Source organism: Prionailurus bengalensis, chromosome D2 (assembly GCF_016509475.1).
Source record: "Prionailurus bengalensis isolate Pbe53 chromosome D2, Fcat_Pben_1.1_paternal_pri, whole genome shotgun sequence".
Lineage (NCBI taxonomy): Eukaryota > Metazoa > Chordata > Mammalia > Carnivora > Felidae > Prionailurus > Prionailurus bengalensis.
Genome location: NC_057351.1, coordinates 17,205,954 through 17,340,335, shown reverse-complemented (window position 1 = coordinate 17,340,335; position 134,382 = coordinate 17,205,954). Strand labels below are relative to the sequence as shown.

The 134,382-nt window shown below is 45.1% G+C and overlaps 3 protein-coding genes and 1 non-coding gene across 10 annotated transcripts in view; 2 read left to right on the top strand and 2 right to left on the bottom strand.

The window, feature by feature from the left end:
* Positions 1-23,526: 23,526 nt before the first annotated feature.
* On the bottom strand, positions 23,527-103,887 carry TTC13 (tetratricopeptide repeat domain 13). 7 transcript variants are annotated; one of them, XM_043596322.1, is made up of 23 exons: positions 103,503-103,887; positions 84,955-85,049; positions 81,106-81,181; positions 77,002-77,072; positions 67,411-67,476; positions 65,814-65,906; positions 63,026-63,142; positions 61,844-61,954; positions 56,521-56,603; positions 54,272-54,413; positions 53,770-53,944; positions 51,602-51,758; positions 46,910-47,040; positions 45,765-45,897; positions 44,837-44,929; positions 43,399-43,482; positions 42,242-42,326; positions 32,095-32,201; positions 30,034-30,169; positions 28,769-28,848; positions 26,012-26,090; positions 25,783-25,862; positions 23,527-24,327 (listed from the first exon to the last, which is right to left on the bottom strand). In XM_043596322.1, the coding sequence occupies exons 1-23, from the start codon at positions 103,771-103,773 to the stop codon at positions 24,213-24,215; spliced, it is 2,580 nt and encodes an 859-aa protein (XP_043452257.1). In that variant the 5' UTR covers positions 103,774-103,887; the 3' UTR covers positions 23,527-24,212. The 7 variants fall into 7 exon arrangements, with proteins under 7 accessions (XP_043452257.1, XP_043452256.1, XP_043452262.1 ...); XM_043596321.1 differs by having other exon boundaries at positions 32,095-32,204; positions 103,503-103,886; XM_043596327.1 differs by lacking the exon at positions 103,503-103,887 and adding an exon at positions 83,849-83,937 and having other exon boundaries at positions 32,095-32,204.
* LOC122493616 lies at positions 72,461-72,611 on the top strand. Its single transcript, XR_006299972.1, has one exon. It is a non-coding gene; the product is annotated as a small nucleolar RNA SNORA62/SNORA6 family (small nucleolar RNA).
* Positions 103,888-103,921: 34 nt separating the features above from the next.
* On the top strand, positions 103,922-121,776 carry ARV1 (ARV1 homolog, fatty acid homeostasis modulator). Its single transcript, XM_043596328.1, is given in 6 exon segments — positions 103,922-104,257; positions 112,404-112,523; positions 115,186-115,339; positions 117,563-117,624; positions 117,626-117,788; positions 118,825-121,776. Coding segments are annotated over 6 exon segments (852 nt in total). The 5' UTR covers positions 103,922-104,047; the 3' UTR covers positions 118,968-121,776.
* Positions 121,777-132,044: 10,268 nt separating this feature from the next.
* FAM89A (family with sequence similarity 89 member A) overlaps positions 132,045-134,382 on the bottom strand; it is a 20,916-nt gene continuing 18,578 nt past the window's right edge. Inside the window, exon 2 of the mRNA XM_043596320.1 lies at positions 132,045-133,190. Coding sequence (XP_043452255.1) covers positions 132,927-133,190 — 264 coding nt within the window. The 3' untranslated portion in view covers positions 132,045-132,926. The remainder of the gene's footprint in view (positions 133,191-134,382) is intronic.

Sequence of the window (134,382 nt, the reverse complement as noted above, 5' to 3'; positions counted from 1 at the left end):
CATCTGCAAACCAGGAAGCGGGCCTCCCCAGATACCCACATCTCGGCCTTCCCAGTTTCCAGAGCCATGGGAATAAATGTTTGTTGTGCAAGCCCCCAAATCCATGGTATTATTGTTAGAGCAGCCTGAACTGAACTAAGACAATGTGAAAACGGCTTCAAATTCATATATAGTCTTTGGTTTAACAAGAACGTATAAATGTTGTGAGAGAGAGAGAGAATGGGAGAGACAAAAATGGCTGCTGGGGAGGAAGGTATAAAGGAATGGGCAGTGATTTATTGACTGAGAAGTCAAGGAAATTCCACTCACTCTTCTGAACTGTTCTCGACATCTAAGCACTCTTTGATGGGGAATGCATTTTCCTGCCTTCTCTTCAGGCTGCCCCGACATTAGTTAAATGGGCTCCTGGCTCTTGGCTTGTGCACATCACCACTTTGGGATCTGTAGATGGTCATCCCAGCTCTCTTGGGGAGTTCAGTGGAATCCACTAGAGCTCTCTGCTTGGCAGGAGATGCGAGTCTGTTTGTTCTCGTACTTCTTTCATCATTAGCCAGAGCTCAGGGACTTGGTCAAAACTTCATGCAATAAAAAAGATAGCCTTCTGGCTCTCATAATATTTCACTGTACTGTCCCTGCTTGGATTGAATCCGTGTCCTCGAATCCCTTGAACCAGATATGCCATTGAAATACCAAGATGTTACCAAAAAAAAAAAAAAAAAAGGAAACAGATATGGAAAAGTGAAAACGGTTGTCTGTTCAGTTTCCAAGATTGTATTTTATTTTTTTAATTTCTGTGAAAATATGGGTTTAAATTCTCTGAAAATATAGATACATTGAAATTATCAAGTGCCATGAGTCATTCACTTTTCTAGAGGGTGAGACGCTTCAGAACACTGAATGTATGAAATATGTGTGTTGGTATCCATGAACCTGACGCTTATCTAATGCAAGACAGGCTCCCTCTTCCGAGCAAATGAAAGTCACTGGCCGGTGCCCAAGGGGAGACCTTAATAAGTACTTTTTTTTTTTGAGAGGGAGAGAGAGAGAGAATCCTAAACAGGGTCCGTGCTCAGTGGAGCCCGACGTGGGGCTCGATCTCACCACCTTGGGATCATGACCTGAGCTGAAATCAAGAGTCAGACACTCAACTGACTGAGCCACCCAGGTGCCCCAATAAATACTTTGTAAATGAATGAGAGGTGGATGAAAGGGAAAAACTTGCCAGTAACTTGGATGTCTCTCTTTTTGTTACCACTTTAGACCTAAATTCTCTCTGGACTTCACTGGCCTCCCTGCCTCCCAGCACATCACCAAAGCCTCAGACGGGCAGGTGCATTCTCCCTCCTGGCCCTGTGCCCATCAATCCATTTGGTTGGAAAGCCCTTCTTCCTCATGCCCACCCATCCAAATTCTACTGACTCTTGAACATTTGTTTTAAATGCCATCTGGCCACCCGTCACCACATCCCCTCTCCTGTTGACTGCCCCATAAGGACAATGGTCAAGTGGCTCCAGGGACAGCCAAGAGACTTCAAGAAGGCCATAGTGGTCACACAGGTGGCCCAGGAAGCCTCTCTGCCCACCTCTTTGTCCCTTCTCTCTGCTGGTCTGGTGCCTCCAGCCTGCCACCTTGCACACGGCCAAGGTGAACTCCCTGTCCACAGGGTATGGTGGAGCTCCTTTGGTCGCTAGAAGGAGAATGGGCTCTGTCCTCATGGCTTAAGACCTCACCCCTGGGGGAGACTGCAGGACATTCTCCATTCTGGCTGAAGACCCAGCAATATGGACAGCCCCGATTAAGCTGTTTTGAAAACATCATAAAATAAAGACCAGAGACGTCAGGAAAGCTACATTTCAGAAGTATTACTCATGTTCCTACAATTACCAATAGCTAGATAGCATCAACTGTGTCTAATCTCTGCACTCTTTTCTAAACCCGTCACAAAGAGCAAAAGCCAGGCTTTCTGTGTATCATATATTTGGGGGCAAAGTCAAGGAACTTCCTGAAACGAATCCTGTTTAGTAGAAACTTTCATCTAAGAAATTCTGAGTGCTATAGACATGCTGACACGCCTGTTAAGAAGAAGATAGTTGCGGGGCGCCTGGGTGGCGCAGTCGGTTAAGCGTCCGACTTCAGCCAGGTCACGATCTCGCGGTCCGTGAGTTCGAGCCCCGCGTCAGGCTCTGGGCTGATGGCTCAGAGCCTGGAGCCTGTTTCCGATTCTGTGTCTCTCTCTCTCTCTCTGCCCCTCCCCCGTTCATGCTCTGTCTCTCTCTGTCCCAAAAATAAATAAAAAATGTTGAAAAAAAATTTTTTTAAAAAAAAGAAGAAGATAGTTGCTGGGGCGCCCTGCGTGGCTCAGTCGGTTGAGCGTCCGACTTCGGCTCAGGTCATGATCTCGCAGTTCCTGAGTTCAAGCCCCACATCGGGCTCTGTGCTGACAGCTCAAGAGCCTGGAGCCCACTTCGGATTCTGTGTCTTCCTCTCTCTTCCCCTTCCCTGCTCATGCTCTGTCCCTCTCTGTCTCTCAAAGATGAATAAATGTCAAAAAAAAATTTAAGAAGAAAGTTGCATTTCTCTCCCCCAATGGTTGGGGAAACTAGCGTAGACAGAGAAAAGTGATTTGCTCAAACTCATAGATTACAGTGTTGAAATGGGAATCTCCAGCTAGCGTGCCAACACAGCGTGTCGCTTGGTAAGCATTCATTCATTCATTCACTCACTCACTCACTCGGTCACTCACTCCATACGTGCCGGACTCTGTGCTACTCGCTGGGAGACAACACTGGCTAAGACCCTGCCCTCACCAAGCTTATCACTGAATGGGCGAGGCAGGAAACGAACAGCAGACAGAATTCCCAGAATGTGTGTGAAGGAAACACGTATCTCCTGAATCCTTACTGCGCTTTCTCATCGATAGCATCTCTGTGTGCCCAGGATCTGACGTGGGAGCACACAGAAGCCTGAAAAGGTCAGGCCCGGGTCCAAAGCCTCCCCCTTAGTCGGTGCAGAACAGGAATCTGACCCACTGCTGTCGACCCCCAACATCCGCCCACCATGGAGCCAAAGTGACCTCACCCTGCTCACAGGACCTGCCTCCAGAAGGCAGCCAGAGAAGCCCAGGGTCTGGGCAACAGCTCCCTGCTTTTTCTTAGCAGTTAGTGGGATGAGTCTCTTCTTCCCCATTCATGGGCTCTGTCCTCACCGCCTTGGGGGAGACGGCAGGACACTCTCCAAACTCCCTCTCCAAAGAATAAGCCAGCAGAGCAAGAGCGGATCCTTGGACGTTCCCTGAAGCCCCACTGGGTCTCCACAGTCTGGTGAGAGCAAGCGGGGCTGGCGGCGTTCTCCTCTGGGCGCTCTGCCTCCTCCACCCCCTCCTTTTGGAACAGTGAGCCTTCCTGCACCCTGTGTCGCCACCGCTGGGGCTTGGAGCTGGGGCCAAGCTCTACACATAAAGCGTTGGCCTCGTGACGTTCGGCGCTAAGCCTCCGAAACGACACAAAACAAAAACTCCTTTCTCCTGTGTACACGTGGAGCCTGGTACCCGGAGACCGAGCGCATCTTGCTTGTCAGCGTTCCTGCTGTGTCTATGAGCTTTAAACGTGTTGAGAAAGACACTTGGCCCTTTGTTCTGCTGGGTGCTTTCGTGGCTCGCCGTCCTTGGTGCCCGTCATTCCCCAGCCACAGGGCTGTGCGTCCCTCCCTTCCTGGGGGAGAAGGTGGCCGGCTGGAAGGGAAGGCGACCTCACAGAGGCAGGGGCTGGGCTCTGGAGCCAGACCGCCTGGCTGCCACTCCTTGCATCTCTGGGCACGCGTGGCGTGACGCGATTTCCTCCCGGTGCCTCAGTTTCTGTAGGTGTTCCGCGAGGATAACAATTCGGAATCAACCGTTTCCCAACGTTTGGGTTTGGGTTAACGGAGAGAAGCCACGTATGTAAAAACACTTAAGGGAGTTCCTGGCACATAGCGCTGAAAGCTATGAGGCTCACGAAATTCTGTTCCACCACACGCCCAGAGCAGATGTGGCTGGCTGGCCTGTGTTTACAAGGCGATGGCCTGTGTTTACAAGGCCCTGCCCCGCCCCCTCTTGCCCTCCTCCCCCCAACCCCCCCTCTAACTCCCCCACTCTTAGGGATCAGAGAGGAAGCATGGGAGCTGCTTTCAGATAAGCTTTAAAGGCTTCACATAAGCTGTAAAGAGGCTCTGAAGGGTGGAGGAGGCAAGCAGTCCAAGAGGAGATTGGGATCGTGGGAGGAGGGTGGGAAGGAAGGGAGGACGATTTCCCAGGAGGAGGGCTGCCCGCCACAGAGCAGGGAGGCTGGAGCTGAGGATGGGCGCCCGGAGGAGCTACGTGGAATGGGTCTAACAGGTGACCTCAGAACCTTAGGCAAAGGACATGGCCCCCAGGAAGGTCCTCAGGCGGCACCCACCTCAAGGAGCACCGCCTTCTGCCGTGGGTCCTGTCCTAGCTTCCTCAGCCCCAGAATGTCTTTCCTTAGCCCAGCAAAAAGCAGGCACAGGAGGAAGGTCCCCTGTGGCTCAGCTGGGGGAGCCTCTGAAGGCTCAGGGGTGTGGACCCAGGGGGAAGGCACACGCTGTGGACGTGGCAGCCTGATGTGGGCAGAAGCATGGGGTGCCCGGGGTCATTCTAGGAGGGCCAGGCGTTTATACCTTGTGAGGGACCCAAGCTGCCCGTCTGTCTCCAGGTGACAAAGATTATTTGCTTGACCAAACTTTAGTCAGGCTCCTGAACCTTCTCCTAGGTTCATCTGTGCGCTTGTAAAATCAGATTTTAGCTAGAAAGAACCCTGCTGAGTCAGCTTAACCAGAACCCCCTCGGTATCGAATGGGGTTCCTCATGCCCCTCCCCCAGGGGACACTGGATCGCCCTGGCTTGTCTTCAGCAAGAATCCCATTGAATCTGTTCAGGCAGAACCCCCACCCCCACCCCGATGTCTCCTTTTAGTAATAATTTCCATCCACTGACCACCCAACCCCCCCCCCCCCCCCCCACCGCACCTGCTCCTTGGCTGTAAATCCCCACTGACCCATATTGTATTTAGAACTGCGCCCGGGTCTGTGCTGAGGTCTCTTTTCCCCGTTGCAACAGTCCTGAATAGGATCTGTTTCAACCGCTTTAACTACTGCCCAGCTCTGGTTTGCGTGGACATAGGCTGTGTGCTCTCCCTCTGCCAAGACTCTTCTCTGCATTCTGAGAAGCACAGGGCTGCTTAGGTGGCATTCTGGTCCCTTTCCCATTCAAATGCGTGTGCAACCTTTCCTGTTTCCGTTGTCTACTTCGTCTCATTTTCTCAAAACTTCCAGGCTCTCATCTTCTCCACCTGCCCTCTGTCCCTAAAGCCAAGGCCTCCTTCCACATCACTGGCTGTCATTCTCTGCCCCCTGAGTGCCCGGCTTCAGGGCTCCTCTAGCCCTCACCCTCCTCAGCCCTCTCTGCCGGACGAGACAGAGACCCCTTGGTGGCTCTGGTCCTAGGAGGCAACTCTTCTCTCAGGGTCGTGCTGCTCTCCTTCCCTTCTCTTCTCAATTCTCATCACCTTCCCTGCTTCAGGATTACTATAGCATCGACGGCCTCTCCTCCAGCATTTCCCAAATGCGTCCCTGAGAGTTCCGAGGAAAAGTGAATGTTGTTACTCAGGCAGCGGAGGGCCTGCATTTTCACCAAGCTTCCAGTCGATGCTGATGCTGAGGACTGTGAACCTTAGTGAGTAGCAAGGGTTGAAAATTCAGGGTGCCATGCACACATCTAAATTCTCTGCCTAGCAAAATCAGGAGCATTTGGGGTTTCCTTGCAGCGTAAAAGGGTCTGGGAGAGAGAGCCAGAAGGACCCAGAAGATATGGAGAGAGAGAGAGAGAGAGAGAGAGAGAGAGAGAGAGAATAGCCATAGGACTTCCCACAATTCCTACCCACAATTTGAAGATGTGTGTGTTGTGTCGTTGTGCAGTAAAGCCCCCACTGCTGTTTCGCCCTCTGGTTCAGGAAAATGTGTTGCATATGGCCAGCCATCCTGATGTTCATGGGGGCCAGAGCAAGAATACAGAGAGGGGATCACCTACCATATGTCTAAATAGCTAAAAGTTATCAATCAGGGTAACAAAAAAATTACATGTTAAAAATTATATATTATATTCTCTTAACTTGAAAAATATTCCTATATAAAGGCCTAGAAGACCAAGTTTGAATTTAGAAGTTTTGAAATCCTTGGAGTTCACCTGAATTGGTGGTGCAGGGTGACAGGCCCCAGGTACCTTCTCTGCCCACCCAGGTCTGACCAGCACCGTGAGGGGCTTCACATGCAGGCATGGGACACACTGGCCCACCTACCTGAGCAGTGTCAGCAAAACCTGTGCTTGATTCCCTCCTATCGAATTACAGCTGCATAGCAAATATTTTTTAAGAATTTAAAGGACGGGGCCAGTATGGGAGATGTGACATGACATCCTTTCCATAAGCATGTGCCCAGAGTGAGCATGAATCAGCTGTGCTCTGGGTTACTCCTGAAAGGTGGCAGAATATGCCCGCCCCCAGAAACCCAGTGGCATAAGGATTATTTTTAGCTAAAGGCAATTGAAAAGAAGCTGATACAAGAAAGGCTCCCTGGCCTCCGTCTCTTTGCCTGAAAGCAGGATATAAATTTACAAAGGCATCCCTTCTCCCTGCCCTGAGGAAAGACAAAGGCTACTCCCCTGAAATAACATTAAACCCTTATCCCTGGAGAAGGTATAGATGCAGATCTGCATAACAAACCTTACTCTTGTTTTCTGTGCTTTTCCTCAATACTCTCCTCCCCCATACCTTTTTTTCTTGTCGTTAGTTGAAGATGGTCTTTAAGCCAGAGTTCTAAGCCACCTCAGAGTGTTACTCATTTTTTCCCGAGTATCTTCCATGTATGCATGAGCTATACTGTCAATAAATCTCTGTTTGGTTCTTTTTTTCTTTTATTATTATTATTATTATTATTATTATTATTATTATTACAGGAATCTCAGCCAAGAACTGAGAATGGTAGAGGGGAAATTATTTTTCCTCCCCTACATTTCAAGTCTTTCTTGTTCACCTTTCATAGAAGGAATATTTAAAAATACATTTTCCCTCCCAAAATAAGTCCTAAGTACAAGTCAACTACATTATGTAGTGCTGGAGAGAAGAAAGCACAATCTATTCCCATGTTGGAAGAAAACAATTGTGTTTAATTATTGTTGTTGCTGTTGGACTTTTGGAGAGATGGTTTGTCAGACTTCAATATGGGATCTTCCTAAGGGACTTTCAAAAGTAATTTGGACTGTGCTCGATATTTACGTTACATGTGGTCCTCTATAATCAAGACAGAATAGAAACGATACCAGAATAGGACCATCCAGGAGAGCCACTGGAGACTTGGGACCCCAGCTGGATGCTGTTGTTCCTATAACAGAATCAAAATGTGGAGAGGGTCTCAGGTAGGATGGGTGCAGTTAGACTGGGAAGGCACAGATGTCAGAAATCACAAAGAAATCTTGACGGACTTGAAAATGGGCTAAACATGAGGACCAAAAGAAGGTGGAAGTAACAGCCAGCAAGCTCTAAGCTCAGGAAACTTGGAGAATGGTGGGACAAAGGGCAGAAACGAAGAGTCAGGGGGAAGAACGGAGTGTTGGGGGAAGGATTTAAAGAGTGTGGCTACTGCACACATGTTGAGTTTGAGGGGCTGGGGGTGCATGCAGGTACATAGAGTTAGTAGCACCTGGAAATGCAAGGTTAGGGTTGACAGGGAGGTCAGTGCCAGAAATTGCATCAAGATGATGGTTAAACCATGAGAACAGACGTGGGACAAGAAAAGGCCTAGGTCAAAACCATGGAAGAACAGAAGAATGTAGTCCCCATTAAGGATCTGGCTGGGGAACAAGAAGGCTGAGGCTGCAATAAAGGAGTCAGAGATAGGGGCCAAGGCCCCCTGCCCTCTTTCAGCCAGCCTTGGTGATGTAGCCTAATGATCTTTGTAAGCAAATCTAATCAAAGCCTTCCCACACTTTAAAATCTACCTTCAGATGAAGCCCCTGGGTGGCTCAGTCGATTAAGTGTCTGACTTCGGCTCAGGTCATGATCTCGTGGTCTGTGAGTTCGAGCCCCGCGTCAGGCTCTGTGCTGACCGCTCAGAGCCTGGAGCCTGTTTCAGATTCTGTGTCTCCCTCTCTCTCTGCCCCCCCCCCCATTCATGCTCTGTCTCTCTCTGTATCAAAAATAAACAGACGTTAAAAAAAAATAAAAACAGGGGTGCCTGGGTGGCTCAGTTGGTTAAGCGTCGGACTTCGGCTCAGGTCGTGATCTCGCGGTCTGTAAGTTCGAGACCCGCGTTGGGCTCTGGGCTGATCGCTCAGAGCCTGGAGCCTGCTTCCGGTTCTGCCCCTCCCCCGTTCATGCTCTGTCTCTCTCTGTCTCAAAAATAAATTTAAAAAGTTTAAAAAAATTAAAAAAATAAATAAAAAATAAAAACAAATAAAATCTACCTTCAGAGAATGAAGTCAAAATTTCTTACCACAACTGCAAGACTCCACCTTCTGCTCCATGCTTCCATCTACAAGCCATCCCAAGGATGCCACGCACTTTTTCACCTCTGATTCTTTTTTTCCCAGTTTTTCTTCTGGGAAGTTCCTTCCATCCTACCTGGCAAACTTTTACTTACCTGCCAAGGTACCAAACACTCATCACCTCCTCTGGTTAGCCAGCTCCCAGCAATCCACTGCAGGTAGAAATAATTAGGTCCTTTTGGTTTTCCCACAACACTTTTTATGTTGTTTTTAACACTCACTGTTGTTTTGTGTATTATTATTATTATTATTATGTCTTCTTTCTGAATCAAGCCCAAGATCAAGCAGTCCAGACTAGGGAAGCAAGAAAAGGCACCCAAAGGAGCCAGCAGAAGCCAGGGCAACACTAGGACCATGGACAGAGGAAGAGGCTAAGGGGTGCCTGGGTAGCTCAGTTGGGTGAGCCTCTGTCACGGCTTGTGGGTTCAAGCCCTGCATCAGGCTCTGTGCTGACAGCTCAGAGCCCGGAGCCTGCTTCAGATTCTGTGTCTCCCTCTCTTTCTACCAGTTTCCTGCTCTCTCTCTCTCTCTCTCAAACAAAAAAAAAAGAATAAACATTAAAAAACACAACAAATCAGAGGTTCAGATGAGAGACCACCTAAAGCTGATCCTGGAACATGCTCTAGAACTGGTAGATCTGGGAGTGAGTGACAGCATTTGGACTTTGAATTACTTTGATTAGCTGGTGAGAAGGGCTTCTTGAAGTCCTCTCTGATCTTCCAGAAGCTCTGCCTTCGTGGGATTGGGGAACAGAATGGGGCCTGACATACTAGTCTCTTCTGAGATTTGATAACATACTTTTCTAACTCATGTTGATGCTTTTGCTGATTTTTTCCAGATTTGGTCACATCCCCAAGACTCCTAGTAAAACCTGTACCCGAGCCTCCTATAGGAGGCTCCCATCAATGGCTTTATTCTTTGGGAGGCTTCAAGTGCCAGTTAAGCAATGGGAGAAGGGTCCATTTAACTCAACCCCTCTGTTAGGGCTCATCAACTGAGAAACTCCCTCTGCATGGTTCTCTCACTTCACTGTAAAGAAAGAAAAACCAGTGATTTAGGTGGAACAAGGTGATTGTCATCTTACCCTCAAATACGTTTCCCTTTCTGACTTGCCCACATTTTTTCAATAGTATCTATCACTAGAATTATTATTCCTAAGTTGCATGTGATGTTTAAGTTATGTCGTAAATACTAAAGACACAACTCTTTGAGCTGATTTCTCAAACAAGGTAATTACAGGCTGGGAGCTTTTTCAAAATCTTGACTTTAAAAGAAGCATTTAAATAGGACATTACAAAACTTTAAAGCAGTTAATTATTTCCCCAAAGGGTTCCTAGAAAGAGCCACTTACACTTTTTTTTAATGTTTATTTTTATTTATTTTGAGAGAGAGAGGGAGAGAGAGAACCTCAAGCAAGCTCTGTGCTGTCGGTACAGAGCCCAACATGGGGCTTAATCCCACGACCATGAGATCATGACCTGAGCCGAAATCAAGAGTTGGACCCTTAACTGAGTAAGCCACCCAGGCTCCCCAAGCCACCTACTCTCTTTAGGTAAACTTTATTAAACTTACTTCTGGGGGCACCTGGGTGGCTCAGTCGGTTCAGTGTCCGACTTCAGCTCAGGTCATGATCTCACAGTCCGTGAGTTTGAGCCCCGCGTCAAGCTCTGTGCTGACAGCTCAGAGCCTGGAGCCTGCTTCGGATTCTGTGTCTCTTCCTCTCTCTGCCCGTCCCCTGCTCATGCTCTGTCTCTCTCTGTCTCAAAAATAAAAACATTTAAAAAAATCTAAACTTCTGTGATTTTAAAAACTACAAAATATCTGATTCAAGATATAAGTTGAGGTGTTTTGTTTTGTTTTTTTCATTTCCATCTCAGGCAATTGTACTTGTATCATTTGTCAATTAATTAGTTTAAAAATTAATCTTGATTGGGGCGCCTGGGTGGCTTAGTCGGTTGAGCGTCCAACTTCAGCTCAGGTCATGATCTCGCCACTGGTGACTTTGAGCTCCGCATCGGGCTCTGTGCTGACAGCTCAGAGCCAGGAGCCTGCTTAAGATTCTGTGTCTTCCTTGCTTTCGGCCCCTCCCCTGCTTGCTCTCTCTCTCTCTCTCTCTCTCTCAAAAATAAATAAACATTAAAAAATATTAAAAAAATTAACTTTGATCATAAAAGTCATAAACATCAACATAAAAATATTTGAGAAATAGAGAAAACACATGCACACAATATAACTATGTAAACATTCTATTTTGTACACTGGTCTTCTCTCCATGCATGTGTATACAAACTAGACATATGAGTAAAATTATTTTCACTATATAATCAAGTTCTTTTTATTACGTAATATAAAATTAAATATTACTCTGTGACTTGCCCCTTACACTCAAGAATATTCTGGGCATTTTTCTAATTTTGTTAAAAATTCTGAAACATGATCTTAATAGTCAGTATTCCAAAATGAGGGAATACATAATTTATTCAACCAAGCCCATATGTTGGAACTTGTATAAATGCCAGAAGGAAGGTCCTTATTAGCACAATTCACTTTTCTTGAAACCGTATCTCCTTCTCCCTCCGTGGATAGGCCATGGTTTTGTACCTGTGACCCTGTCTCCTTGGCAACAGAGCAGGGCCAATCAGAGCACTGTACGTAGGAACCCAAAACTGGGGCTGAGAGACAGGTGAGACAATCCCTGGGCAGTAAAGATTCACACACACACACACACACACACACACACACAGTCCTATTCTTTGAAAACGTGGTTTCAGGGAGACAACATAAACATCCCGGCTTCTCTATAGCCACCCCGTCACTTCTGGTCCTTTCCTGGGGCCTGTCTATAGCCAACGCAAGGACCGTATTTTGTCCTTGTAGGAAATCCTCCCCTTTTTCCTAAGCTAACTTGGATAGGTTTCTATTTCTTGCCATCCAAAGGGTTCTATATAATGATAAAGGAGCAAACATTTTTAAGCACACGTATTGTAACGCTTTCCTCCAGAAAAGTCACGTCTACCTCGTGAGTTTCTTGAGTTTTGGCGCAGAGGATCTTTACTGGAGACAGGTCTTGCTCAGAAGCAAGTCCACTGTTTAATATTAAGTGCTAGCAGAGGGCAAGAGGCGAACATATCCATTTGCAAGGCATCCACAGAGACTTAACTTGCATTTACAGGGATGCATGCTATAATCGTAGTTGGCACGCGTAGGCACAGGACTCAGAGTATAAGAGGAATTTTCCTTTTGAGGGGCTGAGGCGGGGGGGGGTAATTCTCCCTATGAATTTGAAACAGAACTGTTCCTGTAGATTGTAGTAATCCGAGCCCATGTGCCAAGAGGCAAAGACTTAGGGGCTTGTTTCTGTCATGAAATGTTACATCCTGGTTCCTGGTAAGGGGGTCCCACCGGAAAAGGACCGAAACAGCATAGAGCAGAGGTGGGTTTCTGCAGAGCCTTTCATAGCCACCCCCACCACATGGACTATAGGTGTTATGCTCCCTTGTTCATGAGGCCTCATAGACCTTCCATGACTTGCTCTTCTGTAACTTGCCGTCTTGCTCTCGTGATTTCCACCCAACTGTTCGTTTAGTAGCTGGGCACTCTGACTTTACGCGGAGGCAAAGTAAAGAACGCTGAGGGAAAGGACCTCACGTACGTAATTATTAGGGTCTGGCTGGACCATACCACTCAGGCTGCTTGCCTCACGTTCCATTTATTTCTTTATTATTCATTCATTCATTCATTCATTAAAATGGATTTATTTATGAGAGAAAGAGAGCGTGCGTGCAAATGGAAGGGCAGAGAGAGGAGGAGAGAGAGAATCCCAAGCGGGCTCCACACGGTCAGCACAGAGCCCGACACAGGGCTCAAACCCACGAACTGGGAGATCTGAGCCAGAACCACGAGTCAGATGCTCACCCAACTGAGCCACCCAGGCACCCCTCCTCATGTCCTTTTATTTTTTTTATTTTTTTTTATTTTTTTTTAATTTTTTTTTAACGTTTATTTTTATTTTTGGGACAGAGAGAGACAGAGCATGAACGGGGGAGGGGCAGAGAGAGAGGGAGACACAGAATCGGAAACAGGCTCCAGGCTCCGAGCCATCAGCCCAGAGCCCGACGTGGGGCTCAAACTCACGGACCACGAGATCGTGACCTGGCTGAAGTCGGACGCTTAACCAACTGCGCCACCCAGGCGCAGTCCTCATGTCCCTTTTAAAAGGAGAGATTCCTCTGCAGCTCCCCAGGGTCTCAACGTATCGGCGCAGGGACATCTAGCAGGAATCACCTGCACTTCACAAACAGGGAATCTCTCTATTGCCAAAGTTAGCAACGTTGGTGTATCACCTTTTCCCCAGGCCTTGAAACTAGCTTGTTTATAATGCCCCGGCACCAAATTAATGAAAGGAAATTAATACCAGAAGTGTCTGTTAGGACATGGACTGAATCACCTGTCTACGCTTGAGATAAGAGGTGTCTCGTTGAACCCTATTACCAAGCCACCCTCGAAGAAGCATTTCAAGATGCCCGCATCCCATGGTACCTTTCACCCTCTGTCATCGCCCTCTCCCATTTGATCCTAATGACCGATTTCCTTCAGTGACGATTGCTGAAGTTTATAAAGATACATAGGCTCTGGCTCAGTCTGCCACGGTTCAAATCCCAGCTCCGTGATCTTGTGTTTCTTCTGCTTCCATATTTTTCATAGGTGCCATTTGATGTCCCACGCAGCATGTTTCACGTGAGGACCAAATGAAATACTAGAAGCAAGTGCTTCGCCCAGTGGTCTGCCAGAGAGTAAATGCTCAACAATTCTGAGCTATTATTATTATTGTTGTTTACTTGTCTATTATCTTAACTCTGCTATGGGTGGGCAGGGACTGTGTCTTTCTTGGTTTTATTCCCCAGCATTTAGCTCAGTGCCTGACACTTATGGTGGGTTCTCAACAAACATTTGTTGGTTGGGGGAAGGAAGGAAGGAAGGAAGGAAGGAAGGAAGGAAAGGAGGAAGGAAGAGACAAACTTGTGTAAGCAGGGTCCACGTCCCCCATCTTGTTGCTTTCCTTATATTGGAAAGACATGTGCAACACTGAGAATGGAGTACAGAGAAAGGTTTTCATGGCATGTAGGGCTCTTCCTCACCTCTGTTAGGTAGACAGTATGTCCCGTGTCTGTTATGTGATGACCTGAGAACCATCTTTTTGCCGCAATCACCAATGGTTTTCCCTAGACAAAACTTAATGGTCTGCATCTATGATGAAGAAGGTAGGAGAAGTAGTGAGCTACGTATAGGGTTTAAGCCATCTCATGGAAAGCATGGTTCTCCAGGATCTGTTTTCTAATGATGCAAATTGCTACAGAGACAGCCATAGGCGAAAAAGAAATAGGAGAGAAACCTACACGTGTAGTAAAAATATGAAGAGATGCATGGGCCCCATGATCTCAGAACCTAGGGTCAAGGTTACCTCTTGGGTATGCAAGCGCTGCTCATGAGAATGAGGGAGAGTGCACGGTGGGGGATGGTTTCTGAAGCCAGGTGGTGAGCCTCTGGGGGTTCATGTATCATTTTTTATACGCCTTGTGTGTTTCAAATATTTCTTAATAAATCGAAAGCAGTGGCCAAAGATCATGAAGACGGTTCAGAAAAGAGGTACAAATTGCCAGTAAACACATGAAGAGATGTTCAGGTTGGGTGGGGGATGAAGAGGGAGAGAGAGAGAGAGATCAAGCAGAGAAAAACCCTAGACAAAGCAGATAATCGCTCTATCAACCACAGGAAGTAGCCCGCAGCATTAGCTTTCCTCTTGTTGTGCTTCTGGAAGGATCAAGGAGGACAGGGCAATGAGTCAGACCCACACACTTTGCCTCCAACTGAAATTGAGGACAAAGTGAGGGATTTGAAAGGCTCTCCTGTGAGTGCTTGAGTTTTGCTTGTCTACTCTGAGGAGGGAGGGGGAAAAAAAGTAAAGTTTAGACTGTGACATTATTTCTGGCCCTTACACCCAACACAATCTGGTTTAAGGAAAGTAAGAGCCAGAACTATTATTCTACAACAGTTTTCCTGTGGTTGGTCTCCCCTGTATCTTCCACACAGGATTCAAACTGCAGAGGCCGTTTGATAGTCTGTATCAGTGTAAAAGCCTTTGTCGCTATACCAAATGCATATACAAAAGAAACTATTTTAATTTTTTTAAATTAATTTATTTTTGAGAGAGAGCAGGGGAGGGACAGAGAGAGAGAGAGAGAGAGAGAGAGAGAGAGAGAGAATGAATCCCAAGCAAGCTCCATCTCGTGAACTGAACGTGAGATCATGACCTGAGCCGAAATCAAGAGTCTGACACTTAACTGACTGAGCCACCCAGATGCCCCAGGAGAAACTATTTTACATTGGCTCTGAGTTTTCCAAAAGAGTCTTCTCAAATCAGCTAATTCATTAGCGATAATTTGATTTAAGGATTTGTAGTTAGCTCACTATACCACAAATAGAAAATTTAAAGCTGGAAGAAAGGCTGTAGATTTAGTTTCACAGTTGCATTTTCCAGATAAATTAAGGCCAGGGAGATTAAGCGATTTGCCTGATGGTAGGCGGCCGGGCTGGCATCGGAGCCCAGGTCGCCATACCAAACACTCTGCATGGTTCGTGTCCCTTCCTTGGTTCTAGATCAGTCTCAGGGGGGTGCCGACTATGAAATCTGGCAGGTGCCTCTGCCTGGGACTCGAGGGCATTCTGGGGGTCCTACCTGTGGCACAAGCACATCCCACCCGGCCCTCTTGACTACAGGCACTTGAGGCATCTGCTCTAGGACTGATGTTGGGGATGACGTGGCCCACGTTCATGGTCGGAAAGCCATCCTGGATATGATTCGCCCACCAGCAATCATCTGAGCAATGATGAGCTTCTTGGTTTTCGATTAGGTAGCTAATAAAAATAAGAGGCATCTCCCAATATGCCAAAGTCACCAATGTGGAGATTCATGTCACCTGGTCCAACGTTTTATCCCTTATTGGGTCTTTCTCAATTTTTTTCAAGCAGAGCTCCTCCCTCTTCCTCTGTTTGCACCAGATTTCTTAGGCTGTATTATAATGACCTAATTTGTGTTGTCTCTCCTAGTGGAACCAAGAGCCCCTTCAAGACAGGGTTTCTGACTTACTCAGCTGTATCTCCAGCAGCTAGAACCCTGCTTGGCCTCTAGCGGTTCTTGGGACCAAATGATGGCCAGCAGGGTCTCGGAGGTAGGTGGCACGTGGGCCGAACAGGTATTCAAATGAACGTTCACACTACCAAACATAAAGTCACTAAAATTAGGGGCATCATATGAATTATCAAAGATAAACCAGTATATCTTTGAATGAGGAGGGACACTACCGATAATTACAGTGAGACAACCGGCATGAATCGAGACTGTTCCCAGAAAACTGGGGTGGACAGCTATCCTTCTAACCTGGGTTTAAAACGTTTTACCTCTGGACATTACATTCCACGGGAGACCCACTACCAAATGCGTGACCTGAAAACCACTAAGAAGAGGTCTGCTGAACCACATTCTAATGAATCCATAAAACCACAATTCTATCAACACATACTGGACAAGTCGGAGTGCCAGCCCCAACCCTGCCCGCATCCTGCCTTTCCGTCCTTGCTACAAGGTTATCACGTGACTCTACCCTGTGGCGGGGATTGATGGGTCTGAGTGGTCACCTGACCTGAGATGGCCCAATCAGAGCCCTCCCCCTGAGATTCCGGGCCTACAGCCGAGGGGGACCGGATGTCTTTGGGTCCCCGATGCAAATGCTTGTGGTAGCCATGCACCCACCACGTGAGGGCCGGGGGCAGGGCGGCTGCCAGAGGGCCAGACGCGAGAGACAGAGACGGGCCCTTGTGGCCCACCTCTAACGTTGTGAGGGCCCCAAGCAAGACTACGATGGAAGCCCACGTGTTTAAATACTTGGAAATCATACATCCCTTGTCAAATAGAGTATGTTCTGTCCTCCTGGCGGAATGCATTTTTATGACAACAAAGATAGATAAATATGTAAGGCGACAGGTTTTATATATTCAGAAGTTTGCGCAATACCAAAAACAGTTGAATGCAGTCATAATTACACATGTCTGGGTACTCCCACAGACTGAGCAGTCCCCCTGAGTAATACAGACATGCATGATTCATGAATCGTATTAATTCCATAAAATTATACTTCTTGCCTTTTAAAAAACATTTTTTAATGTTTATTTATTTTTGAGACAGAGAGAGACAGAGCATGAGCAGGGGAGGGTCAGAGAGGGAGGTAGACACAGAATCGGAAGCAGGCTCCAGGCTCTGAGCTGTCAGCACAGAGCCCCACGCGGGGCTCAAACCCATGAACCGTGAGATCATGACCTGAGTCGAAGTCAGATGCTCAACCGACTGAGCCACCCAGGTGCCCCTTTCTTGCCTTCTTTTAATACAGTCAGTAGTGTCATGGTCAAGATTTTCACTTAATTTGTGCTCTAGTAATAATCTAAAGGATTAAAAGTTTGGAAGATGTAATTGAAGTCAACGTATACAAAATTTGCATATATTTTCACAAAGTGGCAGTTAAAGTCAATGTAAAAATGTCTTAAGCAAAATATTTGGTTCTCAACGTTTTCTTCTACAATGCTCAGCATCATCTAACGCGATTAAAGGCAACAGAGTTCGTAAATATCAAATTGAAAACTAAACTTCTGTAGAGCTGAATTTTTCACTTAGTTTTGAAATATAGCTTCAATTTTAAATATAAAAATGTGCAGCTCTAGGGGCACCTGGGTGGCTCAGTCGGTTAAGCATCCAACTTCGGCTCAGGTCATGATCTCACGGTTCATGGGTTTGAGCCCCACGTGGGGCTCTGTGCTGACAGCTCAGGGCCTGGAGCCTGTTTGGGATTCTGTGTCTCCCTCTCTCTCTGCCCCTTCCCCACTCACACTCTGTCTCTGTCTCTCAAAAATAAATAAATGTTAAAAAAATTAAAAAAAAAAAAAGAAAAAAAAGAAACGTGCAGTTCTAGGGGCATCTGGGTAGCTCAGCCAGTTAAGCATCCGACTTGGGCTCAGGTCATGATCTCTTGGTCTGTGAGTTCGAGCCCCGCGTCGGACTCTGCCGACAGCTTGGAGCCCAGAGCCTGCTTGGGATTCTGTGTCTCCCTCTCCCTCTGCCCCTCCCCTGCTCACACTGTGAAGAATTGGTATCATGTTCTGTGTAAGTTGTGCCTTGCCAGCATAGCTTACCAGTTATCACGAGCAACTGTCACAAAGGCCGTGAGATCATGAGAGCCTCTGGAGTCAGGCACTGCTAAGAAAAGACACCTCCCCGCGGAAGAATTCACACTATGTGAAGGGAAGAATTTGACAAGACGGGTTTTCTCTTTTATCTAAGATATTGACTGCTTTAAAAAGTTCTAAGAGAAATGTTGTAGGGCGTAATCTCAATGCTGCCTGGCCTCATCACGTGCACAGGGTGTTGGGAAGCTTGGGGTGGCTCAGGCTGTACCAGGCCAAGTTCACTAGGTGATCTGCAGCTGTACTACTGGGCATGTGTGTTACCCATATTCTGACCCAAGATATAGACATTAGAGGCGTCAAGCAGCATGGGGGTGGACAGTGAAGATCTTTTTTTTTTTAAATATTTGTTTATTTTTGAGACAGAGAGAGACAGAGCATGAGCGGGGGAGGGGCAGAGAGAGAGGGAGACACAGAATCCCAAGCAGGCTCCAGGCTCTGAGCTGTCAGCACAGGGCCCGAGGCGGGGCTCGAACTCACAAACCGCGAGATCGTGACCTGAGCCGAAGTTGGACGCTTAACCGACTGAGCCACCCAGGCGCCCCCGATGAAGACCTTTTTAATGAAAATGTTGAGACTAAATGAATTGCAACAGCCAAGATTTTACTGGTTACCTAAAGGCACTGAAGATGCAAATGTTCATAGGCAGTACATTTTTAAAATCACAAACAGAAATAGAATATCAATTGTGTCATGTTAGGAGAACTTTAGAAAAACGTTTTAGGGGTGCCTGGGTGGGTCAGTCGGTTAAGCGTCCAACTCCGGCTCAGGTCATGATCTCGCGGTTCGTGAGTTGGAGCCCCGTGTCGGGCCCTGTGCTGACAGCTCAGATCCTGGATCCTGCTTGGGATTCTGTGTCTCCCTCTCTCTCTGCCCCTCCCCCGTTCATGCTCTGTCTCTCTCTGCCTCAAAAATAAATAAACGTTAAAAAAAATTTTTTTTAAAAAGGAATGTTTTAGAGGCATAAGGTCTGGAATAAGCCTGAGAGAACATACGCTTTTTCTTATTGGACTCATCCCACTAAGAAATCATTTATTGCTGACACAAAACTGGAAGGGTAGGTAGGTAACGCACTGGGTGCCAGCCAGGCTCTGCCATGTATTGAAAAAAATGAAACATCTGTAAGGAAGAATGGACCGATGTTAATAAGATGATGCATTATGGAGAAGAGCAAATGGCTTCATAAAGCCTTTGTAAAGGCTATAAAAAAAGGCTTTATCAAACAAATGTAGTCCACAGCTAGGGAAGGAAGCCTTAGGTCAGAAGGTTTTAACTGACTTGGGTCAACAGTGCGATGAAATGGCATTAAAGAGCTGCTTGTAGCCTTGGTTACATTTCTATAGAATTTATGACCTATATTCACGGATGCCTGTATACGTAGGTGGATGTAAATTTCTGGGGGTGCTGGTAACGTGCTGCTTCTTCATCTCGATGGTGCCTATAAAGGTGGGTTGGGTTTGTGGCTTTTCCTCAGTGCGTAAACGTACGTGTGCCTTCTTCAAACGTATGCGGTACTTGCATCGAGATTTTGAGAGACAAAAGAATGGCTCCTTTACACGCCGCACTGGCCGCGCGGCATCAGGACTGTTATTGTTACGCACGAGTGTTTCATCTTAAGAAGTACGGAGACGGAGACGAGGTGGAAGGAGAAAGTGAATGGCCAAGAGCACTATGGAAGGGGGGGGGGCGGGGCTCTTTAGCCTGAAACCGATTGGGCCCGCGATTGGGGCAGAGCGGAGGTCGGGGGCGGGATTTTTGGGGATGTTCTGTGCGACAGGATGGGCGATGGTGCCAACTTACTGAAGGCTGCCACCGGCCCTGTCGGCCCGCTCGCGTGACCTTGAGAAGCCATTCAAGTGCTAGAAGCATGACAAGGTGTCTATACAAAACACGTTTAAGGGTACAGTTTATGGAGTTATTGTTCCGCCGCTGATATTATTCTTTGGTGTCATATGTATTTGTAGGCGCTATTTTAAACCTTTGTGAAGTGGGGTGGGTAAACACACATATTTGCCTGAAGCAGAAGGTTGCTTTACTTCGGAAGTTACTTCTACACCAAACCGGTAATTTAGGACTTAATGTTCATGTATAGAATGCTCTAGACTTACACCTGCTAATGAAAGGATTCACCGATTCAGAATCCATTTCTGGACAGAGATGTATTATTTTAAATTCCGACCCCAGTAAGTGACAATTCCTAGTCTTGGCTGAGATTATAAGCCTTGACAAATTTGCTCCTTTTTACGGGATCTGTAGAGTTGCATTTAATAATAAAAGAGTGAGCCCGTGAAACCCTACGTCCTCCCATCCTCAACCCCAATAAGAGCAGAACCCTAGGTCCATGCTTGCTGGACTTTGCCACAACCTTGTTGCGTGGTTCTGTGTGTGCTATGTAAATTTTAGGTCCTGTAAATAATAAACCTTGGTTTTTTTCAGAGTTCCTCGTTGGTTATTGCTGAAGGGCCCCTGAAATCACAGTAAGAACCACAAGGGCTGGTCCAACCCTAACACTGGTTATCGACAGACTATGACAGGCACACGTTAATTACCTCATGAGGGTTTTCGAGAGGATTAAATAAGCTAATAAAGTACAACGCTAAGAAAAATGCCAACCTGGGTACCTAAGTGCTAAAATGTGTTAGTTCCAAAAGGGTCTCTCACCCTGCAGAGGGAAGCATCTGGTTTGAGTCCCCCCAGGAAAGATGGCGGCAAACCTCGGCACTGAGAATGGAGAAGCGATGGCCAACAGGGGAAACTCCACAGCAGTTGGACAGTTCGGCCCAGTCCTGCAGGCCATCATGGCGCCCAGTAGACGCCAAGACTCTGGAGTGTTGACAGGCCAGCAGCTGGAAGAGGGAAGGGGAATGGGCGGTGTATGCCTGGACTCGTTTCAAACCACAGGGACTCCCACTGTAATTACTGTCCCACAGAAATGTGGAGGGGCTGTTCCTCTCTTTAGGGTGACAGCACCACCCAACAGAACCTTCTGTGATGATGGGAATGTTCTGTATCTGCCCTTCCCAATACCGAGCACTTGAAATGGGGCTGGTGCAGGTGAGGGAAAAGCATTCACTTTTAATTTTTTTTAAAAAGTAACCTCGACGCTCATGTGGGGCTAGAAGTCATGGTCCCGAGATCAAGAGTCACATGCTCTACCCGTGGATCCAGCCAGGTGTCCCTACTTTTATTTAATGTTCAAGTACATTTAAATAGCTTAGGCCGGGGCAGGACTGCAGTGACGGCTAGACATGAACCTTTCTGGGGTATTTAGAGAAGTAAATTGTATTGGATGGGATGTGGAACTGGGTGGTGATTTGGAAACTAGGGAAGAGCCAGTGTAGACCCAAGGAGGCCACCTGGGTTTCTGGCTGGAGCCACCGGGTGGCAGGATGCCATTTATGAAAGAGGAAGAGTGGGGAAGGGACAGACTTCAGGGCAAGGAATGAGCAGCTCCATTATGGACAAGTTAAGCTATGTTCATGAATACGGCCAAATCTGGTTTGGGACATACTGGCCTTTTAATCTCTGGTCTGATCCACATAAATCTCATTTCCTTATCTCCAAATTACTGGAAGATAAGTATATTAGGAAAATTCCACATAAAATTCCTACTTGACCAACACGCCTTATCTAGAAGATCTTTTTAAGTCTTTGGAAAGTGTGCATCTTTTGTTTCTTAGGAGCAATTTTACAAATGAAGCTCAGCTACTCCTTCAAGTTCTGTGACATTGAGTTCATAATCATATTAGTTACCACCAGAGAACATCACTTGGGAATATTTCTGTGGGAAAAACTTTAATCCTAAAGTCTAATTAGGGTCTCTCCAGGCTGTGCCATCCCATATAATAGCCACTAGCTACCTGTGGCCCAACCTGCAGGGCATTGGGAACACAGCCTCTCACTCGCATCTGACCTGGGCAGAGATGACCTCAAACGTGGGATTTCCAGTTCATCACGCAGGTGGAGGGGGACGAGGCTGAGGGTATCACACACCTATCAGGAAGGGCTTAACATTATGCCATAAAACCAAAAGGATATGTGTAGCTACAAAGATAAAAATGAAACATAAAACAAAGTCTTGTTTCCTCAGAGTGATCAAGAGGTTTTGATAAGAAATTTTAAGGATAAAAGCAAACCAGATTCTGACTTTTAAGACAGAGATTTATGTTCTGTAAAAAAGCTTTAAACAGCGAATAACTTGTATGATGGAACTCTGGTTGATTTTTAGGCACAGTTTTTCAATTTAATAGAAGAGGCAAAAACTTGAAATATCATGATATAAAAATGCATTCCAAAGCTTCTCGTGACAGCGCCCCAGCAGTTAGTACTTTCTTGGCCACCAAACAAAACTGCACGTAACACAGTTCGGACCACAGTCAACTTGGCCCAAGCGTTGTGGGACTTGGGGGCAGGAGATGGAATGTTTTCCCAAAACATCTTGGAATCACAGAATTTAGCACGTCAGTATTTCTGATGATGTGATAATCACCTTACTTGAAGGAAGAGAAACGGGGCTATTGAAATAAAAATGCAAAGGTAGGCATTTGGAGTTGGTAAGCCAAGTTTCGAGAAAGATATATTCCAATTCTGGGGGTTCGACGCATCGTTGCATTTTAGAAAAGTCAGCTAATTTATTTGGACCATTTCCCCCAGTTGAAAAATCGGTATCTCGTAATTCAAAATCTTAAAGAGCGAGCAATAAAGTGAGGGGAGGTCTTTGATAAAAGTGAAGAATTCTGGCTTTGAGCAAATAAGCAAAAAGGGCAGAAAGGTTAAAAGCCTGCGCCTTTCTACTTTGTTTAACCCCCGCCAGCGCCATCCTGCTGTGCAACGCACAGCATCTCTGGAGGAGCCCTTTTGTGGTTTCAGAGTCTGCAGGTAGACCCGTCTGCTCCAACAGCATGAAGCCGAGAGTACAAAGAAACGGAATACACGGGACTTTGCACGGTGCCGTGTGATATCGTCTCTGAGGCTTGGGAAAAGCCCGAGGATGGAGTCTTTGGTTCCGGAGACCGTGGCGGGGCAACGCAGGCCCTGGGTTTAGCGAGGACCACGGCTTCACCAGCTCGATCTCTTGGGACAGTCATTCCCGGCCCAGAGCCTCAACTCCCTCCCCCTGTGGAATAAGAACAGATGCTTGCCCTCTGTGGGCGCAATGCCGGCGTCAGGAGAAGACTGACCTGTGGAGGCGGAATCTGTTCACGAGATGGGGTGTGCCTGATGACGTAGACCCTATTCCCTCCCCTTCTGGTGGCCACCAGATGAGACACGAACGGGAGCCACACTCAGTGGCTGCTGTGAAGCCGTGTCAACGCGCGGACAGCGTGTGTCCGAAGGACAGGTCACCTTGATCAAAAGCTGGGTTCTACCAAGCCGGGCACAGAACTGCTCACGTCCAGCGTCACTAAAGTCAAGCACGATGTCCTGGCGTGCCACCCCTTACGTGAGATTTCAAGGCAAGGAGTAAATAGCGGGGAGCAGCGAACAATTTCTGATCTGGAAATGGCAACAATTTAATGAACCCATTTCACTGTCATTTACCCTGCCTCGGTGGGGGGGGGGGGGGGGGGGCGGGAATCATTCATTTCCCGAACGCTTTTACACCTGTAAGTGACACGTTTGCAGAATAAAAACATACGTAATCCAGTGTCAAAAACCGGTGAGTTATAGAAACCACCCCTCGTTTATTTTTTCGAACACAGAGAAAAAAAAAAAAAAAAACGAAACAAAACATGGTTCCATAATCCAGTGTTTGGGTCACTGGCAAATACAGTCTGCATCAGTCACAATAGACGTCCCTGGCTGTGAGCGCTGTGGGGCACGGTGGTGGCCCGCGAGTGTCCTATCGTTCGAATAAAACGGGGGTCGCACGCGTGAAGGTCACGTGAGGGGAAACAAGCTGGCCTACCACGATGTGCACATAGAGGAGGTCTTTGAAAAATACCCAGATCTCTAAAGGAATGGAAACACTCCTGTGCTGTGGCTGGTTTTGTTCCTTTTAATGACCGATTTTTGGCTTTTCAAGCGAGCTTCTTGGCCGTAAGGAAGGAGCTGTATGACGTTGTGGGTGGAAGCCGACAAGGCTGGTGACCTCTAGGCACGCTTTCCTGCCCCGACACGGGGCCAGCTCTCCTCCCCCCAAAACCCTCTTCCGTGATTTTTGTTATGGTTCCCAAAAGTAAAGAAGATGATTTCAAGTATTCAATTCCTATCAAAAATTGGTATCAAAAGTAATAAAGGACCTAGTTTCTTTAGAATTCCATGTTTTAAAAAATAACTTAGGAAGCAAGAGGTCCGGCCCTTTACTTGTATAAATACCACAGCGTGACTAGAGTTTCTTAAGACAACGTGGAGAGGAGTCAGTGTTTAGCACCTCGATCATTGATCTTAACGTTGGGAATGCCTCTGACACGGACGGGAGGCTCTTATAAGAAGGTGAAATACTGAAAAAGAGAAACACAAAGAAGGAAGAGAAAAATTAACACAGATTTACCAAAAACGGCAAAGCTTATATTTATTCCTATGACAATATTCTCTTTCCAACAACCCCGTGTGTGTAACGTCAGAGGCGCTGTGAACAGAACGGATGCCTCTACTGCGGTGGGCTGGGATACCTGTCGGCTCCCGCAACGAGCTGCTTGCAGAGTGTAACCAGAGTCTTCGGGAAGGAAAATTAAACTCTGATGTACACGTGACCGTGACACACACACGTCCGGTCGGGGCGCGTGCTAGACTTGAATCAGAGACACGGGGCCCAGGCCCACCTCGCTCCTTATTGGCAAGGGGGCTTTCTCCAGCCCCTACTCTTATCAGTAGCAACGGGGACAGGCTCCTGAACTCACAGAGTCACCCTGAGCAAAGGAGGAGACAATGGATGCCAAAGGGTGGGGTGAAAGGGCACCTGCTCAGTGGGAGGTAGTTTTTTATTCATTCCTTAAAGAATCGTTGAAGGGTTAACACTGTGAAACCGTGTTAACAGAAGCCAGATCGTTGACCTTACGGTCCTCTTACTAAAACACGTGGGAAGAGCAATCCTGAAACGAGAATATACTGGAGCGAAGGGTGACCGTTGGCAGCGATCGTTACAAAGCTAATAGAATACTTACAAATCGAACAAGAGTGCACTACAGACATGGATTTCTCTGTCTGAAACGGAGCGCAAATCACCCAGCAATTTTTAGAGCAGCTGTTATGTCTAATAGGTGGGACAGGCAAAGTTGGAGGTGACGTAAAACACATGGGGAAGGAGCAAGAATAAATGAGGTCAGACGGTGAGATTTGCTTGTTGTTCATTAACTGTGAAAGCACCTACGAGTTTAATTTCGTCCCAAATTTCCTGGAAACAAGAATCGGGAAAGGGCGGAGGGTGCTGGACTTCTCCTGGTAGCCGCTGGGGATGATGTCCGGTTAGCATTTACTAGTATTTACTAACCACTCACATGTATTCCTTGCCTACGTTACAATGCAGTGCCACCTTCTCAAAGTCTACAGTGCGGTAAAAATGCGGCTGAACGGGCAAAGTGCACCCACTCAGAGCTACGTCTGAAATGGGTCCAGCTCACCCTCCTCCAATTCCCTCCTGAACCCTAGGAGTTTGGGATAAAGGGTAAAAATTAGCCAAGAGAGACGAATCCCTGATTATATAAGGAAGACGTTTGTAACTTTTCTTTCCCACACCAGTGCCCTTGCCTTTTATTCGTTATTTGTTTTTCATCTGTGGACTCCTCCTTTTCAGGGGGTCTTACACGCCCCCTGGCAACGTGGATTCCATCACAGGCAGAGTGAGAACTCGCGAAGGGAGCACAGCCCCAGTCTCGCACAGCCCCCAAAGGAGCAGGAAGTCCCCTCCCTACTTCGGAGGTTAACGTCTTTTTGTTGACCCCCCCCCAAACAGTTACCTTTTCAGGTTCATCCAGCTTTTGGCTATTTTGCTAAAGGCTTCTGAACCCGGGGCTGTCATAGCTTCAAAGTCGACTAACTGAAAAAGAAGGAAGTTGAGGGATGGCATTAGTGTGGGGGAGAAAGGCTCCCTCGGAGATCTGTTTAACTTCTGGACCGCACCGCAAAAACCCAAGGACTGGAATTTCAGCGCTCAGCCCGCCATCTGCCCTTCCAGCGTCAACGTACCTTCCCTTTGGGAATTTTTCCTGTTACTTCCTTTCCACTTGCCATCAACGCTCCCACGATCACGGAGTAAGCTATCACACTGTTTAAACACAGAACAACGACCAGTCAGTCCCAGTCCACGGACAGGTATTGTGTGAAACCTCATTATGGATTTTCCACCATAGAAGACGACATTTTATCTCTTTTAAGAAGTCTCTAGAAATTAAACTTCAAAATAGTTTGTCTTAAAAATATTTACTAATTTACTCCAATAAAAATATTTACAGATTCGCTATTTTAAGGGTAAATGTGACTCGGGACATTCTTCTTCTTTTTTTTTTTTTTTCCTCAATGTTTATTTATTTTTGAAGGAGAGAGAGAGAGAGAGAGAGAGAGAGAGAGAACAAGAAGGAGAGGGGCAGAGAGAGGGAGACAGAGAATCCCAAGCAGGCTCCGTTCTGTCAGCGCAGAACCTGATGCTGGGCTTGAACCCAGGAACTGTGAGATCATGACCTGAGCTGAAATCAAGGGTTGGACGCTCAACCAACTGAGCCACCCAGGCGCCCCCAGAATATTCTTTTTCTGAGGAAAAAGTGTTTCTTTTATTTAGCAGTTTTCTTCCCACCTGGCTTTTCTATTCCTATAAAGTAATGAATTAGAAAATGTGTCTGCTTCTATTTCCAGCAACTGCACCCGGCGTGGCTTTTAAAATGCATATATACAATACACTTTGTAATATAAACATATTAATCTTATTGTTTAAGCATTAAAACCTTCGACCCACGAAGAAGAAAAGCAGAACACCTTCTCAGATTGCGCTAACAGCCTGCTTGGAAAATTGACGCGTCATGTAAATTTCCTTCCTGGCACGTAACAGACTCTCTCTTGCTTCTGACATTTAGTACACACCGACTACCTGTGCCCCTGTGCAGGGCACCCTGGGCGAAGATAACCAGCATGAGGCTCTGGCCTCTGAGAGCAAGCAGCCAGGCCCAGAAGGCAGATGGCAAGAGAGCTGCAGACAAAGCCTCCCGTGTGCAGCGAGCGAAGCCTGGGGGTCACCCAAGGGGACGACCCCACGGAGGCCAAGGGCATGCATGCAGGCTACACCTTCCGGGCTGGGGTGGAGCAAAGGGGGCAGAGAAGAAGGAAGGGAAGTAGCTGGCGCAGAGGGAGAGCACGTGTGGACACGAAGGGGTGAGGCATGGCGGGCAGCCGCGCAGGACAGGGCAACGGGAAGACCCTCGAGAAGCTCCGCAGGGCAGTAAAAGGGCAGAGGAAGGAGGGCGGCGAGGAGGCCAAGGCAAGCTAGGATCAGATGGGACGGGCACTGTGCGTGACGACCCCGAGTTTGCACCTGAGCCGCTAGGTACGAAGAACGGGGGCAGAGAGGCTGAATCACTGTGTTGTTCACCTGAAACCAGGGTAACACGGTAGGTTACCTGTACTGGAATTAAAACCAACCAAACAAACCAACAAAAGAACTGGGGCAGAGAGGGGAAGGAGGAAAGCCTGGAAGAAGGGAGACTAGCCAGAAAGGTACGGGTGACGAGGGTTTGAACTGTGGCAGTAGCTGCGAGCAGTAGAGAGGACAGACCCAACCGGATTAGGGACTGAACACATGTAGGCTCTGGGGGGGGTGAGGGCAGGGGGGGGGGGAAGAGTGCAGGTGATTATAGTTGTATGTCACCCCCCTCCTGTGTCACCACGAGCCAGCAGAGCTGCTGTGAGGACAAAAGGGAAAATGCTGCCTATCCTCGCGGAGCCTGCTTAGGTGGTTGATAAAAGGGGGCGGGCAGGGGCGTGCTCACATCATATGTTCAGTGCGCACCCTAATAACAGTTAGGCTGAGATCACGCTATTTACGCTCTTGGTTTGTCTCCATGCCTTCTCAACACAGCAAAACTTACTTCCATGTTTAGGAGAGCTTTACTTTTAAAGTGTTGAAGCTAAGGACATTCAACTATATTATTTTGGCCAAAATATCGTAAATTCAAGTCTGTGCCAGCAACAGCACATGCCCTTTCCCTGATCTGCGGCTCAGAGAATAAACAGAAAACTCTGCAGACTCACCCCCCCCGTCTTAATGACACCTGGAAAGCTCCTGATGGATTCATGAGTAGTGAGAATTTGTTCACAATAATAAAAGTAGTATGGAATTGGTTGGTAATCAAAAAGTATAAAACTGATGGGCAAAAACTGGGAGGAAGGGGAGAAGAAGGAAGGGTAACAGTCTGGGCCAATACGAGAAGTTAAAATACAGTGAGTACAACGCATGCACATAGTAGGCCTTCAATATATTTGTGTTGAATGAATGAATCCCCGACCTGTAAAACTTTTTAAGATTGTTTTCAAGTGTGTTTATTTTGAGAGAGAGACAGAGAGCGAGAACAAGCAGGGGAGGGGCAGAAAGAGAGGGGGAGAGAGACAATCCCAACCAGGTTCCGCCCTGTCAGCACGGAGCCCAAAGCATGGTTCAATCTCATGAACTGCGAGATCATGACCTGAGCCAAAATCAGGAGTTGGACAGTCAACCGACCGAGCCCCCAGGCGCCCCCTAACCTGTAAAACTTAAGCACACTATCTTAGAACAATCTTTCATAATTCTTTAGATGATATGGTAGATTGAGGACATAATATCTGGGTGGATTTTGGAAAAAACAAAAGGGAGTCTCTTGCCATTGCCTGGGGTTAGGTAGTACAAGCAAAAAAGAGTATGTTTTTTCAATGTAAAAACTTTTATTTAAAAACATTTTTAAATTATAGGGTATCACTCACCTGGATCCTCGAGAGAGTGGCATTAAATTATAAAAGTAATAAACCAAGGATAAGATTAAGTTGCAAACAGCATCAGCTTCCTAGGGGAAAAAAAAAAAAGACATGTGCTCATGAATTTAAATACTAGATTATACACTAGTTTTTTACGAGGTGACAAGACATAAGAATCATTTACATCAAGGAAAGGGTTATTTCATGCCTCTCCGACAGGACCCTACGTTCCCATTCTTGAATACTTCATACTCTTTGCTACCATTTTTTCCTTTTATTAAAAAAAAAATGCTTTTAAGTTTATTTATTTATTTTGAGAGAGAGGGTGTGTGTGTGAGCAGGGGAAGGGCAGAAAGAAAGGGAGAGAAAATCCCAAGCAGGCTCCCCGCGGTCAGTGCAGAGCCTGACGTGGGGCTTGAATTCATGAACTGCGAGATCATGACCTGAGCCAAACCAAGAGTCGGGCGCTTAACCGACTGAGCCACCCAGGCGCCCGCTACCATTTCTTCCTAATGGAAGGGTATGCATACAGTTTGGTTTCGAGCAATATTTTCTGAGCTGTTGTTAAAACTGAAACCTTTTCTGATAAAACATAAAAATCTCAGCCTCCTTTAATGTTACTTGACACGTCAAAATACATATTAAGATTTAAACAAAACAAAGTGCTTATTAATGCTGAGGATGGTTTCCCAAGATTCTGACAGGCACACCCTCTGCGCCAAGATTTAGGTAATAAATACACTTAATTACATAAAAACCTGAATGCTTAATTGTAGGTATGAACTGATTGAATGCACGAGAAATGAACCGACTTCCCAAGGACCACGGATATCCACTCCAGAATGCGGATACTCTCAGCACAGCGGTAGCTGCTATCGCCAAGGGGGCAGGCCAGATCCTGCCTCCAAGGAGACCCCTCGAGTTGGGGTGGGGCCCGGAGGGAAGAGGTCACAGACCAGGAAAGGCCCACTGAGTGCAGCATGGGCTGCTGTCACTCTGGACCGACTTGTTCACTTCAATCTTGAGAAAGCCCAGACTTATAGCAACTATATAAATGTATCATTGCCCTTCCTCAGTCACTATCATTACTAAATACAGTAATTGTTTCCATAAGAATATTAAAAAGAAGTATTTATAGGTCATCAACGAAAACCGATCTCAAGCGTAAGGTGCACGCACAATACCAGCGAAAGGGTAGAGGCTTTAAAAAGGTTACAAAAGAATCCTAGGAAGCATGGATAAAATGGAAAAAAGCAAAAAAGCAAAAAACCTACCCCAAATTCTGATGAAAGGATCAGTACTTTTCCTTTTGCTGTTAGATCTTTATAAAGTGCATCTATTTCGGCATGATATAATTGTGTTCTTTCTTCTGTGGTTTGTGTTTCCACAGAAAACAGTATGTTGCCAACCCTAAAAATACAACAATGTGTGTCAGAGGCACGTATCATACAATTCAAAGAGCCAAACACAGAAAGCAAAAAAAAAAAAAAAAAAAAAGGCAGGAACCAGCAGGTCGATGTGGCACAAGACGTATGTGAGAGTGTATCCCACCTAACTACAGCCAGACTGAGGCGTGTTCCATAAGCGTGCGATTTTTTCACAAAATACAATATTTTGTTCAGTCTAACCACGTGTACCTATTATATGAGCTTAAGCTAATATAGAAGGAAACTACACATCGTAAAAATGAGGGCACAGTAAATATTTTCTCAGACAGCCACCCTACTATGACTGAACATCGGGAGCCAGCACTGTGCACAGAAGAAGTTCAAGGACTCCGTGGTGTCTTTTCAAGCTTTTGCTGCACACCTGGCTACACGCCAGGTACTACGGAGGATAGAAAGTTGAGGCAACAGGCGTTTATCATGTAACTAAACAGTTCTTAGATCTTGTAAAGAGGAACACAGCACAGCTGTTGCATTTACTGGGAAAGGGACAGAGCCCTGAGGCCATCAATTATTATAAGACCATATGCATCACCTAGTTCGTCAGGGTTCAAAAGAGGGAGATTAGGTCTAATTTGGAAAGACATGGATGAAAACAGGAAATGCTTCATGGAGGAAGGGGCCTGAATTTGAAAATCAGGACGGGAGTGAGAGAGGCTCAGAAGCAGGGGGTGGGAGGTGACCGCAGGGAACAAGCAGCCCAGCTGAATCAGCAGGCCAAGTTCAAGCAGGAAATGTTGCTCGAGGCCGCATCACAAAAGGCCTTTCGTGTCTGGCAGGGGAGGTGGTCTCAGTATCCACAGGCAGTGGAGGGTCTGCAGTGGGGAGCCACCAGGAGACAGAGGACGGAGACACCAGTTTTGAATCTACTTGTGCTGTGGGGGAGGGTGGCACATGGGTGGGGGGGTACACCCAAAATTCAAGGGATATGGAGGCTCCCAGGTGAAGCTTGGAGTTCAGATATAAGTAAGACTGGTTAATGAAAATGGTCACTGCAGTGCTATATTTTATAAAGTGAAAATGAGAAACACTCTAAATGGTCAGTAACAGAAAAGTAGTAAGAGAAACTCAAAAATATCCATAAAATGAAATACTCTGTAATCATTACAAATGCTTATAAGAGTATGAGAAAATGTTCATGATCAGGTAATGGTAAGGGTAGAAAAGAAACAGGTTATAAAAAATGTGGAGTACAACCTCAGTTTTTAAGGAAAACAACCTAATGATTTTCTTTTTTATCTTTGTCTATCTGTGCATTCTAAATTTTTTTTTTTACGTTTATTTATTTTTGAGACAGAGAGAGACACCATGAACGGGGGAGGGTCAGAGAGAGAGAGAGGGAGACACAGAATCTCCAGGCTCTGAGCTGTCAGCACAGAGCCCGACGCGGGGCTTGAACTCACGAACCGCAAGATCATGACCTGAGCCGAAGTCGGACGCTTAACCGACTGAGCCACCCAGGCGCCCCTCTAAATTTTCCATAATAAGGCTGCACTAATCTCATAATACGTTAAAACCTATATCCAAAAAAATCTTACAATGGCTTTCTATCTGCCAATCTGTCATCTTTTTTCGTTTTATCATTAAGAGTGTTGCCCACAAGGAACTTTAAGAACCCAGAAGAATGCTTTCCACAAAGCACATTAGACATTATACTTAATATCTAGAAAGTAGTTAGATACCAGCACAGTCGAATGTCTGCTGGCGTAATACTCTAAAAGTCACGTTAAAAACATAACTGGCTATAGCTGCACACTGGACCTTGACAATTTTCATTTCAGGATAAAGCAAAAGTCTGGTAGGTCTAACCCTCCCGTGGCAATAATCAGGTGCCTGTGCACTTCCTGACACCAGCCCGCCTTCACGCCCACGCTTAGGAAGCATACGTACTTGTCTCCCGTAATCGTGATTGTGAATCCATCGTATTCCTTCCCTTGATCTTTGAGGCTGGGAACTTTCGTGTTCACAGTGAACCCATCCTTCGTTTTAGTATTAAACTGCTTTCGGGGAAAACAAATTCACATTACTAGCGTATAACTCATTGTAAACCCCCAACTGCTATTCTGTAGCATTGACTCTGACTTCTGTGTTTTGAAGTTTATTTATTTATTTACTTATTTGAGAGAGAGAGAGAGAGAGAGAGAGAGAGAGCACAAGCAGGGGAAGGGCAGAGAGAGAAGGAGATTCCCAAGCAGGGCTGAGCCGGTTGTAAGGCTCATGACCTAAGCTGAAACCGAGAATCGGACGATTAACCGACCAGCCACCCAGGCGCCCCCTGATACATGTTTTTCAGAAGGGTCACCGAAGTTCCCGACACAATCGACCATGACCACGCCTACCTCTACAGTGACCAAGGGCCCTCTGCCAGTCCCTATGGCCTCACACAGAGCCCAGGGTCAAGTTGCACTGCCCTGGGGCCCCCACGAGAGGCCAGCACAGAAGCTCAGCACACCAGGCTCACAGCTCCCCGAGTCAGCGGGCACGCTGCTCACTTCTAAGAGCGCCTTTGGGTTTCTCATCATCTTAACTGGCAGCGCCTTGGGATTCTTAGCAGGACAGTTGTGCCTAATACCCCCAAAACTCGAAAAACACCTTGTGCTCATGCTCACGCTCCTTCGAGGCAGTCTGATTTGTCCCGAAAAGTACTCAGAATTCCATCTGTCAAATCGAGAATTTCACACATGTACACACACAACTCTGCAGACCACAGAAAAGTATGTTAGAGGAACGACACAGAGCCAAGAATGGCCTTCAGGGGTGACAAGGAGGAAGGCAGTTTCAGAGGAAAATATTTTTGGCAAAACCAAAATGCTAATAGATTTTGTCATTAGTCCAGAAAAATCCTCCCCAGGTTCAATTATTTAGTGTTGCCAGCTGTTTTTGTTCGAACTGATAAGGAACCAAGGATAAAGTAAGAAGACGCTGTGCTTTACATAAGCCACTACCAGGGGAAAGGTTGTCTAAACTAGGCAGACCCTGAGGGTGGTCACTAATGGTCCAGAGAAGGACCTCGGTCAAACAGACATGAGGCACAGGTAATCAGAGCCAGCACTGGGAACAGGAACAGGAACTCTTCAATGAAGAAAGGGCTTTTTTTTTTTTTTTTTTAATTTTTTTTTTCAACGTTTATTTATTTTTGGGACAGAGAGAGACAGAGCATGAACGGGGGAGGGGCAGAGAGAGAGGGAGACACAGAATCGGAAACAGGCTCCAGGCTCCGAGCCATCAGCCCAGAGCCTGATGCAGGGCTCGAACTCACAGACCGCGAGACCGTGACCTGGCTGAAGTCGGATGCTTAACCGACTGCGCCACCCAGGCGCCCCGAAGAAAGGGCTTTTATTTTATTTTTTTAAAGTTTATTTTGTTTAAAAAAATTTTTTTTAATGTTTATTTATTTTTGAGACAGAGCGTGAGTGGGGGAGGGGCAGAGAGAGAGAGGGAGACCCAGAATCCGAAACAGGCCCCAGGCTCTGAGCTGTCAGCACAGAGCCCGACCCTGGGCTCGAACCCACGAACCGTGAGATCATGACCTGAGCCGAAGTTGGTTGTTTAACCGACTGAGACCCCCAAGCACCCTAACGTTTATTTTGAGAAAGACAAGACAGTGTGTGTGTGCATTTGAGCAGGGCAGGACAGAGAGAGAGGGAGAGAGAGAATCCCAAGCAGACTCCACGCTCAGTGCAGAGCCAGATGTGGGGCTCGATCTTCACAGATCACGAGATCAAGACCTGAGCCAAAATCAAGAGTCGGACACTTAACCCACTGAGCCACCCAGGCGTCCCAAGAAAGGGCTTTTAGGGGAAGAAATGCATTAACACTTACTACACGCTAATTTCTCATCTGATGCTTACAACATACCGGTAAGACAGGTATGTTTTCTGGCATAGTCTCAATCCTGCAGAGGAGGAAACCAGCTGGGAAGGGAGGGCCCGGCAGGAGTTACTGAGCCAGGAGTGGCAGCGGCCTCCAGTCCACATTATATGCTGATAAGCTGCCTCAAGGGGAGCTGAGGTAGCCAGTGACCCTGAACAACGTGATGGGCAGCTGACTGATAACATAAAAGCTGGATTAATACACATTCTGTATGTTGTATGGATCCTGTATTCTTACAATAAAGTTCTTACAATAAAGTAAGCTAGAAAAAGGAAAATCCCAAGGAAGATAGTTACAGCGCTGTGCCGCCTTTAGAGATAAAAAATCCACATAAGTGGTCTCACGCAGGTCAAACCCATGTTGTTCAACGGTCAATTGTACTTCAACTTGGTTTGTCACTGAAAGCAGGTTTCAGTGGAAGCTGTCGTGACATCACATCGCACCAAGCACTGGAGAACCAAAGGTGTTTTATATACTTCCATGCGTGCCCTTAAAAATATCAATATGCCCACAGCCCCGGGTGAAAGCTGGGTGTCCAGGGCCGCGACGGAATGGTCACTTCCAGACCACGGTCAGACAGGCGGGGACCTCACACCGGGAGGGCGCCCCGCCTCTCAGCGGCACCCTGAGTAATTGCAGGCTTGGAGTCCACTATGTTTTTCTTTTTAAACAAAGAGAATATAAAGTTAAAACCCCCCTAAGCTGCTTTGGTATTCTTCCCAAAAGAGTAAGTTTAAAAGCCTAAAGTACCAACAAGAGGGAGATTAAAAACGAAGACATGCACCAGCTTTCTTTCTGTACAGGACGTCCCAGCGGCCCTCAGTGGAGCGGTTCTGCCCTCTGGGGGGCATCTGGGGAATTCATGGGAGAGTCTGGTGGCTACAGCGTGGGGGTGGCGGGGAGGCTACGCCCGGAACTTAGCAGGTGGGGCCGAAAACACTAGATGTCCCGGGGGGAGGGGGTCAGGGGACAGTCACGCGTTATGCATGACTGCCAATGCCCCACTGGACTGCCGCGTAGATGACGAACTTATTTACAATTTAATAATTCCTGGGGCGCTTGGGTGGCTCAGTCCGTTAAGGGTCTGTCTTCGGCTCAGGTCATGATCTCCAGGTCTGTGAGTTCGAGCCCTGCATTGGGCTCTGTGCTGCCAGCTCAGGGCCTGGAGCCTGCTTCCGATTCTGTGTCTCCCTCTGCCCCTCCCCTACTCGCACGCACACGCGCACACATACACACACTGTCTGTCTCTCTCTCAAAAATAAAATAAACATTAAAAACATTTAAAATAATATTTTAATAGTTACTTGGGCCTAGAACCAGACTCCATTTCACACTTAGACACTGAATATTTGTTAACATAGTTTTAATCCACGCTGAATTTTCCATGAAGGCGAATAGCACATCCAACTGGGGAAACAGGATATTAGGCACTGTTTGGAAGTTTACCATTTCGGAAAACGCTGTCACCAGCAGCTCGTGATACCAGAGTCAGCAAATCACATTGATGTGGGGCTGCGTTCGTAGCTGCCCTGTTCACCCCCCTTTTTCCACAGGTATAGTAAGCAACCAGCTACTTCTTTCTGGCTTCTGTGAAGACGTGCCTGAATCCAACATCCTAACACAGACGCTATTCTATTACAAATGATTTACCATTTAGACCTCCTTTATGGCACTACGTTGGCCTTTTAAAGAATTATTTTGCGTAGGTGTGATATATTCTCTATGAATTTCATTTGGATGCAGTGAAGAAGGTGTCTGATACTAGAGTAGCTTTTTTTTTTTTAAGTTTATTTTGAGAGAGAGAGAGAGAGAGAGAGAGAGAGAGAGAGAGAGAGAGAAGGAGAGAGGAAATCCCAAGCAGGCTCCAAGCTCTTCAGTGAGGACAGAGCTTGACGTGGGGCTTGATCACACAAACCGCGTAGTCATGACCTGAGATGAAATCAAGAGTCGGGCGCTTAAGCAATTGAGCCACCCAGGCACCCCAATACTAGAGTAGCTTTGAGAAGGTTGGGAACCACTGCGTCAGTGCATCAGGCCCTTGCAATAACCCCTGAAACAGGCCTGGACAGAATCAGTGCTCTTAGCAGACAAGAGCCTGGGACTTAGACAGTGGAAGAGGTGAATGTGGACCCTGGTGTGCAGAGTATTAGCTCGCTGCTTTGCTCATGACCTGATCCTTCCTGCTCTCATTCCTCAGAAATGGGTAAGATCAGAGGGCACCTGGGCGGCTCAGTCGGTTGAGCGTCTAACTTCAGCTCAGGTCATGATATCATGGTTGGTGGGTTTGAGCCCCGTGTCGGGCTCTGTGCTGTCAGGATGGAGCCTGCTTGGAATCCTCTGTCCCCCTCCTTCACTGCCCCTCCCCTATCATGCTCTCTCTCACAAAAATAAATAAACATTTTAAAAGAAGAAAGAAAGAAATGGAGGGACGCCTGGGTGGTTTAGTTGGTAGAGCACCCGACTCTTGGTTCCGGCTCAGGCCATCTCACGGTTCCTGAGTTCGAGCCCCACATCGGGCTCCACGCTGGTGGTGCAGAGCCTGCTTGGGATTCTCTCTCTCCCTCTCTCTCTTCCCCTCCCCCACGCGCGCTGTCTCTCTCTCAAAATAACCTAATAAACTTAAAAAAAAAAAAAAGAAAGAAATGGATAAGTTCTGGTTCTTCATGTCAATTTCTTAAATTTCATCTGATGTACATCAAACCTCTCTACTATAGCTATAAGGAGAACACGGATTCACGTTTTACATTAAAGTTCAAACCATTAATTGAAAAAAAAATATCCACCTTCTGTTGCCAAATTGTTGAGTAGTTATAATCTGGGGTAGAGGCAATGTTTGTAAAATTGTAACTTCTTAATAGATTATACTTTTAAACAACGATTTCTGTCCCCGTAAATATACTTCATCTTGAACTGTAATATTTCTGATAGTGACATGCTACACTCACATTCTCTTTTCATCAGCATTTGCCTGTAAACAGCATATAGCTGGGCTTTAAAAAACCAGTCCGAAATCCTCAGTCTTTCACTGAGGGGATCAATTATAACACCACGTTGACTTGCCACTGTCATTACCCACATTTCCTAGCTCACCTACTTTTTTATCCCCCTCTTTCTCTAAGCTTTGAGTTGAATTGACATTGTTTTCTTTACGCCGTTCTCCTGCCTTCTACAGGTCTAGACGGTGATCCATCGCATCTCTGTTGTTTCAGTGTTTGCCTTTAAATTTTTAGTGTAGATATTTTAAACACGCATTTTTCTGTCAATATCATGGGTCAGCGATTATACTGTCTCACTGAAAAAACCAAATACCTTAGTAACAGTTTTACTTCCTTTCTCTACTTTCTCTAACCTCTAATGTTGACATTATCCAGTATTTTAATTCCAGACATACATATTTTTAAACATCAGGTGTTAACAATTCATTTCATTGGTTTATTTGTTCACCACGATTTCTTACATCTCATGTTTTCTTCTCTCTTGGGCTTACTTGATGAGAGTATATATGCCCTTCAATCATTTTGACAAAGAAAATCTACACTTGGTGAAATTCCTAAATAACTGTCTGTTTGAAACAGTTTTTATTTTACCCTCACACTTGAACGCTGGTAGAGTAGGTTCAAATAAATTTCCCTTCGTTGTCTTCTAGAATCCACTACTGCTGCTGGAAGGAAGTTGGGCATCAGTGAAATTCTCCTTCCTTAGTCTTTCTTTCTTTCTTTCTTTCTTTCTTTCTTTCTTTCTTTCTTTTTCTTTCTTTTCTGGAAGCTTGAAGATATTCTTTTTACTCTTTGTGTGTTAAGTATGTAACATAAAATTTGCCACTTTAACCATTTGTGAATGTATAGATCAATGGCATTAAGAACGTTCAGACCTCATCAAGATAAAAAGTGTCTGCACAGTGAAGGAAACAATCAGCAAATCTAAAAGGCAACCAATGGAATAGTAGAAGATATTTGCAAATGACCTATCAGATAAAGGGCTAGTATCCAAAATCTTAAAGATCTTACCAAACTCAACACCGAAAAAACAAATCATCCAGTGAAGAAATGGGCAAAGGACATGAATAGACACTTTTCCAAAGAAGACATCCAGATGGCTAACAGACACATGAAAAAAATGCTCAGCATCACTCAGCATCAGGGAAATACAAATCAAGACCACAATGAGATAGCACCTCACACCTGTCAGAATGGCTAACATTAACAACTCAGGCAACATCAGATGTTGGCCAGGATGCAGAGAAGGAGGAACCCTTTTGCACTGCTGGTGGGAATGCAAACTGGTGCAGCCTCTCTGGAAAACAGTATGGAGGCTCCTCAAAAAATTAAAAATAGAACTACCCTACGACCCAGCAATTGCACTACTAGTGGAATATTACTTGGCGATCAAAAAGAATGAAATCCTGCCATTTGCAACAATGTGAATGGAACTACAGTGTGTTATGCTAAGTGAAATTAGTCAGAGAAAGACAAATATCATATGACTTCACCCATAAGGGGAATTTAAGATGAACATGAGGGAAGGGAAACAAAAATAATACAAAAACAGAGAAGGAGACAAACCATAAGAGACTTCTAAATATAGAGAACAAACTGAGGGTTGCTGGAGGGGTGCTGGGTGGGGGGGAAGGGCTAACTGGGTGATGGGCATTAAGGAGGGCACTTGTGATAAGCGCTGGGTGTTATATGTAAGTGATGAACAACTAAATTCTATTCCTGAAATCATTATTACACTATATGTTAACTTGGATTTAAATAAAATAATAGGAGTAAAAGGAAAGTTCACATTGTTTGCAACCATCACCACCAACCTTCCACAGAACTTTTTGCATCATCCCAAATAGAAACTCTGTCTCCCTTCCCCAACCCCTGGCAACTATCTTTCTACTTTCTGTCTCTATGAATTTGACTCCTCTGGACACCTCATAAAAGTGGAATCGTAGGGTATTTGTCCTTTTGTGACTGGTTTATTTCACTCTGCCTAATGTCCTCAAGCTTCATCCATGCTGTAGCCTGTGTTAGAATTCCCTTCCTTCTTCAGGCTGAATAATACCCCATCGTATGGCCATGCCACATACTATTTATCCATTCATCCATTAATGGCCCCTTGGGTTGCTTCTGTCTCTTGGCTACTGTGAATAATACTGCCATGAACATGGGTGTACAAATATCCGAGTCCCTGCTTTCAATTCGTTTGAATATACATCTAGAAGGGGAGTTTTTGGATCTTATCATAATTCTATGTCTAATTTTTTACCTTTATTTATTATTATTATTATTATTATTATTATTATTATTATTTTGAGAAAGGAGTAAGAGGGAGGGGCAGGGAGAAAGGAAGAGAGAGAGAGAGGGAATTCTAAGCAGGCTCCACATTCAGCACAAAGATCATGACTGGAGCCGAAACCAAGAATCAGACTCTCAACTGACTGAGCTACCCAGGCTCCCCTCTACATCTAATTTTTTTGAGGAACTCTCTTTAATCTTGAAGTCCCCAAATTTTATCAGAATGTGTCTAGGTGTCAATATTGAGCATCATGCTGAACATCTAGGAGGCCCTGCATTGATCTTTTCATCTGTCCACAAGCTTTCCTTCTATTATTTTGTTGACTAACCACTCTGTTTCTTTATCTTTCTTCTCTCCTTTCTGATCTCTATCAGGTCCGTTCTTCATCTTCTGCATTCATCGTCTCTCATATTTTATATTTCTTTGTCCTTGTATACTATATTCTGGGAGAATTTATTGATTGGATTTTCCAGCTCATATGTATTTGATATTCAACTGTCTTTAATCTACTAGTCTTATCTAGCGGAGATTTTTTTTTTTAATCATGAGAATTCTATTTCTTTTTTATTGCTACTATCTGTCTACCTATCTACCTATCATATGATACTGGCTCAAATCTCTCAGAAAATTAATTTATGTATGTTTCATTGAGGTAAAATTTATATACAATGAACTTCACATGTATAATGTGATGCATTTTGACAAATATATACACCCATGTATCCACTATTCCAGTCAAGATATAGTGTAGTTTCATCATTCTGGAAAGTCTTCTCCTACCCCTTTCAGGTAAACCTCACTCCTCAGAAGCCATCACTGTTCTGCTGTCTCCCTAGATCAGTCGAACTTCTTACAAATGGAATCATACTCTTCTGTATGCGACTTCCTTTGCCCCACATAATGTTTCTAAAGTTCCCCCGCTGCTGTGTGTTAGCAGTACCCTTTCTCCGTATTATTATTGAGTAGTGTGTTCCATCTCTGGCCTCCTCTGAGGAACGACGACTGACCCTCATAAGGCGTCCCGATCTGGAAGACAGCCTCTGGACAAGGAAAGCTGAGGACTGGCACACAAACCTTGGGCCATATGCAAAACTAAAGTAGCGGCTTCTCTGACACCACTGACTTTTGTGTCCTCCAATTTTCTTTTGGTTCTTTTTATAGTTTCCATTCTCCTGCTCAGGTTCTTCATCATTGTGCTCATGTTTTCCTTTAAGTCCTCGAACATGTTAATGAAACAAAGACTTTAAAAGAGTTCATTGCAACTTCTGGATCTCCTGGGGTCTGTTCCTGTTAACTGGTTTTGGTTTCTTGGTTATGGGTCACGTTCTCCTGCTTGTTCCTTTGCCTAATAATTAAGAAGTCTAGACTATGTTTCCTTCCTTTCAAGGGTGTTGAGTTTTGTTTTGGCAGGCAATCCAATCACGAGCAGATCCATTTAATCCTCTTAGGCTTGGTTTTCTGTTAGGGTGATCTATTCAGAAATTGTCCTTCGGGGTGCCTGGGTGGCTCAGTCGGTTAAGCGTCCAGCTTGGCTCTGGTCATAATTTCACGGTTGGTGGGTTCGAGCTCTGCATAGGGGTTTGTGCTGACAGCTCAGAGCCTGGAGCCTGCTTCAGATTCTGTATCTCCTTCTCTCTCTGCCCCTCCCCTGCTCACACACTCTCTCTCTCAGGAAATGAACATAAAAAAAGAAAGAGAAAAAGAAATTGTCCTTTGTCCTAGAATGTGGACCTCATCCTAGGTGGTCTTATACCTACGGTGTGTCCTTTCTGGGGTTGTGAGTAAATGCCCAGGGTGCTCCCAGGATCCCTCCATTCTGGCAAGGTCACAACTCCAATGTCTCTCAGTGGTGTAAAACTGAGGCTACCTCCCTTCAGCTCTCACACCCTGGTGTAAAACCGTTCATACCTCCGTTCAGCTCTCACGCCCATAGCAGCTACTGTCTGCAGGGCCTCTGGGTCTCACTGAGCGAGCAGAGCCCAGCTCTCAGCCAAGCATGACAAGGAACGCCCATGCTGACCTCTGGGGACTTCTCACCTTGAGCAGCTCTCTCCTCTTCTGTACTCTGCCCTGTAAACTCCAGCCACTTCGGCAGACCCCAACTCCAATCTCTGCCTCCTTAGCTCAGCAAGACCACCAAACTCTGTTTAGGCTCCACATACACAGTGGTTTAGTAAATAATCCCAGGTAGAAGGCTGGGGTGAACACGGGGCTCACAGAAAGTGTTTCCCTTTCCTCAAAAATCACAGTTTTGTAATTGCCAACCATTGAAAACAGGTGCCTTGTATTTTGTGGAGTTTTATAACTGTTATAGTATGGAAAGGCGGTCAACTATCAAGTACTCCACTGTGGCCAGAAGCAGAATTCAATGGTATATACTTTTAAGTTTCCTTCTGTTTCCTGTATCAACTGCTTCCTCACAGCTTTGCTTTTATGTTTGAGACTGATGCCTGTGTTTTATGTGATTTGGGTTATTATTCAGAGGCTGTTTCCATTAGTGTTTTCAGAATGCTTATAATTTTATTATTATTGTCTTTTAACGTTTACTTATTTTTGAGAGAAAGAGATAGAGCGTGAGGAGAGGGGCAGAGAGAGAGGGAGACACAGAATCCGAAGCAGGCTCCAGGCTCTGAGCTGTCAGCACAGAGCCCGATGCGGCGCTTGAACTTACGAGCGGTGAGACCATGACCTGAGCCGAAGTGGGACTCAGCCCCGACTGAGCCGCATAGGTGCCCCTCAGAATGCTTATAATTTTAAAGTGCTTCTAGCACACTATTAATACACATGCATTAAACGGTTATGAGCTCTTCTTTAAAAAGTACTCTAGTTGTGTTTTTTTCCCTAAAAACACCTACCAGGATTCTGATGATAAACTTACCTTCATAATTGGCAGGAGATCTTCTACTTTGTGCACCTTTTCCAGAGCCTCTCTGACTTCCAACAATCCTTTAGGATTATTAGCTCTTAAAGAGAGAAAAAGAGACAGAGACAGAGGCAGATGGCAAGTAAAATTAATACAGAAATGTAATATACAATTCTATTACTTGCTATTACCTTAAGCTTTAATGAATCAATCTCAATTATGAGTAGCTCCATAGTCAAAATGGTGGGCCCGAACAAAAGTTTCTAAATATGGGGATGGTTTAATCCTAATGAATTTGGGGCCGCAGATGACAATTAAGAAAACAGATAGAAGCCCATCTAGAAGGTGAAACGGAGAAACAGAACAGATTGCTGGCCACTGGTCGTATATACATGCACGGGTCTCTGGTCACAATTTGGTGATGAAGCCTTGATTCTCATAGACCAATTTTGAAATTAGAAGTGAATTTTTTTTTTTCCTTTCTACAGTTGCTTAAACGGAAATATCCTGCTAGTTTTTGTGCCACTTTTATATTTACTTGGTGATAACTATCCATTCAGAATTCTTTTTTCCCCATGTTCTGTTCACTGTGGGTTCACTATATGGCCTTTCAGGTGAGAGAGAATGAATATTACAGCTGAAATCCCTAATAAAGAAATTCAAAGAAACGTCCTGCTTTTCAGAGAAGGAAATGAGAAAAGTCACAGTATCGTAAGATTAAAACATTTCATGGATTCTGTACAGCTGTTAAAAGAAGGCTGGTAAGGGGCGCCTGGGTGGCTCAGTCGGTTAAGCGTCCGACTTCAGCTCAGGTCATGATCTCGCGGTCCGCGAGTTCGAGCCCCGCGTCGGGCTCTGGGCTGATGGCTCAGAGCCTGGAGCCTGCTTCCGATTCTGTGTCTCCCTCTCTCTCTGCCCCTCCCCCGTTCATGCTGTGTCTCTCTCTGTCTCAAAAATAAATAAACATTAAAAAAAAAATTAAAAAAAAAAAAAAAAAAAAAGAAGGCCGGTAAGTCATTACCGAAAGGCTTTACAACTCCAAACACTGTGTCGACATTTGATAGACTTTGTTTAGTCTGTCAATAGGCTTAGTTTTCAAGTTTCACAGATACAACTACTGTAAACTCCACCAAAGCTAGCGATTACCGTGAAAAAGAAAATTGAAGGATTACCCGTGATAAACAAGAATCCTATCTTTAATAAAATGAAGAATTTTCTCAAAATATTCCAGGTATCTCATGTTGATCACCTGGCCCCTGAAAGAAAAAAAAATTAAGAATCGTTTTAGAAAGGACTGTATCAGAAACAACATCTAACTTCCAAGTGAATTCAAGAGAACGGTAAGACAGCTGTGAGAATAATGTAGCAAAACAGTCTGGAAACTGTGCTTATTTGCACCCGGTGCATGGAAGAAGCAAAGAACTGTCTTGGCAGGATTGCCTGTCAGCTCTTGCAGCTTTTCCTGGTAGGAGAGGCACCAAACTCAGGCCCGGAGATGCCAAAATGAGAAGAAAAATCCTCAAGTACTTCTACGACGTTCAGCCTTTTTATGCCAATTTCCTTCATGAATCCCTGGACTTTTTCTCCTCTCCTTTGGTTCTCCTGGTAGTTCTCCTGTGGTCCAGCTCACGCACAGGCTTCATCTCCTCTGCCCACTCTAAATATTATTTTACTCAGGGCACCTGGGTGGCTCAGTCGGTTAAGCGTCCGACTTCAGCCAGGTCACGATCTCGCGGTCTGTGAGTTCGAGCCCCGCGTCGGGCTCTGGGCTGATGGCTTGGAGCCTGGAGCCTGTTTCCGATTCTGTGTCTCCCTCTCTCTCTGCCCCTCCCCCGTTCACGCTCTGTCTCTCTCTGTCCCAAAAATAAATAAAAAACGTTGAAAAAAAAAATTAAAAAAAAAAAAAATTAAATAAATAAATACATTTTACTCACATTTCTGTCCCCGCCTCCTAGTTTTCAAACCCTCTCCCAGAACTTCATGTACAGCCAACATACTGATGGACACATCCAACCGGCATGCGCGTGTACAACGTGTTACACACCCAACCGCTCCCTGGGCATCGCTCCCCAGATTCCCTACAGACATCTCAAACCTCAGGTTCGTAACCGTGCACAGGAAGTCACTCCCATACCCTGCACTTCCCCCCCCCCCAGCGCCAGCCCCCAAATGTGGCCATCTCCTTTCTGTCCTATTGTCACCTGGCCTATTGGAAGGACCTCGCACCTGAGCCAGAGAGGGGACCGCCTCCCTGTGGGTCCCTACGCTCTCCTCCATTTCCAACCTGGCGCCAGTGCTCCTGATTCTGCACTCTCTCCTCCGTCTCTTCCGCTCCCCCTCCCTTGCACACTTGTTCACCTGAATTATCACACAGTCTCTTCCTAAGAGGAGAGACTGGAGAGGGAACATGGCACGCACTGCATTCTTCCTGCAGCTGGACTCACTCTAAGGAGTGCAGGCGGGACCCTGCAGGTACAGAACTAATCCGTGTGGGCCCTTTTCAAAAAGTCCCCGGGAGAGGATCAAGGGTCGTTCGTCCACGGTCTCCATGACCTGTCTATTTAGAACAAACTCCTGTGCAAACAGGAAAGATGCACAAAGGGTTCCTACCTGATTAAATTGATGTGGTTGTTAAAACCTCTGCTAAGACTTCGTGCTGGCATCTGATCTAACCACAGCACCGGCTGGTCCGGGTCAGCAATCCTGTAAACCAGAGCTTGTTAAAGATGGAGGCTTTATACAACCTAGAAATGTTCAAAAGCATTACCAATGAAACAGGATGAGTCTTTGCAAAGAGTGGGGAGAAAGCAAGTACTCGGTCCATTATCTAAAAGTATGCCACACCAACCTGCTAACTCCAAATAAATGTTCCAATTGGAGCCAGTAGGAAGTCAGTATAGGTTTACTAGAAGAGTAGTATTTTTCTCATGTCAATGAATATCAGTAGCTTCCCCCCAAGCCATAGCTGCTTAGCCAGGCACACACTTCAACTATCAAGGGACCAGTACACTACAGTTCATTCAAAGGTACACCCCAGATAATGCGTTCTTTCCAAGAGACAGCTTTTTCTAAAACACTTCGCTTAAAAATGTGCTTGGAAACTTGAGAGCAGTCAGTTCCTATATTTTGTAAACATCGGCCGAAGGCGTTTCAAAGAATAATGATGCCAGCAATTTCCGACAAACTGTAGAGAGGAAAAAGTAACTTACAAGGCATGTTGTTAGTAATCAAAACAGAATTCGAAACCCGTCGACTGAGTGGGAGGGGCAGGCTCCCAGTAATGGAATGAATATGTCACGGGGGTGCAAGGTACAGCGTAAGGACCACAGTCAGTCCTACTGTAATGGTGTTGCGTGGGGCAGACGGGAGCTACATCTGTGGTGAACACAGCGCAATGTACAGATGTGCCTAGACTCGCGTAATACCTCATGTCGGCTCCACTAGCCAAAGACACCTGTTACCCAGAGGAGCCTTTTATTATTTTACAATGAGAACCCTTCTAGTTTATTTCCATTTAAACACGAGTTTAATTAGTTACCGTCTCCACTTTACTGCAATGTCAAACATGTCTCTCCACTGCATCAGCCGTGTTTTCCCATTCATTCGAACTTTCGAGTTGGTCCACGTACGCTGTACAGCTTGCATGACTTCCAACGCTGCCAAGCCCATGGCTGAAAGAAGCAAATATTGAGAAAACAAGGGTTTGTGAGTTCACTTCCGAGGGACTGATGTTCACCTACTCTGCAGAGTCTCGGTGATAACTTGAGTCACCGTATAAAAAAAGAATTGTAGGGCGCCTGGGTGGCTCAGTCGGTTAAGCGTCCGACTTCAGCTCAGGTCACGATCTCGCGGTCCGTGAGTTCGAGCCCCGTGTCGGGCTCTGGGCTGATGGCTCGGAGCCTGGAGCCTGCTTGATTCTGTGTCTCCCTCTCTCTCTGCCCCTCCCCCATTCATGCTCTGTCTCTCTCTGTCTCAAAAATAAATTAAAAAAAAAAAAAAAGAATTGTACGTATTGGTAATTTAACAAGACCAGAGATACGCTACAATCGTTGCCAGTCTTCATAAAACTAACATCTATCAGAGGAAATTAGAGGCACCCCCCCCCCCCCCGAAGCTGTCTCCTCCCAGCTCTGCCTCCTAAAGAACTGGAGATTCAGGGGCGCCTGGGTGGCGCAGTCGGTTAAGCGTCCGACTTCAGCCAGGTCACGATCTCGCAGTCTGTGAGTTCGAGCCCCGCATCAGGCTCTGGGCTGATGGCTCGGAGCCTGGAGCCTGTTTCCGATTCTGTGTCTCCCTCTCTCTCTGCCCCTCCCCCGTTCATGCTCTGTCTCTCTCTGTCCCAAAAATAAATAAACGTTGGAAAAAAAAAAAAAAAGAACTGGAGATTCAAATTCTCCCTCGCTCCCACACTAAGCAAACCGCTCCCGTGGACGAGCCGTCGGATCCACAGCCACAACTGAAGACCCATATTCTACATCAACAGGGTGGAGACAACACCAAGGCCACACGGGAAGCTCTCTTTCAGAATTCAGTGTGAATGAATCTCTACAGTTTTGTCCGGATCAAATGGGGATTTATGAGTTGGCACAAATGATTTTTTTTTTTTTTTTTACGCGCAACATGGTTTGACGATTCTTGCTCTTATGTCAGCAACCTGTCCGTCTTTGGATGGTTTCAGGATACCTCTGTGTATTCTCTTGTTTGGCAGGAAGCCAGGCGTTTCATACTGCATCAGGGATCCCAAACGATCAGCTACACAGATCAGCTCTTGTACCTCTGGCTTATAACCCTCAAAGTTCTGATGTAACACGTCTCTGGAAGGAACACGACATACGCGGTTAGGGACTTAACAACAGAGGTCTGCTAACCCAATTTTACCTGAAGAGCAGTCATTTCCTCCACTGGAGAACTGATCGAGAAATCTATGACCACAGGATCTTGACCCCAGTGCTTGGCACCCAATCTTACACAAATTAGAAGAATCTTTACGCGTGTATGCGCACAATTATTCTCACACGCTTGTGAGTAACACTGGTAACTAGAGTGCAATTCAGAAGGCACTTCTGGCCATTATTTGCTTCATAAACTTCCCCAGGATACATAACCTGCATGGACTGACTTTATCAACAAGCAACCAAATCTCTGCCCTATGTCTCTCCCCCACCCCTGCCCCAGGTTGCATTAGACCGAGTATACCTGGGATGGCCTGGGGCCTATTAATTGTTTGGCTGCCTACCTGCCCGAAGTCTGCATAACAGAGTTTGCAATCTTAGGTTATAGGTTGTGTAGAGGCCCACAAGACCACCCTTGGGTCCCATAATCCGCTGGGAGGGCTCACAGGACTCCACAGTTGTACTCATGGCTGTGATTTAGCACAGCAGGACACAGGCACAATCCTCAAAGGGGAAAAGCTCAGGGGGCGAAGCGCAGAGGAAACCAGGCACAAGCTTCCAAGGGTCCTGTCCCAGGGGAGACACTCAGGATTAAACCCCCCTCCCTGCTGTGTGAAATGCTAACCAGGAAGCTCATTAGATACTCAGTGCCCAGGGTTTTTTATCAGACGCTGATCGTGTAAACAGCCTTTGCCTGGGAATTACTCAAATTCCAAATACCCAGAGGCAAAGCAAGTGTTTAACATAAATCATATTGTTTGTACAAGCAGCTTTGGCACACAGTGAGCTACTCTTATGAGTTCTGGGCATGATGGGAACCCTCCTGAAATCCCCGTTCCCAGATGCCACCCAGGGGCCGGCCTTGCAAGCAGACTTTTCCAGGGACAGCAGTGCAGGCCTGCCTAGGTTCGTGCTTTTCTGCACATGGGTACTTCTCTAAAATGGGGTGGTAGAGAATATATATAACTTCTTTGAGCAATCTCTTCTTTTTATTACTTTTGGTTAGATAATGGTCTCACTGCTTCCACAAGTATTGGTATGTGGAGCTTTCATCTTTTTTTGTTTTTAAAGTATATTCAAATTTCCAGTGTGGATTTTATCTTTAATCTATATTTTAATATGTGTGCTTTTAAATTTCCAAATAATGAAGATTTTACCGTAGTCTACTGTGGCACCAGTTATTTGAAATGTATTTAAATATGAGTAAGTGGTCAGTCTTTATAAATGACCAAAGTGTACTTGAAAAGACTATGTATTCTTTGATTACTGGGTACACAGTTCTATAGCAGAATAATAGGCCAAGTCTGTTAATCATGACGTTCAGAAAGTCTAAATCTTTACTAGTTTTGTGTGTGTGTGTGACTGATCAAAAATTAGAATCTCTCATTAGGATACTGAATCTATTGATTTCTCTGTATATTTCTATCAATTTGTAAAGTTATTTTAGTAGGTGTATATAAGTTTAAATTTATATCTTTCCTGGTGATTTGAACCTCTGTCCTTATGTAGTAACAATCTTTGTTCTTAGTAATTACAAAAAATTTAAATCCATTAATATAAACATACCTACATCAGGAATCTTTTAGTGTTTCCCATGTAGAATTTTTTCCATCCCTTTACTTTCAATCTTTCTGTGTCCTTAAGCATTACATGTCTCTTGTAGAAAGCATTTAACTGGATTTTTAAAACAGTCAGGGGTGCCTGGGTGGCTCATAGGTTTAGCGTCCAACTTGGGCTCAGGTCATGATCTCGCAGTTCGTGGGTTTGAGCTCCTCATTGGGCTCTGTGCTGACAGCTCAGAGCCTGGAGCCTGCTTCAGATTCTGTGTCTCCCTCTCTCTTGGCCCCTCCCAGACTCACGCTCTGTCTCTCTCTCTCAAAAATAAATTAACATTAAAAAAAAATTCAAATCCAACTATGTCTATCTTTTGACATTTAAAAATCCATTTATATTTATTGTCATTATTAATATACCTGGTTTATTTCAACCTATTCTTATTTTTTTCTCTTTATTTGCCCTACTTTTGTATGCTTCCTCTCTTTCCCCTCTTCGCTGGTTGATTGTAGACTTTATTTTTTATTTTTTTACTCATCCACTAATATAGAAGCTATACACTTTGTTTCTAACTTTTAGTATTCATTCTAGTATTTTAAATATTTATGTATAACTTAAAGCTTCAACATAATATTTAACTCATATTCCCTAGCATACTTAATTCTTACTGTCTCTCAACTTACTTGCTATTGTTCCCAGTATTGTATTTCTATCCATTTTATAAAGCCCCCAAACCAGGCATTATTTTATATAGACAATACTTATTTAGACTTACCAATTTATCATGCTTACCATTTTTCTTTTCTCATTATTCCTTCTTGTATCTCAAATTTTGCCTGTGGCCAACTACCTTTTTCTTTAATTACATTCCTTAAGAGATTTTTAGTGAATGGCAGGTGATGGTTAGTTCAGTTTTTCATTATGGAATATATATTTATTTGGTCTATATTCATAAAAGATAGTTTTGCTGGGTATAGAACTTTAGGTTGAAAGTTATTTTTTTTTCTTGCAGCACTTTGAAGATAGTCTATTATCTTCTCACTGCCATTTTGATATTGAGGGGTTTATAGTCAGTCCAATTATTGACCGTAAGTAGGTGATAGGATTTTTCTGTTTAAAAAATTTTCTCCTTATGTGTTCTCCTATTACTTATGGTGTGTCTGGATATGGATTTCTTGTCATTTATGCAACTTTTTAAAAAAAATCCATGGATTTATATTTCCTTAGTTCTGGGAAATTGTTAGCTATTATTTCTTCAAAAACTGCCTCTCCTCCATTCTCTTCTCCCAAGATTTCAATTAGATATATGCTCGACATTCTTACATCTTCCACATCTTCTATCTCATGTTTTCTAACACCTGGACTCTCTGTGCTACAGTTTAGATTAATTCCTAATGCTCCACCTTCCAATTAAGCAAGTTTCTCTCACCTATGTCTAATTTGCTGTTAAGCTTACATACTGAATTCTTCATTTCAATATTTTCTATTCTTAAAGCTTCCAATTTATTTTTAATCTGCCTGGTCATTTTTGATAATCTCTTATTTCTTGTTCATGTTTCTGATTTCTTCATAATTTCTCTCAACAATTTCATTTGGTGTCAGAGACTGTATTCAACAATTCCAATACTTGAAGCCCTTGAGAGTCTAAGTCTGTTGTTTGTTATTCCTGTTGATTTTGACATATGGTTTTGGTGATCTTGGTTTTTTTAAAAAAATTTTTTTTTCAACGTTTTTTATTTATTTTTGGGACAGAGCGAGACAGAGCATGAACGGGGGAGGGGCAGAGAGAGAGGGAGACACAGAATCGGAAACAGGCTCCAGGCTCTGAGCCATCAGCCCAGAGCCTGACGCGGGGCTCGAACTCCCGGACCGCGAGATCGTGACCTGGCTGAAGTCGGACGCTTAACTGACTGCGCCACCCAGGCGCCCCTTGGTTTTTGACTCTCATTCTAATGATCTTAATCTGCGGGAATACTTGGACCCCAAATTGGCACTACTTTCTTTCCACACAGGTTTGCATTTGCTCTTGTTGAGATCCTGTGAATATGGTCCCCCAATATGGGGCTGCTTTAGCTCCTTGAAAAAGTTTAGCAAGCCTATCTTGCTTAGACCTTAAGGCCTCCCATTGTAGTGGCTGTTACATGCCTTTACCTCCAGGACACTTTTTGCTTTTCAAATGTGCTTATCATTCACCACTCTAGTTTGAATCTGCCACCAACAACCCCCCACCCCCACCCCTGCTTGTCTTTCTTTTTACAGCGTGAGGGGATCGACTCCTCTAGATTGCTAGACTCTCAGGAAATAATTTCTGTTCCAATTGTTTTTGTAATGGGATAGCCCTTTAGCCTGTATGTTTTGCCATAATGTAAGCAGTAGTTGACCAGCAGTGTAATTTCAAACTTCTGGCTTTAAGTAATTTGCTTCAAAAGTAACATGGTGGGGCGTCTGGGTGGCCCACCAGGTTAAGCGTCTGACTTCAGCTCAGGTCATGATCTCACGGTTCATGGGTTTGAGCCGCACATCAGGCTCTCTGCTGACAGCTGGGAGCCTGGAGCCCGCTTCAGATTGTGTCTCCCTCTCTCTCTGCCCCTCCCCTGCTCATGCTCATGCTCATGCTCCGTCTCTCTCAAAAATAAAATTAAATTAAAAAAAACTAACATGGTACTAATAATGCATATCAAAAACTACCAGTAAGTACATTTGAAATTTGAAGATTGCATAAAATTAGCAGGGAAGGCCAGGCTAGCAGGAGAGATGATATCCAAAGGTAAGTTTCAAGGTGCCGTATAAACTAAACTATTTGCAGACATATCAAATCCAAAAATAAATACTTGAGAGACGTGGGCAGAAAGCTGTTTACTGAGCAAGAGATATCATGATAAGCTTATAGTTCGGTCTTGAAAAAAGTCATTTTATTTAAAGCACTTACTTTATGTGGGGCTGTAACCCTGGCTGTTCTTCATAATCTTCTATGAGGAAAGGCAGATTTTTAGCCCAGTGGTCTTTAAAGCTTCCAGGCAGATCCACATCAATGTTATATTCCGTAAGGGGAGTATCGAGGTGTGCGTGAAGATACCGAGAATACTCTGCAGGTACGAGACGAGATCTGACACACCCACATCGGACACACGCCCCCAAATATCGCTCCAGAAGTATTTCTTCTTGCTGGCTGTCATACAACTGCTCTGTGACAAACTCTTAATTCCCAGAATCCTAAAGGGTGGCTCCAAATTTTAGTAAGTTGCTATCATCACATGATACAGGGTAACTCAAGTTACCAGGGTCAAATATAAGCCAGTCAATCAGGGTCCACTTTGGCTAAATTTTAATCATCCTTCCATGGACACCATCAAAGATCTCACTTTTTAGCTGCAGAGTCTGAGAATCCGAGTTCAGTGTCGGAGCCTGGTTTTCTGTCAACTGATATAAATCAACTGACCATGTACATGATTTCATCAACTGACTGCTGCTTATCTCTACGGAAGCAGTGCAGAAAAAGACCAGAACATGGAGTGCCCCTCCTTCAGTCTACAGCTCCCACGTTCTACTAACCCGGGAAACAAGAGGAAATTGTAATTTACAGTGAGGAGCTATGCTGTCCAGTAGGCAGCCCCCAGCCACCTAGCTAGTGAATACTTAACATGTGGCCAGTGTAACTGAGAAACTGTATTTTAAATGTTAATTTAATTACTCTAAACCTAAAAACTGATATTTGAGTCAATTATTAGAAAACTTGAGTCTATTTGGAACAACTCACATGTATGAACCTACTTTTCAACTTTAAATTTTACAAAACAGGACTTCAAATTAAGAATTTCCAACAAAAATTCAGGGCGCCTGGGTGGCTCAGCCAGTTAAGCATCAGACTCTTGACTTTGGCTCAGCTCACGATCTCAAGGTTTCGTGAGTTCCAGCCCGACGTCAAGCTCCATGCTGGCACTGAGGAGCATGCTTGGGATTCTCTCTCTCCCTCTCTCGCTGCCCCTCCCCACACTCTAAAAAACTTAAGAAAAAAAAGTTTTTGACAAAAAAAAGGTATTTGACAAAAGAACTTCCAATAAAAATTTAACATCCAATGTAAGTATAACGATGTAAGTACAAAGATGTGCTGTAAATATAAAATATACACATCTCAAAAACGTAGTAAAAAAAAAATAATGTAAAATATCTAATGATACTCACAAATAGTGTTTTCATAATAATTACATGTTGAACTGATATTATGCATACACCACACCAAATAAAATGTATTATGAAATGAATTCCACCTGTTTATTTTTACTTTTTTTAACGTGACTACGAAAAACTTAAAACTGCAGGGCTCATACATTTTTACAGTTGGGCAGTAGCGGTATGGCAGAGTTTTTGATGACAAAGGAAAGAGGAAAAAGGGGAGTAAAGATCTGAGCTCTGCACGAACAACAAAAATGTTATATCGTGATGAGCACCGAAAGGATACAGAATTGTCAACTCATTGCACCGTGTGCCTAGAACAAATATAACACTGTATGTTAAGCATGCTTCAATAAAAAACAAATCCATTTTGGAACAAAAGAAAAAAACAACAAAACAAAAATATGGTTTTATATGGCAGAGAAAAGGTGAGAGTCTGCCTAATCAAAAGACGACATAAAGATTTGCTTTCTTCCTCGTCCCAACTGAATATCTCCAAAGTAGGTGAGAATTCTGATATGAAGGAGATACGTCAAAGCTACCAAGTTTACATTTAACAACAAAAACCTCAGGAAATGTTACTTTCCTATTACTCCTATGTCTCCAGACCAGGTGTAATGAGAGCCATCCCATACCCAGATGGTTGTCACTTTTAGCTCAAAATAGGTTTCTTTTGACTTGAGTAAAAATTTTTTTAACTTTTTTAACATTAAAGAGAAAAAAAAATCCACAGGAAGTGATAGACAAAGTATGCGACTGGTCTCTAGAAGACAGGGGTCTTATCTAGTCCACCAAGGGATGGCCGTGTTCATGTTTCCTAGTGCCTTCGAGACTCAGCTGTCTCATACGACACAAGCGACAAGCAATATGATTTATGTGGCTCTGAGCATCCAAATTCAATGCTTCGGCAATTTTGTGACTTACCTCGGAGATATTTCACTTTCAGATACTCTGGGCTAGCCTTCTGGCCTGGAAGAGGATCATTTAGCATAACTTTAGTTTGTGCTTTTATTCCTTCGTAAAACTGTCCCATGGCAACATGGCTGAGTCCTTTCATATACTGGCACACCTCATTATAGGGTTCTAGCTGCAGACACCGCTGAGGCATGGAGGGAGAAAACGCCCCATTAGTTTCAATACAGTTGCAGATAACTCTTAAGCGCTTTATTCTTCAATCTGGAATTAGAAGGGCTTTCCCTCCAGGCTAAATCAGACCAAATGCATGCTCTGTAAATCAGTCTCTAGGACACAGCAGTGGTTTTTTTCTCTTTCTTTTTGCGGGGGTATAAACATTACCTTGCCCTTCTCTCTAGTCATTTCACTAAATTTTGAAGAATGATCCCAGGGGCGCCTGGGTGGCTCAGTCAGTCGAGTGTCTGACTCTTGATTTGGGCTGTTACAGTGCTTCTCACTTACGGATGCTCACCTTGAAGTTCTTAAGGGCCTCCTGCAGGCTGCCGTGGTGATAGAGCATCATTCCCCGCAGCTGCAGGGTCTGTACGTGATTTTGGTTGAGCAACAGCGCCTTCTGAAAACTCTCGGTGGCGGCTTCAAAATTGCCCAGTTCTCTAGGTATTTGACAACAGTTATGAGCACAGTGCAGAACGTTTCAGTAAACACACAGAACAAGTGAGCCTCAGAATTACAGTCCCATATGAGAATCAGATACCTTGATAGGGATTCCCTTTTCTATTTTTGACACATCACATCTCACTTACTTTTCCCAAATTTTACTCGGCTGCAGGATAACCACAGGCCCTTGAAATTCTTTGGGGAAAATGAATTTATTGCTTTCCAAAAGCAAGTGCTTATTCAAATCCTTTTCCCCAATTCATGACGAGCTCCAACCCTTAAAAAAAACTATGTGTAGATTTTAGTATTTAGATAAAATCATGTTTCTCCTTTGCAGGGGGGTGGGGGTGGAGTATGTAGGTTACAATCATACATAGGTATATCATTCTGAATCAAATTCATAGGCCGAAAATTGTATTTTTCCTGTCACAGAAGTTACTTCCCTTAAAATCCAGTAAATCATTTTGTAACTTAAAACATCAGAAAGAAAGTATATTTTAGGATAGTAATCATTTCAGAGTAGAAATATTATTAGGCTTCTTTTACCTATCAAATTTTTTACAAATAACAAAAACACCTTAAAAACGTGCCATGTGTCTATTTTTTGTAAATATTTTTTAAAAATAGGGGCGCCTGGGTGGCGCAGTCGGTTAAGTGTCCGACTTCAGCCAGGTCATGATCTCACGGTCTGTGAGTTCGAGCCCCGCGTCAGGCTCTGGGCTGATGGCTCGGAGCCTGGAGCCTGTTTCCGATTCTGTGTCTCCCTCTCTCTCTGCCCCTCCCCCGTTCATGCTCTGTCTCTCTCTGTCCCAAAAATAAATAAACGTTGAAAAAAAAAGTTAAAAAAAAATATATACTACCCATTTACATTTACATATCACCTTACTAGTTACTCTAGGTGCTTTCAAATCTGTTTTCAATGTATGTCCCCAACCATTCTGTGGGACAGCAAGGATAAATATCATCATTTAAATTAAAAACGAATGCAAAGACACTTTCTTCAAGTTAGTGGTAAGAGAGCTTCTCCAATGACTGCATCAGATAAGAAAGCTCTAGAATTCAATCCTTCCTGGGTGAGGTGACTAACAGCTCTGACAGGGATCTTGGTTACTGTCTCTTTCCTAACTTTTACAGAACCTCGTAAGGGAGAACCCTGACGCTCAGGGGAGTTGAGGAGACACAAGTGTGGAATGGACAATCTGGAACCAGAACCAAATCTCTTGACTCCTGAATCCCGAGCCCTTCCGTCAAGCCATGCAATCTCCTTTTCAGGTCAGACTGTAAAGATTTTTGAAAGCCCAAAGTCAAAGTAGCTCTACTGGTCAGGGTAACACCAGGAGTCAGGACGCCAGGGTCAAAGCACAAATTCTCACTCCTGATAGAGATGCACAGTGACTGTATATCATAGTTGATCATATTGATGGTCATCGATATCATCCTATGCAGCATAATTTTCCATCCTTTTAATCAAGGAATCTTCAAACGAATCACAGTGATGTGGGAATTAACCTTATTTACTTACGGTCTAGAAAAGCATCAGTGTCTATGACTCAACCAGCATATAATGCTGCTATTCAAAGCAATAAATTTTGAAGGACGAACATTTTCTAGACCAATATATACAAAGCGAAGTCGTTTTAAAAGACGATATATACGTCATGATACCCTCTGACCCACGGGTCTTTCTATATTCCAGAGAAGCTCTCAACAAGCATATTAATGCCTATGTGATTTAGAAGGACAATCTCTTCTGGTTAAGAAATACAATTTCTTTTAAAATATCACTATTATGACAGGGTGCCTGGGTGGCTCAGTCAATTGAGCATCCGACTTCAGCTCAGGTCATGATCTTGTGGTTCGTGAGTTCGAGCCCCATGTCGGGCTCTGTACTGACAGCTCGGAGCCTGGAGCCTGCCTGCTTCAGATTCTGTGTCTCCCTCTCTTTATGCTTCTCCCCTGCTCTCACCCTGTCTCTCTCTCTCTCTCAAGAATAAATAAAGATTAAAAAAGTTTTTTTTAATAAAATATCACTATTATGTGAGGCTCTCTTGTCTCCCCACTCTACACCCTCCCTCCTACCCTGACTACTGTTCCTTTTCTTACCTATAGGCCTGTCCCAGACTTTTGTACGCATCAATAAAATCAACTTTCTGCTTCAAGGCTTCTTTGAAGGACTCAATAGCTTCCTGAAAAAAGTATATGGGAAATGATGTCATGTGCATGACCATTAAAATTGAGTTTCACTTAAATCACTAATGGACTTAAATAAATAATGTACACGGTCTTGGAGTGATTTTCCTTTTTTAATATGAGGACTTCACGAAAAGAGGTAGAGAGTCTGACAAACTGAGTCAGGAGGATTTGATTTCGACAGGAAACAAATGCTCTGCTCTGGGCAATAACAGAGCCTTACAAGTTTCTCCCCTTTCAGAACCGGGAAACGGCTTCCCTCCGTCTACTTCATTAGGTAACGATATCACCTTTGTGTCAATATCATTTCTTTAATCAACAAAGGCCTTGTGGAATAAAAGTAAGCCTACTAGCTGTATACAATTTTAAATGATCATAACTAGCAGCATTTAAACTGAACCAGCGAAAGAGACAAAAAAGGAAGCCCAAAGTGAGATTGTTCATTAAAAAAAGACAAAAAGCACCAAGGCTCCTAGACGGACTATGTGAATGATTCCCATGATCTACAGGAAAAAGATACAGTAAAACAAAACAGAGACCTTGAGGTGGGGGCGTCTGGGGGACCTAGCTTTCTGCCAGCACAACTCCGGGTCTGTGGCTGACGGAGTGAGAAGGCGGCACGGGTGGTACGCTCTAGGGAGCAGCCTGCCGGGAACGCACAGTGCACCTGGCCGCTGTGGAATCCTCTGGAAACTGTTACTACAATGCACCAGTCTGCTTCCCAGTAAACATCCTGGGCTTACACTGTATTCAGTGTGCTCTCCATGATGACTTGATTATTTACTGTGATAAAAAATGATGAAGACATTTCACACATTTCCCAAGGAAAAGATGTGTCTTACTTAAGTTAATGGCTACAAAGGATCTCTGAAGGCTTTCAAGAGAAAGACTTTAAAACTCCTGTGTATTTCACACCTGATTAGATAATTCATAACACAAAAACTGCTAACGTGTCCAATGCCTTGCACATGGTAGGCACTCAATAAATATTTAGTGATTTGGTAGGCACATAATCCTAATTCTTTTCTTAAAAAAAATCATTCGTTCCCTGCTTCTTGATTTTCTCTGTAGGAGGCAGCAGGGTAGGAGGGGCGGGCTTTCAAACCTTTCTAAGGTGACAATGGGGACAACAACCTACTCATTAAGGAGTCCCACTGACTGTGTACCGTTCAGCGGAAGGATGAGAACAGATAAATGTCAACACTTAAATGTCAAAGACTACTCTTCATTAGGCTTCTGGCCCTGGCACAGTCTAGATCGTCTGAGTTTTTTACAACTACGTTTTCAATTCAACAAACATGTATTGAGCGCCTACTATGTGCCGGGGGCAGGGTGAGGTACAGGGGACACAAAGCCGAGCAAATCACTCTCTCTGTCCTCGAAGAACTCCGTCTAGTTAGAAAGCCAATTACTTAACCAGGTTATTAGAATATAAACTAAGAGCTACAAGAGAGATACAAGTAAGAGTCTCTGGGAATAAAGAGGAAGGAATACCTAACTGAGCCTGGGACACCAGGACAGGCTTCACCAGGGCAAGTGACAACTGAGCTGGGTCTGGGAGAATGAGAAGGAGGGTGGCAGAGAAAGAGGGCATCCTGGACGGGGTGGTGGGGGTGCGCAGCGGTGGGGTAGGCAGGACGGCAAGAGTGTGGGTGCCTGGGTGGGAGCGGAGGGAAGGAAGAGACAGGGGGCCAGGCCCTGTGGCCAGCCGGGACCAGAGGGGAAGGGCCTCTGGCGTGCTCTGCAGTGGGGGCGTCACCCTGCCAGCAATGAGCACTGGGGGCTGAGTAGGTGTGCGACCTCACAAAACTGACTCTAGAGATGCCTGCCACTGGCCACAACAGAGCAGGCGGGCGGGACAGGGGAGGGGACGAAGCCCAGTGAGGAGGTGACTGCAGGAGCCCAGGCAAGAGATAAAGAAAGCTCAAACTGAGACGGTGTCTCTGAGGACAGAAAAGAAGGGTCACACTCAGGAGATATCCTGAAAGGCAAACTAAGAATCCAGGGGCCGTGGGTAGGGGGTGGTGAGGGAGAAGGGAGGGCAGGGAGCTTAGGAGCTGAAGAGCCCGGGGGGGAAAGGCGAGAGCGTTAGCCAACGTGAGGACATAGGGGGGCCGGCTGCAGGGCAGGGGTGGGAGGAGGTGATGAGTCCAGCTGGGGCGTGGGAAGTCTGGGGTGTTTGTGGACGTCTGGGGGAGATGCCCGGGCGACATCTGCTGCCCACTGCACTTACAGCACGCTGGGACGCCACAGTTCTTCAAAGTCTGATCTCTCTTCAGCTTTTAAGAGTCTTTGGTTTCGGGGTTCCTGTCTAATCACTGCACAGCTCTCTACCTCATTCTGCCAAAGAGGGGACATAGCAGAATCAAGATTTGAAGCCACTCGGAACAAAGAAACTACGTTCGAAATGAATCAGTCTCCAAGCACACGAACCGGCTCGGAGTTTGTTTGCGCAGCGCGGGCGGGCATCACCCCACCTGGGCCGCCATCTTCCTCCCTCACCAGTGGTGGGTGGCAATCACTCCGGCCTTCCTGCTTCGTTACAACGAAGAGAACACTTGCAGGGACCTCTCGAAGCGGAGGCTGATAAAAAAACATGCGCTCCGAGTGTACCATGTTTGAAATATCCTTGACACACAAATACGAGACAAGTGTTTGCCGCGTTTTCCCCAGAGAAATCCAAAATGGCTGACAGAGCTACCAAGCTGGACGGCTGCGAAATCTTGTCAGGTCGTATTGCCTGCAGAATTTCTCACGTATTACCTCATTAAGTAAAGAAGCAAGCCACCCCCGTAATTCGTTTCTGAATTGCCGCTGACCTGGGCAGACCAGCTTCAGGATATAAAGACAGTTTTTATCTTCAGGATATAAAGACAGCCAATTCATGGGTCCATTTAACACGTTGTCTCTACAGTTAACAAGAGACCTAAAGATATCTACGCTAAGTTCATTCGTTTAAGGAAGACGTGTCACCGCTAGTTTTCCACTCTGTGTAACTGGGACACCCTCTGCCCCTTCTATATACTTCGTGGGGATGCCCGTTGGGACGAGTGAGACAATACGTCAACACTCTGACCTCCTCGGACAGCAGACCCATAAAAATGCAAAGGAAAGGTTCCCATCTATTACACACGTTGATGCTGGGTTTATTTACGAGCACGCTGAAGAGGAGAAGGCACCACGTAGTTTGGCGAGGTTGCTACTCGAGGGACAGACTTTGCATCTGGTGTTGTGACCGTGAGGTTTTTTTTTAAACTTAAGGTAACTGAGAGAAGGTGAGAGGCAGATGCAAAATAAAACTGGAAAAGCCCATCTGGCAGCTGCTCAAAGCACATTTTACATAACTGCTCTCCACACCCAGGGCTGCTGGCCTGAGTCCTGCGGGGGGGAGACGGGAGGTCTGTGAGGACCACCCACCACACCCCGGCAGGAAGGATGGGAGGCGGACAAAAGAAAATCTCCCCGGTTCCCTCCGGTTTGGTAGTTTGTGGACGGGAGTTATTTTTTTAAGGTCTATGACACTTAGATGAAATTAAATGTTCACATGTAACACGATCTATAATAACTAATACCTGATTCGTGCTCATAGCTCTTAAAGTACCTTTCACACACATTGTTTTATTGAACCCCTTCAAGAGGCAGACGGCAGAATCATCTCTACATGACAGATAAGGGAAGGAGCGGCTGAAAAGGCTTAAGCAGCTTGTCCAGTGGGACAGTTCACAGGGTTCAGAGCGGGAGCTTCAGCCACGGCCTTCCAACTCCAAACCCAACGCTCTGTCCTTGAAATTCATTCAGTCCACTAGTACTTATTGAGCACCTACTATGTGACAGGCACCACCCATGACGCCGAGGGTTTACAACATGTGGCCTTTTTAAAGGTCAACTGTGCCTACCCCCCAAGAGTGTGGGCGTGATCCTCGAAACCACTTTCCGTAATAAAACGCACGTTCTTTCTGCCAGAGCACTCTTTCCTGCCACGCGCTCCTGAGATTCGTCACAGCTTTCAAAGTTAAGGTAAAGAACAACCTTCTCTTTTGCAGGCTCTCTTGACCTGCCAGACAGCATTAAGTGTTTTTCACCTACCCAGGCTGACTCTTAGGCCAGCCTGTCTTCAAACGGACGGCTCGGGTGGGTCCTGCACCAGAGCTCTGACCCTGTGCCGGCTGTGGGCGCCGAGGAGGCCACTGTGAGAGACCAGAGCTCCCCTCCCGACTCCCAGCCAGGTCTCTGCCCCAAGATAAGGCTCTTGCACCATAGGTCCTCAACACGCCCAGGGAGTGCCAGGCCAAGGACAGGAGGCAGGGACAGGCCAGAGGTGACACTGCCTCTCCACACATCAATCGGCTTGGACGACACCTTTTCTATTTCCCTCAACTCCTTCCCCCCAACAGCAATCTCCAGGCGGCAGCAGCAATGTGCTCATTGTAGTAATGTCTCCAGACCCACTCTTGGAGCCCCCAGGGGTCCGATCAGGTCTCCGGTTACCCGTGTCTCCCCGTGGTCCTCTGCCCCTAAGCCCCCCAGCCACTGGGTTGTCAGAATCCACACCCTAAAGAGCAGATTGGGTCTCAATGACATCCTTTCCCCCAAAGCTAGATTTTACAGCTCTCTGGGCCTACAAATTAAAATCAAGATGCTCAGCACAGCACTCTAGACACTTTGGGGGCCTCCCCTCGGCCGACCTGACAGCTCAACTCCCTTCCACTCAAACCTACTTGCTACGCCGCAAACTGGCCGTACCTCCATGTTCTATGCCAGCACTCATGCTTTCTCTCGGCCTGAAGTAGCTGGCTGCCCCCAATCCACTCCGCCTGCAAGGCCGAGGACAACGTCCACTTGCTCTCCGGAACCTTCTCTAACCCCGCAGCTTAAGTGAATCCTTCCTATCCCTGTTTCCAAAGCACTTTGTTTACACTACTTTTTTTCGTGTATTTACCATATGATAAATTATACGTCGGGGGGTGGGGGGGGAGAGGGGAACTTGGTGAACTGTATCCTTCCCAAGCGTAAAGTGCAAAGAATTCTTTCTCCCTATTTATCCTTGTCCCATCTGCACCAGATAGTAGGAGCTCAATAAATACACCGACTCAAACTCCCTCCTAAAATAAACCAATCAGGTGGACACATGAGATGTCATTTGCAAACAGGCCAAGTGGAATCCCATTAAAGTCTTCCCACCCTCGAGAGAAAAGCAGAATCATTATACGGTGCACATATTGTGTAACACTTTCACCTTCAAAAGTCCTCTGTGAAAGAAAGTTAGACCTTTGTATAGCATAGCTATAGGCTGGTTTTTGTTCAGCTCTAGGGACTGCTGAAAATCTTCGTGGGCGGTCGCATAGTCCTACAGAAAGGAGAGCAAGGGAAAAAAAGAGAGTAGCATTCATTAGATAGTTAGACATTTCCTACTTTTGATTGGTAGAGGAAAAACAATCCCATTTCATTCTATGCCCTCTTCGGCTTTAAAGGGAACATTTCATGACCATAAATATCAGCTGAATGCTTATCCTATTCGTTGAAACAGTTGGTTTTCTTAAGAAATTGATGGGGAACATCCCGCAAAGGTTTAATTTAAATACGCTGTCTCAACTACAAAAAGATTATTTATGGTCTCTCTGCCCCTGCCCCTCCCCTGCTCATGCTCTGTCTCTCTGTCTCTCTCTCTCTCTCTCTCTCTCTCAAAAATAAATAAACATTAAAAAAAAAAGATTATTTATAAAAACAGTATTAAAGTCATAATCTGTCAGAGAAACTTAACAAATTATTTTCTGGTACTAGCATCTTACTGCACTGAACACTTCCAAAATGATTATCCATAGGTCAACCTTAACGTGTGTTATGCCGAGATGGTTTTCATACCCATTTTCTCTTGCGATAGAAAATTGTTCCTGAAGTTACGTAAACCCACGCAAATAATGGCGGCAATCGGAGATACCACTATGATGATAAAAGATAATCTTGCCAGATCTGGGTCACTGCCACCGACAAGCTACGGTCTGAGAAGCCACGCTGGTTCTAGTTATGGCTCTTGCTCCCCGAGGAAATTCCAACTGTGCCTTTCAGTTTCACAATCACATTGGTAACGTGTGCACCTGTTTCCCTGTGCTGACATGTGCAAAAAAGGCTGAAGTACAGTCAATGAACCAAATCTCTTCATTTTCTCTTTCTTTTTCCCCCGAGTCTAGAATTAGTCACTGCTGACAGTTCAAGCAAGACAATGTACTCTTGGTACTTAACGTTTCTCCGCTGGGTTCAAGTTCAGCTAAAGAAAGTGCTTTTACGACTGTCTTGTGTCACAAGCATATTATTATGCAGCCCCGAACCCACATCTATCAAAGAGCAGCTTTCTGAAGTGAACAGAAAAGTGAAGTCTCTATTATCACAAAAGAAACATTTCAAGGCAAAAATAACTCACCTCTGATATGAAGTACAGGGTCCCCCGGTGTCTGTACAGCCGTGCTGAGGGCTGCAGCTGAATAGCTTTGGTGAGATCATTCACTGCTTCATTAATTCGTCCCAGAGGGGACAGAATCTATAAACCCAAACATGTCATTAGCGGAGAAATCTTCCAGTGACAAACCCCCAAACTGCCAATGTTCTTGACTTTTCAATTCCACCTCACCACACCCCACTCACAAGATTACTTTCCCGGCAGCAAGAATCCTTGACCCCACATACTACGCAGTGAGGTTCAAAGTCAACAGGCCGAGGGGCTGCCGATCTTTGTCCCGCAGACGGGGAGGCTGACGAACTAGAACTACAGCAATGGCTTTGTCACGGTTTCATGGTCTGGGTTACAACAGATGTCACTTTTCTTGAAACGTGACCCTTTTTTTCTCAACCTATCATGATCTTTCAAAACAAAATTTAGCATTTCAAAGTTAAGCTGAAGGATGACTTTGAGCCATTAAGAGCAGAGAAACTGACAGACACAGATTAGAGTCCTTCATGGTCTTTAGCTATGACCTCTGTGGCACTAAGGGCTGACTGACAATCTAAGACTCCAGGTGTTTTGGGAGTCCCTTTGTGTTAACTCTCAGCTCATCGGTCAAGATCTGCACGGCGGAAGAACAAAGGTCCGCAGGCTTGTTTGGGAAACCCTGGTGATGCAGCAGTCAGCTGTGTGCAGGTGACAATGACAACACAGAAGACAGTTGAGAATGCAAAACTACACCAAGAGGACGTGAGAAAATCCAAAATGGGTTATCAGGACTCATGCAATCAAGCTCAAGCATTTCATCCTGAGGAAATGTCCTGAAATTCGGGTTAATTTTGCTCTTAGAATATAGGTCATTTCCATCAGGTTCTACTACGTGGTTTCCTACTCTGCGGGAACCGAAAACCAGCAAAAGAGAGAGGATTCTGGCAGGCACACCACCAGTGGCAAGAATGGAAGCTCAGAAAAAGGAAAGAAAGAAATTATGGAATATACACCTGAGAATTCAAAAAGCCTAGCAGTCTGGGGTTAGATTTGGGGAGAAAGAACATCCCTACCTAGTTCATAACCCCTACGTACATAACTGAATCACCACACCTCAGCACAATAATCGACATTCATAATAATGACCTGAGGAGCTAAAAAAGGTTGAATGATGTTCATTAAACACAGACTATCGCAGCAAGGATGAAAGAGAAAGATTTCTCATCAAATAATTTCAGACGTATGTAAACGGTAAGCTGTAATTTAGCTAGAAAAACCACTTGGTAGTGATATCGTTGCCCCGTGATGCCAGGAAAGAGGAATATCACTGTATATATTTAAGATCATTGAAAATTACTTTTTGGATTACCAATATCACTTTTGGGTACACGGCTAGCTTTTGAGTAGATATGAGAAGCTTTTTGAGTAGCTTTTGAGAAACTTCTAAAGCTGCTGAACAAGTCGTCTTTCTATGCACACTTAATGAATTCATGCTGTACCGTAACATTTTAACATGACATCAGAGTAATGGAGGGAAAAAGCATCAGCACCCCTCCCCAGAGCAGATATCACCAAATCTCACCCTAAATACCAACAAGGCTCTCGTGCAGTAACGAACAAATTACAATCCCTTAACCCTTATGGTTACAATCCAAAATAGACAAGAGATAATGAATTATATCGTTAACTGAGAAAGAATTTTAGTCAGAAACCCAAATTCCCAATAAGACATAAAATTCACTTTGTGAAACTGAACTATAACTTTAGACACTGTAATTTTGAGAATACAAACATCACAAATACAGTTGTTAAGTTACTAACACATTTAGTGTTTTCTTTACTTCTAAGTTTTCTCCCCCATAAGAGGAAACAAGTCATTTTTCCTTTAGTTCAACTATGAAATCCCATTATGTCAGATGACTAAAAGTTAAGTTTTAGCCAGTGTGAACATATTAACAAATTCTAAAGCATTTGATATGGTTAAGTGAGCGGTAAAATGAAATCTGGGTAGTTTATAATTATATTATGCAAACGGTAAGAGGAACACATTTTATTAAAAGGAATGCCTCACCACACGCTCCTTTCTCTGATCTGAATACCCTTTCTCCACCTTGTCCCCCAAGACATGGGCTCTGATTGGTTCTAGCATTATCTGTTCAGTGAGGCCTCGGCAGACACACCCCCACCCTGCCCCTGCCAGCCTCCCCCAAGCTCTGACACACCACGTCTCTCTGTTCCTGGAGAAGCATTTCGTCTTCCCGTCTCCCATCACAAATACTACCTGGTATTTTCACCAAGTTATTTCTGTCTCCACTTCAAGTCCTAAGTTCCTTCAAGGTCTGGTTTTGGTCACCCTTACCTGCTCTATGTCTCTATGTAGATAAGTACATCTCCCAAGAATTATACATAAGCGTATACACACACGCACGCACGCACACACGCACTTGTAATGGTTATAAATTTCATTCTGACCATACTGTCATACTGTTTGACTAAAGTATGTCATAGATAGAGTAAACATGAACACTGACAGTAATAGTACATGTTATAACCACATATTTTAATACTAAATATTACTATTAAATGTTAAATCAGGAGTATCTCTCAGTCAGTCCATAATTTTCTAGTAATTTCAACCACGTTTAAAGGCGTAAAGTACCTATGGAGGAAAATGCAATAGATAAGGGAGCTTTAAAATGTATAAGTCATAAAATAATAGGAAAAAAAATCTGAGATTCAACTAATCCAATAACGACAGAGGGAAAAAGAAAACCGCACTCACTTCTGCTCGCTGTTCAAATACCTCTGGACGATCTGGTTCCAAGGTAATTACTCGGCTCAATTCGAACAGAGCAAGTTCAGCATTCTTAATGTCCTTGAAAAGGCATTAGCTTAGTATGAGATACACTGTTACTCAAAATCAGGTTCAAGTTTTTCTGAAAAAACTAAAAATTTAGTAAAGATATAACTACTTAGAAGTAAATATGAACTTAGCTTCTAGATAAAAGAGCTGCTGGTTTAAATTCAGTTATGATTATTTAACTCACGTCTACCTACCCATCAGTAGCCCATTAGACCTGGCTACATATCACAAGTTCCACTGATGGTAGGTTATTTTCTAAATTGAACCTATTTAAACACTGAATCAATGGATTTCAATGGATGAGTATGTGGATGGATAGCAGCATGCAAAATGATGCTGACCAGTGACAACATGGGGATACAAAGGGACCGAGTCAGTGTCCGTCAAAACCCCTAAGCCTACCTACCTACACCTTAGGAAGTCCAGGTAAGTTGTCTTTAAAATTTGCATGTTATTTTTATATTAGAAATATGAGCATGTCACTTTTACATTAAAAATGCATTAAAGATACAAGGAAATTTCATGTCGAGATATAAAATGAAAAGAGAGGAGAATTGGGAAGAAGCTCATCTCTGACAACTTCTGTCATTTATTGATGCTCTGAATGTAACACTGCTTCCTTCCTAAACACCTCTGTCATTCCCAGATCTGAGTTCGTTCTCAGTCCTCTATGTCTCAGAAGTATACAAATATTATATAAAATTTCACCAATAGGCCAGCACCTGATTAGTCCAATTTTTTAAGTTGGCAAAGACGAAAGTGATGCTTCTCCTTCAATCATCATTAATTTGAGTATTTCTAATATACAATAGGACAACAGAATAGTTTGTGTATAATAGTCTAACTGAAAATACAAAGATCTGAACCTTAAACTATTTCCTTATTTACCATATAGTCTCAGGAAAATCTTCATGTTTATACCATGGTGCCTTTGTTGAGTAAAATATGTCTATTATAACCCTCCTTCTGCATTCCCCAGAGAAATAAGGGGAAGAAGGTAAAAACGATATACTTATCTGGGGGAGAGTATAATACATGATAACAAATAAAAATAATCTTTATCAAAAAAACAAACAAACAAACCCTTTTGGTCTTTTATCCAACCTTTAAAAATTGTGGAAGAAACTCAGATTCTAAGTCCTACTGCACTATGCATCCCTAGACTCCACTTCTACCAATGAATATTCCTTGGGAATTCAGTTAAGGTCTCATACTCTCCTTGCTCTATGTCCAGCTCATCATGAAATACAATTTAGGCTGGCAAGGCTGTCCTTTTAGAGTAGATGGCAAGACGGACTCCCAGGAGCCCTGGGTAGAGATCCCCAGTCCCCCGCTCCCACCTTCCTGGCCACGTGATGTTGAGTACATTCTCTAAAGCCACGTTCTCAGGCGGGAACTGGCGTGCCCCCACTGTGTGTCCATCGGCACTCAATCAACAGGGAGCGGTTCTGTCGGAACCCTGGTCCAGGTGAGGTCATGTTAGGCACTATGGCAAGAGTAGCTATTCCATACTCACATGTAATCCCTTCTTTCCATAGGCTATCCCTCGGCCATAAATTGCACTAACCAGATCAGGCTCCTCCTAGTCAGACCAAAACAGAAACACGTCAAAAACTATAAACAAAACAAAACAAAACAAATCAGTTTCTGCGTAAAGCACGTTAACGCCACAAGCAACAAGCTCTAGTTTATGCTACTGCCACACATACGTCCACACGCGGTCCCCAACCAGGAGAGTCAGTGTGCTTGGGGCTCATTTGAATGAGACACGTGATTAAGGTTCTTTGCGTTAAAAAAAATAATAAAGAGAACCAACATTAGCGAGCCCTGTGCTAGTTTCTGTCACACGGTCATCTCCTTTAAAACGTCCTCTCAACAACCCTATGACCCGCAGCGTCCGCGATCGTGTGCTCTGGGTGGGGAAACGGAGGCCTGGGGAAATAAACGGTTAGGCGCGAAGCACTGGGCAATGCTTCTTCCCAGTTTGTCCCCTCGCACAGTCATGAAATCATGTGAAAAGGGAAGAACCTCCCAGTGCCAACTCCATCGAGCAACAAGAAACGAGTCCACTCCACAATCGGTTGGGGTGAATGCAGTCCTTTATGCTATATGTCAGAATAGGAATCAGACCCTTTCTGCAAGCTGCCCCCTGATGGACTAGATGAAACCCTTCTCAGGCCCAAGGACAGGGTCCTCTGCCTCGCCACCAGGTCCCCACAAACAGGTCGGTGGTATGAAGCATCCCACTTCCTGAGGGAAATGTCTCTCTTCTACATTTAGCCTCTGCAATTTCTACCTCTTCTTGGAATCCTTCCTCTGCATTTAAGAAACAAGATATAGCTCTGGCTATATCGTCCGGGGTGAAACTCTTGATGCTGCTAAAGAATTGACCAGAACTGTACCAGATGAGGCACTTTGTAGACTAGTCTATCATTCGGTTTCAAATGTGAGATAGGTTGTCTGCCCGCATTGCAGAAAAAGACACAGCAACTCCAACAATAACGAGAAAAAATAAACGAGAAGATTCCATATATTGGAAAACAAAAAAGACTACTTGAAACAGAATCAGGTACATCCGTATCAAGCAGCAAACTGGTGCATCAGTGGCCTCAACCCAGCCGGCAGACTGGCTCACGGTGCATAAAAATGGGAAAAATTCAAGTAAACAGTGAAAGATCTCTAGCTTCACTTGAAAAATCAAAACATGCAGCAAAGATAAGCCCATATTTTTGCATTCTCTCATGAAAAAAAAAAAAAAAAACTAGAGCTAAGTACTGGCGGCTTCCTTAGATGAGGGGTGTGTACTCATCAGTTTCCCGGAAGCCCACCCATCACCTCTACGTCACAGCAGTCCACTTTGCTCATTTAAACCACTTCCCTGGCTCCAGACGGTTCTGTTTGGAGTTGGGATTTATAACTTATATGTGACTGGCATGAAGGGCTCCATGCTATGCGTTACATGGGAAAAAAGTCCAAGTTATAGAACTGCAGGGGAATGCCACTTCCTTTTATAAACAGTACTTATAAATGATTTGTGTGGGTCCGTACGTGCACAGAAAAGAATGCTCCAAAATGCTAACAGCAATTTTCTCTTGGCAGTGGGATTACGAGCTATGTTCCCACTCTACTTACTACTATTCCTTTTCCTTGTTCAAGACAAACATGTATACATTTATAGTCGGAAAAAGATGTTTTAAGTAATATGCGTTATGGAATATCGACATGTTTATTATAAACAAAACATTTTATTCAAATAAATAGTTGGAATACTTATTATAAACTACAGCAAAATCTAGAAAATGAAGAAAAGCACAAAGGAGAAGGGCACCCCATAATCCTGCCACCCAGAGATAATAACACTTGAAACATTTAAATATCCTCCCTGGCTGGAAAATAAAAAAGGCAGAGTGGGGCGCCTGGGTGGCTCAGTCGATTTAGCGTCTGACTTCGGCTCAGGTCATGATCTCACGGTTTGTGGGTTCGAGCCCTGCGTCGGGCTCTGTGCTGACAGCTCGGAGCCTGGAGCCTGCTTTGGATTCTGTGTCTTCCCCTCTCTCTCTGCCTCTCCCCTACGCACTCTCTGTCTCTCTCTCAAATATAAAAAAATAAATAAAAATAAAAAGGCAGAGAGGCTAGTTTGGAGGGAGAGGGATACAGGCACGGAGGGAGAGGAAGAACAGGGAAAACAGTCTCCTGATGAGGAATTAAGATAAGATTGATTTCATGTGTTTCCATAGCAATACCACCTGCCAAGAGACAGAACAGTCCACAGAAAGTAGTACAGGCTGGGGCAGGGGGCAGTGAGCCTACATGGCTCTTCCCCTCTGAGGACATTCTCCAGTGAGAGGAACACCTGCTCTCAGATGTGTAATGTCTCAAAATATATGATCTAAGAAGCTTTTCTCCTAAAACTGAAAAAAAAAATTATAAGGGGCAAATCAGAAAAAAAAAAAGTTTACGTAAATAAATAGTTCTTCTACTGAAGTGGCATCTCCATACACCCTGTATACCTACAACAGCCACGTTCAAACATACTGTGGCTCTAACTCATAGTAAAATGCCTTTTACGTCGTTACCCAGGATACACACACATATGTACGTGACATGCACGCGCACACACATACACGCATTAGAAATGAGAGTTGCACTAAGTCAAACCTAGTCTTCCTGTTGACATGCAGTCTTCTAGTTTCTATTCTAGTGTGTTTCATTTTTTTAAAAGGTGTTAGTCTTCACTTGCCAATCAATTTCAGGCCCTACGAAAAGGCAGCAACTCACAATTTGACAAACAATGAGATAACATCTAAATGCTTTGGTAGAAAATATCGGTCATTTTCTTGCCTTGTTCAGTCTCATCTCCTTCCACTTTCCACTCATAATTCGTACTCTGTAAACGAGTACTACTTCATAGCTCCCCAGATACAAGACTGCTCTCCCAAGCTCAGCGTGCTACACATGCTAGTCCCTCTGCCAGGAACACTCACCCACTGCCTCAGCTCAAACACCACCTCTCCCCCGACTCCTTCCAGACTCCCCTGGAAAATAAATAAGCTCCTTTGCCTTGGTCCCTACTGTATACCATACAGACATTAGTCATTTGGTCAACAAATACTTAGGGCCAGCTTTCAGCCATGTCTGGTTTCACGTGTGAGGAATACCATAGTCACCAAAAACAAAGACAGAAGGTAAGATTCTTGCCTTCTTGGAGTTTAGCCAAAGAATCGCAAACATAAATGTAAAGTTACATGTTCAGTAAGAACGAGAGTAGTAAATAGTGCTTTTAGCAAATGCATAAAGACTAGACACGGTTAGGAAGGTTTCCCCCAGGAAGAGGTGCCTTGGATGAAATGTGTCACAGGTGAGGGCATCTCGGAGTAGCTGGTCCAGGCAGAGGGAGCCAAAGGCCCCAAGGCAAGCAGGAAGCATAGCATCTGCTCCAAGATGAGTTTGGAGAGGTAGACAGGGACGTTATAATCTTTAAGCTAAAAACAACAGCAAAGTACGTGTGTGTTTTAAAGTGCAAAAGTGTACGTGTATGGATGGTGTGCATGTGTGTGGAGAGTGTGAGGTGATAAGCCAGACAACCATGCCTGCACCGGTTATCTGGCAGGTGATAGTGGCTTGGCTGTGGTTTGACCAGAGCCAGGAGAAGCAGAGGGACAGGAGAGGTCCTTTGGGAGCTATCCAGAGAGAGTTGGTGCTGAAATCAGCAGCACACCGATGTGTGGAGCAGGTGGACTCACGTATGCCAGTGAAGAGGGTGCCACGCATTGATCCGGGCAGCACTGGCACACAACTAGGGATTCCTTCTCAGTTATGGGTAGGGGTGTGTGGAGGGATCAGGGGAAAGCATGCAGTCGAGTTGGAGCCTCTTAACGGATATAATTCCATTGAAGTCATTCTCTTATTACCCATTATACTGCATCTGCACATTTGTCACCCACGGTGACAATCTCCTCAAGGGAATGTAACCTCATGTTTGGATTTGTGACACTTAGTCTTAGCCTGACACGTGAGTCTTAATATGTAGCAGTTGTTAGTTAACAACAATCACTGGCCATTTTTTAGGCAAACAAGAAGATTTTAATGAGTATTAAAGACTATCAGATCAAAGTCAGCTTGGCCTGGCCTCCTCTTCTCATAGGGGGAGCAAGCAGATGACCTGGCCAGAAACAATGGGGTACCGTGATTGGAAAAAAAGCCAATTCATAGTTCCATAAGGCAAAGCAGGGTGACACATGTGCCATTGGAATGGCTCCAGGTGGGCCACCAGCAATCACAGCTATAATATTTTATAGCAATAAAAGATTTCAAGCCTTTAAAAGATAGCCATTAAACAGTTTGTAACAGTTCAAATATCTGAACACTGACAACTTCCTGAATTTGGTCATCATTATTTTGGCCCTTAGGATTTTATGTGTGGCTGCCACTGGCAGAGAACCCTATAGCGGCCCCATATGCCTCACTTCCCCAGCCCTCCCTCTGGGTCACCCACGTGGTCTGATGCTTGTGGCGATGACTTTCAGTTCTGCCAGTGACAGATAACAAGTTGTATCAATCAAGACGAGTAACAAAATCTATTATTTAACAACAACAGTAATTATACATCCTGCTATACTGTTTAAAAAGAAATTCTAGGGCACCTGGGTGGCACAGTCAGTTAAACATCTGACCCTTGGTCTCAGCTCAGGTCATGATCTCACAGTTCATGAGTTCGAGCCCCGCATCAGGCTCTGCGTGGAGCCTGCTTGGGATTCTGTCTCTCTTTCTCTCTGCACCGCCCTCCCGCCCCACCGCCGCTTGTGCGCTCACTCTCTCTCAAAATAAATAAATAAACTTAAAAAAAATAAAAAGAGGTGCGCCTGGGTGGCACAGTCGGTTGAGCGTCCGACTTCAGCCAGGTCACGATCTCGCGGTCCGTGAGTTCGAGCCCCGCGTCGGGCTCTGGGCTGATGGCTCGGAGCCTGGAGCCTGTTTCCGATTCTGTGTCTCCCTCTCTCTGCCCCTCCCCCATTCATGCTCTGTCTCTCTCTGTCCCCAAAATAAATAAACATTGGAAAAAAAAATTAAAAAATAAAAAGAAATTCTAGAGGCCACTGGCTGGCCAACGAACTCACAAGCGTCAGTAGTGTTCTACATAAGGGTCAAGTCTTTCCCTAACACCATGAGGGTCTCTGGTCCAGTGAGTGGAGTTTGATAGTAATTCTTGCTACATGTAAAAAAAAAAAAAAAAAAAAAAAAGTAATTCTAAAAAAAAAGTAAATTGAATACAGAAACCTAAATATTGTGTGAATCTGTAAGGAATTATTGTGGTTGTTATTTCAGTTACAATCTAGTATTAAGAGGTCCTAAATTTAAAGGACAGATTTTCTTACCTTTCTTGATTGATACAAGTTTATTATTTTGTCTATCATGGGCTTTGGATGTTAACAAGAAGTCAAAGATCTTTAAGAAATGTCATAATGCATTATATTTTCAGCTAAAAACCAATGTTTACTTCTAAAAACAAATTGGGCTCAGAATACCCATTTTTCAAAAGATTTTTGAGTCTACAAGTCTAATAATATTTACGTTTTGTCAAATGTTCAGCATTTTACTTTATTTTTTAAAATATTTATTTATTTTGAGGAGAGTGCAAGCAGGGGAGGGGCAGAGAGAGGGACACAGAGGATCTGAAGCGGGCTCTGCACTGACAGGCTGACAGGAGAGAGCCTGATGTGGGGCTCGAACTCACGAACCACAAGACCATCATCTGAACCGAAGTTGGATGCTCAACAGACAGAGCCACCCAGGTGCCCCTAAGTGTTCTGAATTTGAAATGACTTCAATGAAAACTAAGATTTCAATCTTCCAATATTACTTACTTTATGCAAATGCACAATCATTGTATAAGATAGTTACATTACTGGAATCATGTACACTTAGATGTCTCAAGTCCCAAGACATCGATCTCCTTAAATTCAGAAAGGTCTAATTTACTATCCTCATTATACCATTTATAGAGGGGCTTTAAATTTTACAAATATTTATTTTTCCACTGCCAAGCCTGGCTTTCGGATTAAAACTCAAAAGTCACTGGATCAAAGACAAATAAGTCAAAAAAGTCAGTGCACAGCAAGATAATGAGGACTGAGTTTTGCCCGAGCTGCAGACCCACATACATAATTACATGAAGGATGTTCACAAATCACACAGAGAGGCATGTTTCCTATTTTGTCTGCTCGTGTGAAATAAGAAACATTTTTATGGATTCAGTTCCACCCGAAGCAGATGAGCTCAAGCCCACACAATTAATATCAAAGGCCAATGGCTTCATAAAACTTCTGTAGCACTTAGCTTACCGAGCCCCGCCTGGGGACCAAAGAAGCACAGGGAATGGTTCTGCTTTTCAAAAACACGGTCTTCGATGCACGGACATGCGGAAGGACACTCAGAGAGAGCACTAATTCACAAGCTTTTAAACCAAGAATTTTCAATGCACTCTGATAGATCTATGAAGCTTTGAAATTATGCTCAGTTAGAAACCTGCATGCTTGAGGAGTTTTTTTTTTCCTTCCTTCATAGCTGTACAAAGTACCCCCTAGTTAGAGAACTACTCAAATACTTCACAGCAACAGAAACTGTGGAAACATCTTGTAAGTTTGCCCCTCATGGTGCAGCTAAGAAAAAAAGGTTTAAAAGCTTTACATCAAAAGGTCACGCTGGAATTTAAGTAGCCCACATGCACAGATCCAAATTGCACATTAAACGATCTTATAAAAACGATAAATCTCATATAATCCAAGCCCTCATGGTCCCATTTGTTTTCAGCTTTCTGTGAAAGGAATCAGGTTCCACACTCTGCTGCTGGATACTGGAGGAGCTCACGGGCTGTCCAAACGAAAAGTCTTGTCAAGCGTTCATGAGCTCAAAACCCCTGAAACGCTTGTGTACAAACAGTTACCACTGCAGGTTTGCTAGAGGACGTGTGCTGGCTTACAGAGTTTCTGCCCGTGCAAAGGGTCCTGCAGGGAACAGGTGAACATCCACTGGCATGTGCTGACAAAAATGGTCCTGCAGTGGTACTCAGTCCAGTCCTAACATGGACAGGGAAAGGCAAGAGGGCAGCATCCATGCAGCAGTGGTGAGCAAACCGCTCTTCAGGACCCTGGACACGGAAAAGTTTTGTCCTGAAAGGCAGGACTGAGTTTCTCATTTAAAAAAGTAATAAATTTTTAAATGTTTGTGTATTTTTGAGAGAGAGAGAGAGAGACAGTGTGAGCAGGGGAGGGCCAGACACAGAATCCGAAACAGGCTCCAGGCTCTGGGCTGTCAGCACAGAGCCCGATGCGGGGCTCGAAGTCACGAACCATGAGATCATGACCTGAGCTGAAATCAGATGCTCAGCCGACTGAGCCACCTAGGTGCCCCTCTCATTAAAATTTTTGAAAATAATTTTAGCATTTTTTAACCAATCTTTATATCCCGTGTTTCTCGTAGTTATGGAACACGAAGACAACATAACAAATTTTCACTGAGCTCTATCCAGATGCCTCTGTGTTTGCTTTTGTTTACTCCAGTGTGTTGTGCGAATAGGCTTTTCCACACGTGTCCTGATGTGGATAAGGCTGGGAAGCACCGAGACAAAGGCACAGAAGACAGAAGTCACCAAGAACAGCACCAGCAGGAAAGCCAGAGGCACTCTTGTTCCTACATCAAAATGTGTTGTAAGTGGTCACCCGGGCCTGTCCTCTGTGAGCCCGTAGTATTTGAATTTCTGCTGTTCCCCATTCTCTGTTCCTGCCCCATCAATAGCCTGCATCACCAGAAAAGGAGTCCAACTGTATAAACCACACATGCTCCAAGAAAACTTTCCCACTTGAAAGCAGCCCATTGTATCGCAGACTGATGAAAATGCTATGTCAAATATCAGTATATTAAGACCTTGCCTGGACACACAGAAATTTTGATCTACTTTCTGAATGCAATGGCAAGAGAAATACGTTTTAAAACAATAAACGGACAACACGAGGAGTAGCATAGAGCCAATGGAAGCATAAGATCACAGAGACTTACTGAAAAACATTTACAGTATAAAAATCAGTGAAAAGTAATATGAAATATTACACGTATTCAGATTATAAAACACGAATGCATACACGCTTTGAAAGGTCATACGCAAAACAACTTCAGTGAACGGTACAGTGGCAGAATTAGGAAATTTTTTGTTAAACTTTTTCTTTATGATTCTTATACTGCCTTCAACTACAATGGTAAAAATAGTTTTCAAAAAGTTGAATGAATTGATAATATGTCTGAAAGCTCGCACTGTTTTCTGCTATCAGTTACCAGAGATTAACTGACATTTGCTTCTATAAAGGTACCAAAACCTCCCTTTCAAACCAGGGCCAAGTGCTAACTGTGTGAAGTGCTTGCTTATATTTTCCAGTATTGCAAGGCTTCACAGAAAGGCGATTTTTAACATTAATAATCTACCCTTCATCCTTCAAACTCTGCTGAAGAATGCTATTCCATATGAACACTCAAACACACAACGGCTTGAATCTCTGGGATTTCGAGGATGAAGGCACGATTGTCAATATAATCAATTCCATGTTTCGAAAAAGAAAACAAAAGTGGTGCAGAAACTCCCAAATGAGTACTCTAAAATTCAGTTTACCTGCTGGATTGTAAATTATCTGTTGGTTCTCACTGTATTGGCACAGACGAATATGCTAGAATGGTGCTTTGAGTAGCTAAAAGGAACTGAGCACTTACTCTGTGCCAGGCACTGAGTCCTAAGTACTTTACAGAATATGTCATTTAAACCTAACAAGAATATTTTTGGAGGTAATGGTTATTATCCCCACACGCCAGGAGGTTAAATAACTTGCTAGCAACCAGCAGAGGGGATTAGAACATGGGTATAAGTCTTTAACTCTAAAGACCATGCTTCTTCACTGCACTACTCTACTGGACACACACACATCGACAATCGGCAATGGTCAGCATCTATGAGAACACCGTTAAATAAAGATAAGGGTGTAAGGCTAACAACGTTGGGCTATTTTACGGGTCTCCACTGCAACTCTTACACACGTTTGTTTAAGCCTTTTATCTTAACCAGATTTTAATGCAGCCATCAATCAGTGAAGGCTCAATGCTGCCACTGAGGAGTCTCACAGTTACACTTCAAGGGGAGAAACAAACGCACGAGCGGAACCGTGCAGATCAACTCCTGCACGGAAAGTGAATCTGAATGTCCAGCATCCGTATCTTATGGGGGATGGCATGGTAGAGAGCAAAGTGAACGGAAGCTAATGGTTTTCTTTTCTTTTAAACGTGCATTTGAGTCCCATCTCTTCTAGCTGATGGTGGGGAGACTGTCAGCAAATTGCTTGACCTCCTTTGATCTCATTTTCCTCCTTTAAAATAAAGTAACACTGCAAAGATGACAATGAGAGCAGTGTTTCAAGGCCTGCGCCAAGAAAGTGCTCAGTCAGGGCTGATTTCTTTCACTTTCTCACATAACCTTAAAGTCAATGTATTCTTGTAGCACTTTACGCATAAGCCTGTATTTCTGTCGTGACTATAAACTTGAAATTACATAATTAAGAAGAGAAATTACCTGAAGCATTGTTGAAAAATGTCTTATGGCTTCATCATAGAGACCACTGCCAATCAACACATAAGCAATAGCTATGAAACAAAATACAAAAATGTTAAAAGAAAGAACAAAGGATCTCACACCAGAATCGGTGACTAAATGCTTTGCTGAATCCCAAAGGGCAGCTCCAAGGGCTAGAAGCAGTTAAAGAAAACCTGGAAGTTAAGAAGATGTAATTGAATTCCTTCCACCACTCGCCACTTGCTATCAGTCTTCTGGTGCTCTCTAGATTTAAATTATTAAAGCCATCTATAAAACATTGCCTACAGAAGTAATTATCTTTTTCTAAGCCCATTGTTCACTTTCAAATACCAACTAACCTTTATGATGTTTCCCACCTATACATCAAAAGAGCTAGTAATAAGCCTCAACAAAACCCACATAACATGACAATGTGGTTTTATGGTGAAAGTTAAGAGAAACACCCAAATAGCAGCACAAGTCTCAATTCCGGGGCTGGTGGGGGGGGGGGGGCAGGGGGGCAGTGGTGGTGCTGAACTTACTGCCAGTTGCCTAGTAAGAACAAAAACAGAGGCTCAAATGAATACATATGAGCAGAATGCTTCATTGTAGCCAATTCACAACAGTGCAGTGCAACAGCCTTTTTCCTACTTCTTGTATTCAAAATACCGCCAAAACACTACTCTAAATATACACTAAAGATGAATAGTTTCCAGTCAAATTGTGTAGGTAAGTGGTATTTTGAAATTAGAGCCATGACAACCTCCTAAAACACAGCAATATTTGGACTCCATTTTTTCACCTGTCCAAACTAGAATACATTATTGATATTCTACATTACATTTCATCTCTAAAACTTGCCCTAACTCCCTCAATCCCCAAATATCCCTCAAAAAACTGTATTCCTCGCTCAAAACAATACTATTTTGGTCACATTTCTTTGCAAATAAAGCTTTACTGCAACACTCTGATTCGAGGCCCTAACAAGTGTTCAAGGAGACAAGCAACTAAATCTTTTCTTGTCGTGAAGACAAGCAACTAAATCTTTTCTTGTCGTGAAGAGCTTAAATTTCCTGCCAGTTAAAAGTAGTGAAAACATTCAACGCAGAAAGAGACTATCCTTATAATTAACCTGAAAAAGGCAAATTTGAAAAGCACTGAATGTCATAACAAGACAAGAGCTTTGGGGGCATTCTTCAAAACGAAGAGGGCTGTCTTTGTCATAATTTCTTTGAAAAGAGAAATTACGGTCAAACTCATATCCAGAATAATAAGAATGGATACCATTCAGATGTATCAGATGAGCAGATGGCCAGAGACACCCTTGGGGTGCGGGCCAGGAGCAGCAGGCGGGAAAAACAAGAGTAATGGGTAACGTGCATGGCACTCTGTACATTTCCACGTATTAACTCATTTGCTCCTTGAGTGCAACGAAGCAGGTACGAAGATTATCCCCATTCAAAGACAAGGAAAGGAAACTTAGTGCAGTTAAACAAACTGTCTGAAGAGAATGCGCAGTGACACAGGCCCCAGGCTGCCCGCTCTGGGACCCACCCTCCAGACACATACCCTGCCGTAGATCACGGCTGTACCGAAACTGCCGTGTGCTGGGCTGGCCTGCAAAACGGTTTGACTTTCCTGATGATTACATGAACAGGGACTGAAATATAAACGTGTCCTGTTTGGAATGCAGGAGGATGGTGATGTATTGGAAGGCCAAGATAGCCGCTCAGGTTCTCGCTCTGCCAAACACCGGTGATCACGGGAACCTCAGTCACTTCTCATTACTCTCTGGGTCTTGCCTAACAAGCCTGCAGAACATTTTCTTAGGTTCCTTTCAGATCTAAATTTTTCGAATTTCCTACCCATCTCCCCAGAATCAGTAAATATCTGTCGAGTGAACAAAAGAATAAGAGACCCATTAAAAACAAATACAGTGTGAGGGGATAAATACTGTACTTGGGGACATGTTTCAATTGTTCTCCGTGGCTCGGCTGTTGAACCCCACTCAAATAAAATCAAACGCAGCCCTCAAATCTTTCTAAGAGTAAATGTGTTTTGAGAAAAGCCCAAAAGAATCCATTAAAAAAAAAATCCAAATCTTGGGGCACCTGGGTGGCTTAGTTGGTCAAGCGTCCGACGTCGGCTCGGGTCATGATCTCATGGTTCGTGAGTTTGGGCCCCGCTTTGGGTTCTGTGTCTCCCTCTCTTTCTCTCTGCCCCTGCCCTGCTCGTGCTGTTTCTGTCTCTCAAAAATGAATGAACGTTAAAAAAAAAAATTTTTTTTAATCCAAATCTTGCAAAGATATAAATAAATAAGTATTAGGGCCAAATTTTGCTGTGGCAGTACAAAGACATAAAGAGAACACCGGAATTCTCACAGGAATCATTACTGACCAGAATTCTACATCTCCTGGCAATGTGTGTGTTGACAGAAGCTGTTCTTCCAAGAAAAAAAAAAAAATGCTGTGATATGAAAGATCCTAAGCCATGCCAGGGCCTATACTATCCAGGTCCACTAGGATTAGTCTTAGACCCCATACCAGGCCTTTAATTACATCACTTAGTATGTGAATACAGGGCTGACCAGATCCAAGGATTTCAGAAAAGGCCAAATCTGATTTCTTAACAGGCAATTAATTCTCAAAGCCCACTCAAAGAATAACACCAAGAAGTGATTAATACTTTAAAAATAGTCAACTCTTAATTGCCTGCACAAACAGAGCAAAGGAGCCAATACAAGAAGCGCTCAGTCTTTATTTTTTTAAGTGAGCTCTAGGCCCAATGTGGGGCTTGAACTCACGACCCCGAAATCAGGAGTCACGTGCTCTCCCGACTCAGCCAGCCACACGTCCTGAAGTGCTTAGTCTTAATACAAAATGCATATGGCCGGGGTGCCTGGGTGGCGCAGTCGGTTAAGCGTCCGACTTCAGCCAGGTCACGATCTCGCGGTCCGTGAGTTCGAGCCCCGCGTCGGGCTCTGGGCTGATGGCTCGGAGCCTGGAGCCTGTTTCCGATTCTGTGTCTCCCTCTCTCTCTGTCCCTCCCCCGTTCATGCTCTGTCTCTCTCTGTCCCAAAAATAAATTAAAAACGTTAAAAAAAAAAATTAAAAAAAAAAAAAAATGCATATGGCCACAGAAAGGATAAAATAATTACGTATAAGATAGAAAAATTTCCCAAAGGTGCCTCAGGTCACCAGGTACCAGGTAGGAACACGTGCTTATGGGAAGTCCATCCAGCTGCACCGTTCAGTCTGGTCTTCAATTTTGTTTCCACTCCTTCAAGTGTAAGCTGACTAGGCAATGAATGAGACACACCCAAAGCACGTCAGACACTGGTGAAACCAGACTATTTTAAAACATGCCACGACCCAGCCAACTTGCAGGACCCCTTTGCAGATCTGAATGAACTCAACTTTTCTACACTCACAACAATAACTGACTGGCCTCCCGGCAAAATTAACCCACACCTAGCTATTTTATTACACAGAAGATTAAGTAGGTGTGAGTCCCCTCGGCTTTCACTTCTGTGCGGCCCAAGTGACCTTTTAATGAATGATAACCGTTCCTAAGGGCTCATGACCATCATTATTACTTTCCAGAGAAACACAGAGGTGGACACGTCCTTACCGATCATTTCCTCCAAACCTTGTACGGTAAAACCTTGGTTGGCGAGCATAACCCATTCCAGAAACACGCTTGTAATCCAAAGCACTTGTGTATCAAAGTGAATTTCAGTAACAACTGGTTCAGTTGTGATCATGTGACATTCGGCATCACGTAATACTCGTATTGCAAGACAACTACTCGTTTATCAAGTTAAAATTTATTAGAAACGTTTGCTCGTCTTGCGAAACATTCGCAGAACAAGTTACTCGCCATCCAAGGTTTTACTGTATTTTCTCTATTTCATGTTATCCTGACATAGGGTGCACGGACCCACACAAGGGCTGAATGTCCTACCCGACATCACACCACTCATGTTGGCAGAGCCGGTGTCTGTGTTCTTTCCACTCCACCACCTTGCCTACCTGCTCGGCACTGAATTATAAATTCTAGGCAAATACCCCAGGAACCGCCCCCTCCCCCAGATTCCAATCTCACCTAGCTCTTCGTTTGTGCTGTCATTATCCGTGGCAAAAGGGAATCTCTTTTGTTCTGCAATAGACTTGGCCTGGCTCTGAAATGAAAACAAACAAACGTACATGTTAGCTTCTCACAAATGAAGACGAGGCTTACAATGAAAACCTGTATTTTTACAAAGTGAAGCTACATTTGATTCATATGGAAGTGAGAAAAGGTGCACTTTAAGTCATGCCAATTGTGTACTTCAAGCACATAGCTTATGGTGTAACTGATTTGCCTCCTCCCTACCATTAGTGGTTCTGTTTCTAAGAACAAGTTTCTTTTCGCTCCCATAGGGATTTATCCTGCTGGCTGCTCCACGCTCCCTCCATGTTTTCAGAGACTATTTAATGGCCTCGATTAGGTTACGAGGATCACGTTCTAGCGATCGGTCCTCCGATGCGGCTGGATGATAGAATATTGCTTTGTAAACTCTAAAAATACTTTAGAAAAAAGAGCTACCAGTTGTCCAGAGATGACGCCAGAAAGGGACCCACAAAATCTGAGCAGGAAACAAGACATTCTAGTAGAAAGTGCACAGCAGATGGTGAACATCTCCATCCTGCTCAATGCAGTAAATTGCCTACAAAGAATTGCTGCAGACATATGCCCATCTGGCAAGAAAACGAAACCAAAAGTGGAAACTAGGGGCAGACAAAATGAGTAAGTTTGCTTAGTAACGGGAGTGATTTTACAGGCAGCACGGGAAATGACGGCTCTATAGGGTGCAGGAGACAAATCACGTCGGACGCTACAGCGGCCACTTCCCCGGAAGATTTAACTGCTGATGCTAAGTTGGGATATGCTTAGCCTCCAGGGTACGTGTTAAAATGATTACTTCATGTGAGATTCACCTAAGACACAATTAAAACTTGTACACACACAGAGACAGGAAAAGCTAAGACAGTGAGGGACTGAAGATTTGCGGCTTTGGGCAAGACCACAGGATTAGAACTCAGTGGCGTCCTGATTAACTGAGTTCTTCTGTTTTAAAAATGCATAGTACGGATGCCTGTAGGCATATATGATGGCCAAATAATTTTACAGGAGAGTCTCTCCTAATCGCTGTTTGTGCCTTCCAGCGCATGATTGGTGGTCATTAGCAGATGACGAACTGTAGCCTCTTGGACTTCATGGACTCAAATAACAGAGTAACAAGACACTTCTGCTTATACTCCCTTTACTCTCAAAATCTAGACTGATACTCAGATACGGCGTGGTATTTAGTCTGCCTATGAAACAGGTCAAGAATAATCTACCTCTGGTTAAAACACTGGTTGAAAGCTAGAGGCCAGAGGGCATCCCATGTCGGGATGAACGCACACTTCATTCCATGCAGGACTCCAGACAAAATGGAACATCTGAAACTTCGACTACTATGGGAATGTTTAACACTGAATGTTTAACCTGATGACTAGAGAGGAAGTCTCTCAGCTCTTTCGCATTTTGCTCTATAGCTGGAAGCTTCCACACAGCTATGGGGAGCCTTACAGTGAGATCCTCGCAAGACTTAAGAAGCGGCAGATTTAACAACATGTGAAGGCATCACAGTACATACATCCCGTGTGACCAGACACGAGGCTCTCCTCTTTGTCAGGTGGTCACAGATAAGCACGCAGATGTAAAATATGTAAGTCGCGTATAGCCAAGGAAAGGAGTCTATGAATATTGCTTTTAGTACTTAAAAAGTCTAATTGTTTCATCCAGTACTCAGTGAGAGTTTCCCATTTGCCAAGGCTCTGGGCAGAAAGGCACAGGAAGAAAACAAAAATGAAATCCCATAAAAGGATATCATTTACTTGGGGCGCCTGGTGGCTCAGTCAGTTAAGCGTCCAACTTTTGATTTCAGCTCAGGTCGTGATCTCACAGTCCTGTGTTGGGCTCTGCACTGTCAGTGTTGAGCCTGCTTGGGGTTTCCCTCTCTCCCTCTCTCTGCCCTTCCCCTACTCTCCCTCTGTCTCTGTCTCTGTCTCTCTCAAAATAAATAAATAAACTTAAAAAAAAAAAAAAAGAAATCATTACCCAGCAACATCAAGAGTATACTGAAGAGCATATCTGAGTTAAAGTGTTTTTATTTTACTAGAAATAACATCTAACAGAAGTGGGCAGAAAAGTATAATATGGACAAATTAACTTCTTGATCAAAAAGAGTCTTTCCCACTTCTTTTTTTTTATTAAAAAAATTTTTTTATAATCTTTATTTATTTTTGAGAGAGAGAGAGAGAGAGAGAAAGAGCGCGTGAGCAGGGAAGGAACAGGAGAGAGAAGGAGACAAAGAATCTGAAGCAGGCTCCAGGCTCTGGGCTGTCAGCACAGAGCCCGACGTGGGGCTCGAACCCACGAACTGCGAGATCGGGACCTGAGCCGAAGTCGGACGCTCAACCGACTGAGCCACCCAAGCACCCCGAGTCTTTCCCACCTAATACTGCATCTGTAGATATCTTCTGTGGACAGCAGGGAGAAGCTCCAATCAAAGACGTTAATGCACACAGCCCCCCTTTGCTGGGACACCAACTCCAACCCATCCTCATCCTCAGGTCACTGCTTACGCTTCAAGTTCTGAAAGCTGTCCTACCTGATCCCCCTAATTTAAAGGGAGATTATGTTGATCTTTTGCTATACATCTATGTTCATTGGTATAATTATCTGGTTAGTGACTAGGAGTCACGAGTGCAGGGACTGAGGCTAGCTGGCTCACTGTGGCATTATTCCCAGTACTTACTTAGCACAACGCCTGGCACATAATAGGTGCAAAATAAATATCTGGAGAATTAATGAAGAAATGAATAGTCGAACTCCCATATTTTCAACCTAGGGAAAATGAAAGGCCAAGATTGATGAGCTTTCTCCCATAGGTTACTAGCTAGTGCCATCTTAAACTAGAAATGCAACACGGAGAAAATATTTGAATTACTGTCAGTGAGACGGTAGGTCCCTAATAATTCTAAGAATCTAATCCCCTCCCCAAGGTGGGGATTACCCAATTTCTACTGAAGTGTTTTCATTGGTGGCCAACTCACTACAAGCTAGCCCATTCTGGTTGGGGACCAGTCTAATTCAAGTTCTTCCATATATCGAGTTGATCGCTATGCAATGAGTTAGGTAACATCTGTTGATCATTCTTTGGCTTGCAAACTCTACCCATTTTCAGTAGTTCTCACATGCAAAGGCAAAGCTTTATCTGGAGAAGAGAGAGCAACCTAAAGGGAAATTTTAAACACAAGAAGCAAAGAGTATGTATGTGGATGTTGAAGGAAAAGGCCCGGAGAAAAAAATATGTTCACCTTGGGCACTGAAAGAACAACTCAGCCTCAGAGAATTAGGTGTGAACAACAACAACAAAAAAAAGAGCCTTGCACCTGAGGCAGCTAGGCTGGAGGAGTGTACGTGCTAACGTGAACAGGCAGAGACAGACGTTATATAGTGCCAGGAACTCATCCCTGGAGTGGAGAGGTCTCCTATACAGTTCAGCGGGTACTGACAGTTAAAAACACAGATATAAAAGATATCCACACAGGCAAAAGCTAGAAGAATAATATATTATACCTTAAAATACATTAGGCTCCTAGAAGTAAGGCTCAGCCATTATCTCCCCTTTATTCCTTGGAACTGAGAAGTAAAAAGGCCAAGGTCTAGAATGATCAACCATCCAATCCATAAGTCATAATGTAATGTGACTAAATACCAGATGACCTATCTTTATCTTATGCAAATAGAACCAACTAGAACCAACTCCTAGTTGATAAACAGAGGTGACCTGTGCCTTTTGAAACACGTATCATTGTACTTTAGGTCATAAAGACAGAAGCATGGACAGAAGATGCGTACCAGGATCTTTTCAGTGTTGAGGGAAAGCAGTGAGTCACAGGGTGGCGGCCCTTTGGGTTCACAGTCTGAGTCGTGGAAGTTCAGAAAGGATGACTCTGAAAAGCAAACATCCCTGGTTATTCTCCGAACCTGAAATTTATGGTTCTTAGGTTCTTAACTATGAATTATAATGTTAGGAACACACACACACACACACACACACACAGAATCTACCAAACCAAAATAAGGACAAGGCAAAAAAGCACCAAAAGGGGCATCCTGCCTTCCACCTTACAGCTGTGTCACATTCTAGTTTCCAAATACCTTGCATAGCTGTCATGACTGTCCCCACAACCAGTCACTAATACAGTACTTGTTAAGATCCCTTTTTCAGACATCTCCTACCTGGCAGCATTTACCATAGGTTAAAAAATATTACAAAAGGGAGAACAAAGTCGAGCCAGGGAGATCTAATGTTAAAAGATATGTACCAGGGGTCTAGAATCCAGAATATATAAATAAGTCCTGATTTCAACAACAAAAAGACAACCCAATTAAAAAATGGGCAAAGGACTGGAATAGGCAATTCTCCAAAGAAGATACACAAATGGCCACTGAATACAAGGAAAGATGCTCTACATCATTATTGATTAGGGGATGTAAATCAAACCACAATGAGGTTTGCCACAATAACGGCTTTTTTTTTTTATTGTCGAGGCAAACAAGTGTTGGCAAGGATGTAGAAAAATTAGAGCCCTTGTACATTGCTGTGTAAAATGGTGTGGCCACTGTGGAAGATAGTTTACTGGTTCATCCAAAAGTTGAACATAGAATTACCATATGGTCCTACTATTCCATCCCTAGGAACATACCCAAAAGAACTAAAAACAGGAACTCAACCAAGTATGTGAACATGCATCTTCACAGAAGCAATATTTAACTATAACCAAATGGTAGAAACAGCCCAAATGTCCATCAACAGACAATGGACAAACTGTGGTATATACATACAGTGGAACACTATTCAGCCTTAAAACAGAATAAAGTACTACAATCACCATTAATTAGTACACTTTACTCTTCAAATAATAAATCTCCATTTATACTTTAACCATTTCAAAATTTGGAGACTTTTCACTCTAATCTACATCTAAAATGCTAGCCTATATTTGGAAACATTCAAATATTAAAGATAAATTTTTTAAAAAAGAATGAAATACTTTACATGTTCATATAACGACATGAAAGAACCTCCAAAATATAATGAGTAAGAACCTCCAAAACAAAAACTAAGTGAAAGAAGCCAGACACAAAAAGTCACATATTGTGTGAGCTCACTGATAACGAAATAACCAGAAAAGGTAAATCCATAGAAACACAATGCACATCCATGGCTGAAGGAGGGAAGAGGAAGAAAATGCTGAGGGGTGAGGGGCTTACTTTGGAGTGATGGAAAGGTTTTGGGGTGGTTGCACAACATTGTGACTGTACTCAATGCCACAGGGCTGTTCATCAGAAAACATTTAAATTTATGTTATGTGAATTTTGCCTCAACAATTATTTTTAAACCTATACTGTAATTCAGCAGTCATTAAAGAGCATCAAATTGTGTTCAAGCGGCCATGTGAACCGACAGAGATAAATTCTCATTTGTGTCTGTCTTAACAGCTGGAGACTAGAGCTAATATACCAAAGAAGCCCTGGATGGTGAGTGATTTCTGAAGCTGGAAGGTTAAATTTCACAAGGCCCAAGCAGAGTTTAAATGGATGGGTGGGTTCTGCTAATATCATCCTCAATGGGGAAAAACTGAGTGCTTTTCCCCTAAGGTCAAGAACACGACAGGGATGTCCACTCTCACCACTGTTATTCAACACAGTATTGGAAGTTCTAGCCTCAACAATCAGACAACACAAAGAAATAAAAGGCATCTAAATCAGCAAGGAGGAAATCAAACTTTCACTCTTCACAGACAACATGATACTCCATGGAAAACCCAAAAGATTCCACCAAAAAACGACTAGAACAGATGCATGAATTCAGCAAAGTCGCAGGATATAAAATCAATGCACAGAAATTGGCTGCATTTCTATACACCAATAATGAGGCAACAAAAGGAGAAATCAAGGTATCAATCGCATTTACAATTGCACCAAAACCCATTAAATACCTAGGAATAAGCCTAAGAGGTGAAAAATCTATACACTGAAAACTATAAAAAGCTTATAAAAGAAACTGAAGAAGGCACCAAAAAAATGGAAAAATATTCCACGCTCATGGATTGGAGGAAAAAATATTGCTAAAATGTTGATACTACCCAAAGCAATCTACATATTCAATGCAATCCCTATCAAAATAACAGCAGCATTCTTCACAGAGCTAGTACAAACAATCCCAAAATTTGTATGGAACCAGAAAAGACATCAAATAACAAAAGCAATCCTGAAAAAGAAAACCAAAGCTGGAGGCATCACAATTCTGGACTTCAAGATGTATTACAAAGCTGTAATCATCAAGACAGTATGGTACTGGCACAAAAACAGACACTTAGATCAATGGAACAGAATAGAGAACCCAGAAATTGACCCACAAACGTAAGGCCAGTTAATCTTTGACAAAGCAGGAAATAATATCCGATGGAATAAAGACATTCTCTTCAGCGAATGCTGTTGGGAAAACTGGACAGCGACATGCAGAAGAATGAACCTGGACCACTTTCTTACACCCTACACAAAAATAAACTCAAAATGGATGAAAAACCTAAGCATAAGACAGGAAGCCGTCAAAATCCTAGAGGAGAAAGCGGGCAACAACCTCTTTGACCTTGGCCACAGCAACTTCTTACTCGACATGTCTCTGGAGGCAAGGGAAACAAAAGCAAAAATGAACTATCGTGACCTCATCAAGATAAAAAGCTTCTGCACAGCAAAGGAAACAATCAGCAAAACTAAAAGGCAACTGATGGAATGGGAAAAGATATTTGCAAATTACATACCTGATAAAGGGTTAGTATCCTAAATTTATAAAGAACTTATCAAACTCAACACCGAAAAAACAAATAATCCAGTGAAGAAATGGGCAAAAGACATGAATCGACACTTCTCCAAAGACATCCAGATGGCTAACAGATGCATGAAAAAATGCTCAACATCACTCATCATCAGGCAAATATAAATCAAAGCCACAGTGAGATTCTACCTCACACTTGTCAGAATATCTAAAATTAACAACTCAGGCAACAACAGATGTTGGTGAGGATGCAGAGAAAAAGGAATCCTTTTGCACTGCTGGTGGGAATGCAAGCTGGTGCAGCCAGTCTGGAAAACAGTATGGAGGTTCCTCAAAAAATTAAAAATAGAATTATCTTATGGCCCAGCAATTGCAGTGCTAGTTATTTATCCAAAGGATACAGGTATGCTGTTTTGATGGGGCACATGCACCCCAATGTTCATAGCAGTGCTGTTGACAATAGTCAAAGGAAGGAAAGAGCCCAAATGTCCATTGACAGATGAATGGATAAAGAAGAAGTGATATATACATACAATGGAATATTACTCAGCAATCAAAAAGAATGAAATCTTGCCATTTGCAACAATGTGGATGGAGTATGTTATGCTAAGTGAAATTAGTCAGGGAAAGACAAATATCATATGACTTCACTCATATGTAGAATTTAAGATACAAAACAGATGAACATAAGGGAAGGGAAGCAAAAATAATATAAAAACAGGGAGGGGGACAAAACAGAAGAGATGCTTAAATACAGAGCACTGAGGGTTGCTGGAGGGGAGGTGGGTGGAGGGATGGGCTAAATGGGCAAGGGGCATTAGGAGGACACGTGCTGGGATGAGCACTGGGTGTTATACGTAGGGGGTAGATCACTGGGTTCCACTCCTGCATCATTATTGCACTATGTGCTAACTGACTTGGGTATAAATGTAAAAAATTAAGTAAATAATAAGAGGATGGGTGGGTTCAGACTGGGGAACAGAGAGAATGGATATTCCGGGTGGGATGAGTGGTGTACCCAGAAGTATAAAGGTGAGAAAATGCGAAGCAGTAAGCAGGCGACCCTGGCTAGAGGGAGCTGGTGTTGGAAAATAAAAGATGGAAGGTTGGAACGTGAGTGGTCAGACTGGGGAGTCTCGGAGCCAAGAGAAAGGCTTTAGTCTCACAAGAGTGAGGAGGCAGTAATGGTTGTCGGTAGGTAGTTGGAAATAACATTAATTTATAACCTATTTCTTCTTTTTTTTTTTTAATTTTTTTTCAACGTTTATTTATTTTTGGGATAGAGAGAGACAGAACATGAACGGGGGAGGGGCAGAGAGAGAGGCACAGAATCGGAAACAGGCTCCAGGCTCTGAGCCATCAGCCCAGAGCCTGACGCGGGGCTCGAACTCACGGACCGCGAGATCGTGACCTGGCTGAAGTCGGACGCTTAACCGACTGCGCCACCCAGGCGCCCCATAACCTATTTCTTCTTAAAGCTAAGGTTTGAGGCCTTGCCATATGCGAAGCGCTGCAGTAAGCATTGCATATGCGTGGCCTCATTCTATTCTAACAAGCCCTCCACTTGGTGGGATTCACTTAGGTTTCGATAAACAGGCATCGGTATAATAGTAAGTGGATGCACTCATTCCCTTCTGTGAAACCTAACCATCTTTGGGCAATTAGGCTGTCCTCTCCCCCTTCTGATAAATAGTATTTTACAAGTATGCTTGACCTATATTTTTTAAATTCACCCAATCTGGCAATTAAATTCTAACCAATACAATTGCTGAGGCAAAGGGTGTAAATAACTTTAACACCTTTCACATACGCTGCCCCATTTCCCTCCCAGGATGTAATAATAATTTCATTCCCACCCAACAGTGTAGAAGATGGTCTATTTCACTCTGCTCAGAGTATTCTGTTCTTTTCATCTCTTCCTAATCTGAAAATAGCACTAGTGAGACCAAACTTTTGGTTTACTGCCCATTTGTATCTCTTCTTTTGTAAATCATGTGTTTCCTCTGCTAATTTTTAAGTCATTTTATCTATTCTGGCCTAAGGTATAGAAGCGAATGTCTATCTATTTTCCAGTTCTCTCAGAACGATTTTGAATTTTACAATACATTACATTATAGTTTTTACAATACATTATAGTCACCAGGGTCTTAAAGGAAGCTTTGAGATAAAAGTTATATCCAACTAAAATAGCTCTCACAGATGACTATTCAATCAGGCACTGATGTTTAAAATATTACAGTAGGACTTCATGTTCATTCTAGAAAATAGGAAAAAAAATCACAAAACATTAAAAAAAGTCATTTAGAATACTACCATACATTGAGATCCACTGTGAAAATTTTGGCATTAATTACTGTAATTAAGAGTGACAATTCTTGAAATCAGACAGACTGGGTTTGAATTCCTGTTCTCTGCAACTACTTACTAGCTCTTGGCCACTGATCTAGCGGCCTCATCAATCTTTGGTTTCTTCATTTGTAAAACAGGGTCGCTGATGGTATCTACCTCACAGGAGTGGTTGATTTAAACAAGATTATAGGGGCTCCTGGGTGGCCCAGTGAGTTAAGTGCCCATCTGTTGATTTCGGCTCATGTCAGGATCTCCCGGTTCATGGGATCCAGCCCCACGTCAGGCTCTTTGCTGACAGCACAGAGCCTGCCTGGATTCTCTCTTTCCCTCTCTCTCTCTCTCTCTCAAAATCAGTAAATAAACTTTAAAAAAATAAACAAGGAGATATAAGTATTTGGTACAGTTTCTGGCACAAAGGAGACAGAGGATGTTTGCTATTGTTACCATTAGGTTGTGAGGAGATACACTGTTTGGTAACCTGCCTTTTTAATGTAATGATATAATATAAACACTTCCCCATTTGATTGAACTTTCTTCTGCAAACTATTTAAATTTAAACTTAGTAAGATTATATATCATTTTAAATTTAATATCTTTAAGATTTCAGTGCTCTACGATAAACCTGTATTTTGTTGTTTCTACACTAACTCCTTCTAATGATCTGCCTATTGACTTCAATAGTCACAATGTATCCTTAAAATAAATGCACACATTTTAACGGAAAGGAAAGCCTCATCAATTTTTTTTTCCAAAAGTTTCTTGGCTATTTGGATCAACATTCTTCCTTCAAATAAACTTGTCATTAAGGATCCAAAACCAAAAAGTCCCTCTTGGGATTTTTATTAGAATTGTTAAAACCGTAGGGGGACCTGAGTGGCTCAGTCAGTTTGGTGTCCAGCTTCGGCTCAGGTCATGATCTCACGGTTGGTGAGTTTGGGCCCCACCTCAGGCTCTGTGCTGACAGCTCAGATCCTGGAGCCTGCTTTGGATTCTGTCTCCCTCAAAAATAAATAAGCACTAAAAAAATTTTTTTTAATAAATAAAAAAGGAAAACAACCAAATAGGAGGATCCTTCCTTCATATGGTAAAATGTATCCACGTTAACCCATAGCCATATAGAGCATCTTCCCACTGGATGCTCATGTTAAAAGTCTTACCAAAAGGTGAAATTCTGGGTCAGTAAATGAAGTATTAATGTCAGGAATAAGCAGGAGTACTAGTACTGAACAGTTTTTTGGAGGTTTTCTCTAGTTCAATGAGATGCTAAATGAGTATAAATACTAAAAAGACCCTGATATCATTACACGTAGAGGATGCAATTACCCACTGAATAAATGGAAGCATTAAAAGAGCTGCTAGGAATTCAGTGATGCTGTTGTTCACGTCCGCAGGAAACTCCCCGAGCAAGCCGCTTCCCCTGACTCTGCTCTAGTTCGTAGGGTCTTTAAGCTGCCGTGATTTCACATTTCTGTGTGATTTCGCTTACTGTTGGTTTCCCTCCCTGAACTATAGCATTCATATACAAGGACAGGGGTCATTTCTGGTTTTGCGGACCACTGAGCAGTGAATAGAACAAGGTAGATGTGCAACAAACACGTAATCAATGGCCATCCACCAATTTCCTTTTCAATCACAACAAACTTGAATGTATAAATTCTATAGAAAAACTGTAAAATTTCACATAGGCCAATAAAACACTTGAATAGATTAAATTTTGTAAAGTACTCCTCTGCTCGTTAATCTACAGTTTTAGCAATCCTTTAAAAAAAATTTTTTTTTTAATGTTTACTTTTCAGAGAGAGAGAGAGAGAGAGAGAGAGAGCGAGAGAGCATGAGCAGGGGAGGGGCAGAGAGAGAGGGAGTCACAGAATCTGAAACAGGCTCCAGGCTCTGAGCTGTCAGCACAGAGCCCGACGCGGGGCTTGAACTCACAAACCGTGAGATCATGAGTTTAACCGACTGAGCCACCCAGGTGTCCCTTCTTACTCTTTATTTTACCAAAAATTTTTAAATCAGGAAAGCTGGCTGAACTTTATCAAGTGCTTTTGGAATTTCTTTAAGGTAATCATATGATTTTTCTCCATGACTTACTAAGGTGATTAATTCAATTTTTTTTTTAAGTTGAACCATCTTTGCACTTCTTCTTTTTAAATTTTTTTTTCAACGTTTTTATTTATTTTTGGGACAGAGAGAGACAGAGCATGAACGGGGGAGGGGCAGAGAGAGAGGGAGACACAGAATCGGAAACAGGCTCCAGGCTCTGAGCCATCAGCCCAGAGCCTGACGCGGGGCTCGAACTCACGGACCGCGAGATCGTGACCTGGCTGAAGTCGGACGCTTAACCGACTGCACCACCCAGGCGCCCCTGCACTTCTAAAATAAATTCTAATTGGTCAAGGCACATCATTACTTTAATTTCTGGTTTCAACTTATTAATATTTTACTTAGGATTTTTATAACTGTGCTATAGTTTTCTACCCATACTTGCCACTATATTAAGTTCTGTCATCAATGTTTTTCGCTGATTTGAGGTCTGTAAGAGAAAAACAGCTTATTACAGTTGTACCTAGACTTCTCTGGGAACAGGTTAAATTTCTTCTTTGATCTAAAACTGTTTTGTTCGATATGGCTTGAATTGTCTAACAATAACAACCCAACAATCTATATTTAGATGGAGTAGGTTTTCATACAACTAGGAAAAGCCTCTGTTTTCCTCCTTGCTCAGATAATGCAAGTAAAATTTAAAGATAATTACTACATGGGGCGCCTGGGTGGCTCAGTCAGTTAAGTGTCTGACTTCAGTTCAGGTCATTATCTCATAGTTGGTGAGTTCAAGCCCCGCATCGGGCTCTGTGCTGACAGCTCAGGGCTTGCAGCCTGCTTCGGATTCTGTGTCACCCTCTCTCTCTACCCCTCCCCCACGCGCTCTCTCTCTCTCAAAAATAAACATTTAAAAAAATTAATTACTTAAGAAATATTCTCAAAGCACATTACAGAATCTCATCTTTTTCTTCCAGATCATCTTCCTGGACATTTATTTATTGCTTCATATTTTTAACCTTATTAGCAGGAATTTCTTCACGTTTGTCTCTTCATTCTAATGGCCTCTACCACTGTCCACACAGCCCCCCATTCCTAATGTACATTTGCATTTGCTCACCTATTTATGTGTTAGCCTTATCAGGTTTATCTATTTTCTTCTTTTTTGAAAAAAAAAAGAAAAAAACAACTCTTGGATCGATTTATCAATACTATTGTTGCTCTGTTCCTAATTCATTTACTCTGGCTTTGTTCTAGACAAGCCTCCAATTTCCCAATCGTTTTCTTGTTGCTCAAGCTTAGTATCCGGTTCATTTATTCCCGTCTTTCTTCAATACCAAGAAGCCACGGAAGGCTCCAGCAGAAGAAAGATCACGGAAGGCTGTGTGAGGAGAGAGAGAGAAGGGCCGGAAGACTAGCAAGGAGGCCACGGCCAGCTAAAACAGGGGAAAAGTGCAAACATAGAGGCCACCGGGTTGAAAAGGGAGGGTCAGACTCCAAAGAGATAGATGAGGTTAAAAAAAAAAAAAAAAAAAAGCCAGGGCTTTGAGAAAAAGTAGGCATGGGAAGAGGACGAAGGCATGGCTTTCCATTTTGTGTAGCAACAAGAGGGGAAGTACCATCAACTGAAACGGCAAGTTTGAGAGGAAAAGTGGTTCTGGGGGCAGTCAAGGGCCAATTCCAGAGAAAGGCAAGAGCTACAGATATGAATGTGATGACCATTAACTTAAGATGGATGAGTAAACAGGGGCTGTAGGTGGATCTCTGCCAGCTCAGGAAGCTTAAATGGAATAAGAAAAGAGCTGGCCCTGGTGGGGACGAGATATTTAAAAGGAGGGCAAATCAATGACCTTTTTCTAAAGAACTGTCTAGAGTCATTTCTTTGAGGGCCGCCTGGGTGGCTCAGTCGGCTGAGCGCCTCACTCGATATTCACTCAGGTCATGATCCCAGCCAGGGTCGTGGGATCGAGACCCACATCGGACTCCGTGCTGAGTACGGAGCTGACTTAAGATTCTTTCTCCCTCTACCCGTCTCCCCTGCTCACGTACGTACCCTCTCTCTAAAACATGGAAAGAAAAACAGAATTACTTTTTTTGAATTGTTCTGCAGCCTTGCCATAAAACTACACACAGTTATTATAATGATTTTCATTCTTCATTATACTCCCTTATTCCTGAAGTCAAGTATTTGTTTCTTCTCATTTTTCTTGACCAGCCTTGCGAGGTAACTGTCTAAACTTCACCAGTACTTTCGATGAACCAGCTCTGATAGTGAAATTTGATTCAATCTGAAGTCAGAGGAAGAGTAATTACTGTGGAGGCAAAGTCGGAGAGTCGTTGAGAGTGTGGGCTGTGGAGCCGGACTGACCCGGCTCAGATGCCTCACTGGGTGACTTGGCGCAAGTCCTTCTGTATCTCTTAGCCTCAGTTTCCTCATTTATAGAACAGGAACGACTACCCCCACATACCCTCACAGGCCTATTACGAGGAATAGACGTGATGCCCACAGTCCACAGGAAATGGTTGTCACAGGTTGGTAGGGCCGGCCCTTGAACCACACGGGTTTGAACTGCGGGGGTCCACTTACATGCAGGTTTTTTAAAAGAAACATAGATATTGCTGTAAACGTATTTTCTCTTCATGATTTTCGTAACCACGGTTCCTCTTCTCTAGCTTATTTTAGCCTAAGAGTACAGAATGTAATACATATACAAAATATGTGTTCCTCGACTGCTTGTTGTTAGTAAGGTTTCCGGTCAACAGTAGGCTATTAGCAGTTAAGTTTTGGGGGAGTCGGAAGTGGCACATGGACTTTTGATGGTGTGGGGGGCAGGGGGGAATTGGTTGGTGCCCCTTATCCCCTAAGGGTCCGCTATATACATATCTCAGAAATTGCCATTTTTTTCTGTTAATTTCTTCTTCCTTAAGATTATTTTGGTCTTCGCAGAACTTGACAGTTTTCGAAATGCCCTCGCAACACTCTGTCCACTGGTCCTCCCTCCTCTGAGGCAGGGAGGACACACCTTAGGCGGATCACACACGTGGGGAAACAAGGTCAGTGTTAACGCGCGTGTTTAAGTCACAAGACGAAGAAATCGCCCGCATCTGTGCTCCGGGACACCACATCAACAGAGGTGCACGGTCCGCTTGTCACCACTCATTCTGCCCCTGCTGGGTCCTAGCAATGCCCTCAGGCTTCCTTCCTGTCCTCCCAAACCCCACAGACCACTGATTTTAAGAAGAGCGGTTTCGGTAAAGACACGAGGGGCCAACTGCAGTAGCTTCGGCAAAGGATGGGAGATGGGGAGACAGTGCACAGAAGCATCTCCCCTGAGGAATTCTGCTGTAAAGGAAGCGGAGAGAGAGAGAGACAAGAGGTGGATGGAGGGGCAGGTAGTCCGGTCTTGGTTTCTTGTGTTTCCCAGACGGGAGCTCTCAGAGCCATCTGTATGCTGACGGAAGACAAGAGGGGTGCCCCACTCCACAGAGGCTCCCACAGCTCCGCACAGCGCCAGGACCAAAGGCAGAAGCTATCCTGGGGCTGCAGGCACGCTGCAGCTGTGATGGTGGGAAGCACGGAAGTTCTCTGCTGATTGCATCTTCCTCAATCAAATTACCTCCTAGGGAGGAGAGGAGACTGGGGGGCGGTGGGGGCATTGGAAGTACCACGTATTTGTCACACAGTCATGTCGGCAGGTGAAAGGGCCTGAAAGTTTGCAAGCAGCACGCTCGGAGCCGATCCCTGAAGGAAGACGTTTTAGAAGGGATTCAACAGCTGCTGGGCTGCACTTACCACTTGACCACCGCGCCCTAGTTAGAACAGTGGGCCAAGTTCACCCAGAAACCAGGATGACGGGGCCTTTCCCACCGATGGGCTGGAACGTGGGAGTCAGACGCCAGATACTTACTGGCAATTCTAGTCCTAGGTGTAGGGTGACCTGGGAAGAGCAGAAATAATTACTGTGGCTGGAGGCACGACCTGAAGGCCAAGGGGCTGATACGCAGCATCAGTTATACTGTCTGTTGCTTTGATCAATTTCTGCATTTGTAAGACAACCACTGTTGAGGACGTTGCACATCACCTTGGTTGATGGTCCCAAATGGTAAATTTCCTTTAGAATGTGATAACAGGAAAAGGAATAGGAAGAGTTCTCCTCGGAATTCATATGCTTCTTTTATTCTAACAAAATCGCATTCATCAGTACCTAAGATGTGTAAGTTACCATAAAACAACTTGCAAATAGACGCTGCCCACTGGGAACGAGATTATAAAGCCAACGTATAATTAATCCACCAGAACAAAGATCTGCAAAAGCCATTTTTCGCAGTTTTATAACAAAGCATGACCATAATCTGATCAAAGCTGTATTAACTCTAACAAAAGTATTAACAGGTGTAAAGAATGTATAAAACCTTTAAAAAAAAAAAAAGGAGCTGGTCAGCTGCACAAAATGGAAAAAGAGGGAAGGAAGTAAATCATGTAGCACTGACCCAAGAGCAGAACCAGGTTTGGGGGGGGGGGGGGGGAGGCGCTGTAGCCACAAAGGCTATTCACTTAGCCTGGGGTCGTAACATGGATTACACACGCATCAGGTGCTCAAGGTGGCACATACTTTTAAGAGCTGAAGACTCTGTCCATAAACCTATACGTGATGTCAAATACCATCAACTCCACTGGGAAAGCAATGCTGTGAAACCATTAGTGAAAAGGGAACAGGGTCACTTTGAACACTCCACTGCAAGCGAACTCAACTGGCCTTTCGCGTCAAAGAGGCGGACCGTCTGACCCAGGATTTCTGAGTGTCTACGTAAAGGACGCCGGCACCCGAGTCAGAGCAAATCTCACCGTGCTGGTTCCTGAATCAGACATAAAGCCATACCAAATCATCTCCAAACCAAACTGGGGGAACGGGGGGAGGAGACTTCATTAGCGAAGTTTAAACACAGATATCAGTTGTGTACTGGGGACCCCCTCCGGTTACGCAGATGGTTCAGTTTGTGAAAACAGCTGTGATCCGTTTTTCTACATAGACGTCATGTGTCTATAAAAGGTAAAAATAAAAAAGATAAGAGAATGAAAATGTCAGAAAGCATTAACCCCGAAGTGAGAAGTATTCAAATTCTGCTACTTCAATGAATTTTGTCTTTATTCTATCTGCAAGATAACAGGCCCGAACAAAAAGATAAAATGGCCTCTATGAAACACCATATTGTGAAAAGGGGAAGCTTCAGAGGCCGGTCAGTCGGCCCAGTGTTTAGGGAGTGCAGTGAAGCCAGGCCGTGTCTACGCGCTGTAGAACTTCTTGAAAAGTCCGGACACCCAAAGTGCTCTGCCCCTCCTGCAGGCACGTTTCATGCAGGGTAGGTTCTAAAACCCAGGCCCCATTATCCTTTGCCCTCATCCAGAGAGCGACGACCCCTCATGGCCCAAAGCAGAACACTGGTCTACTGGGGTACAGACCGTTCAAAAGGTAAATGTAATTTTTAAGAACAATAGATCTATTTGAGAAAGCTTCACAAGTCTGCAAATAGCACAGCTATCCTCCTCATAGGGCTCATGCTATAAAAAGCAACTCTTAAACCAGAAGACTTTCTGAAAGATGCAAAAGAGGCAAAAGCAGTCTCCAGGCGATGCCCCAGTGGCCAGGGCCGGGGGAGACGATACAGAAATCTCTTTCTCACTCTATGCCTCCGTCTCTGTGACTCAAAATAAGCGAGTTATCTTATACTGGCAAATTTACTTCTGTAGACCTTAAAAAAAAAAGACTAGAAGAGATTTGCCACAAAACTGTAGGTGATAACATGCACAGAGAATCAGGGCCAAGGGTAAAAAAGGGATCGAGCAAATCTACTAACAGCAAGGGTTACCACAGTTAACCACGACTGGGCTTAAAATGTGGTTCTTAACTTCCTCATAGCCAGAACAAAAAAAGGAAATAGCCCTCATTATAAAAGTTTCCCTCTACTGATTCCCTGCCACCGTTAAGGCATAGCAATGATTTAAGTGCTGTGAGCAAGAAGACTGATTTCACGTATTTTAAATAACTGCCTCCTTTAGTTAGAAAGATATAGACAATCTTTAGGTCTTACTGTCAAAAACACAATCAGGTTCGTAGTTACTTCCTTATTTTTGTGACAGTCAACAACTCCCGAATCAGACACTAATTCCCTTTGCTTCACACAGAACCGTGGGGAAATAAACTCAAATCTTGGATTACTAATCTCAATAAACTAAGGAAAATTACTTCAGGTTGCAAAGTAACCGTCAAACTTCATTGAGACATTAAGCGTAGAACTAATGCTGCTGGCTAGGTGAAGGTGGCCATTTCAAAGGTTCCAGAAAGACATCAGGTACAAGGACTGCCTAACTTAGGAGCAGACAAAAGTCTCAAGAAGGCAGGAAAAAGGAAAAAAAAAAAAAAATCCGAAATCACTGTTGTTATAAATACTACATTTTCAAAGAAGGAAAATGAAAGTGTTTTCAAAACAGTGACTACAGGGGCGCCTGGGTGGCTCAGTCGGTTAACCGTCCAACTTCGGCTCAGGTCATGATCTCGCGGTTCCTGAGTTCAAGCCCCGCGTCAGGCTCTGTGCTGATGGCTCAGAGCCTGGAGCCTGTTTCAGATTCTATGTCTCCCTCTCTCTCTGCCCCTCCCCTGTTCATGCTCTGTCTCTCTCTGTCTCAAAAATAAATAAACATTAAAAAAATTTTTTTTTTAAAAACAGTGACTAGAGGTGCACAGGTTCGAACTATTACAATACATCCTGGTCCATAAAGGACACACGAAGATGTATTTCATACGGGACGAACGCCGCCTTTGAAGCAAGATGCAAGGTGGCTTTCCCAGGAAGAGCAGAGGGGACACAGACGAATTCTTAAGGGACAGGTTACAGCTTATCAAGCCCTTAACTTGCCTGATCTGTAACATTACGGTGCCAAGTTAAGGGGTAAGACCTCTCCCAAGCTCGCTCTGCTCCGGTCCCTGTTGATGCCACCTTATCAGAGGCCTTCCCCGGCCCCCCTCAAGGCAGCAAAGCCCTCTTCCTTCTTCAGGGCACTTAGCAGCAGGCCTACTGAACACTGGTCTCCTCCTGCACCGGCACAGGCTCCACTTGGGGGAAGCCAGCCACTGCTACTGTATCCCCAAGGATCCAGAACACTGAGCCAGTGGGAGGCACACAGATAGCTTTCCCGCAAAAGAACAGAGCCATCCTAGCCCTACCGTCCAAAATATTCGGTGCAGTGAAGCATCCTGCCATGTACATAAACAAAAAAAATTCTAGAAGTTACTTAAGAATGTAACTTTCAACAAACGTGAAGACAGTGGGACTTGATCAGTAATAAGAAAGTATACGGATCAGCAGATATTACTAAGGAAATAATGCACAAAAGGTCGGGAGGCCAGGTTCAAACCCTGGCTCTGCACTCCTCTGTGGGACCTTCCCCAACTCCTCTTTGCCTCAGTTTCACCTCAGGTAAAATGGAGATAAAAACAGTACCTGCTGCAGTGTCGAGGATTAAATAACATACAGGGCGTATACACATAAAACCAGGGGGAAAAACTGGGGGAAAACCTTCTGTTCCTTATTTCTTCCTGCAATTCCAAACTACAAACAGGGCAAAGGTAGCAAGGAAGGGAAAATGATTTTTTTTTAATGTTTATTTATTTTTGAGAGAAAGAGAGAGAGATACTGTGGGGTGGGGGGGTAAGGGACAGGGACAGAGACAGAGACAGAGACAGAATCTGAAGCAGGCTCTGCACTGTCAGTGCTAAGTTTGACTCGGGGCTCAAACTCATGAACCATGAGATCATAACATGAGCCAAAGTCAGATGCTTAACCGACTGAGCCACCCAGGTGCCCCGGGAAATTGATTTTTATTTGAAAAATATGTACATTACAGCGTTCACGTTTTTAAAAAAGATTATTTTTCCCACAGGAAAACAGATGACCTGACGTTTGTGGCTATACATGGGTTTTTTTTTGTTTTTTTTTTTTTGGTTTTTTTTTTGGGACAGAGAGAAACAGAGCATGAACGGGGGAGGGGCAGAGAGAGAGGGAGACACAGCATCGGAAACAGGCTCCAGGCTCCGAGCCATCAGCCCAGAGCCTGACACAGGGCTCGAACTCACGGACCGCGAGATCGTGACCTGGCTGCAGTCGGACGCTTAACCGACTGCGCCGCCCAGGCACCCCATGTTTTTCAAATAAAATACAAAAACGTGCCAGGGGAGAAAGTTGAAGGGGGCCTGGGAACAGCAAAGTCAGGCTGAGACCGCTGGTGCCCCAGTCATCCATGCTTATCTGTGCAGCTGGACCTCGATGGGGTTCAGCCCACTGAGCTCGAGGCTGATCCCAGGGCACTGGATTCCATTTGATGGTGGTCCACACAGCACAATCAGCCATTGCCAGTGCGCTGTTCAGACCTATGGGCTCCCACCATAGGAAGACACATATTGTCTTTGGCCCTGTAATCACTGGGGGTTCGGTCTTATGAGAATACCCATACACTCATTGGAAGGTGTACAGATTTAGACCCAAGCAGGTGTCAATTCAGCCATTTGAATCCGAAAGCTGTGGGAAAGCTTCTGAAAAGTGGCGGTGCTTCTGTGTCTGTCCTCTGCATACGGACTGGCTTGACACGGACAGGCTCGTGGCTGGAAAGGCCAGCAAGTGATGACGACGTGATGAATGGATGGTGAGGCTCTCAAGAACTGATTCGTTCTGGATCCTGGCACTTATCTAGACCCTTCTGTTGATCGGAAGGGGTTCTGGATTCAGAACCTCCGGGCTATGATATGATTAGTTGTAAATCCTGAATTTGTTCCCACATCTGTTCTTCTTAGGACAGTGAGGGAATGGGGCAGTTTCACAGGGTCCAGCTTCTACCTACTCGTCCAAAATGAAGAGGGAGAAATGAGAGACATTTAGGGAGTCTCTACCATGACAGAGATGGCTCCTGTCACGTCCCACAGCTGGAGTGCCAAGTAGCATAAGCAGTTGCCTTTGGGAATTATTAACTGGGAACAGCAGCAGCAGCCAAGTGACTTCGGCGCCTGTCAGCAACTGCGGGACATTCACGTCACCCCAGGGGAGGCTGGCTCAAAGACTCATGCCACACATTTCCAACAGCACATGTGGAATGCCAAACTAAGAAACCAAGTACTAAGAAACTACGTGGGGGGAGATAAATGAAAAACTGAAACATTTGACAAATTATGCTTAAAGCCTCATTAAGATTGCGTTCATCCTTTGACGCAAAGAACTCTGGATAATGGTTTCCACATATGAGGGAACGGTAGAATGGACAGGAAAACTCCTCCGAACGCCCGGCTCATGAAAACTTATATTACCTAGGGGAAAAGCATAATACAGGTCAGAGTTGGCTCAAATAAGGACTCCAAAGACTGGCATAAGCCATGGAGTGAAATGAGCCACCTAGATCAATACTATCAATCAATTGCATAATATAAATCAATTTCTAACTTCTACTGCCTAGAATCTGTGTCTCCTTGAGCCAGTGAGCATCACATGACCATACAAGGGAAGGGGAAATGAAGATTTACATAACACGTCCTATATGCTAGCACTCACCACAGATGTGTTCTCCTACCTGTAATGACTTAGTGTCTAAGACAAAGCTTTGCCTGGAGCCTGACCACCTGGCCTCGTCCCTTTACAGCGGCGGGCCCGCAGGAAAGTGATGATTTCACCGTGTCGCGGTTTCCTCATCCGAGGAAAAGGAGCTACCATTCAATGAGGTAGTGACGGGTGTTTCAAAAGACTTAAGAAAATAGGCTAACCAACCTACTCTTACGACAGCACCTGGCATACGGCAAGCACTCCATATTATGTTGGCTATTTCTCACTTTCCCCGCAGCACTCTTGTGAAGAAAATGAAACCCGGTAATTAGGTAACAGTGTCTTCAATTTACAGAGGCGGCAATTTCGCTTGCCAAGACAAGCAATTAACTTGTTCAGAGTCACAGGAAGCCACAGAGGTAAAAGGCCATTCTTTTCCCACTATACAATGCCCGCCGAGTTTTCTTACGCTGTTACTAGCCAAGGCCCGCTACAAAACAAAGTCAATGAGTGAGACTTCCTCAAGGGAGTCAGATTGTGCTAAAAGGAAATCAGAGTGTGCTAATCTTGACATGTCTCGACTAAAAAATGCTTATTGTCTTCCCAGTTACACAATGCTCAAGAACACAGCTGTCCAGGCTGTAAAAGCCACCAGCCAGCTTCTAGTGAATTAGGTAGACCTAGAGCTTTCAAAAGCAAGCCTTGAGGGAATTAGGGGGAAGAGGAAAAGGAAAGGAAGGGGAGGGGACTGAAGGGTGAAAAGATCCGATGGAAATGTCAAAACAAAAAAACCACAAGCATGTATTTGCCCCTAAGGCATCTGCCATGACTTACTAAATTGAGGGCAAAAGCGCCCAACTTAATCAATGAGATGGCCTAGTTCCAATACGCCCGGCTCTGACTTACACAGGCTGAAGGCCTGCGGGGCCCTCTTACTCACTGGGAGATACCGGACAGGTCACAGGTCAATCTTAAATAACTGGAAGCAAGGTGTCATCGAGCAGAAAAAATAGGCTTACTCTTGTCTTCCCTTCTTTCTTCCAGGGATCGAATTTGGAGAGATAATGTTTAATACAAGACATCAAACCCAGGTCAGAGAACCTGATTTCCAGGCCTAAGAAGGGCCAGACGACCCCCACTCCGGGCGCGGGCCCCCCACTGGGCCCGGTCCTCCTCCGTCCTTCCGTTTTCCCCTCCCTCGCTCCCCCGGCAACCGTGGGGCACAGAGCGGGAACCGGGGCTGCCCCAGGCCACTTGCCATCTCCTCCTCCACCCTTTCGACAATTGCTGCAACTCCGAAGAGACCGCCCTGGTCCCCAGGAACATGCTGTCAGCTCTTTTCTCTATTCACCACCCTCCCCACGGCAGCTACCAGAAAAGGGCGCGCAGCGGCGTGGGTGCGAGCGGCGGGAAGCGGCCCCAGGATGACACCTCGCCGAGCCGGCTCCCCCAGGAGCACACGCCGCACCGCGGCCGGCGGCGGCGAGGCCCGGGCCGCCCGCACATCGGCCCCCGGGAGCCTGCCGTCCCCCACGGCCCCGCCGTCCCCGCGGCCCCGGGCGACCCGGACGCCCGCCCGCCGCCCACTCACCGCCGCACTCGACCGAGTACTGGTCTCCCCAGTCCCCGGACTGCGGGCTGCAGCCGCCGCCTGCCTGGGCCTCCTGCTGCTGCCGATGCTGCAGCTCCTGCTTGAGCAGGGACAGCGGCGAGTAGTGCTCAGTGGCCAGCGCACCCGGGCGCGGCCCGACGGACAGGACCCCCAGCAACAGCAGCACCAGGACGCGCCGGGCGGCGTCCGCGGCGGCCACAGCGCCGCCCCAGCAGCAGTAGCAGCAGCAGCAGCAGCCGGCAGGTGCCATCTTTTCTCAAGGCGCATGTGCGGCGGCCCTCGCCGCACGCTGCGGCCTCCCAGCCTTAACCCGCGGCGGGCAGGTGGGCCGTGGCAAGGGGGAGGGAAGGGGTGTGGCGTTGCCTGCTGGGAGTTGTAGTCCCAGCTCGGCCAGCCGCGAGTCCCCTTTCCGAGGCTGAGACTACGAATCCCAGCAAGCACCGCACGGGACAGGCTTTCCGGTCTGATGTCTGACGTCTTTCCCCGCCACTGAATCGGAAGTTCTCGGCTGCAGTTGCGTGGAAATGGGCACCGGTGGGCGGTATGGGCTACGGCCAGGCAAGGGCAACGCAGAAGGGGTGGTCGCGGGCAAGGGGAACACCGATGGGGTTGCAGCTACTCCCACTCCCACTGCTGCCTCGGCCTCCTGCCAGTACAGGTGCATCGAATGCAACCAAGAGGCCAAGGAGTTGTACCGAGACTATAACCACGGAGTGCTGAAGATAACCATCTGCGTGAGTTGCCAGGCGTGGGGTGTCCTGGGGAAGAAAATGGCGTGGCGGGGTTTGGGGACCATGAGAGGCAGTGGGATATGTATGTCAGCGTTTTAGGGCAGAAAAATCAACGAGTTTCAGGGTCCTGTAATACAGTCTTCAGTTTAATACTTGACATTCCTGTCCGGAGTCAGTCGAGCCTTTGCGGTTATCCATAGTGTTAAAGAACTCACTACCCTGCAGTGATTTTCTCATACCCGTCGTGTTTGCTGGTGAGACCTAACGCGGCGGACGGATTCTCGAATGGAGATGGATGTAGGCGTTGTGCAGAGAAATTTAAAAATCGGATTATGTTGACATTTGAGTTCACGCCCAAACTCTTTAAGTTTTAGCTGTTCACCCTTGCACGGGTAAATGTTACCATCCATACACTCCATGACCTGTATTAAATTTTCCTAGAACGCTTTATGTCGGGTTCATCCTTCGCGATGATTGAATGTATAGTTTGTGTTGTGTGCAACGCACTAAGTTGGACGTTGGTGACACAAGAACCAAAAATGACGAGTTAACAGGACTTTTTATGTTTAAAAAGTCACAAAATTGGAGGTTCTTTTTGCGGTATTTGCAAAGAACCAGCCGCATAGTAGGCAGTCAGTAGGTTTTTGTCCCTTTTCTGATCTGATGATTTGCTAGTAATAATCCTCATTCGGAAAACATGGCCTGGTGTTAATACACAAGGGAGCAGACACAGTAGGAATGTGTACCTATTTAATCTGTTGTCGGCCGACATGATCACTGTTCCTGTCTCAAGTGCTTTCCCTCACTTGGCAAAATTGCAACCCTGGTTGAGTCCAGCATATTGTCTGATCTGTCTCCTCCTCACCCTTGCAGCTGTATTTCACTGAGGAAGAAAACACCGAAATTCACGACCACCAACCTCATGTAGCCCATGATACCATCTGACCATCACATTGCATTTCACTAATCCATGCACCATTCCCACAAACCTTCTCGCTCCTCAAGTTTCCCCACATATGCTGCCCTCTTTGCTAAAAAAAAAAAAAAAAAAAAGGAGACCTTCCACAAGCTTTGCAACCACATAAATCCATTCCTGGAACCCTTTATTCATATGCTCTGTCTTCCCTGCTGTTAGGATGGATGAACTGTTCAGTATACCTGTCCAAAACCAATGTGCACATGTGCACTAGATGTCCCTGTCGTCTTCCATTAGGGACATCGCTGTGACAATAATCTTCTGCTCTCCACTGGATCATTCCCACTGATACGTGTACAGTCTTTCCTTAATTTAAACACACACACACACACACACACACACACACACACACACAACTTGACCCCACTTCCTCCTTTGTTTGGGCTCCCGCTCTTTTTCCCCGTCCCTTTGACAGCAAAAGTCCTTTAAGAGATATTTTTAATTGCTATCTCGATTTCCTTTCCTAGTTTCTCTTGAATCTTCTTCAGACACACTTTCTTCCCACCCAGCATTTCACTAGAAACTGTTCTTAAGATCACAGACCTCTACTTTGCTAAATCCAATAGTCTATTCTCAGTGAACTGTCAGCAACATTTGACCTTATTACTTTCCCCTGGACACGCTGCGTGCACTTGCCAGGACACCAGGCTCTTCCAGTTTTCTTACCTTGTTGGCTGTTTCCTCTCAATCTCCTTTCTGGTTCTGTGTCACCTGCCTCACCTCTTAACCGTGAGGCTCAGTTCTTGGGCCTCTTCTCTGTCTACACACTCTCCTTTGAAGAGCTCATTCTGGCTCATGGCTTTAAAGACCATCTACACTTTGACAGTTCCCAAGTTTGAACCTCTAGCCTGAACCTCTTCCTTGAATTCCAGAACACAAATGTCCAGCTAACGACTTGATTTCTCCAGCTGGATATTTCTAGTTATCTCAAACGTTCACGGTTAATGGCGGCTCTTCCATGTTAGTTCCTAAGACCAAAAAAGTTTGGAGTCATCCTTGATTCCTTTCTCCCGCATTTATTTCCTTATTCGGGTGCTCGGCAGGTCCTGTTAATTCTGCCTTCAGATCGTGTTCAGAATCCACTGTTTTTTCACCACCTCTACTGCTACAGCGCTGGTCCATGCTGCCATCATGTCTCACCGGGATTATTGTCATAATTCTTAACCTGTAGCACCCTTGAACGTCTTGAGCCTCTTCACGCAGCAGCCAAAGTGTTCCTTTTCAGGTGTAAGTTAGACAGGGCGCCTGGGTGGCTCAGTCGATTCAGCATCTGAGTTGGGCTCAGGTCACGATCTCGTGGTTCACGAGTTCGAGCCTCGCGTCGGACTCTATGCCAACGGCTCGGAGCCTGGAGCCCGCTTCCGATTCTGGGTCTGCCTCTCTCTCTGCCCCTCCCCCGCTCACACTGTGTCTCTCTTTCTCACGAAAATAAATTAAAACATATAAAATTTTTTTTTTTTAATTTTTTTTTTCAACGTTTATTTATTTTGGGGACAGAGAGAGACAGAGCATGAACGGGGGAGGGGCAGAGAGAGAGGGAGACACAGAATCGGAAACAGGCTCCAGGCTCTGAGCCATCAGCCCAGAGCCCGACGCGGGGCTCGAACTCACGGACCGCGAGATCGTGACCTGGCTGAAGTCGGACGCCTAACCGACTGCGCCACCCAGGCGCCCCTATAAAATTTTTTTTTAATGTAAGGTAGAGGAGCACCTGGCCGGCTCAGGCAGTAGAGCATGAGACTCCTCATCTCCAGATTGTGAGTTCAAGCTGCATGTTGGGCATGGCGCCTACTTAAAAAAAATAATAATAATAATAAAATAAAATTGAAGTTTTCTCAAACTTCCCAGTGATTTTCCATCTCACTCAGAATTAAGGTCAGAATCCTTGCACTGGTTTATAAGGCTCATGTAGTCTCTTGCTACTCTTCCATTATTCTACTGCAGTTTCATTGCCTCCTGATAGTTTTGTTATTGTTGTTGTTTTGGTTTTTGGGGTTTTTTTTTTTGAGAGGGAGAAAGAGAGGATCCCAAGCAGGTGCCGTGCTGTCAGCATGGAACTCAACACATGGCTCAATCCCACGACCATGAGATCATGACCTGGGCCAAAATCAAGAGTTGGATGCTCAACCAACTGGAGGCAGGCACCCCTGCCTCCAGATGGTTCTTAAACCAGGCAAGTTCCTTCCTCAGGGCCTTTGCACTGTGCCTGGAACACTCTTCTGTCAGGATCTGACATGGCTAATTCCCTCACCTCCTTCAAGTATTTTTATTGGCCTCTCAGAGAGGTCTATTCTGACCACCCTATTACAAATCGTGGTTCCCCCTGCCAGGTCTGATATGCCTTATCACCTCTCCCTGCATTATCTTTCCCATAGCACCTATCATCTTTGAATATTCTATAAAACTGACTTATTTGTTATTTATTGCTTGTCTCTTCCCGCTGAAATACAAGCTACACAAGAGATTACATATAATTTATTCATTAATGTAGCTAGATCATCCAGAACAGTGCCTGACACATAGTAAGTATGCAATAAATATTTGTTGAATGAACGAGCCATTTCTATGTTTTTAGATGGTGATATCCTTGTCCATCCTAGTACAAGGGAGAGAATAGTAAGTTATATGGGATCTAAGCTTAATAATTTTTGGACTGGCACAATTAAGTCATCTGTCTTAAAGATGACAACCACATAACCATCTAACTAAAGTTAGTAATCTTCAATAATATAATATATATAACATAAATTATTATAGATAATATAAATTAATCTCTATTTTTTAAAATTCTTGGCATTAAACTAACAAAATCCTTTTCCTCATCGTCAGATGCTGGCTGCTCTATACCTTATTTATGGAAAGTAGTTTTATGGAAAATAATTATTGGATAGCTGTTTAGGTCAGCCGCTGCACCCCCGTCTGGCTCCCCACCCGTTCCCCCAACATCGGCCCCTCTCACCTAGGAGACAGATTTTAGAATTATATTTGGGGTAATGAATGGTGGTACAATACATTATTGTACACAGCCATTTCCTGATGAGATAAGAGTGGGTAATCTCCTTTATCATGATAATGCATAGTAATATGCATAGTAGCATTTTTTTTTAATTTTTTTTTTTAATGTTTATTTATTTTCAAGAGAGACAGAGACAGAGTGTGAACAGGGGAGGGGCAGAGGGAGGGAGACACAGACGCCGAAACGGGCTCCAGGCTCCGAGCCATCAGCCCAGAGCCCGACGCGGGGCTCGAACCCACAAACCGTGAGATCATGACCTGAGCCGGAGTCGGACACTTAACCGACTGAGCCACCCAGGCGCCCCTGCATAGTAGCATTATTTAGGAAAAATCACTTCGTTGATGCTGGACTCTGAAAATTAAATTGCAAAATAATTTTTTAAAGGCCCTCCAAGTCGTGAGAGTAAAAAGTAAACAGTTTTTACACATCAGGCTGTTTGTTCTGGAAAAATAGCCACGGTTTCTATAAGCTGGTGACTCATGCATGCTTCGGTCCCTTGGCTACCAGCAATATACTCAGCCTGATCTCCTACCTGTATTTCTCATCCTTACCTCCCTTCCCTTTGCTCTTACGTCTCCAGTGCCGTCCCCCGCAGCTTGCCCCTGTGTCTCCCGAATTTTTCTCCATCTAATGGAAGCATGTCACTTGCGTTTAGCCACTCCTTCTCCTTCAGCTTTTCACGGTTTCTTATAAGTAGGCTTAAAGATACAGTGCTTTTGACATCCTGTAGTGCCCAGATTGTTTTGTGTGCTCAGATACTTGATAGGTTCATGATGGTGACAAGACAAGACTCCACTGAGATCCTCACAAGTCTGAGTTCTGTTCAGTGTGAACAGTATGGAGCCTCCACCCTTACATCCTGGATGGATGCAGAGATGGATGAGAGGGTATCCTAACCCTGAGGAGCTTCGAGTCTAGGGGGCTCCAGTTTTAAGATACATGTTTTGCTGATTGTGGAGCTAAAACGGAACAGGTTTGAGAATGAGTGGGGAAGGGGACGGCCCTAGAGACGATGGGGAGGAAGAAGCAGCAAGAACGTTCATAAAATATTGGCCAGCTTATATGCTGAAGGAGAGGTGATTTCCCAGGGCACTGAAGAACATAGCAGCAGAAAGTAATTCGTATCCATGGTAACATAGAGGTGGCGGAAATATCTGCGTTTCCGGGATGTGCACAGTCCCTCGTGCTTACGGATTTCTCAGAGGACAACTTTCTCTTTCGCGATACTCGTCCAGTCAGTAGTAAAGGGAGCGGAACGATTTTGCCAGAGTAAGAAAACGCAATCTAAACGTAGCCGCCTGCCACTAGGGTGTTTTACTGTGTGTTTGTTTTGTGCCTGTGTGGGTTTCCTCCTTGCGTTCAAGGTGGAGGGAGCCCTCGTGGGAGAAGCAAGTAGCAGAGGCAGAACAAGGACAAATTAGGCTTAACCTGATAGGGAGGGAACCAGCGGGCTCTAATGAACTTTCAGTGCTCGTAAAATTCTCGGAATGCTAGGAAGGGAAGGTGGGCGTAGCACATCACAGGGCATGTGACACCAGGAGCCGCCCCTCCTACGGGATTCATGTCACCCTGTGTCCCCTTCCATTGTAGCGCTTGCAGTAGCGTGCTTATGCGTCCTCTTCTAAACTGTAAGGTCCTTGAGGATAGAGACTGACATCTCAAGGGGAGTATCTAGCATCCTGGAAGTGCCTGGTCCATAGAAATGGCTAGGAGAGCTATTGCAATGAACGCTGTGGCGTCGACAGACACATCTGTCGGCCAAGTGATTGTAAAAGGGAAAACTGGGCTGCTGTCTTCTGCCACTTCCTCCCAAAAATTGTCCAAATCCTGGCTCAGCTCGACTTGCACTGCCGCCTCCATACGTACGGGTTTTAGGAAACTTTTTTTTAAAGTTTTATTTGTTTATTCTTGGGAGAGAGCGAGAGAGAGAGAGAACAAGCAGGAGAGGGAGAGGGGCAGAGGGAGAGAGAATCCCAAGCAGGCTCCGTGCTGTCAGCACAGAGCCTGACATGGGACTCGAACCCACGAACCGTGAGGTCATGGCCTAAGCTGAAACCAAGAGGCAGTCGCTTAACTCACTGAGCCACCCAGGTGCCCTTGAGGGAACTTGTAAGGGACAGAGATAAGACCCTTGACCAGCCAGCGGTTCCATTTTACGATGCAGTAGGATCTCCAGTGTTGTTTGTAGAGAGGTGTTTTGCCCATAGGCAGCAGAGGGAGGGTGTCTAGAAAACAGCTCTTCGTCATGAATATAGGATGTCTGATTCCGCGGCTTCTGCCTAGACACTGGCTTACTCTTTGCCCAGCTGAAAAACTGTGAAATCGTTAACATCTTTTGCCTCCGTGTGATTAGGTGTATTTAAATGAGGTAATAGCACGTCTCTCTTCATTGGTTCACTTGATGACTTAAAAACATACGCGTTTCTTGTAAATGACCCGAATGAAGTGGAGAAACTCTTTCAGTCGGAAGTGGTTTTTCTTTACCTTTGGAATGCGGGGTTGATATCTTTCAACGCCCTTCGTTTTTTTCCCTAGCACTTTGATGTAATTAAAAGGCCATCCCAGTATGTTTGCATATCCATCACTTCCATTTTTATTTTATCTTCTCAGAATTTCAAAATGTTTTATGTTTGAATTGTAGCCATTCGAACAGTTGCCTTAACTCAACTTTGTAACTAAAACTCTTTGAAATGTCACATTTCTAATGAGCTTGTTCTCTTTTTTTAAAATATTTTTTATTAAAAAAATTTTTTTTAATGTTTATTTATTTTTGAGAGAGAGAGCATGCATGCGGAAGGGGCAGAGGGAGGGGGGACAGAAGATCCAAAGCGGGCTCTGCTGACAGCAGAGAGCCCCATGTAGGGCTCAAACTCACGGACCGTGAAATCATGACCTGACGCTCAACAGACTGAGCCACCCAAGCACCCCTCTGATGAGCTCGTTCTTGTACACGGTGTTATGTGTTCTGCCGGTGTTGGACTTTGATAACATTGTAATCACCGGTGTCCAAAAAAGTTAACGTAGTAGGAGTTACTGAGAGCCCAGGTGTCTTGCTTCCGGTAACCTGGAACCAAGCTGCACCCCATTTGCTTATGTATAGCTCAGCATTTTCCAGCGTCTTCACCATTGTTCATCACAGAGAAGGAGCATTTTCCTCCCATATTCTCAATGTTAATTGGGGGGGGGGGGGGGGGGGAAGAGCTTCTCAGTATCTGCCACATTCTTTACTTGCTTTTAGCTCTCAGAAGCTCTGCGTGCAGGGTTACTTTTCTGAACCCCTTTCTCCAAGTCATGTTTCAAGAACCGCAGAGTTGGTGGCCATCTAGCCAATAGGCAACAGTTTATCAATGGAAGTACATTATAAATGTATTTCAAATTGAAAGCATTTTCTGGGATACTTTTCTGCCTAATCCAGTCTTTAAATCAAATATTTTTGGGGCGCCTGGGTGGCTCAGTTGGTTAAGTGTCCGATTTTAGCTCAGGTCATGATCTCACTATTTCATGAAGTCGAGCCCCACGTCGGGCTTGGTGCTGACAGCTCAGAGCCTGGAGCCCGCTTCGGATTCTGTGTCTCCCTCTCTCTCTGCCCCTCACCTGCTCATTCACTCGCGCTCTCTATCTCTCAATCTCTCAGAAATAAATAAACACTAAGAAAATATTTTCTAAAAAAATCAAAATTTTTTTAGCTTCCTTACATATGAGATTAAAATATTAATATTTATGGGGTGCCTGGGTGGCTCAGTCAGTTAGGCATCCGACTTCAGCTCAGGTCATGATCTCACAGTGAGTTCCAGCCCCACGTCGGGCTCTGTGCTGACAGCTCAGAGCCTGGAGCCTGCTTCGGATTCTGTGTCTCCCTCTCTCTCTGCCCCTCCCCTGCTCATGCTCTGTCTCTCTCTGTCTCAAAAATAAATAAAAACATTAAGAAAATATTTTTAAAAAAAGATTAGTATTTCTAGCCTAGAAGATTGTATTTAGTCATTTCTGAAACCAGAGCTTATGTGAACATTTTGTATCGGAAGAGAAGTTAATTTAAATAAATGCTGACATGTCCTTATTGCTATACAAGTCCAAAATAGACTCTGCTAGTTCAGAATCCTTTAAGATTTCAGAATGTATGAGTTTGCTTGTTCTAATATTATCTTGCATTATTTCAGAAATCCTGCCAGAAACCTGTAGACAAATATATCGAGTATGATCCTGTTATCATCTTGATTAATGCTATTTTATGCAAAGCCCAGGCCTACAGACATATTCTTTTCAATACTAAAATAAACGTAAGTTGTGCTAAATTTTTTTATTTTCTAATTTTACTTGATAATGCTCTTGCATTTTTAAAGAATAATTTGAACGGAATTCAAGAACATTATTTTAAAAAGAAAGTCTAGGGGCGCCTGGGTGGCGCAGTCGGTTAAGGGTCCGACTTCAGCCAGGTCACGATCTCGCGGTCCGGGAGTTCGAGCCCTGCATCAGGCTCTGGGCTGATGGCTCAGAGCCTGGAGCCTGTTTCCGATTCTGTGTCTCCCTCTCTCTCTGCCCATCCCCCGTTCATGCTCTGTCTCTCTCTGTCCCCAAAATAAATAAACGTTGAAAAAAAAAAATTAAAAAAAAAAATAAATAAAAAATAATAAAAAGAAAGTCTATTAAGCATGGGTCTTTTATCTCAGCAGTGTCTGGAAGTTTCTAGAAATAGCAGGCATTGATAAACAAGGCACACAATGTTTAGTGAATATTTAAGAATATGCTCACTGGGAGGAAGTTGAAAAACTATAATCTGTATTGCCTTTTAGTGGGTTTCCTTTTGAAACAGATACCAGTTATTTCTACCAGAATAAAATTAAATATATCCAGGTAAGGAGAGAAATATAGCTAGAGGAAGTAAGCGACCATTAAAAGAGAAATATTTTAATACAGTGTATCACATTTTATATCTTGTTGAGGGAATTCCTTCCCCTCCCCCACGTTAAATAACCAGGGCAGTTTTTAAGTTGCTAGAGCATTGATTCCCAAACTTTGGTACACAATGGAATCACCTGGGAGAGAGAGGGTGGATAGCAGTTCATCCTTCCGAGCCGAGGCCTCGCCCAGAATCAGTTACATCAGAATCTTTGGGGATGAGTTCAGGCATCAGTATTTCTTAAAACCCCCAGGGAATTCTGACGTGCAGCCAGGAGAACCACTGTGCCAACTAGAAGAACCCCAGAAGCCCACACTGATACCTATCCTGGGACTGCATTGCATTTGCACACACTTTCTTTTCCCCACTTTATATTGATATAGAAAGTCCAATGGGTAATGGGTTTTATTTTATTTTTTAAAGTTTATTTATTTTGAGAGAGTGAGGGGCAGAGAGAGAGAGAGGGACAGAGAATCCCAAGCAGGCTCCACACTGTCAGCACAGAAACCTGAGGCAAGGCTCAAACTCACAAACCGTGAGATCATGACCTGAGCTGAAACCAAGAGTTGGACGCTTAACCGACTGAGCCACCCAGGCACCCCAGGAGAAACATGTTGTAAAAAGCCAATTCTTGTTACCTGATCATTTTTATTTTTGCCCAAATTTCAGACTCTTTAGAACTTGCAGCTTTAAAATTTTCTACCTTTTAATTACTGTTTTTTCCATATATTAATTGACACTCATCCAGCATACGGCCATTTTTTAAAAATTTATGTTCAGGACAGATGCGGGCGAGGACGGGGAGAAAGAGGATCTCTTTTGTACTGCTGATGGGAATGCAAACTGGTGCAGCCATTCTGGAAAGCAGTATGGAGGTTCCTCGAAAAATTAAAAATAGAAATACCCTATGACCCAGCAATTGCACGACTAGGTACTTACCCAAGGGATACAGGTGTGCTGTTTCGAAAGGGCACATGCACCCCAGTGTTTATAGAAGCACTATCAACAGTAGCCAAAGAATGGAAAGAGCCCAAATGTCCATCGATGGAGGAATGGATAAAGAAGATGTGGTACATATATACAATGGAGTATTACTCGGCAATCAAAAAGAATGAAATCTTGCCATTTGCAACTACGTGGATGGAACTGGAGGGTATGATGCTAAGCAAAATTAGTCAGAAAAAGACAACTATCATATGATTTCACTCACATGAGGAATTTAAGAGACAAAACAGGCGAACATAAGGAAAGGGAAGCAAAAGTAATATAAAAACAGGGAAGGGGACAAAACATAAAGACTCTTAAATACAGAGAACAAACAGAGGGTTGCTGGAGGGGTTCTGGGAGGGGGGATGGTCTAAATGGGTAAGGGGCATTAAGGAATCTACTCCTGAAGTCAGTTGTTGCACTCTATGGTAACTAACTTGGATGTAAATTAAACAATAAATTAAAAAATAAAATAAATGAAAGTAAACATTTAAAAAAAACATAAAACTTAAAAAGAAATAAAATAAAAATAAAAATTTATGTTCAGACTAGTAGTTTCCTATGTGGTATGATGGAATCTTCAGGTTAAAATGTGTTCTCATTGCTGCTTCTGCCTGTCCACGAGTCACGTGAATTCTGTGCTTGATTCTGTGTATAGGACAGATGCTGAAAATGGAGTGTGAAGGGTGGACTACTCTTGAGAGCGGTATTTCTTAGCGAAGGGCGTACATCAGAATCCCGCCTTGCCCCCAGGACTGTTTCAAAATTGCATGTGTAGGATTTACTTCCCAAGATTCTGAGTCAGGACTGGGGCCACGACATTTGCAATCTGAAAAATCTCCCCTTGTGATTCTGATGGTCATTGCTGATGAAGAGCCATTGGGTTTACAGGCAACACAATTACACACTTAACCGGGCAGTCCTGAATTTGAAAAGCTGTGGGATGGGAGGTTCTTCAAAACCACAAGTACTTAGCTACGTCTGCGCCTACTCGATATTACGTGTAATTAGGTGTTTCTCTACCCAGTAAATGGCATTGTCTTTTTGACTACCAGATGCACGGGAAACTCTGCATATTTTGTTTGCTTTGCGAAGCGTACCTGAGATGGTGGCAGCTTCAAGATTCAAACCAGAACACCGATCCCGACGACTTCATCAGATATGCCAAGGAGTGGGATTTCTACAGAATGTTCGCAATTGCTTCTCTAGGTACGAAGAAGCCACGCTTTCTGTTCTCAGCCATCTAGTCCCCACTATTCTGATCACAAGTGAAGTGGGTGGGCTTAATCATTGGTAAGAGGAGGGGGTTAACATAGGACTTGAGACTTAAACGTTCAGCTCTACCGCTAAGCTGCTAGATGAGTTTGTCTAAATTATGTGCTTGCTTGCTTTTTTATTTGTTACCACACATCTGTTACGGAAATGGTTAGGTTCATCAGATTAGAGAGTTTCGTAAAATATGTTGAGGCATACCATCGTCAATAAAACTCTTAAATTTAATTTCTGATTGCCCAGTTGAAAGACTCCCCAGGTCTCATCTTTATTAAAACAGACTGATAATTGCCAGACCTTATCCAATGTGTTGTGCTAATTGCATTGAACTCATGCAACCTGTTTAATAGGGAAAACTTGTTCTTTCTCTGACTGCATTCAGGAAAAGTGACTCCTGTCCCAAGTTCCTTAAGTTCAAGGAACTGCTTTTCTCCAGAATTCGTTTGTGACTGAGGTCAGAATTGTGTTGAATTAATTTCTGCCACTGTTTTCTTACTTACAGGCTTCCATGCTCTGCTTCTAAAACTCTTTGATTATAATGAAATATTGTTTTAGCAATATTGAGTCTCCAGTGCACTGCAGTGTCACATTCCTGGACTGTGTGTCCTCTTTTGTCCCATTTTCTTCTCTGTTTGCTCTCACTTCCTTGGTCCTCTCATCCGTTTCTGAGGTTTTAAAATTTACATTTTAAGAATTCGCAAACGTATATAATAATATTAAAAACATCCTTGAGGGGTGCCTGGGTGGCGCAGTCGGTTAAGCGTCCGACTTCAGCCAGGTCACGATCTCACGGTCCGTGAGTTTGAGCCCCGCATCGGGCTCTGGGCTGATGGCTCAGAGCCTGGAGCCTGTTTCCGAATCTGTGTCTCCCTCTCTCTCTGCCCCTTGCCCGTTCATGCTCTGTATCTCTCTGTCCCAAAAATAAATAAACGTTGAAAAACATCCTTGAGAACGTTGCCTACGCCAGGAACTAGAACCTAATGTAATTTTAAGCTTTAAAGCAAAACCTCTTAAAATTTCTGAGGATAAGCTCCCGTGTGTCCGTAATTTTTAATATAAAAAATAAACCAGGCTTATTTTCAAATAGTTCAGAATTGCTGTAGCACCTACTCTATAGTGGATATTTTGACACTCAGAAATTTTTTCTACTGTTACTTTCTTAATCCACTATTAGGTTCTGACCCCCTAAAATAGGTTATTAAAAAATGCCCTACAGAGGGGCGCCTGGGTGGCGCAGTCGGTTAAGCGTCCGACTTCAGCCAGGTCACTATCTCGGTCCGTGAGTTCGAGCCCCGCGTCAGGCTCTGGGCTGATGGCTCAGAGCCTGGAGCCTGTTTCCGATTCTGTGTCTCCCTCTCTCTCTGCCCCTCCCCCGTTCATGCTCTGTCTCTCTCTGTCTCAAAAATAAACGTTAAAAAAAAATAATAATTAAAAAAATAATAATAATACCACAGTTAAAAGAAATGTTAAAATCCTAGTTAATGGGAATAGAACAGCCCGTGCTCTGTTCTGTGGACCCAGTGGAACTGTGGCTTCTCCTGTACTGGACTCTGTCTATGAATACTTTCTGGAAGGATAAGGAATTGCACTCAGAAAGCTTGTTAACATGAATTAAGGAAGTTTTAAATTTAGATAACAGTATTCAAAATCTTGTAGATACTAGGTATTCAATAAATAGTGGAAGAATGAGCAAAGAAAAACATCTTCATATGCAATTCTTAGGCTGGGTCCCGTCTTTCGGACTTAAAAAAAACCTCCATGTTCCTGTATTATTCTTTCTGTGGAGGCCTCGAACACTGAAAATACCTAAACAGAGTCTTACTTCCTAGAAAGAACTTCAGAGAGCTGATGATCACAATCCTAACGGACTGACTTTTGCTTCGGTGGGTGATGAAATACTCCACGAAAGAACTGTTGAACTATGTTTCTGAAATCATACCAGCAGGATTTGACACAAAAGGCAGGGGCTTATTTAAAAAAAAAAAAAAAAAAAAAAAAAAAAGGAAGGAGGGAGGGAGGAAAAAGAAAATTTGATCTCGATAAAGCAATTCTAATGAAGTCAGCCGGTAAGTTGTATTTTGGAATTGTGGCTTATTTGGCTTTAGAGAGATATGGTTCAGATCGGGACATTCATGTGTTTGTCCTCCGTTCCCTCCTTAGAACAAGCTGCCTTTTTTACTGGCATCTTTACTTTCCTATGGGTAGAACGGCCGATGACAGCGAAAAAAAAAACCCGACTTCATTTTGCTGCTGAAAGCATTATTGTTGTCGAGCTACGGAAAACTCTTGCTGATTCCAGCCGTCATTTGGGAGCACGACTACACATCCCTGTGCCTCAGGCTCATCAAAGTATTTGTCCTTACATCCAATTTTCAGGCAATCAGAGGTATGTGTATGTTTTATCCTGTCTCCTCCGCGCGTTCAGCCCACACACAAGCTTAAAGCCTTGCGCCTCCGACACGCTCTTGCCAAACCTGTGAAACTCTGGAATTCTTCATAGAATAATAACAGGGCCTGGCACTCCTCTAATGCCTTATTCAGAGCGCGTAGTCGGTATTTGTTCACGTTAACCACGTGGTATTTTTTAGTGCTCAAAATGCCTTCGTGTGCAACATCTCAGTGCCGTGGGGTTAGTAGGGCAGCCGTTATTAACCTCCGCTTTGCGGATGACTTGTCCAAATGTACGTGGCGGGGCAGTCGTCAAGCCAGGAAGCACAGCTCCTACCACACCAAAGAAGGGATGAGCAGCCTTGGGGGTCTTCATTTTCCCCATCCGTTGTGAGAAAGAAGGGTTATTTTAAATGAGGCTGCTACCCGATACCTTTTATCGTAATGCTTACTGTTAAACTCTGTTTGTCTCCAGGTTTGTTTGTTTTTGTTTTGTTTTGTCGATCTCTTTTTTTTTTTTTTTTTAACATTTATTTATTTTTGAGACAGAGAGAGACAGAGCATGAACGGGGGAGGGTCAGAGAGAGAGGGAGACACAGAATCCGAAACCGGCTCCAGGCTCTGAGCTGTCAACACAGAGCCCAATGCAGGGCTCAAACCCACGGACCGCGAGATCATGACCTGAGCTGAAGTCGGTCGCTCAACCGACTGAGCCACCCAGGCGCCCCATTGTCGATCTCTTTATAACCTTAAAATCTGTTCTTAATTTTCTCCGTCAGTATTCATGGAAATCTGTGTCTTGATTTCAGGAGGAGAAACCTCGTGTGTTTGTTATCGGCACATGCTTTGTTTCTCTCCAGAGGTCCGTAGATTTTAAAAAAGTGGGAGAGGATACCAGCACCAGTTAATAAGAACAAATAGAGATTTTTCTCAAAAACAGCTTTACAAAAGAGTTCCATTCAGAATGCCACCTACTTTACATGCTGACATCGCTTAAACTCTTAAGGACTTACTAGTTGTCTGTTCTTTTCCAGTGACCCTGAATATCAGCCGAAAGCTCTCCTTTCTGGCCATCTTTAGTGGCTTACTGGTGGAAAGCACCATGGTCTACTTCTTCCAGAGGATGGAATGGGACGTGGGAAGTGATTGCACCATCTATAAATCTCAAGACTTTTGAAGAGGGTACAGAAGCCTCTTAGCATTCACACACGCAGACGGGCGTCCTCCTCAAATGAGACCAATGCCATCGCAGAATCCGTAGATGCCCTTACGTGACCCAGCCCCTGACTGCCTCTGGGTCACCTCGGCCGCCCCCCCCTCCCCCCAAGGACTTCAGTGCACATCTCTCTGGGTCCTTCACTTCAGGTCAAGGACATCCACATCCGTGCTTTGCTGCTTCCTGGGGCCCTATTCTCCGCCTCTCTGACACCGGCACGCCATGTCGCTTGTAGCGGGACCTGACTCTGAAATCTGCCCCATTGGCCGCTGTCCCCCCCACCCCGCCCCGGTCCCTCGTCCTCCCTTCCACGGGCCCTGCTGTGGGCTGCCTCTTCACCTTCGCTCGACCTCCACTTCTGACCGGCCTTGCTTCGCTTTTTACCCACCTGCAAATGTAGGCAGCTGCCGACTCATCCCCATTAGTCCCCGAACCCATCAGCCCCTTGCCTTTCTGCCGGCCGCGCCTCATTCGAGCCGTTGGGGTGACTCCGCGGCCGTCTTCCCCACAAGGCCAGTGCTGCGCGTGTACAGAGCCTCAGCTGGACCTCCGTGATGCCCCTCTGCCTTCGTGGTCACCTCCAGTGAACCTCCCCCACGCTCCTGCCTCCCGAGTGTGCCCTCCCGTTGCTGAGAGTCGAGCTGGTTACACTATTGCTGGAGCTTTGTTCCTTCTTCAGCTCAAAACTCGTTTGGTCGCCTGCCTTCTTCCCTCCTTCCCTCCCTCTGGTCCTGGACCCGTGCTCGTCTTCCTCTCTGGGCTGTTTGCTCCCTGGAAGCGTCCTCCTCTCCTCCCCCCCCCCCCCCCCCCCCAGGTCACAGTCAGTCTCCCGGCCCACAGCCTGACCCTCCCTGCAGCCTGTGCTGGCCGCGGGGGGCCTGGAGCAGACCCAGAGGCCGGTTTGGGGGTGGGGGTGCAGGCGGCGAGGGAAGCACAAAAGTGGCGGGAGAGCACCCCAGGTCCGAACCTTCTCCGCTGCGGAAAGGCCATCCTCCCTCCTGTGGCCTCAGTCTCCCCTCATGCTCAGCCAATGCTCTTCCTTTTCAGGTCTTCAGACACAGCTCTTTTCATTGTCCTCTCCCGTGCCCTGGCTCCTTCCCCTCTGCAAACTGTACCCGCACAGCTGTCTGTTCTAGAACAACTGGTCAAGCCTGCTTCTTCACCGCCTTTCCTCTTTGTAGGACATACTTTCTCCCATAGTCTCCTGACTCTGCCCTCCTAAAAATCAGAGGGAAGCCAGTTGCCAGGTCTTTGTCAGACTCCTCCTTCAGCTCTGCTCTGGAAGCTCACCCAGAGCGCCTCCTTCTGAGACCTGCCGCCAGTTCCGTCGGTCTTTTGTTCACCAACTTCCCAGCCCCGGGACTCTGACCTCAGCTTCTCTCCTCTCTCTTGCCGTTCACGTTCAGCTCCTAGGACGTAGGCCTCCCAGACTCCCTTGCCCCTCTGCCCGCTCTCTCTGCCCGTCCACTGCCTCCCAGGCAGTGCCAGCACGGCCCCGCCTTTACCTCTGAAGCTGAACTCCCATCTCACCGCCCTGAACCCACCCAAACAGAATCCTTGCCCAAAGCTTTTCTCTGGAAATGTCCCTTTTCACTCAGACCCCGGGTCAGCTCTTGTCTCCTGCCTGAAAGGTTACAACAGCCTCCTCCCAGGCCCTCAACCCAGACCGGCGCCACGCACCGTGGTGGCGTCCCTCCATGTCTGTCATCGTCTCTTACTGCTGACCCTGGAGGTTCTTGTCTCTTCCTGAGGAACGACTTTGTATGTTCTCTTAGCATAAGCGTGGTCCTCAGTGTTCCGGTCCCAGTGCGTTCTCCGCAGACGTGTTCCTACCCCCATCTTCTGTTACAGCCTCCGCACTTCCCCCTATGTCTTCTGCTCTCCCTGGGGCCTGGAGTGGCCTCGTCTCTGCCCAACCAGATAGTCATCTTGGCTTCTCTGTGGAAGGAAGGCTTTCCAAAAACTCGAGTCTGTGGGCTCACTCCCGTTGACCCCCTCCCCCTCTCCCCCTCCAGGGCCCAGCCCAGCACCACAGCGGTCGTATCCAGGATTTCCGGAGACTGTTCTGGTCCTACTTCCCCAGGTGCTTCCACTGGTCACGCGACCCACTGTAATTTCCAGTCAGGAAAACAAAGTCACCTGCCTCACAACCGTTTGAAGACCGTTGTCCTCCTATTACGTTACCTCATGTTTTATATTGTCCACGTCTTCTGCTCCGATTCCAAGCGTCTATGCCTGACTCCCCCAGCCTGGGTAAAAGGTTGGTTCTGGGAGAGACCGGGTGGTTTATACATGAGGAAACAGCATGTTTCCCAAAGTACAGGGCCTGCCCCAAGAAGAATTTGTCGAGTTGATTTTGAGCAGAATGTGTCCCCCTACATACTTCTTTTACTGCCCACAGTTGTGTTCTTGATTATCTGGGGCACAACCAACTGCCCTTGCAACAGAGAAGACATAAAATACAAACCAGGCTCCTCATTTCTGTTGAGCAAAGTGACGCAAAGATTGGGATACACTTCCTGAAAAAGAGAGCTATGGTTATGGCATCGGAAACCCCCAAAACTACCACATAGCCCCCATAAGAAACAACCGAACCACATATAGGCACAGACCCGGCAAGCTCAGAGCCCGGGGTGCTGCCTGGGGAATGAGGGATAGGACAAGGGGAGAGTCCTACTTTGTAGACCACTTCGGGGAAGCTCTGGAAATGGAGGAGGAACGTGAATCCATGATCCACACATAATAAAAGATCTATGTTTCATTCCTTTGACATGTTTATATCTTTTTAATTTAAATGGTAAGTTACTGGCTATAAATAATGTATTTAAAATAGCATTGTGTTCTTACAACAACAGAAATATTTTTCTCTTAATAAAGTCAAAATAAACAGCTTTTGTGAATTTTTCACGAATTCAGTATTTTCCCCTGTGACTAAGCTACTGTTTCAAAATGGCTGACCCAGGGGCATCTGGGTGGCTCAGCAGGTTAAGCATCTGACTCTTGATTTCAGCTCAGGTCATGATCTCACAGTTTGTGATTTTGAGCCCCGGGTCGGGATCCACTCTGACAGTGCAGGACCGACTTGGGATTCTCTCTCTGTCTCCCCCTCCCTTTCTTTCTCTCTCTCTCTCTCTCTCTCTCTCTCTCTCAAAATAAGAATAAACATTAAAAAAAAAATTTTTTTTTTAATGGCTGATCCAAAACTAAATAACTAAAACCACTGAGCTCTACACTTTACAGGGGTGGATTCTATGTCCATAAAACTGATATTAGATAAAAGCAAGATAATCTTACCTTTAGATAAGATAGCACTCCCCCCCCTTTCTCTCTCCCTCTTTCATTTATCCTTTTATTCATCATTCACTTATTCATGTGACATATTACGGAGCTCCTCCTATGTGCATCAGACAGTATAAGATGCAGGGCTGAGTAGCCCTCTTAAAGTTTACAGAAGTAGTGATAGATTTGGAAACCTGAGAAGGTATTTGCAGTGGAGCACGGTTAAGTGCTGTAAAGGGGATCTAGGGAAATGCAGAGCAGGAACACCTGTTCCGGTGTTAGAAGTCGAGAAGGTCCTCTGAGAGGAGGGGGAAAGGAAAGGAACTTTCCAGTGTCCCTGGAGGGAAAATAACCATGCATGCCAAGCCCTGGAGGGCAGAGAGTGTAACGTGTGCAGGGAACCGAAGAGCCCACACAACTGGGTGGAGCGTGGGTGCTGGGGGTTTTAAAAATGAGCCCAGGAAGCTACGTAAGGTCAGATAACAGAGGGCCTCGGGAATTGTAATTTATCCTGAGGATGATGAAACCAACACAGAACGCTAAAAAGAAGATGCCAAGGTAAAAAGTAAAACCAACTGGAATGACCTCGCATAATAGCCACAGGATGGAGCCTGTAGAAAAAAAATGACAATGTAATATGCTGGTCACAGCTTTTCGAACCTTTGACCTGTCAGCTCGTCAGTGAAGACGAACACATCATGATCTTTTAATCCACACTCGATACACCCCCAATCTTTCTTGAGCACCACAAAGGTATTTATTTTTATGAAAACAACTATTCGAAACCCTTTCCCTGAGGGGCGCCTGGGTGACTCAGTCGGTTGAGCATCTGACTTTTCATTTCGGCTCAGGTCACGATCTCACGGTTCCTGGGTTCGAGCCCCGCATTGGGTTTTGTGTTGACAGTGTGGACCCCTACCCCGCTTGCTCTCTCTCAAAATAAATAAATAAACTTTAAAAAAAAGAAAAAAAATATATATATATATTTTAAACCCTTTCCTTGGTGGTGGTGAGCCGGAGTCAGCTAAAGGCTGTGCAAGGTATAGCAGAAGACTACAGAGGAGACCCATCTGATCCAAATCTGCACTCGGGGTCCATCCAACATATTGGTTATTACATCCTCCTTGGGCCGAGCCAAGAAAGGGGAAGACTCCAGGAACACCGCAGAGAGGCCACCCACAGGTGCCCGGCAGGTGCGCTTGAACTAGTGATGAGTTCTCCCCCACCCCATGGAGTTCATCTTTCTCGCCTGTCACCAGCCCTACGTATTTTTCAACATGTTTTAATGAAAAAGTTCAACGATACAAAAAAGCTACAAGGATTCTGCAGCGAAAACCCATATATCCACCACCTATGTTTTACAGTTGTGACATTTTTCCCTGACGTCTTTTCAGGTTTGTTTCTATGAGGAGTCCTGAGACCGCAGAATCGCTCAGTTAGTTACACTGGGAAGTTACAAGGTAGCGGTGGTACTTGGAGCTTTAGAAAGGCGCCTGTGATTTCCAAGACACCCCTTCCCTGCAAGATCGAGATGTGGTCTCACAACGACAGCAAAAGGTATTTATATGCAAATCCACTGGAAGCTATAAAAATCAAATCCCTTTCAGATAGCCCCACTTTCATTGCAAAGTATATGTATTCAAGCCACCAAAGAAAACCTGCCCCCTACTCACAGTCTGATGGGTTATGGCCACACGGTGGCTACTCTGACAGACCCCAGCACTGACCCTGGAGTGTTTCACATCACCCAGAACCAGAGGAAAGCGCCCAATTTATGAGAGCACAATAGAGACTAATCAGGCACATGGAAAATAGACAGTGGTCTTGTCAAAAGACTTCAGCAAAGTGAATGAAGCCCTTTGAACTAAGTTGGGACAAAAATACTGTCACAAATACAAGAGTCACAGAAGGCATTTTTTTAGATATTTGTAAGACAAAGAGGCATCGATCAGAAAAGTTAGATATTTTTAAAAATGTTTTCTAATGTTTATTTTTTGATGTGGGGAGAGGCAGAGAGAGAGAGGGAGACACAGAATCTGAAGCAGGCCCCAGCACTGAGCTGTCAGCACAGAGCCTGACACAGGACTCGAACCCAGGAACCGTGAGATCGTGACCTGTCCGAAGTCAGACGCCTGACTGACTGAGCCACCCAGGCGCCCCTACAGATATTTTTTTGAATCAGTCTTCTATGAAGAAACTGAAGCTTAGATTGGTAAAGGGATTTGCTCAAGGTCACAAGCAGATAACTGACAGAGTTGGGACTAAAACCTTGGCCTCTACTAGCATAACTAGGGCCCTGGGGCTGTGCTGGTCTCCACCCCTGACTGATGGTGCATCCCGGGTCGACCCATCTTCCCTTGTTGAGAAAAGGGTAACTTTCTGTTCTTCAAATACAATTAGGAATCGAGAACAAGAGAGTTAAAAAAAAAATAGACTAGGAATCGATGTTTTTTAATGTTTATATATTTATTTTGAAAGAGAGAGAGAAAGAACGAGTGGGGGGAGGGGCAGAGAAAGAAGGAGAGACGGAATCGCAAGCAGGCTCCTCACTGTCAGTGCAGAGCCCAACACAGCGCTCGATCTCACAAACTGTGAGATCATGACCTGAGCCGAGATGAAGAGTCAGACGCTTAACTGACCGAGCCACCCAGGAGCCCCTAGGACTGGATTCAGATATTAGTCTCCAAGGGAAGACACTGTAGACAGAGAGGAGCATTTTACTGTAGACTTTTCTCCGTGGGACAGCTGTGAGCCTTAAAACTTGGATTGTCTCTTTCTGGTATGTAACACATCTAGCCATAACCTTTCCTTATAACATTGGGCACACGTTCTGAAGGGAAATGTTATGAACCCAAGACTAAATTTAAAATGCTCTCTGGCTCCCGAAGAATCAACAGAGGAAAAGCACTATAAAAGCAAGAACCCCAGGACCCCAAACAGGACTTTCCGACTTGACAAATATTTATATACGCTCTGAGCTGAGCACTGTATATATTTGCCTGGAGCCAGGCACTATTTTAAGGGCTTTATAATCAGTAAGTCCTTTTATCCTTATATTAACCCTAGAAGACGTCTGTGGACTAAAATGACTCCAAGAGCCCATCAGGAAACGTATCTGAATGCATTGGAGGAGTTGGCACGTCGTGTTCAGCCAGCAGATTGAGTGATGATGTCCCCGGGTGACACACATAAATAGAAAAGGCGGGGAAGAACCAACAGTACCCCGAAATGTGTGTTAGTTTTCTGTGGTCACTGCAACAAATTACCACAAGCTTGGGGGCTTAAGACAACATATTTAGGGGAGCCTGGGTGGCTCAGTCGGTTAAAGCCCGACTTCGGCTCAGGTCATGATCTCACAGTGCGTGAGTTCGAACCCCGCGTCGGGCTCTGTGCTGACCGCTCAGAGCCTGGAGCCTGCTCCGTATTCTGTGTCTCCCTCTCTCTCTCTGCCCCACGCCCCCGCCCCCATTGCATTCTCCCTGTCTCTCTCAAAAATAAACGTTAAAAAAAATTGGTTTTTTTTTTAAAGACGACGTATTTATCCGCTCACAAATCTAGAGGCAGAAAGAACAAAGTCCGGCCTCAGGTTCACAGGTGTTGGTAGGGCCCTGCTCCCCCTAGAGGCTACAGGGGGGAATGCACCCTTGCCTCTCCCAGCTCTGGGTGGCTGCTGCGGTTCCAAGGCTGTGGCCCAAGTCTCTCCCATGTCCCTTCCAGCCCCACATCGCCTGCTCCTCCCTTGTGTCAAGTCTCCCTCTGCCTTTCTCTTGCAAGGCCACTTGTGATGGCATTTAGGACCCACCTGGATAATCCAGGATACTCCGGTGACCTCGAGATCCTTAATCACGTCTTTTATAAAGGCCTTTTCCAAACACAGTAACATTCACAAGTTCCAGAGATTCTGCCTTTAGGCCAGATGTTTTCGGGGGGACAATTTTCAGCCTGCCACAAAACTGCCTGGCTAATAACAGCCCCCTCCCCCTAGCATCCCCACGTCGCCCCCACACACATACAAATACCCTCGCCCTCCCACGCTTGAATAGGATTCTCCCGTGAAGCCTAACCCTTTATCTGTAACTTCATCAAAGGGAAAGCAGACGTCAGGGCCCTACAAGGAACTCTCTGACAGTCACCTTACTGCACAGCTTCCTGTTTTGGGAGCTGTTGCAGCAGAAGCTCCGAGACTAGATGTGGGTCACGGGGGAGATCCCTACAGCGGTTGGGAGTGGATCCGGGTGACTCTCGCGATTCCCTTGCAAACATTTAAAGAATGCTCTCCTGACTCGTCCCCACATTTTCCAGAAGTCGGCTTGCTTAGACACACTCGGCAGGGAAACACCAAGGTAAACACTTGCCCGAGAGCTGAGCATTTTCACCCCGTATCTGCCCTGTTTGTGTTCTGCTAGCAAATAGGACAACTTGCATTCCTCACAGGTGATTCTTGTGCTGATTTTACAGCTGGCTTCCTCTTCTCTGTCCTGCCCTTGTATTCCCTTTGTGCTGATTTCTTTTTTTAACATTTATTTATTTTTGAGAAACAGAGAGAGACAGAGCATGAACAGGGGAGGGGCAGAGAGAGAGACGCACAGAGACAGGAGCAGGCTCCAGGCTCTGAACTGTCAGCACAGAGCTCGATGCGGGGCTAGAACTCATGAACTGAGATCGTGCCCTGAGCCGAAGTCGGACGCTTAACCCACTGAGCCACCCAGGCGCCCGTCTTTTTTTTTTTTTTTTTTTTTTATGCTTATTCATTTTGATAGAGAGAGAGACAATGAATCCCAAGTAGGCTCTGAGCTGTCAGGCAGGGCTCAATTTCACAAACCATGAGATCATGACCTGAGCCAAAACCAAGAGTCGCACACTTAACGGACTGAGCCACCGAGGTGCCCCAGCTTTGTGCCAATTTCTAAACCCACTTTTTTTTTTAAAAATGGCATTTTGGGAGTGCCTGGGTGGCTCAGTTGGTTAAACATCCGGCTTCGGCTCAGGTCGTGATCTCACGGTTCGTGAGTTCGAATCCCCGTGTCAGACTCTGTGCTGACAGCTCAGAGCCTGGAGCCTGCTCCGGATTCGGTCTCCCTCTCTCTCTGCCCCTCCCCCACTCCCACTCTGTCTCTCCAAAATGAATAAACGTTAAAAAAAATTTTTTAATGGCATTTTATTGTATTGTGTGAATTTTTATAAAGAAGCCTTACGTAGTTTTTGGACCCAAGGTGGTATATACATCGTATCAATCCATTTAAGACACAGAAGTGTATGACCTAGCACATATGGGTCCCAGTTTGTCTCCTGCCCTATGGGGTGTGTTTCCATCCTTTCTTCTACGGTGGGGCGAGGTAAACTCAACTTCCAGGTCTTGTGCCAGGCTCCTTCCAGCTTGAGGTCCTGGCACGGCGGAAATGCATTGGTAGGAGCGGCTGGGCCTCTGGAGGTTTATTCCTCAGGGAGGCAGTCATCAGGGTGTGTCCGATAGAAGCTTGTTGAAAGGAATCAGTCACACGCGGTGACGGTGGCGTATGACCACAGGGGGACGGAGCTGAACCTGTCTTCCCTGGTATTTCTGCCTGCAGGGCAAGTAGGGATCAGCCACAGAGAGGACCCGTGCCCCGGAGGGCGTGTTGCCGGCCTCGACATGCTGGGCACACACTGCAAGTGGAGTCTGGTGACTGAGCGCCGTCCTCAGTCCCCAAATTCATCTCCATCTAGATCCCTGGGTTCTCTGCAGAGGGACACACGGGAGAAATGGGCGGGCACGGTCACCGGCTTGCCCTTCAACCTCAAATCCGGGCTGTTTTCCCACCCTTGTGCTAGACTTAGGGGGTTCAAAGGTGCTTTCTTCTTGTTTCTAACACATTTTTTAGAGGCCTTTTTTTTTTTTTTTTTTTTTGCCCAAGCAGGCTCTGTGCTCGTCATCAGTGCAGAGCCCAGCACGGGGCTCAAACTCACGAACCGTGAGATCGTGACCTGAGCTGAAATCAAGAGTCAGATGCTTAACTGACTGAGCCACCCAGGTGCCCCTAGAGGCCATCATAATGGTCTCCCCTTTCACCCTTTCTCCCAGAGCCTCACCCTGGCGTCGCATCATCCTGAGGACAGGAGAAAGAAAGGGAACGAAGGGGAAGGTGCTCTCTTCCCTGAGTCCTGGGACAGAGCCCGACTAAGTCCTCACTTCCCTTCTCCTAGGCCGCTCCCTCTGAAGGAAACTGGGGCGTGCTCTCTGCCACGAGGTGACTGTGGCTTTGACCACGTCTATTTCTAACACAAGTGCTCCTCCCACCAAAACCCGCCTTCCCAATAACAACGGTCTCTGTGTTCCTGTGGGACTTTCATTGGAGCTTCTCCATCTTGGAGACCGAACAAGAAGCGGGGGGGGGGGGGGGGGGGGGGTCTCCGGGCTTGTCCCTGAGGCTGACATGTGCCCCTGTGCTCTCTCCTCTCTCTGGCATCGGCTCCCTAGGGCCATAACTCCTCCTTACTGACTTGCTTCACGCTTTTCGTTTTGCTAACATCACCCCGTTAGTGTATCTAATAAAGGTTTTGCTCAACCCTCTGTAGGTACTCGGTTTGTGCACGTTCTTCAGGGAGTCAGAAGCAGACAGGGATCTGGGTATCTAGGGACCTGTCCTCAGTTGACCGGAAGCCAGAGAAATGAGGTGGAAACGTAATGCACTCTCACAGTTGGTTAGAACAAAGGCACCAGGTCCACTTCCAGGGCCTGTCCTCCCTGGGTGGTCGCGAGGCCCACCGGCTCCTGTCGCATTTTCACCCATGGAACTGTGACCCAGGTGTCAGCTGTCCCTCACGTGGAGCCTGCAGGTGTCATCTTTGCGACAGAAGCCCTACCACCTCCGTGTAGAATCGGCTCAGATGCATCTCTCCGAACTCAAAGTACAACCTGCCCCGAAGACAAGTAGACCCGACACGTTTGGGCTTTCACAATCGGTCAGGTTTCTTTGGACAGAAGGATGAAATCAAATGGCTACCTGGCCTGATGTTGGTTGCTGAAGAGCCTTTCCGTCACCCGTGCGCTTGGCCATACCTATGTCTATAATCACGGGCTCTGAAAGAAATCAGGCGCGTGCACGGAGAAGTGAGAGCAAGGTCCAGGAGAGAGCACTGCACGGTAAATCGTGAAATAACGCGCTGTGATTTAAGATCGAGGGGCTACGGCACGTTATTCCAACACCTGCTTGGGTCTTAAGCGTAAATGGAGCCCAAACCTCATTTGAGAACTCCAGCTCCCTTAGCCACGACCTTCTGGGCCTCAGGGGCCCCTCGTACTTCCCTGATCGTAGTATTGACCCGCACACGTTAGGTGTTTGTAGAAGGGGCATCTGCCAGAGACCCTCCAGGTTCTGCATTGTGCTCTCCGTGCCTGCCTCAGCGCGACCCGAAATAGGACTAAGTACACGTCAGCCGAATGAATGACATCAACCTAGGTTACAGAAAAACGAAAGCAAGGGATCAGGCTGGTTAACTGACTCTGAAAGCCACTAGGGACATGAGAGGAACGGCATCATTTGTGAATGGCAAGGCTTAAATGATCAACAACTCTGGGTTCACTGCACATGTGCCCTAGGAAGCGAAAGGTGACTTTCTCTATCTGCTGTGTACATTGCCTTACAGATTACAGCTTCTTTAGCAAAAATTGGACTGTCTTACTGCCTACCAGGCCCTTCATTGGCCACTCCGTTGGAGTAGCAAAATAGTCCCACTCCAAACATAGAGGTGATGACTTATGCCAGGGAGCAATAAAGGGCAGTGGCTGAATTTACTTATTTATTTTGAGAGACAGAGAGAGAGTGCACGCAAGAGTGTGCAAGTGGGGGAGGAGCAGAGAGGAGAGAGAGAGAGAGAGAGAGAGAGAGAGAGAATCCCAAGCAGGCTCCGTGCTGTCAGCACAGAGCCCAGTGCGGGTCTCGATCCCACGAACCGAGAGATCATGACCTGAGCCGAAATCAAGAGTTTGACACTTAACCTACTGAGCCACCCAGGAGCCTCCCCCCACCCCAGCAGAATTTATTTTCCAATCATTTGCAGGACCTTTGTAAGGTGAGTGTATGAGAAAACATTTTATAGTTTGGGAAATTTTAATATTCCTTGCCAAGGTATATTTACACTATGTTTGCAGTAAGAGAAAGTTTGGGGCAATTTATATATATTTCAAATGGACTACTAAGGCCTGCAGTGGTTTATGTATATTTGCCACGTCCCCATCGGGGTGAGGAACGTGTCAGCCCTTCCCCACAGTAAGGGAGAGGCCCCTTGCTGACCTGGATTCACTCCACTTCTAGCTTTGGTAGCCGATCCCCCAATACTGACATGAGGGCCCCCAAACTCAAAGGCACTGTGAATCTGTGGTTGAAGTTCCAGAAAAGTCCAGAGGCAGCAGACCCAGGGAAGCTGTGCATTCTCAATTTTTTTTTTTTAACATTTATTTATTTTTGAAAGAGAGAGAGAGAGAGCGAGCAGGGGAGGGGCAGAGAAAGAGGGAGACACAGAATCGGAAGCAGGCTCCAGGCTCTAAGCTGTCAGCACAGAGCCTGATGCAGGACTCAAACCCACGAACCGTGAGACCATGACCTGAGCTTAAGTCGGATGCTTAACCGACTGAGCCACCCAGGCACCCAGAAGCTGTGCATTCTAAACTGGGGGGCTCCCTCTCGCCTGAGCTTCACTCCCTGCAAGCTTCACTCCCTCGGCTGTGGGTGCCCATCCTGAGAGGACAGAGTCTCCTGGCCATTGCCCGGGGCTCCAAGAAGATGCTGCTTCCCGGGCCAGTGTGAACACTAGATGGCAACTGGATCTGTGTTAGAATCACCTGGGGGACTTCTAGAAGTGTGCAGAGACCCAGGCCTCACTCCTGACTAATTAAATCAGAATGGAGATGGGGGTTCTTGAGCCAGACTCAATATTCTTCTGAAAGCCCCCCACGTGATCTTAACGTGGTCAGGGTTGAGAACAGCTGACCTGAGGTTTGACGCCTTGTTAAGTAGGGGTCCCCCCTCAAAGATCCCGGTCGATGACCAGACTGCACCAGTCCTGCCACTTTTAATTCTCTTGTCCCCCCTGAACGATTGCACCACATACTGGAGGCAGTTTGCCATCTCTCATTTAAAAAAAAATTTTTTTTAACGTTTATTTATTTTTGAGACAGAGAGAGACAGAGCATGAACGGGGGAGGGTCAGAGAGAGGGAGACACAGAATCTGAAACAGGCTCTAGGCTCTGAGCTGTCAGCACAGAGCCCGACGCGGGGCTCGAACTCACGGACCGTGAGATCATGACCTGAGCCGAAGTTGGACGCTTAACCGACTGAGCCACCCAGGCGCCCCTGCCATTTCTCATTTAACTACTACTTTCAACACAGGAGATCAGCAGGAACGCTCTTCCTTCTCTGTATGCCTCACCCCAGATCCCAACACACGGTCCAATCCCGTACACAGCAGGCTATGGACTGCTGGTTCCTGGGGATTAGTTTTACCTCCTCTCTCTAACCCGAAAGAGACGCTAATGAGCAATTATCACGTCAAAAGAAAGAAGAGGGCAGGGGATCTGAAGTGGTCAGAGACAGAGCAGCGCTGAGACCCAACTGCGTGGTCCAAGAATAAATCAACAGAGGAACGAAGCGTCTTTCAAGTTCTCAACGGCAAGAAAACACACTGTAATTCGCTTTCAGTAGTTGACTGGATTCAATGCATTCAAGTTCTGGAAACGGACGATTCGGCGTTCAGACCAAAAGAACACACAACCCCAGTCAGAGAGTCTAGCATTTTATCCTCGTTTTTAACCTACAAAGTGTAAAGTGTTCAGGAAGGATTTTAATAAATATATTAAGGCTTAAGGTGATCGTTGTTTTTGAGTGGAAGAGGCAGGATCGCTAATATACTAGCTCACGTTCAGAATCTTTCAGAACAAAAACGTTTGCCACCACCTTTCAGTGAATGACACAAAACACGAGCTTGCCCCAGCTTCCCACGTTCACACATCTCTGTATTAGCTCCCTCCCTCCTCCATAGAATAGACAAAGAACGACAGGAGTTGTTTCGACAGGTGAAGAGAATGCAGTCGATGGGTAGGACCTGAAATGTTTACTTTTTTGGTAAAAAGCTTCCACTGAGTCACCTGGGCAGCTAGCAGTGCGGCTTACAGAGAAATAAAGCCCAACCCAGGGCCTTAAACGCTCACAAGACAGAAACGAGAAAGGCTGCCGAATGCATCGAGGCAGGGGAGCCGCGAAATGCTAGTTTCCCTGCGTTGCAAACTGGACGCAGTTCCTACAACACAGAGGGTGCAAATCGCCCACCACCCGTAAGGAAGTAACGAACCAGTAAAAGTCGCCTTGAGCAAAACGCCCCGAAAGGTGTCCCCCGGGGGAAAGGATGGAGGAAGAACCTTCCTCGGCAGGCGCGCCTGAGTACCACGGAGCCGAGGATGTGGCTGGGCACCTCTGGATCGCCCAGGCACAAACTCCGGCCACCAGAACACCCCGCCACGTGTGTCCTCCAGATTAAACTGACAGCACCGGCCACTGGCGCCCGACAACCGCCCACAATGGAGGAGAGGAGCTTTCTTCAAGAGGAGAGGCAAATAAATGCTGGTGGTCCGGTAGCAGCAGTGGCCTCTCGGCGGAGAGCCCTTTCTAGATGGACTCGAGAATCCAGTCGCTGCTGGAGAGCGGGGAGACGGGCAGCGGCAGGTCCCGTGGAGGGCCCCGCTCCCTCCCATCGTGGAGGGCGTTCTGCTCCTGGAAATAGTCCTCCTCCTCCTCGAAGAAGCCGTTCTCCAGGCCGTAGGTGCAGTCCGGGCTGGAGGCTGCCTGGCACGCTCCCTTATATTCTTGAATGGACTCGTACAGGCTGTAGAGTTGGCAGAGCAAGGACATGTCCAGCTGGCGGAGGCCAACCTTGAGGGGAGTGGGGGGGGGGGGGGAGGGAAAAACAAGAAGTCAGCACTGGAGTTTAATTTTAGTCGAACGCTCAGCCAGCAATCGGCTCGTGCCAGCACATTCTTTCCGTACCGTGGACGACGCAGGGCATCACTCGGATGCTTTGGATTTTCCAATTTGGAGAAAACCTTAATTGTGGGATGCCCACACCTCAGACGTTACTCAGTGTGTCAGGGCAGGATCGCACCGTCGGGGCGGCGGGCCCCAGCCTGTGGAATTCACCCTGGCACCCGGGCGTGCCCTGGGAAGGAACAGTGCTACGCCTTCTGGTGGCCCCAACTGGTTTCCCTGTGGACGCCAAGATACAAGTGTGTCCTTTCCTCATGATCAGACTCAGAGGGGACCCGCGTGTGCCCTCCCTGATACCAAAATCATTCTCAACTCTCTGGGACAAGAGTCCCCTTGCCAGTGACAGCGGTTCGCCTGTCAGTGTCACACACTGCGCCCTGGAGCACCCACCCTCTGACCGGCTCAGCCTCCGGGCCCCCAAGAGAAGTGTTCTGATTCCCTCTCTTCGGACAAGGTCAGTCTTACCCAAAGATGGTTGTGGGATCACTCCCCAGAGCAGGCGACTGAGTAAGTCTAGTGAGACCTGGGGGCCTCCACGGATTCTCCTGGGAACCACTTTCATCACTGGTGGCGAATCAAGGAACAGTTGAAAGTCACCTATTTGTTCACCTTCAAGTTCCCTTCTTCCCACGGCCTTGTCCCAAGGGAAAGAGCACAAGTCAGCCCGGGAAATGGAGTGTTTCCATCAGTCCCAAAGACAGAAGGGTTAATCCAGTTGGAAATGCAGCCCAGCCCAGTGCATCTGACGCCACTGCATGAGAATCACCTGCGGTGATTGTTAACAGTGCGGCCTCGGGTCCAGCGGGTGTGTGGCCGCTGGTGACAGAGCTGCTGAGCTGGAGACCTCCCTGCAAGTCATAAGGGGAGAAACTCTACATAGATGCTAGGAGACCTGCCTCCTGCTTCTTGGCCCTTTTGCAAGCCACGCATCAGCTCTAAGCCTTGGCTGATGACAAAAGGGAATAATCATTTCTCTTATGGGGCTAGTGGGAAGGGTCCAATGAGCTACCCATCCATTTTAGTAAACAGTCATCAAATGTCTCCTGTGCAGCAAGAGCTAAAGCACCGAAGAGGCATGGGA

Coding starts and splice junctions, on each gene's coding strand:
- TTC13 (XM_043596321.1), bottom strand. CDS start 103,773: ATGGCACCTGCCGGCTGCTGCTGCTGCTGCTACTGCTGCTGGGGCGGC. Junction 26,091..28,768: donor CCACTCTCTCGAGGATCCAG/GTGAGTGATACC, acceptor GTGTTTAAACAG/TGTGATAGCTTACTCCGTGA. Junction 24,328..25,782: donor AGCTGGATGAACCTGAAAAG/GTAACTGTTTGG, acceptor TCTCTTTTTCAG/TATTTCACCTTCTTATAAGA.